Below are 121,896 nucleotides of genomic sequence, written 5' to 3' on the forward strand. Positions count from 1 at the left end.
GAGATTCCATCTGAATACGAGGAAGAGCTTCCTGACTGTGAGAGCCGTTCAGCAGTGGAACTCTCTGCCCCGGAGTGTGGTGGAGGCTCCTTCTTTGGAAGCTTTTAAACAGAGGCTGGATGGCCATCTGTCAGGGGTGATTTGAATGCAATATTCCTGCTTCTTGGCAGAATGGGGTTGGACTGGATGGCCCACGAGGTCTCTTCTAACTCTTTGATTCTATGATTCTATGATTCTATGTACATATATAGGCAAGCAGAGAGATGTGCATAGACAAGCAGAGCGATTGCCTTGCTTCAGAAGAGGGCAACCCATGCCATTCATCTCTCCAAAGTACAAGAGGCATCCTTTATCAAAGTCACTTTAAGTGGCTCTACGACTAGGAAGAGCAGGCAGCAGCAGAGGCCTGGAATGTAGGTCACGCATGATCACAACAGTGAATTCATCATGTTCCATCGTCCACTGCAACGTGAAAGGCTCGCTTATTGCAGTGTAGCGAGGAACAGCCTTCCAGCGCCTTGTTATAAACACCATGCTATTCAACATCTGTATCAATGGATGTTGTAACAGAAGGCATGCCTTCGTAATTTGCAGACAACACCAAACTGGGAGAGTGTTGGAAATAGCAACCTTCCACAATCCTCCTACACTAGTTATTTGTTATATATATAATTCAGATTGCAGAGCCAACCTTAAGAAATGGGGCTACAAAGTGGAATCCACGACATGCGAGTGTGGAGAAGAGTAAACCACTGACCACCTGCTGCAATGCCACCTGAGCCCTGGTACATGCACAATGGAGGACCTTCTTGCGGCAACACCAGAGGCACTCCAAGTGGCCAGATACTGGTCAAAGGACATTTAATAAACTACCAAACATCTCCAGCTCACGCCTTGTTTGGGTATCAGCCAGCACGTCAACGACTTAAATCAAGAAATAGTTTTCTAAGATCTACAGAGACACTCTCTGGAACACCTCAGCAAGAGAGAGTCCAAAAGTGGCAGGCTCAAACCCAGAACCTCAACCAATGGCGGATACCAAATGAGAGACTCCCCCCTGGGCACACAGAAAACTGGGTGACTTGGAAGGCGCTGAAGCGCGTAATTTTTGAGTTTTTTAATACTGGTAGCCAGATTTTGTTCATTTTCATGGTTTCTTCCTTGCTGTTGAAATTGTCCACATGCTTGTGGATTTCAATGGCTTCTCTGTGTAGTCTGACATGGTGGTTGTGAGAGTGCTCCAGCACTTCTGTGTTCTCAAATAATATGCTGTGTCTGGCTACCAGTATTAAAAAACTCAAAAATTACAACAGCAAAACAACAGAGGGGAAACAAACAGGCACATAAAATCACTCTCAACAAAAGATTCCCCCCAGGCACTTCCAAACCATTGAATGCTAATCAAGGTGATCAGCTGAAACATTCACACCTAGCCCCAGCAGACAAAAGTCCTTTGTCTCACCCTGGTCATTCCACAGATATATAAACCCAATTTACCTACTTCCAACAGACCTCACTACCTCTGAGGATGCTTGCCATAGATGCAGGCGAAACGTCAGGAAAAAATGCCTCTAGAACATGGCCATATAGCCCGGAAAAACCTACAACAACCCAATCTTTAGATGGCTTGTGAAGTTTAACAAAGTCCTTTATTAATGAACAATCAAACAGAAACTTCTCTTGTCTTCAGTAAAGTTAAGCAAATGATTTCAGGCTTTTATGCAACTGGTGAATTCCTAATCTTGCCCACGAAGGACCAGCAGCTGTCTTCAATAACTTCTTCTTCGCTTTAAAGGAAAATCCCCTTTTTAACTTCTCCCAGGCTGATGGTAATCTAACACTTACTGATGTGGGTCGAACTGCGTCTCGAAGCACCGAGTGGACCTACCAGTAAGGGCTTAGATATTCTCCAGCTGGAGTTCTTTGGTCTTTAGGGCTGTTTTTCCTGGAAATCTTTGGAGACTCTTAAGACTCTTCTCCTCCGGAAGGTCTTAAGGGTTGAAGCTTTTGTACAGGGGAAGCTTGCACACGTCCTGTACATTAGCTTTCCTTGCTGAGACTAACTAAAAATGGCTCCCTTCCCTTCCCAATTGCCCTGAGCAAGGGGCGGGACCAAAACTTAACAATGATGTATTATTGAAGGCTTTCATGGCCGGGATCACTGGGTTGTTGTAGGTTTTTCCGGGCTATATGGCCATGTTCTGGAGGCAATTTTTCTCCTGACGTTTCGCCTGCATCTATAGCAAGCATCCTCAGAGGTAGTGAGGTCTGTTGTAAGTAGGAAAAATGGGTTTATATATCTGTGGAATGACCAGCGTAATGTTTCAACTGATCACCTTGATTTGCATTAAATGGCCTGGAAGCGCCTGGGGGGAATCTCTTGTTGAGAGTGAATTGATGTGCCTGATTGTTTACTCTCTGTTGTTTTGCTGTTGTAATTTTTGAGTTTTTTTTAATACTGGTAGCCAGATTTTGTTCATCTTCATGGTTTCCTCCTTTCTGTTGAAATTGTCCACATGCTTGTGGATTTCAATGGCTTCTCTGTGTAGTCTGACATGGTGGTTGTTGGTGTGGTCCAGCATTTCTGTGTTCTCAAATAATATGCTGTGTCCAGGCTGGTTCATCAGGTGCTCTGGTGCCCCATCCCAGCCATTCCACAGATATATAAACCCATTGTCCTATTTCCAACAGACCTCACTACCTCTGAGGATAGATGCAGGCGAAACGTCAGGAGAAATGCCTCTAAACATGGCCCTATAGCCCGAAAAAACCCACAAGAACCTAGTGATTCCAGCCATGAAAGCCTTCGACAATACTTTGTTTAAATGTTGGTGTGGATTTCAATGGCTTCTCTGTGTAGTCTGACATGGTGGTTGTGAGAGTGGTCCAGCACTTTTGTGTTCTCAAATAACAATGATGGACAGGTGATTTGCCCTATGACTGCAACCAAAGGAAACCACCCTTCTGCAGAGTCCCTGAAACTTTGGACTGCAAGCAAACATTTAATACAAAGCAAATAAAGTTGGAGCTCTTGGTACAGCCGTTCCAGCACAAGTGTAGTGTCGAGATCAAGGGAAGCCATGGGCCCACTCTACCTTTTCTGCTGAGGATGATGGGAGTTGTAATGCAGTACACGCAACGAGGGCCGGTTTCTACTTGTTCCTTTGTATCCTGGCTTCTAGGCCACCAAGCGAGGCTGAAAGAAGAGCCACCATCATTATTCTCCTCCTCACCTCTGCATGAAATAAATGCAAGGGAATTGTATTTGGGAAGGCTTTAAAGATTCAAGGCTGCTCCCCCTTGAAAAAGGAAGGAGAGAGACAAAGCCGTGGATCGGATCGTGTGGGCTTGCACAGCCGGAGAAATGGTCTTCAGCTGACAATGCTTTTAAGCAATCGCTCCTTTCATTAAAATGATTGCAAGATCCCCTTGGGAAGGGAGGGGAAAAAATCTAGGCCATTGTATTGTGAAGTTCTTCCTTCGCTCTTCTTTAAGCAGATTCTGTGTCACATCCTTTTAGCCATTTCCTTCACATTGGAATTTTTAAAAAAACGCATTTTAGAAGAAAAAGGGGAAGGAAGCGTGAAAAACGTATGGCCAAACACTCAAAGCTAAAAGAAACCCTCAAATTCACAAAAGGGTGTCACTCTCTCAAGACTGTAGCTGGATGCATCTAGCATGGCATGGACTGGTCTTTTAAGTGGTGCAAAGATCAAGATCAGATCATGGAGAAGTTCCTTTCTGGAACATAACTGTGGGAACCAACTTGGAGAGATTGTCCAAATAAGGAAACGAGTCTGTACTCTACATACAGTTACTAGGGAGCAAACCCCAGTGGACACATGTCATAGATATTGGTGAAAATCCCTCGCTGAAATGTTGCATGAGGCTGGATGTGATACATGGAGCAGGAGATTCCACCTGAACATTAGGAAGATTTTCGTTACCATGAGAACTGTTCAACGGTGGAACTCTCTGCCTCTGAGTGTAGTGGACGCTCCTTCTTTGGAGGCTTTTAAACGGAGGTTGGATGGCCATCTGTTGGGGTGCTTTGATTGGGCTTTTCCTGCAGGGAAGAAGGGTTGGACTAGATTAGTGTTTCTCAACCTGGGGGTCAGGACCCCTGGGGGGGTCGCGAGGGGGTGTCAGAGGGGTCGCTAGAGACCATCAGAAAACACTGTATTTTCTGTTGGTCATGGGGGTTCTGTGTGGGAAGTTTGGCCCAATTCTATCATTGGTGGGGTTCAGAATGCTCTTTGACTGTAGGTGAACTATACATCTCAGCAACTACAACTCCCAAATGTCAAGGTCTATTTTCCTCCAAACTCCACCAGTGTTTACATTTGGGCATATTGTGTATTTGTGCCAAGTTTTGTCCAGATCCATCATTGTTTGAGTCCATGTAAGTGAACTACAACTCCAAAACTGGAAGGAAGAAACTAGGACATTTTCACGGTAGTTGAAAAAGTTGAAAAAGGAGGATGAAGGAGCATGAACTGGGACTGTTCCTGCCAAATGAGGATCATAGGAAGGAAGGAAGGAAGGAAGGAAGGAAGGAAGGAAGGAAGGAAGGAAGGAAGGAAGGAAGGAGCATCATGGAAGGATCTGGGCCTTCTTTGCTCGAAGTCGTCTTCTGAACTAGAACACCCAAGAGGGAGAGGAATAATAATAATAATAATAATAATAATAATAATAATAATAATAATGCTTTATTTGTACCCCGCTACCATCTCCCCAAGGGACTCAGTGCGGCTTACATGAGGCCGAGCCCACAATACATCAGCAAAACAACAACAGCAGTAATACAAACAATAAAATAAAACTCATAAACAAAAATAGGCAGTAAACATCAACAATAACACAACAACATTTAAAAACCTATGGCTGGGCCAAATGTAATAATTAAAAATTTAAATATAATGCTGAGCTAGACCAGGTGAAATGTAACTAGGATAGAATTTCGGAAAGGAATGGGGCGTACAGACACTCCTAGATCACTAATAAGGTGCAATTAGGGACATATTGCTGGGAGTTTTCTATTCTGGGAAGGCACACTGGAACAACCACGTTTTCAAGCTCCTCCTAAAGATTGCCGAAGTTGGGGCATGCCTGATGTCCTTGGGGAGTGAGTTCCAGAGTCGGGGGGCCACCACCGAGAAGGCCCTCTCCCTCGTCCCTACCAATCGCGCCTGCGATGGAGGTGGGAGCGCGAGCAGGCCCTCTCTGGAGAACAAGCCCTACGAGGAGCAGCTTAGGGAACTGGGCAAGTTTAGCCTGAAGAAGAGAAGGCTGAGAGGAGATATGATAAAGGTAAAGGTAGTCCCCTGACATTAAGTCCAGTCATGTCTGACTCTGGGGTGTGGTGCTCATCTCCATTTCTAAGCCGAAGAGCCAGCGTTGTCCGTAGACACCTCCAAGGTCATGTGGCCAACATGACTGCATGGAGCGCCGTTACCTTCCCGCCGGAGCGGTACCTATTGATTTACTCACATTTGCATGTTTTCGAACTGCTAGGTTGGCAGAAGCTAGGGCTGACAGCGGAAGCTCACGCCGCTCCCTGGAATCGAACCTGCGACCTTTCGATCAACAAGCTCAGCAGCTCAGTGCTTTAACCCACTGCGCCACCGGGGGCCCAGGAGATATGATAGCCATGTATAAATATGTGAGAGGAAGCCACAGAGAGGAGGGAGCAAACTTGTTTTCTGCTTCCTTGCAGACTAGGACGCGGAACAATGGCTTCAAACTACAAGAGAGGAGATTCCATCTGAACATTAGGAAGAACTTCCTGACTGTGAGAGCCGTTCAGCAGTGGAACTCTCTGCCACGGATTGTGGTGGAGGCTCCTTCTTTGGAAGCTTTTAAGCAGAGGCTGGATGGCCATCTGTCAGGGGTGATTTGAATGCAATATTCCTGCTTCTTGGCAGGGGGTTGGACTGGATGATGGCCCATGAGATCTCTTCCAACTCTTTGATTCTATGATTCTATGATTCTCCAGGTGATCGAAGAGATTGTGTGTGTTTGTACACAGAAATGCGGTCACGCAGGTAGGCAGGTCCCAAACCGTTCAGGAAGGGACCCTTTGCTAAGTTGCAAGTCCTTGGGGTAAGCCAAAGGCATTCAAATACTGTTTTTCCCTCCTCCAGCATGGTTTACGTTCCTGCCTCGTGTCAAATAACGCTTCGGAGATCCCAGCCAAAAAGCGACACTTAATCCAGGTTCGGAGGCAGCGTGGGAGAAGAGCAGAGGCAACATCTGGCAAATATTTTTTCCATGACAAACGGCAAAATCCAAACATATTCGAGTGCGCATGCGTTTTGGAGCATGCAATCTTCTGGCCTATGTCTGCTAAGCCTCCCTTGATTTCCTCTTCTCCTGCCTTGTAGCACAATGTGGGATTTCTCAGGTGCTTAATGGGCAACGGAAGACAATGAAAACGGAATGGAAGTTCTAACACACATTGTGAGAGGAGCAGCAACAGAATAAAGGCGAGCTAGAAATACCAGCACAAATTCAATTGGAGAAGCAAGCATTTATTTTAAAAAATCAGGCACAAAAGAGTACAGCCATATACTCTCATATTAGTGGGCCTGATCCATGTCAGGGTCTCTTCTCACACTTCTATCTCATGTTATACAGGGTGAACAGGTTAAAATGTTCCTCACAGATAATGACAAAGCTTTCTGCTTAAGGTGAAAGCAGTGTTGCCAGGTGAAACAAGCAAGTGGGGTCTTACCAAGAGTGACTTGAGAAAATGCAAGTCGCTTTTGGTGTGAGAGAATTAACCGTCTGCAAAGACGTTGCCAAGGGGACGTTGCCCTGATGTTTTTGATGTTTTACCATCCTTGTGGGAAGCTTCTCCCATGTCCCCGTATGGGAAGCTGGAGCTGACAGAAGGAGCTCTTCCACACTCTCCTCGAAGTTGAACCTGTGACCTGTCAGTTGTCAGTCCTGCCAGCACAAAGGTTTACTCCACTGAGCCATAGAAAAAGGAATATTTTGCAGGCATTGGTCACCATGCAAGCGATTCTCTCTTTTGCACAACTGCTAAAGCTACAGAAAATCTGCCCCTTATTTCACCTGGCAAACCTTGGCAACGAGTACTTACTTACTTAGGCGATCCCTCGTTGGCCGAGTAGGATAGTCTTCCAGGATCAGTATTCTGGTGGGTCTGTAGGTGACTGTGGAGCCCTATTCTTGATCTGCATGTTCTCCCTCAGTGAGGGCATTGGTTTCCAGGTGGAAGGCGGTCTCGGTCGGGGTTGGCTTGATGAGCCTTCCTCTTGGCACATTTCTCTCTTTCACCCTCCATTCGTGCCTCTTCAAATTCTGCAGCACTGCTGGTCACAGCTGACCTCCAGCTGGAACGCTCAAGGGCCAGGGCTTCCCAGTTCTCAGTGTCTATGCCAGAGTTTCTAAGGTTGGCTTTGAGTCCATCTTTAAATCTCTTTTCCTGCCCACCAACATTCCATTTCCCATTCTTGAGTTTGGAGTAGAGCAACTGCTTTGGGAAAAGGTGGTCGGCCATCCGGACAACGTGGCCGGTCCAGCGGAGTTGTTGGCGGAGGACCATCACTTCAATGCTGGTGGTCTTTACTTCTTCCAGCACGCTGATGTTTGTCCGCCTGTCTTCCCAAGGGATTTGCAGTATTTTCCGGAGGCAGCGCTGATGGAATCGTTCCAGGAGTTGCATGTGACGTCTGTAGACAGTCCACGTTTCGCAGGCATATAACAGGGTTGGGAGGACAATAGCTTTATAAACAAGCACTTTGGTCTCCCTATGGATGTCCCAGTCCTCAAATACTCTCTGCTTAATTGGGAAAAATGCTGCACTCGCAGAGCTCAGCATTTTTCCAGATGGTATCAGCCCTCAAGTTCCATAGTGAGACATCAGTGAGACTGACAATGGAAGCATGATTTGAACACAGGACAGCCGACGGTGGCAGCTGAGCTCAGTGAATCCAGAGTGAGCCCAGTATGGCATACATTGCTTGCCTTTACACCAGAAAATGCTGCCCAAGGTATCCATCTGGGGATCTGGGCTATTAGCTTTGTCTGATCAATCCTGTAGCAAAAGCTCTTGGTGCATTCATTAAGAAGTATTAGTCCAACTCTATTCTGTGTTTGGCTGACCTCTCTTGAGACAACAGGTCTGGTTCTGGTTACCACAATTCAAGAAGGAGATGGAGAAGCTGGAAGGTGTCCAGGGAAGAGCAACCAAATTGGTCAAAAGTCTAGAAACTGAGCAAGGGGTGCTTTGCTTGGAGAAGAGAAACAAAGAAGGGATTGGATAGATATTGTAAATATTTGAAAGGGTGTCATGTTGAAGATGAACCAAGCTTGTTTTCTCCTGCTTGAGAGACCAGGACACTGAGGAATAATTTGAAACTCCAAGGAATGAAATTCCATCTGAATCTCCTGACAGTAAAGCTGATCAACAGTGGGATCCATATGTTGTCTTGGTGCCCAGTGGAGTCATCTGTTTTGGAGGTCATCTGTTGGGAGTCCTTTGCATCTCTTGGCAGGAGGGAGCTGGACTGGATGGCCTTTGTGGTCTCTTCCAACTCTACAATTCTATGAAGTTTGGGGAAAGTTTTGATTCAGGAACCCTGGAAAAGAAGGCCTGCGCCTTCTACCATTCTGGCATATCAAAGGGACACTAATGAGCCAGCAGCTCAGAGGCTGACCTCTCTCTTCCGTTTCAAAACTCTGCCCTGGACGCCTGCATTGAAGGGCGGAAGATGACAGGCAGGCAAAAGAACAAATAGACAGGTCCGCCCCCCTTGAGTAATTATTTTCAGCAAGAATATCATTATGAAGGTCTGGCATCCTGCCCTAGTTTAAGCTCTGAATCAGATCTGACAGCTACGTTTCCTCCCCTTCGTTGGGCAAATTCAAGCAAAACTTTGATCCTCAAAGTTGGCCTAACAACCATTTGCAGCTTCACTTCTTTTCATGGTTTGAGATATCCTTGCAACAAGGCTTTCTGCCCTACAAAAGAGAACTTTTTACACGTAGAGCGTCCTTCGCTGCCTGATTGCATTCCCATGATTGCCAGGTCCAACTTCTCCAAGAACGGTCACAGTTGTTGCAATAAGATGAACTGTACAAAAAGTATTCGTGGTCATTGCCGGCACCTGGTTCAGAGCCGGATCAGGAGGAGACCCAAATGGTTCCTTCTTCTACAGGGATAGCTGTTTAAGAGAGGATAGGGAGCCCCAAAAAGAGAGGAAAAGCCCTTCCCAGTTAGCTTGAACTCAACATTAAGGAAGCTATCTGAATTGCCATGTATACTCAAGTATAATAATAACGCAGCAAGTAGAGTAGTAAGATTTTAATTAATTAATTAGATGGGAAAATATATGGAATAATCCCAATGCTGCTCAACCACAATTATAATGCTCACAAAAGGAAGAGGGAGTATGGTTGCTGAACCAACTGTATATTTCAAAGTTAGGAACTGAGAACCACTGAAACTGAGAGACTTAAAATTCTTCTTCAAAATAATTCCGCTGCCACCATTTCAATATTAAATCAGGCTGAGGTAATATTGAGAGTTTGTTCTGTAACACACACTGTGCCACTATAGATTCTTCGAGGCTGCTATGAAGCTTACTTTAGTAATACTTTGACCACAAAGGTATTCACACTGAGGCTGGTATAAGTTGAATAAAATAACAAGAAAGTGTATTGAACAGGCTTGAAATATTCAGGTACAAATGCTTAATGGTTTCAGTAAAATACTGGCATAAAAAGCTTGTGGTTGCATTAGAGTAAAGATCTTAAAAACTTCTGGGTTACAAGTCTTCAAAGTTTCACCACAGAAAATTACTTCAGGAAATGACTCTCTGAAAGAAACTCCCAAAAACGCCCCTTAGGAATCTAGCCAAAAATACCCTGAACTAGACTTCCTTAGGAATTGAACAGACCACTAACGGGGTACTGCTCCACAAAACAGTATTCAACCAGAGAAGTCAGCCATAGCAGAGCACCTGATGAACCAGCCTGGACACAGCATATTATTTGAGAACACAGAAATGCTGGACCACACCAACAACCACCATGTCAGACTACACAGAGAAGCCATTGAAATCCACAAGCATGTGGACAATTTCAACAGAAAGGAAGAGACCATGAAAATGAACAAAATCTGGCTACCAGTATTAAAAAACTCTAAAATTACAACAGCAAAACAGCAGAGAGGAAACAACCAGGTTCATCTTAACACCTCTCAACAAAAGGTTTTCCCAGGCTCAGGCAGGCCTTCAAATGCTAATGAAGGCGATCAGCTGAAACATTCACACCTAACTGCAGCAGGGAAGAGCTCCTTGCCCCACCCCAGCCATTCCACAGATATATAAACCCATTGTCCTATTTCCAACAGACCTCACTACCTCTGAGGATGCTTGCCATAGATGCAGGCGAAACGTCAGGAGAAATGCCTCTAAAACATAGCCCTATAGCCCGAAAAAACCCACAAGAACCTAGTGATTCCAGCCATGAAAGCCTTCGACAGTATTCTAGCTATCTACTCAATAGCTACTCTGAATACTTCACAAAAAACTGACCCAATCTTCTTCTCCAAAACCCAGACTTGCTCTCACTAACACCAACCCTCTTCTCTCTAAGAGTTCCAAACTCCAACTGACTAAACTGGGACTTCAAGCCTCAGTTTAAAAGACACTTTTTTCTCTAGACCACCTCCTAGCTTCTAACCAATCCTAGCTTACTCTCTTCCAACTATTATGATTCTATGATTCTATATAGGGTAATAATTCAGAATGCAAGACACAACGGAAGACCTTTCTCTTCTGGCAGGCCCATCGAGCCAATTTCGAAACTGTGAACTTTAACCCATTTTACTGGCATTGGTGTTGATCTTTGTGTGCATTTTGGCAAATGAATTATGTTTCAACCAAATTGCATTCTGCCATGAGCCGTGAGAAGAAATGGGTTGCAAAGAAATGGTTGTGGAATCAAAGTGCAAGTTTCATTGACGAACTGCCTTGGATTTTTAATAACAATGAATTGCAATTTCATTTCAGTATTTTGGTAATAAAGTAACTTAACCTTATTATTGTGGAGCCCCCCGTGGTGCAGTGGGTTAAACCCCTGTGCTGGCAGGACTGAAGACCAACGGGTCACAGGTTCGAATCCAGGGAGAGGAGGATGAGCTCCCTCTATCAGCTCCAGCTCCTCATGCGGGGAAATGAGAGAAGCCTCCCACAAGGATGATAAAAAATCAAAATCATCCGGGCGTCCCCTGGGCAACGTCCTTGCAGACAGCCAATTCTCTCACACCAGAAGCAACTTGCAATTTCCCAAGTTGCTCCTGACACAACAAAACAACAAACAAACCTTATTTTTGGGAAAAAAGTAGCTGATTTTAATTGGTTAAAGTGTTTTACATGTGTGTTTTAATTGTAATCTTGGGCGTGTCCCTTGTAAGCCGCCCCGAGACCCCTAGGAAAGATGGTTGGCGGGGTATAAAAATAAAATTATTATTATTATTATTATTATTATTATTATTATTATTGTCGTGTCAGGAGCGACTTGAGAAACTGCAAGTCGCTTCTGGTGTGAGAGAATTGGCCGTCTGCAAGGACGTTGCCCAGGGGACGCCTGGATGATTTGATGTTTTTATCATCCTTGTGGGAGGCTTCTCTCATGTCCTCGCATGAGGAGCTGGAGCTGATAGAGGGAGCTCATCCACCTCTCCCCGGATTTGAACCTGCGACCTGTCCTGCCGGTACAGGGGTTTAATCCACTGCACCACTGAGGACTCCATATTATTATTATTATTATTATTATTATTATTATTATTATTATTTGTAGCTGAATTAGGTGCAAGAAAAACAATGAAAGAGCCCTGTGGCACCTTAAAGACTAACTTGCTTTGTTTGGCCGAAACGTTTGTTGACTTTGCCTCACATCCTTGCAAAATCTCATGACAAGTCTAACTTGTTCATCTTTTGAGGTGCTACAAAACTTTTTTTTTCTTTTGGTTGTAATTACAGGTAATTTACTTGTAACTCATGACTTCCTGACTTTGGCTCTGAAGAAAAGAAAATGACAGCTTGCAGGCGTACAAAGCGCGAAGCCTCCCGCCTCCTTCCTTACACAAGAGGAATTAAAGGCTCCTTCCTTACCCAAAAAAACAGCCCCAGGAGGCCCGAGCAGACCCAGTTGCCAAGAGGCGTTGAACACTCTTGCCACAAAAAGGTTGCCGGAAGATGGGAAGGAGAAGAACATTAAACCATTAAAGGCATTTCGAGCCCTGCTTCGCTTGGCTTCCATGGACTAAGTGGTTAAGAGCGAGCCAGGAGCGTGCTATCTTAATATTTATATGCTGGAGATGTCAAATTGCATTGTGTCTCAATCACGGAGACAAAAGCACAATACAAATCAGTCTATCTATCTGTCAGTATGTCTATCTGCCTGTACCACCAAGACTGTTGCTGAAGAAGTGACCCTCTTTGATGTCACGTGAATAGGTGAAGTGGCCCTTTATGATGTCATTGAGTATGAAGGGAAGGAATAATGGAAGGAAAGAGCCACACAAAGAAATCCATGTTGCCATTGAGATATTGTGAGGTAGGCCCTCTCAGAGCTGGAGAAGAGAGAAAGAGGAGGGGAAGGAAGGAAGGTAAATAAAGGAAATGAGAAGAAAGAAAGAAAGAAAGAAAGAAAGAAAGAAAGAAAGAAAGAAAGAGGAGGAAGGTAAAAAGGGAGAAATTTGAAGCTTAGATGTCGGCGGTGGCCGAGAGGGCCTTTGCACAATTAAGACTCGCGCGCCAACTGCAACCGTTCCTCGTGAAGGCTGATCTGGTCCATGCCTTAGTCACTTCCAGATTGGACTACTGTACAGCGCTCTATGTGGGGCTGCCCTTGAAAACGGCCCAGAAATTTCAATTGGTCCAACGGGTGGCGGCCAGGTTGTTAACTGGTGCTCCTTACAGGGAGCGGTCAACCCTCCTGTTTAAGGAGCTCCACTGGCTGCCATTCATTTTCCGGTCCCAATTCAAGGTGCAGGTGCTTACCTACAAAGCCCCAAACAGTTTGGGACCCGCTTACCTGCGTAACTGCATCTCTGTGTATGAACCTACACGATCTCTTCGTTCATCTGGAGAGGCCCTGCTCACAGGTCCCACCTGCATCGCAAGCGCAATTGGTGGGGACGAGGGACAGAGCCTTCTCGGTGGTGGCCCCTCAACTCTGGAACTCTCTCCCTAAAGACATCAGGCAGGCCCCGTCGCTAGCTATCTTTAGGAGGAGCTTGAAGATGTGGTTGTTCCAGTGTGCCTTTCCAGAATAAGGAAACTCCTAGCATCATGTCCCAACACACTTTATCAGAGATCTAGGATATCTACATGCCCACCCCCCTCCAAACACTCCACCTTGTCACGCCCAGCACTTTTAACTTTATTATTACATTTGGCCCTGCCATTGTTTTTAATTGCGTCATTGTGTGTTGTTAATGTTATTGCTTAGCTTTTTGAGTTATTTTGTTGTTGTTGTTGTTTTGTTTAACTATTGTATTTGGGCTCGGCCTCTTGTAAGCCGCACCGAGTCCTCCGGGAGATGGTAGCGGGGTACAAATAAAGGATTATTATTATTATTATTATTATTATTAAAGATATGATGAGAAGGCAAGAGAAAGAAGGGATGAAAGCAGGGGAGCAACACCTGGGCAACATCAGGTAGATAGTAAACAATCATAACAACAACCCAAAACATTTTGCCAGCCAAGGCGAAGAACACGGTGACGCTCTCTTCAAGATTGGTAACTGAATCTTGCTGCATTGTTACAGACCATTACAGACCAAAGCAAAAATGCTATTCCAGGCAACCCAAGGAAGTTTGTCTAGGAGACACACACAGTTCTGGTCTATCAACAGAGAGGAAAACCTTGAGAGCGGGTGTTGGATAGAGAACAACCTATCATCCAATATGATTGCCTGGATGATCAATATCTGTGCTGGTACGGCTGTACCAGGAGCTCCAACTTTATTTGCTTTGTATTAAATGTTTGCTTACAGTCCAATGTTTCAGGGATTCTGCAGAAAGGTGGCTTCCTTTGGTTGCAGTCGTAGGGCAAGTAACCTGTCCATCATCGTTAAGTTTTGGTTCCACCCCTTGATCAGGGCAATTGGGAAGGGAAGGGAACCATTATTAGTTAGTCTCAGTAAGGAAAGCTAATTTAGAGGATGTGTACAAGCTTCACCTGTACAAAAGCTTCAACCCTTAAGACTTTCCGGGGGAGCACAGTCTTAAGATTTCCAGGGAAACAGCCCTGAAGCTTTGAGGAATTTTGGAGGGTAAACAGTTTGGAAGACCAAAGAACTCCAGCTGGAGAATCTACTGGCCTTGCTGGTAGGTCCACTCAGTGCTCGAGACGCAGTTCGACCTGGTAGCGGAGCCCACATCAGTAAGGCTTAGATTACAGTCAGCCTGGGAGAAGTTTAAAAAGGATTTTCCTTAAAGTAAAGAAACAGTTATTGAAGACAATTGCCTGTCCCTCATGGACGTGATGAGGAAGCCACCAGTTGCATAAAAGCCTGGAAGCATTTGTTTAACTTTATTGAAGACAAGAGAAATTTCTGTTTAATTGATCATTAATAAAGGACTTTGTTATACTTCACAAGCCATCTAAAGACCATTTGTGGTGGAAAATCCTTGAGAACTTCTCTTCGGGGGGCCCTGGCTTCCCGCTGGGCTCAAGTTGCATGTCCTATTTTAAAGGTAATTCTTTACAGGCCCAGCGCATGACAGAACAATATCACCCTATGCGTTTCTCACTCCAGAACCCATGAGATGGGCTGAACTACAGTGTCTGTCACCTGCACACTGCAGGAACTACATACAACTTGTTCCTCCTATCTGGCTATAAGTCAGGACTATTTCCACGCTAGATGGATCATACATATATGATGGGCTGAGGTCCCGAGAAAGCAACCAGATGAGAAGAATGACAGAAGCTACTATTCCTTCCCAATTGGTACTTTGGAGAAAAAGGTAGACTCACTGACAAAAGGAAATATGGAAGAATGTCGAAACATAAACCAACTGAGGAGCCCAATGACCCATCTTGTGGTGTCAAAACCCAACGCTACAACTCCAGAAAAGAGCGAGGAATGGGAGGGAAGCACAAACAGAAGGCCATTGGTTGTTCTGGACTCAGCAGAATTGTTTTAGGAGGCACGCTGTCCACTAATGTTAATGGAGCTTAAGTAAGAAAACACCACCTCCCATTTCCAGGGCGTCCTTCTGCAGTTGTTGTTGGCAAGACGCGTCACCTTTCCTGTAAAAGCCTGGCCGGCTTGAAGCCACGGTGTGGCTGTAAAATCCTTGCAGAGGAGCACAAGCCAGCCCATACAGGTGGAGCACCCTGTATCCGAAATGCTTGAGACCAGAAGTGTTTCATATTTCAGAGGTTTTTGGATTTTGGAATACCCATATTTGCATAGATGTAGGTAATGACATCTCTTGGAAACAAAGGGTGATTCTCACCAATGCTTCCTCTTCGTCCTGGAAAGAAGTGACGAGTAGAGTGCCGCAGGGTTCCATCCTGGGCCCGGTCCTGTTCAACATCTTTATTAATGACTTAGATGAAGGGTTAGAAGGCATGATAATCAAGTTTGCAGATGACACCAAATTGGGAGGGATAGCCAATACTCCAGAGGACAGGAGCAGGATTCAAAACGATCTTGACAGATTAGAGAGATGAATGGCCAAAACTAACAAAATGAAGTTCAACAGGGACAAATGCAAGATACTCCACTTAGGCAGGAAAAAGGAAATGCAAAGATACAGAATGGGGGACGATGATGCCTGGCTCGAGAGCAGTACGTGTGAAAAAGATTTTGGAGTCCTCGTGGACAACAAGTTAAACATGAGCCAACAATGTGATGTGGCAGCAAAAAAAGCCAATGGGATTTTGACCTGCATCAATAGGAGCATAGTGTCTAGATCTAGGAAGTCATGCGTCCCCTCTATTCTGCCTTGGTTAGACCACACTTGGAATATTGTGTCCAATTCTGGGTACCACATTTGAAGAGAGATATTGACAAGCTGGAATGTGTCCAGAGGAGAGCGACTAAATGATCAAGGGTCTGGAGAACAAGCCCTATGAAGAGCGGCTTAAAGAGCTGGGCATGTTTAGCCCGGAGAAGAGAAGGCTGAGAGGAGATATGATGGCCATGTATAAATATGTGAGAGGAAGTCACAGGGAGGAGGGAGCAAGCTTGTTTTCTGCTTCCCTGGACACTAGGACGAAGAACAATGGCTTCAAAATACAAGAAAGGAGATTCCATCTGAACATGAGGAAGAACTTCCTGACTGTGAGAGCCGTTCAGCAGTGGAACTCTCTGCCTCGGAGTGTAGTGGAGGCAACTTCTTTGGAAGCTTTTAAACAGAGTCTGGATGGCCACCTGTCAGGGGTGCTTTGAATGCAATATTCCTGCTTCTTGGCAGGGGGTTGGACTGGATGGCCCATGAGGTCTCTTCCAACTCTATGATTCTGTGATTCTATGATTCTATCTAAAATCGTCTTTCTTTTGTTTGTGTGGATAAATTCCTTCAGCAGTTCATGAAGCAAGAGTACACGCCAAACTGTCTCTCTGCTTCTCTCTTCAAACTGTCTTTCTCTGCACCTGCAATGCTCAAGCCTGAACAAAAACGTAACAGTATCCAAAAATCCCAGGCTCTTTAATGTACAGATTGGGAACAATCACTTTTATGGACTACAGACTTTATTGCGCGAGGCAAGCAAAGCAGCAACACATGCTGGGAGACAACAAGGGTATATCCTTCAAGCGCCTTGATTTGGAAAGAATGGTCTCATTTCACATTTTTCCAGCTGCTTCAAAAATATCTGAGTTTCTGCCCCATCCTATCACTATCCTCTTTTGTCTTCTTGCTTGCTTCAATTGCTGCAAAGTGAGTTCAAAATGTAAAAAAGCTTTTTGCCCTGACTCAATTCAGGAAGGAGGAAGGGGCAGAATCTTGTCCTTCCCTGTCGCCACAGGCAAAAGCAATCTGCCGCAGTGTCTCCCAGCGTGTTTTACGCTCCTCCGTGAATAACTTTGCCCATCTTGACCGCACTCTGATGCTGTTTGGCTAGGCCGGTGTCCTGGTTTTCATCCATGAAATGTGGGAGGGTAGGCTGCCTATGTCTTTGACACAGATCTGTCAGACTGTTTCAGAAGGCAGCTAATCCAGTGCATCGCAGCATTTTCCTATTTAAGCTCCCTCCATCCTGACAAAAGCAAGCGAGCTGGCAAAGGCGCCTCTCTCTGTTTCCAGCTCCAGTGCCATACTGGTGATCTTTGCATAGCTCCTCAGGGGAAGGAAAAATTGCAGCTCCAGAGCGGGGAACAACTGACTCTTTTGGAAACACAACTCCTGGAACTCCCTGAATCTGTTTAGCTATTTAGTAGAACAATTCTCTAAATCGTCATCTCCAAAAGTCTTCCATTACAAGATGCCATAGAATTGTAAGACGTACACTCATTCCAGTGTCACCACGATATATAAGATGCACCCTCAATTCTAAAACGCACCATATTTTTAGAGACATTCATAAGAGGGTGAGGATACGGCTCAGAATCAAAGAAATACAGTAAATGTCTCTGGAAAGAGAGAACGGAGGATTTGTCGCTCTGCTCTGATTGGGAATACTTTCTTTGCACATCCGGATACCTTTGAAACACTGTCTTTCAGCAAACTTAGAGAGGAATACAAATGAGCACAATTCCCTTGCTTTAGTACAGGGGTCCTCAAACTAAGGCCCGGGGGCCGGATGCGGCCCTCCAAGGTCATTTACTCGGCCCCCGCTCAGGGTCAACCTAAGTCTGAAATGACTTGAAGGCACACAACAACAACAACAATCCTATCTCATCAGCCAAAAGCAGGCCCACACTTCCCATTGAAATACTAATAAGTTTATGTTTGTTAAAATGACAATTAAAATGTCATTTTAATTAGTGTATTGTTTTTAAGTGTTTTTTACATGATAAATAAGATATGTGCAGTGTGCATAGGAATTCTGTGCTTTCGCATGCTGGACCTATAGCTATTGGCTTTTGAACAGGACGTGCTCTGTGTGCCCAGTGGGAAGCTGGGGTGCCTCGGATGAGAGGCCCTATGGCTTTTCCTATACAAAGTCTTTAGAAGCTTAAAAGTTTAACAAAGTTATTTATTATTGCTTAGGTCTTCAACAAACAATCTTAGATCTTCAACAAATCAAACAAATGCTTCTTAACTTGTCTACAATGGACAGGCAACTTGCTTGGAAACCATTTCTTTCCTTTACGAGGAAAACCCTTTTTGACCCCTCTTTGGACAATCTGCTTTCTAGGCTTTGGTGGTGTGGGCCCTACTCCCAGCTCCAAACTGCTTCTTGGGTACCCAAGTAGACCTACCAGCCAAGGCTCTGAAGAATTTCCAGCTGGAGTCCTTAGGATTTTTCCCACAAAAGTTGTAGGTCCGTTTCTCCAACCCCAACAAGGGTTGTGCTGTAAAGCTCTTTCTCTTAAAAGCCTTTCTTTACAGAATGTTCTTAAAACAGTGAGGCTGTAAATTCCCCAGCCAGAGCTTTTGGGACTGTTTCCCCCTAGACTTTGTAAGAAACGAAGCTTCTCTACAGGTAGAAAACTTTCACGTCCTGTAGCTGAGCTTCCAACTGTAAGACTGAACTAAAATGGTTCCCTTTCCTTCCTGAACCTGGAAAAAAGGGCGGATCTAAAACTTAACGATGATAGACAGGTGGCTACCCCCATGACTGCAGCCCAGCAGGAACCATCCAACTGCAAAATGAATGGCCAGAATTAGCACATGCAAACGCTCAAAGAACGAAAGGGAGTTTGGAGCTCTTGGTACAGCCGTACCAGCACAAATTCATTCAAGGTTTTTTTTCAAATTATAACCCAGCCCTCCAACAGTTTAAGGGACTGTGACCTGGCCCTCTGTTTAAAAAGTTTGAGGGCCCCTGCTTTAGTACAACACAGCCTTTTTTTTCTTTTTTTTACAAAATTGGGTATAAATGTGTTTTCCAGCTCAAACTCTCAGCCCACTCGGTTCTCCCAACTGAAAAAGCTGGCGAGAAGTCCCGTGGCATCTCACCGCTCTGTGATTCTCATTAAGTTTTTCCATCCACCCATCTACGGGAAGGAGCAGGCCCAGCCTGTTGATGCCTCGCCTTTTGGAGCCTCTCTGCCGGCACCGAATGCATGCATGCCAAGGTAGAAAGAAAACGCCCGGCTCAGGGGCCAAGCACTTGGCTCTGCAAAGAAAGGTAGTGGGAAGAAGTCGTCCTGCCAGGAGCAGTGACAGCTCAGCCTCCATCTCAACGCCTCCTGGAGCCTCCGCATTCTCTTTCCTGCTCTGCTCAAAGAGGATTGCAAGCAACAGGTTACAAAACAAAAGCTTTTGAAGCTTCTGAAAATTAAATCCAGCCTGGAAGGCCAGGATTCAAATCCCCCTTTTGTTCTGCCTACCTTTGGAATGGCCTCAAGCAATTTATAAGGTGCATCTACATCAGGCATCTTGGTGGGATGGGCATACCTTGTCTCTCTCCTGAGGAATCTGTACAAGGACCAAGTAGCAACAGTAAGAACTGACCACGGAACAACAGACTGGTTCAAGATTGGGAAAGGCGTACGGCAAGGCTGCATCCTCTCACCCAACCTTTTTAACTTGTATGCAGAACACATCATGCGAGGATGTGCGGGGCTTGATGAATGCAAAGCTGGGGTGAAAATTGCTGGAAGAAACATTAACAACCTCAGATATGCAGATGACACCACTCTGATGGCTGAAAGCGAGGAGGAGCTGAGGAGCCTTCTAATCAAGGTGAAAGAAGAAAGCGCAAAAGCTGGGTTGCAGCTAAACGTTAAAAAAACCAAAATTATGGCAACAAGAATGATCGACAACTGGAAAATCGAGGGAGAAAATGTGGAGGCCGTGACAGACTTTGTATTTCTAGGTGCAAAGATTACTGCAGATGCAGACTGTGGCCAGGAAATCAGAAGACGCTTCCTTCTTGGGAGGAGAGCAATGTCCAATCTCGATAAAATAGTGAAGAGTAGAGACATCAGACTGGCAACAAAGATCCGCCTAGTCAAAGCCATGGTATTCCCTGTCGTAACCCACGGATGTGAGAGCTGGACCTTAAGGAAGGCTGAGCGAAGGAAGATAGATGCTTTTGAACTATGGTGTTGGAGGAAAGTTCTGAGAGTGCCTTGGACTGTGAGAAGATCCAACCAGTCCATCCTCCAGGAAATAAAGCCCGACTGCTCACTGGAGGGAAGGAGACTAGAGACAAAGTTGAAGTACTTTGGCCACATCATCAGGAGACAGCCAAGCCTAGAGGAGACAATGATGCTGGGGAAGGTGGAAGGCAAAAGGAAGAGGGGCCGACCAAGGGCAAGATGGATGGATGGCATCTTTGAAGTGACTGGACTGACCTTGAAGGAGCTGGGGGTGGTGACAGCCGACAGGGAGCTCTGGCGTGGGCTGGTCCATGAGATCACGAAGCGTTGGAGACGACTGAACGAATTAACAACAACAACACCAGGCATGGACCAACATGGGCTCCCCCTCCAGGTGTTTTGGACGTCAACTCCCACCATTCCTAACAGCCTCAGGCCCTTTTCCTGTGTCTTGGTGCTGGATGCATAAGTAGCTGTGAAGCCCTATTCTTGACCCACATGTTCTCCTTCAGTGAGGACATTGGTTTCCAAATAAAAGGCAGTCCCGGTCAGGGTTGGCTTGACGCGCCTTTCTCTTTGCATGTTCCTCCCTTTTGCATCCACCACCAAGACACTATACTTGGAGGACCATCATCCTCAGGCTATGAGGGATCGCCTAAGTAAGTTAGTCCTTGCAGTAAAAAGCCAAACTCCCATTTTGTGTCTTCAAAGTGATACACAAGAGACGCAAGGGCCGAAGGGACATTGTGTTTGCCCTATAGAAGAAAACAGCTCCAATTCCGCAACATTGTGGAAGTTTCCGAAAGCTCTAAAATGTGTAATTGAGCGAGGCAGGGAAGAGAAAAAAAAGCAGCACAGAACTCTTTGGAATTAGGTCAGTTGTCTTGACTATGACGTTTGCCGCTCAACTGAAGTTGCAGGAGGAAAAACCAAGGCTTCGTGAGTCACTGCTGGGTGGGGAGATATCAGCTTCCACCTGACCTTGCCTGCTTAGATAGAGCGAAAACGGGGAGTCCCCGATTCAGAAAAGCCTGTTTGTTATGGTTTCGAGACCTGCCTCTTGCCTTAGGCGAAATGCAGAGAGGAGAATATTCCTTCTTGGAACCGGCTTGAAAAGAGCAAACAAAATAGCTGTTGTATCATTTCCCAGTAAGGTGGGACTCTCACCTCGGTGCCAAGGGACAAGTAGGAAAATCTTCCCACAAGGCAGCTCAGCTTAGTAACCTGGCTTTTGCGGTCAGGCAGGACTGCGCTTGGGCGTCTCAAGTTGCCGACTGGAGCCAGAGAACTATTTCTGGCCTGGATGCCCTAGCTGGCATCGCCAAGCACTGCACTGGCATGAGAGGCGGGCGGAGAAAGAGAGATAGATCGGCTCACAGCACAAGCTGCGGCTAAGGAGAGCAAACACACAAGGCAGACAGCGCATTCGTCAGAACTTCAAGAACATGTGGAAGAGGAGAGCACTGTATGGCTGCTGCCCTGGTTTGCACTCTTTGGGATTCGTATGACTAAGAACGCCTGTTTCACATCATTAAAGGGCATCCAAAAAACCAGGCATGAAAGCCACCTTCCTCCTGTGGAAAAGAGCCTTGTAAAAGAGACCTCAACCTCACGACATATTTCCCGTGAACCTTTTGCAAACACATGCAATGAGTCAGCAAGGCAGCCAAACCTTCTGATGACACAAGGATTTCTGTCCAACCTGAGATGCCACATCCAGACCTGCCCAATTATGTGGCAGGTGAATCATAGGATGCCTGCCTGTTCTCCAACGGCCCTTCTGCAGTCCAAGGGCAGTCAAGGGAAAATCGAGGGAGGTCAGGGTGCCTTTGTATTTGGCTTTGCTCAGACCTCTTCACCTGGAAGGAATCACACTATCTCCAATTCTGGGCCCCACAGTTCAAAAGAGACATTGACTCTAAGCTGGAAGAGGGTCAAAGGTCTGGAGGCCATGAATCCTTATGAAGAGGAACGTCTTAAAGAGCTGGGTCTGTTTAGCCTGCAGAAAAGAAGGCGGAGAGGAGAGGAGAGCCATATATAAATATCTAAAAGGGTGTCATAAGGAAATGGGAGCAGGCTTGTTTTCTGCTTCCCTTGAAACTGAGACTCAGAGCAATGGGTTCAAATGACAGGAGAGGAGATCCCACATGAACATTAGGAAGAACTTCCCAACTATAAGAGCTATTCAACAGTGGAACTCTCTGCTTTAGAATCATCAAATCGTAGAATCATAGAGTTGGAAGAGACCTCATGGGCCATCCAGTCCAACCCCCTGTCAAGAAGCAGGAATATTGCATTCAAATCACCCCTGACAGATGGCCATCCAGCCTCTGTTTAAAAGCTTCCAAAGAAGGAGCCTCCTTGAAGTCCGGTGGAAACTCCTTCCTTGGAAACTTTAAACAGGCCGGATGGCCATTTTTTTGGGATACTTCGTGTTTTTCCTGCATGGCAGGGGGTTGGACTAGATGGCCCACTCTCTTCCAACTTGATGATTCTATGACTTTCAGGTCAGGGCACAGGTCTCGAACTGTCAGGAACAAAATATTTTATTTATTTGTTAATAAATTTTATGAGGGCATATTGCTGAGAGATTCTCCTTATTCTGGGAAGGCACACTGGAACAACCACATTTTCAAGCTCCTCCTAAAGACTGCCAACGTTGGGGCATGTCTAATGTCCCTGGGAAGTGAGTTCCATAGTCGAGGAGCCACCACGGAGAAGGCCCTCTCCCTCGTCCCCACCAATCACGCCTGCGAAGGAGGCGTGAGCGTGAGCAGGGCCTCTCCAGATGATCGAAGAGATCGTGTGGGTTCGTGCACAGAAATGCGGTCACGCAGGTAGGCAGGTCCCAAATCATTCAGGTAAGAACCTGCACCTTGAATTGGGACCGGAAAATGAACGGCAGCCAGTGGGGCTCCTTAAACAGGAGGGTTGACCACTCCCTGTAAGAAGCACCCGTTAGTAACCTAATAAAGGAGAGAGTCCAACATCTGGAAGGCCAAATGTTTCCTATCCGGGCTTCTCCTATAGGAACACTCCTTAACCCCTTGGCCTTTCCTTGTTCTGTCTCACTAAAGTCGGAAACCTCCTAGGATCTTAAGAGTCACACATATAACCTTGCCTGCAAAAAGCTTTAACAGGGGTGATTATGGGCAGAAATAGGATCATGCAACCTCTAAAAAATGGAGAATAAATTCTATTGCCACAGCACACCAACCCAGGCTGCAATCTTCTGCCCACTTTTAGACACTAAGGGATTGAGTTTTCCCTGCTGGCTCAGCATCAGCCAGAGAAAAATGTTCGGGTGGAGGAAGAAAATCCAGGTCAGGCAACTAACCTGAGAGCCACTCTCTGTCTTCAGTGTGTCCTGCAGCTTTAGCTCTCCTGAAGGGCAAACCCAGCTTTGGATCATTTGAACTCTCTTAAGCGGCCTACGTCTCCCCTCCACAGCAGGTATTACACTAATGAGTTTAATGACACATCTGAGAAGCCCTGGCTGCAGGCAATTCACATCACTCATGCCTCCATTCGCCACAAAGGTGCCACTGTTTTAAAGGGTTGTGTCGTCACCTGCTTTTGAGGGGGACTCCTCACTTCGCCTGATGAACCAGGTTCTTGATCTGGGCGATAACCAAGTCACACTCTTTCAGCCTCAGGAGGCAAAGGTAACCTTTCTGAGCAAATCTTGCAAAAACAAAACCCATTATATGGTCAACATCAGGAAATAAAAGGAACGCAACAAGAACAACAGAGACTGAATACTACTGTACTGCTTTTGTGGCCCAAACACAAGCAGGTACCTTGCCAAGTTTGCCAGCACCCAAACTAAGCCATCCAAAATACTTTGGATTTCAACCCAGATAACTCATGAAATCCATAAAAGTTTCTGTTGATTCTATTGAAGGGAAGGCAGTGTATCAAGGTAAATAATCAACATTGCTGGCATGTTCTGATAAAGCAGTCCCAGATATTGCTGGTGCTTCATACTGATCTCGCTAAAGATGCAAATTCTCTTTCCATTTTGTGCATATATCAGGAATTTTGGCAAAATGAATGAAATCTACTGACTTCCTGAACAGTATATTGCTTTTGTAATGGGGAATGCTAAACCCTATGAATCGGTTTTCTGATTTCTATGTAGGGTTGTGAATGCTGGGCGTGTGAAAATCACCGGATTTGAAAGTCAGTGTTGGAGAAAAGTCCCACAAATACCACCGATTGCCAAAGTAACCAACAGAGCAAATCCAGACTCGATTGCCCCTGTAAGCCAAAATGACCAGACTGTGGCTATTATATCCTGGCCATATTATGAGATTACAGAATGATGATGATTGGTAAAGCGAAGGGCAACTGGAATAAGAGGAGACTGCATTACAGGATAGCCTTGTTCGGGGAAGTCTGAATTTGCAGAACTGGAGAAGGGCTGCTGGTGACAGGGTGTCTTGGGGCCGCGGTGGTGCAACAGATTTGACCGTTGAACTGCTAAACTTGCTGATGGAAAGGTTGGTGGTTCGAATCCTTGGGACAAGGTGAGTTCCCACTGTTAGCCCCAGCTCCTGTCAACCTATCAGTTTGAAAACATGTAAATGTGAGTAGGTCAATAGGTACTGCCTTGGCAGGAAGGTAAACAGGCTGCTAAGCTTGCTGACCCAAAGGTTGTTAGTTCAAATCTAGGAAGCAGAGTGAGCTCCCATTGTTAGCCCCAGCTTCTGCCAACCTAGCAGTTCGAAAATATGCAAATGTGAGTAGATCGGTAGGTACCACTTCTGCGGAAAGGTAACAGCGCTCCATGCAGTCATGCCAGTGGCCACATGACCTTGGAGATGTCTACAGACAATGCCAGCTCTTCAGCTTAGAAATGGGAATGAGCACCACCCCCAGTGCTGGAGATGGAGGGGAAGCTTTTACCTTTTTCTGTGTATCTGTGTGTCATTGTTTTGAAGTCTGAATTTGCAGAATTTGTTTTGAGGCATTGAATTTTGCCTGTGTCTGTATATGCTGGAATCCGCCCCAAGTCCCCACGGGGAGATAGGGTGGAATGCAAATAAAGTGTTGTTTGATACACAAGATTAGTACACAGCAAACAAGATCACTATGCTAGCTTTTGTATTGGATCACACGTTGGACACTTTCCAAGTGTCTAGAATTATGTGATGTTTTGGCAAATAATGCGTGCAGATCCAAGCAGGGTGGCCTTTTGCAACTGGCAGGTGGTGATTTGGTTTAAGTGCAGGCCAAGGTCTTTAGGCACTACAACCAGTGCGCCTATCACCACTGGGACCATCTTGGCTGGCTTGTGCAAGAGTCTTTATTGTTGCTGTTATTTTACTGACACAAAAACACAGTATGTCACAGCAAGTGAGATCAATATGCTGGATTTCGTATCACAAAATCACAAGTCGAACACTTCCCAAGCATCAAGGACCTTGTGATGTATTTTCGAATGATGCGCACAGAGCCAAGTAAGGTGGCCTTTTGCAGTTGACAGATTGTGATTTTGTCAATGTTTATGACAAGGCGGCTTACAAAAAGGCACATCTTGGTGCCTACACAAATACAATAACATATAAAACCAGCAATTAAATGGTCAACAATTAAAAACAATTAAAACAACAGTATATCACACAATCAATAGCCAATCTCAGGCACAGCGTTCGCCAACTCAGAGTTCATATTTCGTTCCACCATTGTCCAATTCCTATCCATCGTCGCAGTCCCTTATTCATCTGCCAGATTGCCCAAACGCCTAGTCCCACATCCATGTTTTTAATTTCTTTCTGAAGGAGGGAAGTTGCTGATCTGATCTCCCCGGGGAGTGAATTCCATAGGTGAGGGACCACCACTGAGAAGGCCCTGTTCCTCGTCCCCGCCAATCTCACTTGTGACAGAGGCGGGGTCGAGAGCAGGGCCTCCCCAGAGGATCTCAGACTCCGAGATGGGACGTAAAGGGAGATGCGTTCGGACAGATATGCTGGCTGAGATCTTTTAGCACGGCACCGTTGTTGTTGTTGTTGTTCTGCTTCTTCTTCTTATTATTATTATTATTATGGGTCTCCAATTCATGGGGCCATCATAAGTAGTAGCTGACTAGACATCCATTAACAATTGACCAAACCTGAAACTGCAAGGAACAGAAACCAACAGGCACACAGCATACGAGACATTTAGGTTTTGTTTTTATTCTGAGGTGAGGACATTTAGAAAGTGATGCAGAGTTAAAATCAAGCATTCTATTACCACCTCCTTCAAACTTGCAAATCAGATGCCGCCAGGTAGGTGGAGGTGGGTTCCACATGCAGTCCCTATTATTGCTATCCCAAATCAGATGGAACATCTTCAGGAGCATCTCATCCCTTGCTTTTCCCTCATCCGCAAGAAGAGAACAAGCTCTGGGAACATGGAAAGGAAGAGGAGAGACTATCTCCTGCTGGTATTGAAAAGAGGACTGTGACAGAATGAACTATTTCTCTGGACCAAATGATGGTTAGTTTTGCACCAACATTTAAGCAAAGTATTGTCGAAGGCTTTCATGGCTGGAATCACTAGGTTCTTGTGGGTTTTTTCGGGCTATAGGGCCATGTTTAGAGGCATTTCTCCTGACGTTTCGCCTGCATCTATGACAAGCATCCTCAGAGGTAGTGAGGTCTGTTGGAAATAGGACAATGGGTTTATATATCTGTGGAATGGCTGGAATGGGGCACCATAGCAGAGCACCTGATGAACCAGCCTGGACACAGCATATTATTTGAGAACACAGAAATGCTGGACCACACCAACAACCACCATGTCAGACTACACAGAGAAGCCATTGAAATCCACAAGCATGTGGACAATTTCAACAGAAAGGAAGAGACCATGAAAATGAACAAAATCTGGCTACCAGTATTAAAAAACTCTAAAATTACAACAGCAAAACAGCAGAGAGGAAACAACCAGGCACATCTTAACACTTCTCAACAAAAGGTTTTCCCAGGCTCAGGCAGGCCTTCAAATGCTAATGAAGGTGATCAGCTGAAACATTCACACCTAGCCCCAGCAGAGAAGAGCTCTTTGCCCCACCCCAGCCATTCCACAGATATATAAACCCATTGTCCTATTTCCAACAGACCTCACTACCTCTGAGGATGCTTGCCATAGATGCAGGCGAAACGTCAGGAGAAATGCCTCTAGAACATGGCCCTATAGCGAAAAAAAACCCACAATAACCTATTTAAACAAATATGTGACGATATGAAAAATATTCACTCCTTTGTGCAAGAGGTTGTTCTATACCCTGTTGAATGACTGAGCACCCTTGCTTCTCAGGACAGGAAAACGATTCAAGCTGGTATAGGGATAACTTTGGCCTTCCTTCCAGATGTTTTAGACTTCAACTCCCACCATTCCTAACAACCTCAGGCCCTTTCCTTTCCCCCTTCAGCTGCTGAAGGAAAAGAGCCTGAGGCTGTTAGGAATGGTGAGAGTTGAAGTCCAAAACACTTGAATGGCTGAAGTTTGCCCGTGCCTGTACTATAGCCTTCCCATCCTGTTTGAATAGTTATGGATTCTTGGCCAGCTTTCCAAAGGATCAGGAAGGCCAACTCTTATTTAAGAGATGACATGAAATTCTTAAATTAAGGCACGATCCAGGTTAACGTTCGTATTCCTTAAGCCTGCATACAAAAAAGCAGACCAGGCAACCTTAGAGGAGCAGATGCTGCGCCCTTTGGTCATGCCACTGCCTTACGCTCACGGAATTTCTCCACGCAGAAGCATATCAAAATACGAAGCCAAATGCATCATTCTTCCGGCCGTTCTCAAGCTGAACTTCCTGGAGCTGTCGGAAAAGCATCCGTGGAGAGAGGCTTTCTTTGGCACACAATCGGAAAATGCGCTCTTTTCCGGATAACACAAACAGACCCACATTTGGACTTGTGTCTGCCTCTTGCTACTGTTGTGCTTCAGAATGCATCAAGAAGGCTCCAAATCTCCTCCAAGGATGCAACTTGAAAAATGACTGACTCTTGACAGTTCAGATACATGGGCATGTGGATATTTATCAAGACCTGCAACCAGTTTGTTACTCGTACGCCTTTACACCAACGTATTAAAGGAAATAAGCTTTGTAGAGCCTCCAAGTCAGGACAGTAGACTGCTTTTCTAAAATATGGGTTTGTGTTAAAAATCTAATTCTTAAGGTAAGGCCAGGAATTTGGGCTTCTTGCTGATTTTGGAGCCGTTAAGAACAATAATAGAATCATAGAATTCTAGAGTTGGAAGAGACCTCATGGGCCATCCAGTCCAACCCCCTGCCAAGAAGCAGGAATATTGCATTCAAAGCACCCCTGACAGATGGTCATCCAGCCTCTGTTAAAAAGCCTCCAAAGAAGGAGCCTCCACCACACTCCGGGACAGAGAGTTCCACTGCTGAACAGCTCTCACAGACAGGAAGTTCTTCCTAATGTTCAGATGGAATCTCCTTTCTTGTAGTTTGAAGCCATTGTTCCATGTCCTAGTCTCCTGGGAAGCTGTCTGGAAGCTTCCCAGGACGCTTCCAGACAGCACTAAATCACAAGTTTTAAAACATAGAATCATAGAATCATAGAGTTGAAAGAGACCTTGTGGCCATCCAGTCCAACCCCATTCTGCGAAGAAGCAGGAAAATCGCACTCAAAGCTCCTGACAGAGGGCCATCCAGCCTGTTTAAAAGCCTCTAAAGAAGGCGCCTCCACCACATTCTGGGGCAGAGTTCCACTGTTGAACAGCTCTCACAGTCACAATCAGGGGCAAAAAAGTCCTGGGACTTCAGAAGAGGTCCACATACAGACTTCTTGGTCCTGGGATTTTCACCTCCGTTGTCCAGACTTGATGCTTTGTTACCAGATTTAGAGACTCCCAAGATGGCTGCCGCAGGACTTCCGCCCGAAACTTTGGTGTTTTTTTGGTTTTTTTTTAAAAACCCTCAACATGTGGATATGTGGAGAATCATTGCAGCAAATCACTGCAAAACTTCCATTCTTTGTCCTGGCCAGATAAACTGTGCACTCAACATGTTTCATGACATTTCTGACACAAAAACAAAGTTTTTTCCTGGGTTGTTGTAGGTTTGTTCGGGCTATATGGCCATGGTCTAGAGGCATTTTCTCCTGACGTTTCACCTGCATCTATGGCAAGCATCCTCAGAGGTAGTGAGGTCTGTTGGAACTAGGAAAATGGGTTTATATATCTGTGGAATGACCAGGGTGAGACAAAGGACATTTTGTCTGCTGGAGCTAGGAGTGAATGTTTCAACTGACCACCTTGATTAGCATTTAATGGCTTGGAAGTGCCTGGGGGGAATCCTTTTGTTGAGAGATGATTTGATGTACCCGACTGTTTTTTCCTTCTAGTCAAGTGTCACATTCTTTTCAGGAACAAACCAATCAGGAATAAACATCTAAAATCCAGGAACCCAGATAAAAAAATCACATGATTTCTGAATGCAGGGATATACAGACATGTGAAGATTTGCATATTTGGCTCAAACCTGCGATATTCCCGCACCTAGAAATCTCGCTTTTTTTACCCTTTGTAGTGATTGCTTCTGCGTTTACAGGTAACGGTGCCTGGCCACCCTCTTGTTTGCTGCCAAAGCTCCTGGGATAAAAGTACCCCCAGAAACAATCCTCAGGGCAGTGATAATACTGTATTTCTGCAAGGCTCTTCTGGAGCACAAATGTGTTTAAATGTTATCACAGCCTTTTCAAGGCAAAGATTATGAGTTTATACACTCTCCCTTTCAGGGCCTTCCCTAATGCTGGACATCTGGTCTGGAGTGAAACAGATAAAGCTACTTCTATGCAAACGGCACCATTTTACACCTCTACTAACAGTCGCATGACGTTTTAAAGGCAGGAAAAAGAAGGAAGGAAGTCAACTTGGGAACTCTTCCAACCTACCAACATTTTTAAGACCAAAGTAAGACCATCCAGATGTTGCTGAACTGAAACTCTGCTGCCAGGTGCTCATGGGAGCTGCAACATCTGGAATCCAAAAAGGTCTGCCAAGAAATTACCCATTTTCTGTCTTTTCATAAAATCATAGAATCAAAGAGTTGGAAGAGACCTCATGGGCCATCCAGTCCAACCCCCTGCCAAGAAGCAGGAATATTGCATTCAAATCACCCCTGACAGATGGCCATCCAGCCTCTGTTTATAAGTTTCCAAAGAAGGAGCCTCCACCACACTCCGGGGCAGAGAGTTCCACTGCTGAACGGCTCTCACAGTCAGGAAGTTCTTCCTAATGTTTTAGATGGAATCTTCTTTCTTGTAGTTTGAAGCCATTGTTCCGTGTCTGTCAGTTGTAACGTTGCCTGCTTTATGCACTGGGAAAATTCTTAATCCCACCCCCCCAACCCAATTCCAGGCAAAAGATGCTCTGGGGAAAAAAAGAAATCAGTGGATTTTACAAGTCTCACCAACTGTCAAGAAGCCAGCTGGGCACGAAGCAGAACCCGTTTCCTTTCTGAATGGAAAACAGGAGGGAGGAAACTCTCCGGCACAAACAAACTGCTACCTTAAATGGCTGCTCTGTAAAGGGAGGTCATAGGAAGCCAAATAGGGAAGCCGCAAAGGAAGTTTCTGGGTTTGCAGATGTATTGTTCACAACACCCGTTTATGTTGTCTGAGCAAGTGAGCCCACTCTGAATGGCGTAATTTACAAAGGCATCACTGCAAGAGAGAGAGAAATCCACTTCTTTGCACATTTGGTTTACATTCTCCCCTGTGAAGGAATGGGAAGGTGTTAACTGTTTTCAAAAGGTGCACGATCCAAGCATTTCCAAATGTGATTCAAGAGGTCCGACGCAAGCGTTCCCAGCTGGGCACTCCTGCTTGTGCTTTGGCACGCCTACACACTCACTCACACTCACAGTATTCCAGTACCATCAGGAGGCACAGTTTAATGCAGCTTTAAGCTGGCACCGTTCCTGCAGAGCTTGGAGTATTTATCAACTCAATAGGTCAAAAGTCTGCAGACACTGGGTGGAGCAGCAGTAGGCCACAAAGCTAACAGTTGTCCTCCTGGAATAGGAAAAAGAGAGAGAAAGAGAGAGAGAGAGAGAGGAGGGGGAAGCAGAGGAGAGAGAGAAGACAGCAGTTGTCAGCTCAAGATTAAAACACTGGCTCTGCTCCACAACACACAACTTTTCTGAAGAGTTAGAAAGCAAACAACTCAGAAGCAGGGGGATTAAGCCCTGGTAAACTAAGTACACAAAATATTTGAGATCACAAAAATAGCAAGGTTTTTTTCCCCTCTGTCGACAAACTTCCTCCCGAAAACCCCTAAATATGACTGGTTCTGGAGATGTAAACGTTTGGGCAGATTCTTTGAATCTTATTCAGAGAAGGATGGCTTTTCAAAAGATGAAACAATCAACGTATTCTTTTCCCACCCCTCTTCCTGTTCATTATGGAACTGGGATCTGTGATGGGATTGAACCAAATGCCGAGGCTAGGCTGTATTCTGTTATTGCAGTGGTTCTCAACCTGGGGTCCCCAGATGTTTTTGGTCTTCACCTCCCAGAAATCCTAACAGCTGGTAAACTGACTGGGATTTCTGGGAGGTGTAGGCCAAAACTCCTGGGGACCCACAGATTGAGAACCACTGTGTTATTGGTTCCTTATTCCTGTTCAGTGTTCCTGCTTGCAAGTTCATTCAGGGAGAAAATTGCGTCTCATGACACAAATAGTATGACCATAGGCACGTTACAGGGCTGCGTCGAAGGTAGATAGCTGCATTAAATCACTACTGACTGAGAGGTCATGAGTTCTAAGCCAGCCCAGGTTGGAGTAATCTCTCGACCATTAATAGTCTAGCTTGCTGTCTACCTATGCAGCCCGAAAGACAGTTGCATCTGTCAAATAGGAAATTTAGGTACTGCTTTATGAGAGGAGGCTTATTTAACTAATTTACGACTGAGAGGTCATGAGTTTGAAGCCAGCCCGGGTCGGAGTAAGCTCTCGACCATTAATAGTCTAGCTTGCGGTCTACCTATGCAGCCCGAAAGACAGTTGCATCTGTCAAATAGGAAATTTAGGTACTGCTTTATGTGAGGAGGCTTATTTAACTAATTTACGATGCCATAAAACCTTCCAGCAGCGTGCGTAAGAATGAGGAAGTACTCCATCAAAGGACTCGGTGTCACAAGTGGATAGTGAAGCGGCAGCTCCTCCAGTGGACAGAAACGAGCCAGAATCGAGCATATCCTCATTAAGCCAGAAAGCTGGATATTAAATGCCCCTGTGTCTGTCTACATATGTTGTATGTTTAAAATGGCATTGAATGTTTGGCATGTATATGTGCATTGTAATCCACCCTGAGTCGCCTGCAGGGTGAGAAGGGTGGAATATAAATACCGCAAATAAATAAATAAATAAATAAATAAATAAATAAATAAAATGTTGCCTAGCCCCCTTCAACGCTGACATATGACACAGTTTCAGAATGCAGGTGAACCTCACTGAACTGGATTATATGGCAGTGTAAAGATTCCCCCTTGACATTAAATCCAGTCGTGTCCGACTCTGGGACTCTGGTGCTCATCTCAATTTTTAGATCGAAGAGCCAGCGTTGTTTGTAGATGTCTCCAAGGTCATGTGGCCACAGGCATGACTGTATGGAGCGCTGTTACCTTCCTGCCAAAGCGGTACCTATTGATCTACTCACATTTGCATGTTTTCAAACTGCTAGGTTAGCAGAGGCTGGGACTGACAATGGGAGCTCATCCTGTCCCGCAGATTCGAACCTCCGACCTTCCAATCAGCAAGTTTTGCGGCTTAGTGGTTTAATCCGCTGTGCCACCACGGCCCTTATATGGCAGTGTAGACTCATATAATCCAGCTCAATGCAGCTAATCTGTATTCTGAAGCTGCATTATATGGACAGTGCAGACAGGGCTCTACTTCTCCTTTCCAGTCAAGATACTATTCCTGCTTGTATTCGGTGACAACAGCCACTGTCTGATTTTTTATGGAGAATAGATGTCAGGAATGCAGCCACAGGCTCATTCTGCTCTTTTTTTAAAATGAGAAGGTCTTTGTTCTACATCACTCCAAGAGCAAGGAGCTCAACCGCCTGCCTGGCTGAGGTCGCTGCAACCAAAGAGGCAGTTTTCCAGGTATGTGGCTTCAAGAGGCCATAGGCTCCAAGGCAGGAATGGGCAAACCCAGACCCGGGGGCCGGATCTGGTCCCTTGGACTCTTTACTCAGACCCCCCTCTCTTACTATCCTATCCTTTCTTCTCTCTTTCCTTCCTCCTTCCCTTCCTTCCTTATCTCTCTCTTTCTCCTTCCCTCCCTTCCACCCTTTTGTCTTTCCTTCCTTCTCTCTTTCCTCCCTTCCACCCTTCCTACCTTCTCTTTATCCTGGGAATATTGCAGGCGCAATTGGTGGGGACGAGGGAGAGGGCCTTCTCGGTGGTGGCCCCCCAACTCTGGAACTCACTTCCCAAGGACATCAGACATGCCCCAACTCTGGCAGTCTTTAGAAGGAGCGTGAAAATGTGCTTGTTCCAGTGTGCCTCTCGTCCCCACCAATCGCGCTTGCGAAGGAAATGGGAGCACGAGCAGGGCCTCTCCAGATGATCGAAGAGATCATGGGGGTTCATACACAGAAATGTGGTCATGCAGGTAGGCGTGGAAGAAGCGCACATTTTGGAAACCACAAAAAAGAATGCTATTTCCCCCCTGTCTATCCATCAAAAGCAGAGGATCAAGAACAAATACAATTTGGGTTATTCTGCTATTTTTCCTCTCAGCCAGTGACCAAGCCAATCTATAAAAGTGGAAGACACGGGGCAAGGAAGACACTGTAAATCCATTTGCTAGGAAGCAATGTGAAAGCGAGTCGTTCTGAGTGTGTGGGTGAAGGGATTATGCAACTAGCTCTAGAGCTGCTGCTGCTGCTGCTTTTGACCTTCACAGATATCTAAGCCTTAAGAATAAAGAAGAATGTATTACATCTCCCCCCTTCTCTTAAGGGCATTAAATCCCTCACAAGAACAGAACTGCAAAGTGGAAGTGTGGTTAGACAGAACTATCTAAAGGGAGTAGAACAGGCATGGGAAACTTTCTAACTTGGAGGCAGCATGGCAGGCCAAAGCAGAGTGGATGGGTCGGGGGGGGGGGGAGGGGTTCTCCCGAAGTCCCTTCTCTGCCCTTTCCTCTCTCTTTCAGAGGTGAAAGTAAAGATGGGAAACAGTTGGATCCCAAAAGGGTTGGCCTTGGTCAGGATGAAATGGTGGATGGGTGAGAAAAAGTGTCTCCATAAGACCCCGTCTTGCCTGACTGTGAGAGCCGTTCAGCTGTGGAACTCTCTGCCCCGGAGTGTGGTGGAGGCTCCTTCTTTGGAGGTTTTTAAACAGAGGCTAGATGGCCATCTGTCAGGGGTGCTTTGAATGCAATATTCCTGCTTCTTGGCAGGGGGTTGGACTGGATGGCCCATGAGGTCTCTTCCAACTCCATGATTCTATGATTCTACTCCTGATATAGACTCCTAGAACCCTAGAGCCGGAAGAGACCCCCAAGGGCTATCCAGTCCAAACCCCTGCCATGCAGGAAGACATAATCAAAGCACTCCTGACAGACAACCTCTGTGGAAAATCCTCCTGAGACGGAGACTCCACCACACTCCCAGGCAGACTAGGCCACTCCCCAACAGCTCTTCCTCTCTCAGAAAGTTCTTCATAGTATTTTCAGTGGTACCTCTTTCCCTGGCATTTGAATCCATTGTTCCCTTGTGCCCTGGTCTCTAGAGCAGCAGAAAGCCAGTTTTCCCCCTCCCCCTCAATGGGACACCCTCAATGCTTCTCATGTTCCCTCTCGACCTTCTCTTCTCCTAGCTGAACATCCCTCAGGAGGAAAGGAGGAAGAAAAAAGAGAAGAAAAAAGAGAAGAAAAAAGAGAGGAAAGAAAGAAAGAAAGAAAGAAAGAAAGAAAGAAAGAAAGGAAGGAAGGAAGGAAGGAAGGGAGGGAGGGAGGAAGGAAGGAGTGTGGGAGGGAGGGAAGGAAGGAAGGAAGGAAGGAAGAGAAGGAGGGAGGGAGGGAGGGAGGGAGGGAGGGAGGGAAGGAAGGAAGGAAGGAAGGAAGGAAGGAAGGAAGGAAGGAAGGAAGGGAGAGAAGGAGGGAGGGAAGGAAGGAAGGAAGGGAGGGAGGGGAGGGAGGAAAGAAGGAAGGAAGGAAGGAAGGAAGGAAGGAAGGAAGGAAGGAAGGAAGGAAGGAAGGGGAGGGAGGAATAAGGAAGGAAGGAAGGAAGGAAGGAAGGAAGAAAGGAAGGAAGGAAGGAAGGAAGGAAGGAAGGAAGGAAGAGAAGGAAGGAGGGAGGGAGGGAGGGAGGGAGGGAAGGAAGGAAGGAAGGAAGGAAGGAAGGAAGAGAAGGAGGGAGGGAGGGAGGGAAGGAAGGAAGGGGATGGGAGGAAAGAAGGAAAGAAGGAAAGAAGGAAGGAAGGAAGGAAGGAAGGAAGGAAGGAAGGAAGGAAGGAAGAAGGGAGCGAGTGTGGGAAGGAGTGAGGGAGGGAAGGTAGGAGGGAGGGAGGGGAGGAAGAAGGAAGGAAGGAAGGAAGGAAGGGGAGGGAGGAAAGAATGAAGGAAGGAAGGAGGGAGGGAGGGAGGGAAGGGAGGGAGGGAGGGAGGGGAGGAAGAAGGAAGGAAGGAAGGAAGGAAGGAAGGAAGGAAGGAAGGAAGGGGAGGGAGGAAAGAATGAAGGAAGGAAGGAAGGAGGGAGGGAGGGAGGGAGGAAAGAAGGAAGGAAGGAAGGAAGGAAGGAAGGAAGGAAGGAAGGAAGGAAGGAAGGAGTGTGGGAGGGAAGGAAGGAAGGAAGGAAGGAAGGAAGGAAGGAAGGAAGGAAGGAAGGAGGAAGGGGAGGGAGGAAAAAGGAAGGAAGGAAGGAAGGAAGGAAGGAAGGGAAGGAGGGAGGGAGGGAGGGAAGGAAGAAGGAAGGAAGGAAGGAAGGAAGGAAGGAAGGAAGGAAGGAAGGAAGGGGAGGGAGGAAAGAATGAAGGAAGGAGGGAGGGAGGGAAGGAAGGGAGGGAGGGAGGGAGGGAGAGAGAAAAAGAGAGGTAAGAAAGTAAAGAGAGAAGGAAGGAAGGATAGGATGTTCAGGGAGAGGAGGGCCTGAGAAAAGAGTCCAAAGGGCCGCATCTGGCCCCTGGGCTTGTCCGTACCTGGAGTAGAACAATCAAAGGTTAAAAACAACAACAGAAAAGTGTGAGGTTCACAAACTGTGTCTATACTTGGGTGTTTGCAGGTGCATGTTAATGTTAATGTAGGTATGTGTTAGGTTACTGCAGGCATAGGCAAATTTGGGCCCTCCAGACGTTTTGGACTTCAACTCCCACAATTCCTAACAGTTGGTAAGCTGTTAGGAATTGTGAGAGTTGGAGTCCAAAACACCTGGAGGGCCCAAGTTTGCCCGTGCCTGGGTTAGTGTGTTTGTGTTTGATTTAGTTTTGTAGTATGCTGTAGTGGAGAGTTAGACAGTCATTTAATTTTAGTGAGATTGTACCTTTTTTTTTGTTCTTTCACTATGTTTGCTACGCATTATTGGTCTCTGAATAGAAATTAGTAAAGATAAACAGGATCTGCAGCCATATGCAATCTTCCTCCAACGTACTGAAGCCCCAATGCAATTTCCCTCGTAATTACCCCTGATGCAATCCTGCCATCGGTGTCTCCCTCAAGGGAAAGAGCTTTGGGTAGACGATTGTAAACATCGGCTGGCTGCAACGGTGGCAATGTCCCAGGGGGTAATGCAGCAGTTCCAAGAGACTTCTGGGTAATGAGATCGGCGTCAAGAACTGCAAATCTACAGATAGAAAACACAAAAAGAGTCTGACTTTCCAGAATGTGAGGTGCATGGTAGAGTTCTCTCGGCACAAAACAGGCAAAAGGGAAAACATGGTGTAGATCAGACTAAGTTCATCTAGCTAAAGAAAATCTATAATGGGTTGTTGTAGGTTTTTTCGGGCTATATGGCCATGGTCTAGAGGCATTTTCTCCTGACGTTTCACCTGCATCTATGGCAAGAATCCTCAGAGGTAGACCTCACTACCTCTGAGGATGCTTGCCATAGATGCAGGCGAAACGTCAGGAGAAAATGCCTCTAGACCATGGCCATATAGCCCGAAAAAAACCTACAACAACCCAGTGATTCCAGCCATGAAAGCCTTCGACAATACAAAATCTATAATGGGTTGCTGTAAGTTTCTTGGGCTGTATGGCTATGTTTCAGTAGCATTCTCTCCTGACGATTCGCCCACATCTATTGCAGGCATCCTCAGAGGTGTGAAGTCTGTTGGAAACAAGACAAATGGTGTTTATATATCTGTGGAATGTCCAGGGTGGGAGAAAGAACTCTTGCCTGCTTGAGGCAAGTGTGAATGTTGCAATTGGCCACCTTGATTAGCATTGAATAGCCTTGCAGCTTCATAGCCTGGCTGGTTGCTACCTGGGGAATCACAAAATCATTGAGTTGGAAGAGACCTCATGAGCCATCCAGTCCAACCCCCTGCCAAGAAGCAGGAAAATAGCATTCAAAGCATCCAGACAGATGGTCTTTGTGGGAGGTGTTAGCTGGCCCTGATTGTTTCCTCTTCAGAATTCCCTTGTCTTCAGACCTCAAGTTGTTTTGGACTTCAACTCCCACCATTCCTAACAACCTCAGGCCTCTTCCTTTCCCCCCTTAGCCACTAAAGCTTAAGTGGTAGAGGGGGGAAAGGAAAGGGCCTGAGGCTGTTAGGAATGGTGGGAGTTGAAGTCCAAAATACCTAAAGGTCTGAACTTTGCCCGTGCCTGCTTTAGCTAGAGATCCCGCACTGAGTGAAGGGTTGGACTCATTGCCCTGAAGCCCCTTCCAACGCTACAACTTTATGACTGTAACCAGCATCAGAAGAGCATAAGGTCTCTCCCCACTGCCAAATTCCATGCAATATGGCACATAATTCTGGGCCAAGCTTCTCATGCTGGCCCAAATACCAATCACCATAGCTGACAGCTACGGAAGAACGGAATGCTGGCTTCTATATTGTACAACTTCCTGGGCAAATTGATGTTAGATATTGTATATACTTGAGTATAAGCAGAGTTTTTCAGTTGAAAAAGCCCCCCTTGGCTTATACTTGAGTCAAGGTTATCTATTATTTTACTCTGCTATTATTATTTTTATTACATTTATTATTTTACTCTATTATTATTATATTTAATATTTTACTCTATTATTACTTCTATTATTACATTTCCCTTATTTTACTCTATTATTATTATTGCATTTATTATTTTACTCTGTTTATTATTGTTATTACATATATTATTTTACTGTATGACATTTATTATCTTCCTCTATTATTTCTGCTATTGTTACATTTCCATTAATTTCCTCTATTATTATTATTATTATTACATTTATGTTGTTTTACTCTATTATTATTACATTTATTATTTTACTCTATTATTATTGAAAAGATACAAAAGCACATTGACATTGAAGAAGGTTAGAACAATGGTTTAATCAGAGTTGGGCAGCCTTATCTTGAATTACAGTTTTATGTAAATACTAGCTGTACCCGGCCACGCGTTGCTGTGGCCCAGTCTTTGTAGATGTGTTTTGAGTGTGTATATATTTGCGTTTATGAGTCTAAGTGTGTGTTTGCATATACTTTTTGGGTTTTTTGCTTTTTAAGTCCTTTCCACTGTGTTTTTCAGTGTTTTTATGAGCGATGGTCACTTGTTGGCCTGATAGAATCATAGAATCAAAGAGTTGGAAGAGACCTCATGGGCCATCCAGTCCAAACCCCTGCCAAGAAGCAGGAATATTGCATTCAAATCACCCCTGACAGATGGCCATCCAGCCTCCGATTAAACGCTTCCAAAGAAGGAGCCTCCACCACACTCCAGGGCAGAGAGTTCCACTGCTGAATGGCTCTCACAGTCAGGAAGTTCATCCTCGTGTTCAGATGGAATCTCCTTTCTTGTAGTTTGAAGCCATTGTTCCGCGTCCTAGTCTCCAGGGAAGCAGAAAACAAGCTTGCTCCCCCCTCCCTGTGGCTTCCTCTCACATATTTATACATGGCTATCATATCTCCTCTCAGCCTTCTCTTCTTCAGGCTAAACATGCCCAGCTCCTTAAGCCGCTCCTCATAGGGCTTGTTCTCCAGACCCTTGATCATTTTAGTCGTCCTCCTCTGGACACATTCCACCTTCTCAATATCTCTCTTGAATTGTGGGGCCCAGAATTGGACACAATATTCCAGGTGTGGTCTAACCAAAGCAGAATAGAGGGGTAGTATTACTTCCCTGGACCTAGACACTTTGCTCCTATTGATGCAGGCCAAAATCCCATTGGCTATTTTTTGCTGCCACATCACATTCCTGGCTCATGTTTAACTTGTTGTCCACGAGGACTCCAAGATCTTTTTCATGCGTACTGCTCTCGAGCCAGGCATTGTCCCCCATTCTGTATCTTTGCATTCTGTTTTTCCTGCCAAAGTGGAGTATCTTGCATTTGTCACTGTTGAACTTCATTTTGTTAGTTTTGGCCCATCTCTCTAATCTGTCAAGATCGTTTTGAATCCTGCTCCTGTCCTCTGGAGTATTGGCTATCCCTCCCAATTTGGTGTCGTCTGCAAACTTGATGATCAGGCTTGGGCAAACTTCGGCCCTCTTGATGTTTTGGACTTCACTTCCCACTATTCCTAACGGCCTCTGGTGCAGACCGACTCCCTAAAGAAGACCAGCCTCCTCTCATCCTTCCCGAACTTCTCTCCACAGGATTCTGTCGCTCTTTCGTCTGATAGGTGTATTGTGTCCAAATGTGGTGTCAATTCATCCAGTGGTTTTTGAGTAAAGTTAATCCCAGAAATGAACACAACATTTTTATTTATATAGATGGTCACTTGTAGGGCTGATAGGTGTATAGTGTCCAAAATAAATAAATAAATACCACAATCTATATAATACACTACCAGTATATTATACTATTAGTGTTACATATTTATGTGTGTGTATATATATAAGACTTTTTTTATACAAAATGGCAAAATCATATAGAGATATCTATTTAAGGCATGGACAGTGTACTTAATGGATTGTACTACTTGTTTATTACTGTGGAAGGCATGGAATGTTTGCCTTTTTGTGCCTGTGCGCTGCCCTGAGTCCACACGGGGAGATTGGGGTGGGATGGAAATAGAGTTTTGTTATTGTTGTAGTTGTGTGAGCCGCGCCACATGCACAATGGAGGAGCTCCTTACAGCCACAGAAAGGCAGTCCAAGTACCCAGCTCCTGGCCACAGTAAATTTCGCATCATACCAAGTGTACCACTTTCTTTGTGCTTTTTTATGCATCCTAATTGTATTGTCAATTCGCTTCTGGCGCAATAAATACAGACATTATTGTGTAGCCTTCATCACAGCCTCTACATCCGGGTCCTGGAAGCGCCAAAACAGTGGCCTGGATCAGCCATTGTGACAGACCCACCTCCCACAGGCCTGGTTTTGAGGCAAAGGCGAGAGGGAGCCCGGGCCGCACCATAAAGTGAGCCCCCGACTTCGCTGAAGACGGCGGGCCTCCCTTCTCCTTTTGTTTTTCTTCCCCTCCATGCCCCCCCTCCTCCGCCACTTCCATGCCCTCCCCAGCCTTTTCCGCTTACTTCGCCCTTCTCGTCTTCCTCTCCCTCCGCTTCTAATCCTCCCCTTCTTCCTTTATTTTCTTCCTCTCCTTGTCTTCTTCCCTCTCTCTTTCTCAGCCAGCGGCAGGAGCGATGGGCTAGCGGGAGCCAGATAGGCAGCACCGCAATGCATGCGGCGACCGCCTTGGGCGCGGGGCAAGCTGGGAAATGGAATCCTTCAGCCCCATTGGTTTAACGACCAGTCGGGGGCAAGAACTACAACTCCCAGAGCACACTGGAAGAACCACGTCTTCAAGCTCTTCCTAAAGACTGCCAATGTTGGGGCTTGTCTGATGTCCTTGGGGAGAGAGTTCCAGAGTTGGGGGGCCACCACGGAGAAGGCCCTGTCCCTCGTCCCCACCAATCGCGCTTGCAACACAGATGGGATCGTGAACAGGGCCTCTCCAGATGATCGGAGAGATCGTGTGGGTTCATATACGGAGATGCGGTCACGCAGGTAGGCGGGTCCCAAACCGTTTAGGGCTTTGTAGATAAGCAACTGCACCTTGAATTGGGACCGGAAAATGAATGGCAGCCAATAGAGCTCCTTAAACAGGAGGGTTGACCTCTTCCTGTAAGGAGTCCCAGTTAACAACCTGGCCGCCGCCCTGGCCGCACATGGGTAGTATGATTTCCCTGGGTCTAGGCATTAGACTCCTATTTATGCAGGTCAAAATCCCACAGAGCCAAGGCAATGAGGGCAGTGAGAGAAGAGCTTTCCCTACCAGCTAACTCATCTGCCTACCTCTTTCCTTGATGAGGACTCCAAACTTGTGCGGGATGTGTTTGACTTCCAACCACTGACTGATTTGCTAACTCATGTTCACCCCGGTTATCCTCCTCCACATCTGCCCATGAACTCCCAAGGACTTTGAGCGAGCTCGATATTCAAGATGTGATCAGAAGCCAAGGTCCCATGTGGCGAAAGGCTGCAAACAGCAGACAAGCCATAGGCCAGTTTGGAACACAAAGCCTGAACTGGGGCAGAACTAAAGCAGCTCAGCTGTCACGTTGCACCGCAATGGCCAAGAGGCTGCGAGCGCTTGTTGTGCCTCCTGCCGAAGAAGCCTGCCAGCGCTGGAGCCGGCTCCCTGGAAAGGAGCGGCATTGTTGGATGGAGCACTGCCTCTTGCCTCGGGAACAGGATTACTTCTGCTTCTCCACTCCGTCCGAAGGCTGCGACTGCAAAAAGACTTCAGCCGGTCCGCAGCCTGCGCATGAAAAGGCTCCTAAATGACTTTCACCTCTGAAGCACAACAATAAGCGGTCTGCTGGGGCCTCGGTATTCCTACTATGAACCTAACTGTGAAGTTTTAAGAAGATGGTCAGAGATTCAGCTTCAAGTGACAGGCACTTCCAATAAGCTTCTTCCCTTCCGCATAAGCTTCTTTACTTAACCTACCAACATCCTAGATCTTCTTATCTATATCTCCTTTGTGCCCCTGGTTGGGTTGTTGTTCCTAGGAGTTTCAGTCTTTAGCCAACTCTATCTTCTATATAAATAAAAATGTAATGTTCGTTTGTGGGATTAACAGAACTCAAAAACCACTGGACGAATTGACACCAAATTTGGACACAAGACACCTAATAACCCAAATGTATGTCCTTCACTCAAAAAAATTGATTTTGTCATTTGGGAGTTGTAGTTGCTGGGATTTATAGTTCACTTACAATCAAAGAGCTTTCTGAACCTCACCAATGATGGACTTGAACCAAACTTGGGAAACAGGACTCCCACGGCCAACATAAAATACTGGAAGGGTGTCCTTTGGTTCTGGAGTTGTAGTTCACCTACATCCAGAGATCACTGTGGACTCAAACAATGATGGAACATGACCAAACTCTACAAGAATACTCCATGTGCCCAAATGTGAACACTGGTGGAGTTTGGGGAAAATAGAATCTTGATATTTGGGATTTGTAGTTGCTGAGATTTGTCGTTCACCTACAATCACAGAGCATTCTGAACCCCACCAACGATGGAATTGAACCAAACTTGGCACACAGGACTCCCATGAACAACAGAAAATACTGGAAGGGTTTGGTGGGCAGTGTCCTTTGGTTTTGGAGTTGTAGTTCATCTACATCCAGAGAGTACTGTAGACTCAAACACTGATGGATCTGGACCAAACTCTACACGAATACTCAATATGCCCAAATGTGAACACTGGTGGAGTTTGGGGAAAATAGAATCTTGACATTTGGGAGTTGTAGTTGCTGGGATTTGTAGTTCACCTACAATCACAGAGGATCCTAAACCCCACCAACGATAGAACTGGGCCAATCCTCCCACACAGAACCCCCTTGTGGGCCGCAGCAACGCGTGGCAGGAGACGGCTAGTCTTCAATATAATAATAATAATAATAATAATAATAATAATAATAATACTGTATTTATACCCCGCTACCATCTCCCCAAGGTACTCGGTGCGGCTTACATGAGGCCAAGCCCACAGTACATCAATAACAAAAGAAATAACAAAAACAATCAATACAATACAATTAATATAAATCACATAAACAATAAAGAGTTAACACACAAGCATTTAAGCATTGATTGATTTTGTTCATTTGTTCAGAAAGGAGGAAACCATGAAAATGAACAAAATCTGGCTACCAGAATTAAAAAAACTCTAAAATTACAACAGCAAAACAACAGAGGGGAAACAATCAATGACATCTAACCACCTCTCAACAAAAGATTGCCCCAGGCACTGCCAGGCTATCAAATGCTAATCAAGGTGGTCAGTTGAAACATTCACACCTAGCTCCAACAGACAAGAGTCCTTTGTCCCACCCTGGACATTCCACAGATATATAAACCAAATTTTCCTAGTTCCAACAGACCTCACAACCTCTGAGGATGCTTGCCATAGATAGAGGCAAAACCTCAGGAGAGAATGCCTCTAGAACATGGCCATATAGCCTGAAAAAACCTACAACAACCCAGTACTGAAGGATGTTGCCCACGTACTGAAGGAACGGGGGGGGGGGGGGGGGGAAGAAAGGGGCCCGAAGCTGTTAGAAATGGTGGGAGTTCAAGTCCAAAACACCCAGACAGCCCAAGTTGGCCCATGCCTGTGCTATGAGCATGTCATCCACATACTGAAGGATGTCGTCCATGTATTGAAGGAACGAGGGAGAAAAGGAAGGGGTCTGAGGCTGTTAGGAATTATGGGAGTTGAAGTCCAAAACACCCAGATGGATCAAGTTTCCCCATGCCTGATCTATCCCCTCCTCACCAAAATGAAGAGGCACAGCAAGCCAGCCAAGCTATTTCTGATGTCCATCAACACATTTCTAACCACCATATTGGCTATATTCGGAAGTGGAAGCAACCTGCTTCAAAGAGACCAGGTACTGAAATGCCTGATAAAACTTAAGACAACCCTCATCCCAATACCTTTGAGAAACCTGGAGTATGTGTTGTACAGCGTCCTCATGGCCATCTCTTGCAAAGGCAGCACACGGTCCAGGTCTGTCCCTATGGCCTTCACTTCTGCTGGGAGGAAAATCGCCAGTCGCCCCGAGGTGAAGGAGAGAAGCTTCATCTCCGACTTGAGAAAGGAAGACCCACAGCTGGAGAGATATTTGGGAAAGGGGGAAATGTGCTTAAAGACATGCAATATCAGATAAAAGGCATGCTGCCAAGCTAAGCATAAGACATGTTACCTTCCTCTGTTGTACCTCCACATGTGTGGGTGTGACATCTGCGGATTTGATTAATATGTTCCCTCTAGCAATCTTGATGTCCTCCAACACAACACTATAGTCAACTCTGCTCTGAAGGATCAAAGAAATTCCTATAGAGAACATTCGTCTAGGTGAGTAGTTCTCAACCTGTGGGTTACCAGGTGTTTTGGCCTACAACTCCCAGAAATCCCAGCCAGTTTACCAGCTCTTAGGATTTTTGGGAGTTGGATGCCAAAATATCTGGGAACCCACTGGTTGAGAACTGCTGCTCTAGGCATTTTTAGGTCCCCCAGTAAGATTCTATTATTAATATCTGCCGTGGTGGCACAACAGGTTAAACCATTGAGCTTGCTAACATGAAGGTTGGCAGTTCGAATCTGCAAGACAGGGTGAACTCCCGTTGTCAGCCTCAGCTCCTGCCAACCTAGCACTTCAAAAACATACAAATGTGAGTAGATCAATATATACCACCTCAGAGGAAAGGCAAAAGGATGCCCCACAAAGCCATGCCGGCTACATGACCAGGAAGTGTCTACAAACAATGCAGACTCCTTGGCTTGGAAATGGAGCTGAGCACTGCCTCCAGAGCCAGAGATGAAAGGGGAAGCCTTTGCCTTTGTCTGTGTATTTGTGTTTCACTGTTTGTATTTCAAAGACACTGAATGTCTGCCTGTGTCTGTATATGCTGGAATCCACTCTGAGTCACCTCAGGGAAATAAGGCAGAATACAATTTAAGTGTTGTTGTTGTTGTTGATGATGATGAGGATGGTTGTGATGGAGGACTTACAAATGCCCAAAGTAGTGTTCTCTCAGATTAAAAATGGATGAAAACATATAGAATTTTCTGAATATTTCTCATGTGTGTCCTCTGTCTCTAACGACAGAGAATGTGGAAGTCTGGCTGTATTATCTTTCCCCCCAGATAGTAGCATGCCTTTTCAAAGAAGTCGCATTCTTGGGTATGTCTTTATTACAGTCAACAAACCATGAGGCAATATTTATTTATTTATCGTGTCAGGGGAAGACCAAACAGTTGCATTGCATTTTTTAACAAAGAAACAAACAAACAGACAGACAAAACACGAAGTTTGCAAGCTTGGTAGTTGATTAGATGTCCTTTGACCAGTATTTGGTCACTTGGAGTGCCTCTGGTGTTGCCGCAAGAAGGTCCTCCATTGTGCATGTGACAGGGCTCAGGTTGCATTGCAACAGGTGGTCAGTGGTTTGCTCTTCTCCACACTCGCATGTTGTGGATTCCACTTTGTAGCCCCATTTCTTGAGTTTAGCTCTGCATCTCGTGGTGCCAGAGAGCAGTCTGTTCAGCGTCTTCCAAGTCACCCAGTTTTCTGTGTGCTCAGGGGGGAGTCTCTCATTTGGTATCACCCATGGATTGAGGTTCTGGGTTTGAGCCTGCCACTTTTGGACTCTCGCTTGCTGAGGTGTTCCAGCAAGTGTCTCTGTAAATCTTAGAAAACTATTTCTTGATTTAAGTCATTGATGTGCTGGCTGATACCCAAACAAGGGATGAGCTGGAGATTTCACTGCCTTGGTCCTTTCACTATTGGCTGCTACTCGCCGGCGAATGTCAGGTGGTGCAATGCCGGCTAAATAGTGTAATTTCTCCAGTGGTGTAGGGCGCAGACACTCTGTGATAATGCGGCATGTCTCATTAAGAGCCACATCTATTGTTTTAGCATGGTGAGATGTGTTCCACACTGGGCATGCATACTCAGCAGCAGAGTAGCATAGCGCAAGGGCAGATGTCTTCACTGTGTCTGGTTGTGATCCCCAGGTACCATAAGGCAATGCAACAGTTAGATACATCTTAAACACAGGTGAGCGCACACTATACTGGAAAACATAAGCCTTGATTGGATGGAACAAAGGATATCAAAGGATATCAGTAAAAGCATAGAGAGGCATTGTAGCAACGGCTTATTAAGATATGTTTAAAATTGAATACAAAACATGCACAATTAAAACCATCATTATATGGATTTAGTATTAATTAAAACCACACAGCCATAATACCAGTAAGTAAGATTTTTGGTGTACGTGTGTCCAGAGCAGGCATGGGCAAACTTGGGCCCTCCAGGTGTTTTGGACTCCAACTCCCACAATTCCTAAGAGCCTACCAAATGTTAGGAATTGTGGGAGTGGAGTCCAAAACATCCAGAGGGCCCAAGTTTGCCTATGCCTGTACCAGAAATGGGCTCCCTCCGATGCAGAGAAAAGCTCCAGTCTGTTTTTCTAACTGATATCCTTCCGAGTTGTGTGTGTGTATGGGAGGTGACTCTGTTGTATGAGCCCTCACCTGTGAATTGTACCTGTTGTAGAACCCAGGTGCAGATTTATCCCTTTGGTGAAAACTTTGCTTCAGAAAGAAAAGAAATGGGCAGAGATTCATTAAATCCCTGCTCGACATTTCCGTGTGTGCACAGTAGGTGCACCTGCACAAGCCAATGAATAGATGTTATGCAAGAGCATAATCTCTTCCCTTGCGCAAAGGGTTGTTTTAATGAGACTTGAAATGGGATCTGGCCTCAGGAGGCTGCATTGCCTCTAATTAAACAATTTAACCAGGATCCGTATAGGATCGCATGGTCCAAACACTACAGGAAGGAATAAAACGAAAGGGACACAGAACTATACAGGGGGCTGTTTCATACATTGTACATCGGCATTTGCTGCGCATATTGCCAAGCAAGGAATCACAACACTATGAAGACTGACTTTGGTAACTGCTTCAAGAATTCTTTGTGGCATCCATGCTTGAGGACATTTTAGAAAGAGCTTATACAAACAGTAATAATACTATACATATACCCTGCTACCATCTACCCAAAGGGACTCGGGGTGGCTCACAAAAGCACTCAATAGTGCAACACACAAAACACAACAAGTGCATAAACAATAATATAATAGCTTACTAGTTAAAATTTCAATAAAATGCAATAGCTGCAGATATAAACAATATTCAATCAAGACCTATGCTGGAAATGTGAAAAAGAAAAAGGCAACTTCATTCACATGTGGTGGGGCTGTAGGAAAGTTAAAAACTATTGGCTATAAATACACAAAAAATGGAAAAAATCTTAAATATAAAATTTAACCCAATGCCAGAGACACTACTACTGGGAATACTAGACACTAAAATAGAAAAAAAAAGATAAAATATTTTTTATCTAATTACAGCTGCTAGGATGACCCTAGCAAAAATATGGAAAACAAAGGAAATCCCTATACGGATCCTGGTTATCTTCACTATCCACTAACAGTGGATAGTGAAGATAACCAGGATCCGTATAGGGATTTCCTTTGTTTTCCATATTTTTGCTAGGGTCATCCTAGCAGCTGTAATTAGATAAAAAATATTTTATCTTTTTTTCACTATCCACTAACAGTGGATAGTGAAGATAATGGAGATAATTAGTATGGCTATACTGACACAAAGAATCTCACTCAGTAACACAAAACCTCAAAGAACTATCAGGAAAGCAGTCTTAGATTTTGTAAAGGAAGAGAACAAAGAGATATATATTATGGATCTGTAATTGAAATCCAAGGAAAATACAATTAAAGAAGATAATAATAAGAGTAAGCAAAGACAATAATATGTTTGTGGAAACATAAATGATTTCTCAAATAAGATTAGGTAAAAAAATGCATCAACTTGTATTATTGCTACAACTTGTATAGGTATAAACAAGGACAAACATGTATAATTGACATAATAGATGGAGACAACCTGGGTAGTCCTGGAAGTACAATTCCCCTCCCCAACCCAAATTATCCTCCCCCCTACCTCCTATCTAGTGAACCTTTTCCTCACCCTGTCACTCCCACCCCTGTCACCTCCTCCTACCCCAATGCCTATGTAATCCCTCCTCACCTCTCCCCTCTCTTTTATTGTAAATTTGAAAAACCTAATAAAAATATATTTAAAAAAAAAAGATCAGACCATAAAGTACAAGGTGGAATAGTCATTAAATCTTCTAGTATCATCATGAAAGATTCCTAAACAAGGTCAAAGGCCTATTTGAAGTGTCATGTCTTCGAATTGGTTTAAAACACTTGGAGAGTAGGGGCTAATCTAATCTCTCTCGAGAAGGCATTCCAAAGCCAGGGGGCCACCATAAGAAGGCCCCTCTCTCACCCCCACCAACTGCGCTTCAGATAGAGGTGGGACTGAGAGGAGAGCCTCGCTAGTAGATCTTAGGGCCTGTGGCTTCATAGGTTGGACCCGAACTGTATAGGGCTTTGTAGGTGATAACCTGCAGTCTGACTTGAGTCTGGAAGCTTGTTGGCTGCCAGTGGAGCTGCTTTAGTAGGGCACGGTAGCTAGCCTGGATTAGTAATCTGCCAGATGACCTTTGCACTAATTGCAGTTTTCAGGCCATCTTCAAAGGCAGCCCCACATAGAGTGCATTACAGTAGTCTATTCTAGATGTAACTAAGGTGTGGACCTCCATGGACAAGTCAGGCTTTTTGAGGTACAGTTGTAACTGGTGCACCAGTGTTAACTGTACGAAGGCCCTCTCGGCCACCACTGACACCTGAGCTTCAAGCGTCAGCATCAAGTCTAGGAGGACCCCAGACTATGGACCTGTATCCTCAGGGGGAGTGGGACCCTGTCGAGCACAGGTTGCCACCCTATAGCTCCACTTTGCCCAGTTCTAAGAGAACAATGCAACACAAGATCCACCATTATGATTCCAACACAGCCCTATTATCAGGTATGCAGAAACAATCATCTTAAAGTAATCCCAGATTTTCTGGCCAAGCAAAATAAAAAAGAGGGGCCTTTTAGCTATTAAACGTTATTAAATCAGCAGTACTATCGAGTCATTTGAACTTTCTTCTTCCTACAGAGATCTCTTCGCAAGCCTTTCTTGAGCTCCTTAGGGAGAAAAGCCCATGAAATCAGAAACATGTGCTAATGCAACTCAAGAAAGAATCAATTAATTCAAGGGAAGGTTGAGAGGAACACTCAATGTATGGCCTTCTCTTCGAAAGCATCCAACATGATGCTTCATGAATAGTATTATTCCCAACAGCGGCCCTTTGGATGATATTGGACCATAGGCCCCATGCTCCTTTCCCTATGGCTATGATCGATGGAAGTCATAAGCCAACTTCTGGAGGGCCGTGACCTTTAGTTATGAAAGCTCCAAAGACAACTTCCATTTTCAGCGGTGACACAAACACACACCAAGGCTTCCCAATGTGAGAATCCCAACTTGAATTTATCAACTTTCATTAGGATCAGCAGATGTCAGTGATACAAAAAGCTTGAAGAGAGACAAGCGTTCTGAAGGCTCTCCAACTCCATGGCCACAAATGAATTAAGCAAAAGTGGCAACGTACAGGAACAAACTGATTCAAAGTGATCACAGTCAACAGGCAGAAGACAGCATCTGAGCAGGAAATGGAGAATGACGTGCCCAAATGTTTGTTTTCTGGTGTCTGGTACACTGCATGAGGGGCGATAGGGAAATAATCAGGGAATTAAAGGGGAGAGAAGAAGAGAGTGGCAGCTGAACTCCAGCTCTGGGTCCCTGGAGGGAAGGCTTTCAGTGTGATGTCGGAGACCAAGGTTCAGATCCTGACTCCGCAACAAAGTTCATTAGACAGCCTTAAATAAGACTCTCTGCCTTTCTTTCTCTCTTTTCTGGCAGGGATTAATCACAATACAGGATAAGTTGCTTTCAGGATTATTCAAGAAAGAGTGTGAAAGAGATGGACAAAAAAAGAAACATTCATAGAATCATAGAGAAGCAGGAATATTGCATTCAAAGCACCCCTGACAGATGGCCATCCAGCCTCTGTTTAAAAGCCTCCAAAGAAGCAATCTCCATCACACTCCGGGGCAGAGAGTTCCACTGCTGAATAGCTTTCACAGTCAGGAAGTTCTTCCTCATGTTCAGATGGAATCTCCTTTCTTGCAGTTTGAAGCCATTGTTCTGTGTCCTAGTCTCCAGGGAAGTAGAAAACAAGCTTGTTCCCTCATCCCTGTGACTTCCTCACACATACTTATACATGGCTATCATGTCTCCTCTCAGCCTTCTCTTCTTCAGGCTAAACATACCCAGCTCTTTAAGCCGCTCTTCATAGGGCTTGTTCTCCAGATCCTTGATCATTTTAGCTGCCTTCCTCTGGACACATTCCAGTTTGTCAATATCTCTTTTCAGTTGTGATGCCCAGAATTGGACACAATATTCCAGGTGTGGTCTAACCAAGGCAGAATAAAGTATGGGGAGCATGACTTCCCTGGATCTAGACACTATGCTCCTATTGATGCAGGCCAAAATCCCATTGACTTTTTTTGCTGCCACATCACATTGCTGGCTCATGTTTAACTTGCTGTCCACGAGGACTCCAAGATTTTTTTCACATGTACTGCTCTCGATCCAGGCATCCCCCATTCTGTATCTTTGCATTTTGTTTTTTCTGCCTAAGTGGAGTATCTTGCATTTGTCCCTGTTGAACTTCATTCAACAGGAACAAAGAGAGACATGGTAATGGAGGTGATCTCCACTACAATCATCTAAGTCAGGTTGAGAAATGGGACAGATCCAAGGCTGCCCACAGTGAATAGTAGAGCTGAGGGCACGCAGAATTGTGAAACCAGCTGCCATGTTCCATCCCAGGATGCGACTCGAAATGACAAAAATGACACTGTTCCTTTCCCTGTCCTATGATCTGTCTGTGCCACTGAATTTTCCGATGATGAGCTCCACCATCTTTTTGTATCTGGCTCTCCCCTCAAGTTGACATCAAGTAGAAAACAAAGAAATACGTTCCAATGGTATATTCCCTAATCAACACCATCGAAAATGAACTGCGAAAAGGATTATTTATTTATTTATTTATTTATTTATTTACTGCATTTGTTGACCGCCGTTCTCAGCCCTAGGGCGACTCACGGCGGTGTACAACATATAAAAACAGTTACAATAAGGGAATATCACAACAATAATATCAACATAACAATCAATAATACAATTACACTAAATCATCCGCGCCGTCTCATCGTAGAATCATAAACCAATCTCGTTATCCATATTCCGTTCCAGTCATCATTGCCAATTGTTGTAGCACTTAGTCGAACGCCTTCTCAAATAACCATGTCTTTAGTCTTTTGCGGAATGTCATAAGGGAGGGCGCCTGTCTGATGTCTACAGGGAGGGCGTTCCACAGCCGGGGGGCCACCACCAAGAAGGCCCTATCCCTCGTCCCCGCCAGGTGTGCCTGTGAGGCAGGCGGGATTGAGAGAAGGGCCTCCCCAGACGATCTCAAGGTCCTCGTGGGCTCATAGGCCGAGATGCGGTCAGAAAGGTATTTTGGGCCGGAACCGTTTAGGGCTTTGTAGGCCAAGACCAGCACCTTAAATTGGGCCCGGTAGCAGATCGGCAGCCAGTGGAGCTGGAACAACAAGGGCGTTGTGTGCTCCCTGCGTCCTGCTCCTGTTAGTAACATGGCTGCCGCGCGCTGGACTAGCTGAAGCTTCCGGGCCGTCTTCAAGGGCAGCCCCACGTAGAGAGCGTTGCAGTAGTCAAGGCGGGATGTGACCAGAGCGTGTACTACCGTGGCCAAGTCAGACTTCTCGAGGTACGGGCGCAGCTGGCAGCTGATGATTGTTTTAGGAAAATTGTCACATCCCAGAGACAAAAGAACGAGAAGCAACCTCTCGTTTTGGCTTGGCAACTTCCACAACGTAAAGAGTAAAAGCTTTCTTGGTAACAATTCAGTAAATGTCCAATGCTACAGCCTGGAGAAATGATGACACATTAGTTTTTTTGCACATTCTCCACCACCATTTTCCTAACAAGGAAAGGGAGCTCAGTTCTGTGCCTCCTCCTACTCATGAACCACCATCTCCTTCGCCAGATATAGAATCCCTTTCTGTCCAACATAAGGGGCGTGTGTAGTACCCGCAGGTCTATTTGCATAACCACCTGACAGAAGGCAGCCCAGACCCACAGGGGGGTTCTACCTGCATTTGCTACTTTCTTTAATGTATGTGCTTTCAAGTTTTGCCAATGATGCCTAAAGCACATAGAGAGGTGCTTCTTAAAGTACAAATAAACCCAAATTAAGCAGGGACGTGGTATTCTGTTTGCTAAGGGAATAAGTTCAGCCACAAAATGACTGTCTTTAATAGGAAAAGCAAGTAAATAAGATCCACCACACCATTCACAAGGCATGAATTCTATGAACAGAAAGATGGAGTAGCTATGGGGAGCCCCCTCAGCCCGGTCATAGCTCATTTCTACATGGAACACTTTGAAAAACAAGCCCTGGAAACAGCAACAAAAAGCCAACTATATGGTTCAGATATGTGGATGACACTTTCATCATTTGGAGCCATGGAGAAGAAGAACTAAACAGGTTCCTGGACCATCTCAACAGCATCCACCCAAACATCCAATTCACAATGGAAAAAGAAAATGAAGGAAGACTGCCTTTTCTAGATGTCCTAGTCATCCGTAAACCAGATCAAGAATTGGGTCACACCGTTTACAGAAAACCCACACACACAGATAGAGACCTACATAAAAGCTCCAACCATCACCCAAGTCAAAAAAGAAGCACCATTAAAGCCTTGGCAGACTGTGCAAAAGGAATCTGCGAACCCCACCTCCTCCAAGATGAACTGAACCACATCAACTGGGCTCTCCAGGCCAATGGATACTCCATCTCAGACATCAGAAGAGCTGCAAGACCGAGAACAAGCCACGAGAGTAAAGATGAAGATCCTCCCAGAGGAAAAGTGTTCTTGCCATACATCAAGGGAACAACTGACCGCATAGGGAAGCTGATGAGGAAACACAACATACGAACAATCTACAAACCCACCAAGAAAATCCAACAAATGCTACGTTCAGCAAAGGACAAGAGGGATCCTCTCACTTCTGCAGGAGTCTACCGTGTACCATGCAGCTGTGGACAAGTCTACAGAGGGACCACCAAACGCAGCAGCATTGCCCAAACACGAATCAAGGAACATGAAAGGCAGTGCAGACTACTTCAACCAGAGAAGTTAGCCATATCAGAGCACCTGATGAACCAACCTGGACACAGCATATTACTGGAGAACACAGAAATGCTGGACCACTCTCACAACCACCATGTCAGACTACACAGAGAAGCCATTGAAATCCACAAGCATATGGACAATTTCGACAGAAAGGAGGAAACCATGAAAATGAACAAAATCAGGCTACCAGTATTAAAAAAAACTCTAAAATTACAACAGCAAAACAACAGAGGGAAAACAATCAAGGACATCTAATCACCTCTCAACAAAAGATTGCTCCAGGCACTGCCAGGCCATCAAATGCTAATCAAGGTGGTCAGTTGAAACATTCACACCTAGCTCCAGCAGACAAGCATCCTTTGTCCCACCCTGGTCATTCCACAGATATATAAACCCTTTTTCCTACTTCCAATAGACCTCACGACCTCTGAGGATGCTTGCCATAGATGCAGGCGAAACGTCAGGAGAAAATGCCTATAGAACATGGCCATATAGCCCAAAAATGCCTATAACAACCCAGTGATTCCGGCCATGAAAGCCTTTGACAATACATGACTACTGCTGTGCCAGACCATTTTGCAATATACAGGGAGGAAGAAATGAGCCTCCTAGGTTGCAAAAACAATGGGCAGAACTGTATGCCTAAAGCAGTGATAAAACAGGATCAAAACATTGACAGCACTTGCATTTTGAGCGAATTTTTACTCTGCTGGTGCCAAGCTTGACAGCGCATGTTCGGCACCAGAAATGTCCCCAAAACATCAAGAAACAGGCAGCACGCAAAGGGCTTAATACGAGAAGGATTCAATATTGAGAAATTTAATACAGGAGATTTAGCACAATTGCAGAGAGCTGGCAGTCAAAGTAATCTCTTCAAAGTAATGTAATGTGATGAATAAAAAAAAAACTTCCAAAGGAACGTTTCCCTTGAAGGAGACAGCCTGTATTTTTGGAAAGCCTCCGAAGATAAGAAGGGACGTGGTAATAAAACTCATATGCTGTACTTACCCACTACAACCAATGACTTTATTATACAGGTAGGAGGGAAGCCCTTTCAGGTGAATGTTGTTATCCACATAAACATACTGAAGTTCTCGGGAACGACCTAAATCTGGGTGGAAGCAAGAAAAGATGAAGACAATCATTACATTCCTTGTACATGAAAGAAAGATCTATTGATTTACTTGGCTCTGTGTCAGTGAACACTCATATCATGAATGGTGCTTGATTAAAGACCGGATTAGTGGAAACAGATGAAAGCCACACAAAATAAGAGATCTCCAATTAAAATTATCCCTCAGGTCAGCTCCTTTTCCCACCTATCCTGTGATAATGCAGTATGTCTCATTAAGAGCCACATCCACTGTTTTAGCGTGGTGAGATGTGTTAGAATCATAGAATCATGGAGTTGGAAGAGACCTCATGGGCCATCCAGTCCAACCCCATTCTGTCAAGAAGCAGGAAAATTGCATTCAAATCACTCCAGACAGATGAGCCACCGCAAACTAGCCTCCTGCGGGAGCAAACTGTGCCAGCACGTCCATGACGTCATAAGACTCTGCCTCTCTCTCCGCCTCTTTCTCTACCTCTTTCTCCGTGGCAGCGTGGTTTTTCCTTTGCTAGGGCAGCTATGCCAGCGTACTCTCGCTGTTGAATTCTGCTTTGGGAATTTTGCCTTCCCAAAGGGAGGCATTCACCACCACCTTGACCCACTCTGCCAAATCCCCTCTGGCTTCCTTTTTCAGCGAGGATGGGTAAGGGTCTAGGATGCATGTGGTCGCCCTCGCCTCTCCAAGAATCTTGCCAACGTCCTCGGGTTGCACAAATTAAAATGAGTCCATTAAAACCGGACAAGCAGGTGCTCTTGCTACATCTCTAGAGACTGCAATAATTGTGGCGTCCAGGTCGGAGCGAATCAGAGTGACTATCCGCAAAGAACCGAGCAAATGCCTCACAGCTGTCGAAGGGCCAGGGACCCCGTCATAGGTGGCGGGGTTCAACAAACCTCTGACTGTTCGAAACAGCTCAGCTGGACGATTCCTCATGGACGCAATGTTGGCCACAATGTGAGATTTACTTGCAGCCTTCACTGCCGCAGAGTACGCCCTTGCACAGGCGCACGCCTGTGCTCGGTCTGACTCGCTGCGAGATGATCGCCACATGCACTCTAGACTCCTCTTTTTTCGCTTCATCGCTGCCAGCTCCTTGTTGAACCCGGGAGCTGGTTTAGCTCTGCTACTCAAGAGGTCTTCTGAAGTATTTGGTGTCGTCTGCAAACTTGATGATTATGCCTTCTAACCCTTCATCTAAGTCAGGGGTCCACAAACTTTTTAAACAGAGGGCCAGGTCACAGTCCCTCAAACTGTTGGAGGGCCGGATTATAATTTTAAAAAACATGTATGAATTCCTATGCCCACTGCACATATCTTATTTGTAGTGCAAAAACCACTTAAAAACAATACAATAATTAAAATGAAGAACAATTTTAACAAATATAAATGTATTAGTATTTCAATGGGAAGTGTGGGCATGCTTTTGGCTGATGAGATTGGGTTGTTGTTGTTGTTGTTGTGTGCTTTCAAGTCATTACAGACTTAGGTTGACCCTAAGCGAGGGCTGGGTAAATGACCTTGGAGGGCCGCATTCGGCCCCCGGGCCTTAGTTTGAGGACCCCTAATCTAAGTCATTAATAAAGATGTTGAACAGGACCGGACCCAGGATGGAACCCTGCTGATGGCACTCCGCTCATCACTTCTTTCCAGGATGAAGAGGAAGCATTGGTGAGCACCCTCTGGGTTCATCCGTTTAACCAATTACAGATCTACCTAAACATAGTTTTGCCTAGCCCACATTGGACTAGTTTGTTTGCCAGAAGGTCATGGGGGCCTTACTGAAGTCAAGAAGTCCACGGCATTCCCCGCATCTACCCAGCTTGCAACTCTATCGAAAAGAGAGATCAGATTAGTGTGGCATGACTTGTTTTTGATAAATCCGTGTTGATTATTAGTGATGGCCGCATTTGTTTCTAAGTGTTTGCAGACCACTTCCTTAACAATCTTTTTCAGAATCTTGCCTGGTATCGATGTGAGGCTAACCAGACAGTAACTGTTTGGGTCGTCCTTTTTTCCCTTCTTGAAGATTGGGACCACATTTGCCCTCCAATCTGCTGGGACTTCTCCCATTCTCCAAGAACTCTCAAAGATGATTGCTAATGGTTCCAAGATGACTTATGCTAATTCCTTCTACATTAGGCATGCGTATTCAGCAGCAGAGTAGCCAAGTGCAAGGGCAGATGTCTTCACTGTGTCCGTTTGTGATTCCCAGGTTGTGCCCACCAGCTTTTGTATGATATTATTTTTAGCACCCACTTTTTGCTTGATAATTAGCCTGTGCTTCTTATAAGTCAGAGCACAGTCCAGGGTACTGTGGCTGAGGGGGAAAGTAAGGGGCCTCAAGCTGTTAGGAATTGTGGGAGTTGGAATTCAAAATACCCGGAGGGAGGGCCAAAGTTAGTCCATGACTGGTCTACGATGTCCATTATAATGCAATTCAAACTGGATTATGGCAGTGTAGATGGGGCCTTAGACACAAGCCCTCAACCACGGAAGACACATGTCTGCACATCTATGTGCCAATCTCAAAAATAACGAAACCTCTGCCATGCCAAATCAGAACATGTTTTCTAAATGTTCAGTAGTTGCAGTTAGAAGTGGTTCTTCTCACTCTCTGATGCTTCTGAGTTATAAGCATCTGATCATGTCATAAATCTTGCAAAATGCCTTTTCACTGAGCACATTCCTTCTGGGCCTCGTGAAGCAAGGAAGCTCTCCATCTGATGCTACAAAGGACGTTTTCAGAGGGCTTTTCAAAGCGCCGTGGCTTGTTTAAAAGCATTTCCACTTCCCTCCTACCAGAGAAGGAGATCAAAGCCTTTCTGCTAAGACTGACCAAATGGCATGAGTCCTGAACAGACCCCAATTCAAGGTTTTTTCCCCTCTCGCTTTGACCTCAAGGCACTGGCATATGCATTCCACATGGCTGAAGATGGAACAAAAGGTCTTATGTGTCTGCCGTGATGTTCTTTAACCCTATTGTGAAAGCAGAAAGAGAGGCGAGCTGCACACGCCGGGACAACGAAGCCCTGTGTTTATCACACTTTGGGGTTCTAAGACCTCTTTATGAATAGCAAAGGCGTGTTGTGGTCATACCAAAAAGGTCTTGGCTATCAAATGGATTTAGTTCTGCCCTCAAGATACCATACTGCAAAATGGTCAGGCACAGCAGTAGCCATTTCATGTGCTTATGGATAGCATTGATGTTGCTTTTATGTGCCTCCAAGTTAAGCCCAACATGGGGCAAACCTGTGACAGGATTTCCTAGGCAAGGCTTAGCCAAGGGAAGTTTGCCATTGCCTTCCTGTGAGGACAAGGGAGTGGAACGTGCCCAAGGGCATCATTGGTGGATTTTCACAACTGAGCAAGGATTGGAATCTGGCCTAAACCATTAAACCACACTGGCGGCCTTGTAGTCTGTATACCTAACCTTTGCCCAAGAGTAGCCTCAAAACTATCTTGGCCATGGAGCAGCTTCACAATTTCCATCCTCCCTCCTGACTTTGAGTCTGGCAGCATTAACTGCACAACTGCTGGGTCCGTATCACCCATAGTTCCTTTTCATTTCTCTATTCTTGTGGAAGAGAGCTCTCATTCCATATTTCCTGCCACTGTATTCGATTAAGTATAGATTTACTAATATGGCAAACATTAAATGCCGCCATATAATTAACAACAAAGACAGACAGTACACAGACATAGGCAAAGGCTACCCCTTTTCCATCTCCAGCATCTGGAGACTGTGCTCAACCCTGGCCATGGGGAGGTGCTCTTGATCCATTTTCCATGCCGAGAAGCCTGTTGTCCATGGACGCCTTCCTGATTGAATTGCCAGCATGTCTGCATGGGTGCCTCCCCGACAAAGTGGTACCTATTGAACTACTCGCATTATTGTTTTCGAACTTGCTAGGTTGGCAGGAGCTAGGGCTGACGGCCGGGAGTTTACCCCAACCTACGGCTTGAACTGCCAACCTTTCGGTCGGCAATATATTTCTGCAGCTGGTGGTTTAACCTGCTGTGCTAACCGCGGCCCCTTAAGAAACACACAGGGCATCGATTGCACTTTCCTTCCTGATCAGTACCCCTTTAAAAGCTCCTACTTTTAGGCAGCACCTTAGCATTCAATACACTGGGGGAAGAGTATTCTAGGTTTAACTTCAGACAGATGGCTTGAAAACACAAAGAAACATCAACCACTCTACTCTCGTAATGTCTTTCTGCATACAGTGCTTCTGATGGTATCTGAAGATGGACAAGTCTGCAATCGAGCAATGAGGCACTAAAGGATGTCAACTGTGGCTAGAAATGGAAGCAGTTTAACGCAGGCATGGGCCAAGTTTGGCCCTCCAGGTGTTTTGGATTTCAACATCTACCATTCCCAACAGGCTCAGGCCTCTTCCTTTTCACCCTCAGCCGCTTAAGCCAATTTTGGAACTCATTACCTGGGGAAATTAGGAAAGCCCCTACCCTAGAAACCTTTAAAAAGGACCTTAAAACCTGGCTCTTCCGCTGCGCCTTTGGAGAGTAGGTATACAATCCCACACTACTGCTTAGTCTCAACGTTCTGTCGTTGGAGTATATGTCGTCCCCCCTCTGTGGGAAAGTTTGATTCCACAACCCCCGCTATAATGAGCCCTCCTCCTCAAATAATCTGTCTCTTTTTTTATCTCAACCGAGTTTTAATTAGTTTTAATTAATCTCTCTTTTAATCATTACATGTAGCCCGTCCATTGTCATTGCGATTGTGCCTATTGTAATTTTATATTGTTATGTATTTACATGTTTTATTTTATTATGATGTTGTTTATTGTTTGCGTTTTCGGTTGTGTTTTGGTTTTATTTTATTGTAATTTGTTGTTCGGGCTTGGCCTCATGTAAGCCGCTCTGAGTCCCCACTGGGAAGATGGTGGTGGGGTATAAATAAAGATTATTATTATTATTACCACTATTATTATTATGCGGCTGAGAAGGGAAAGAAAAGGGCCTGAGGCTATTAGGAATGGTGGGAGTTGAAGTCCAAAACACCTGGAGGGCCCAAATTTTCCCATGCCTGGTTTAAGGGAATTGAAAATTATTTGAAATGGGATTGGCTTTCCCATAGGGTGCACACCCAGTTCCCTCTCACTGCTCTTTCCATTGCCTTCTCTGTGCAAACACAGAAGATACAAACACTGTGGTTGAGAAGGCAAGCAGGAAAGGAACACATCCCACAAGCATCAGTTGCACGTTCAATCCGCCTCCAGTTTCTCACTAGCCAGGATGCCCAAAATAATACAAAAAGGCCTATTTCCTTTACAATGAAACGTAACGATTTGTCAAATACTGAGAGACTTCATATAAAAAGCATTTTTCCCCAAATTGTTTCTATATCAGGAGAATCTGTAAACATAATTAAGGAATGGCACGGCTGTAAAACATATAATTTTGCCAGTGTAAATATATGAATTTGTATATTTGTTGTCAAACAGCACATTGTTAAATATCCAGACAGTAAGCAACTTCATTCTAAAGCATGTTTTCCTTCCAGCGTTAGGGTTAATTTTAATGCATTCAGTGGACATAACTGCAACCAGCCTGTGGAACAGAACAGCAAACATATGGAGAGACATCTGTGACCATTCCAACCCAACTATGGCTAAAGCCCTTTGTGAAAAAGTCCCTCCTACACACGATCAAGACAGGAGGGCTTTCATGGGCACCGGTTGCCAGACGAGGAAGGCTTTTCATGTTATGTATATCCCCTTAAACCCAAACCCACAGTCTGAAGTTATTTTTTGAGGCATCACTAGTCCCCTTCAAAGAAAGCCTGCTTTGAGGTTTCAGTACCGATTCCAAAATTCAAAAATGGGCACATGTGTGTGTGTGCGAGATTGTTTCTAGGGCAGCCATTTAAAGATGTTGCATTTATTTATGCAATCCACTGAAGGGGACCCACAACAGACACAAAACCGTCCTCTAAACTATATTCTCTGAATATAATAACAATATCTCAATACTTCCAGTAACTTGGTTTCAGTCACCCCAACTATGCAATATATATTCAGTAGGAATGTGGTCATCCTTGTTTAATAATACCCTTGCTAACTGGAGACCAGGAGGCCAGCTTTAGCACAGAAGGTTAATCATCAGCTGCAGTAAATCTTGCCAATCAAAAGGTTGACAGTTCGAAGCCAGGTCAGAGTGAGCTCCTGACCTTCAGCCCAGCTCCCCTGCCCACCTAGTGGATCAAAAACAGCAATATGAGTAGATGAATAGGAACCACATTAAGTGGGGAGGTATTTTAGGCATGGCATTTCGATCTGAAAAAGGAGGAAGATTTACAAACAAAGAAAGCTCTTTGGCAAGGAGATGGAGTGACAGCACCCCCCTGTGGCTGGAACCAAGCATAGCCTCCAAATATGCCGAAAAGATGGGGGAAAACTTATATAAATACTTCTATCTGTTGTCTGTCTTGTCATTGTATAATCGGCATTGAATGTTTGCCATATATGTGTTCTGTCATCCACCAAGTCCCCTTTGGGGTGAGAAGGGTGGAATATGACTGGATTGACGACTTGGCTTAGGTAATTGTGATGATGATGTTTTATTGTACTTTATTGTACTTTATTGTACTATTTTAACATGTAATGACTTTGTACTTTTATATATGCTGTAAACCGACCTGAGTCCCTCGTTGAGGTGAGAAGGCCGGTATAGAAAACTTCTAAATAAATAAATATAGCTACTGTAAACAAGTAAATAAATGGAAGCGAATTTGGATCTGGACTAGGACAAAGAAACTCCTCTAAATAGAGTGGAAAAGCATGTGTTCACACTTGGCTAGTAGAGTAAAGCAAGTTACTACTCTTGCCCTTTCTACATTGTAACACAGGCATGGGCAGACTTGGGCCCTCCAAGTGTTTTGGACGTCAACTCCCACAATTCCTGGCCTGAGGCCAGGAATTGTGGAAGTTGAAGTCCAGAACACCTGGAGGGCCCAAGTTCCCTATGCCTATGATAACAATACAACTCCTGTATCTGTGGAACAGTATCTGCCGTTTCATTTGTCCTCTCTAGGCATTTCCTAGGACCTCCAGCACAACTCTATGATATTCTTAGACCAGAAGTCCTTCATTTCTATATTAGCAGTTTTGCACAACTACGCAAAATCCAGTAACTTATCTCCTGCGGGAATCGTATTGTACTGACACAAGAACAATGTAAGTAGGACATCAAAGGACAAAATTTAATAATAATAATAATAAATAATAATAATAGGGAAAATAACCAAACAACAATGGGAGGCAGAAAGGATCACTCACCAAGCGGCAAGAAGGCAAGGCAGTTCCCAGCCATGGACAATTCGTTGAGACTGGGAAGTTGACAGAGATGGCGAGGGACGTACCATAAATGATTCCGATCAGCAGTTAGGTACTGAAGGGAGAGGCACATATGAAGCCTTTCGGGCAAAGTTCTTAAATGATTGGTTGAGATATCCAGTGTCTGCAGCTCCCGAAGGTCTCCAACCTCTACAATGAAGATAGCAAAATGTTATTGGGCTAAGTGCACCATCTAAATACAGAACAATTCAAAACATGTGCACATCAGGACAGGTCCAAGGTATTGGTTCCCCAAGACACATGACAAGAGGTCACATGGAAGTGAACTGGATTGTTAGCTACCATATATATTCGAGTATAAGCCAAGTTTTCAGTCCTTTTTTAAGGCTGAAAAAGCTCTCCTCGGCTTATACTAAAATCAAAGTTATTTATTATATTACTCTGTTGTTATTGTTGTTGTTGTTACATTTATTATTCTACTCTATTATTATTTTTATTATTTTACTCTATTTTAATTATTATATTTTCTCTATTATTGTTGTTATTACATTTCCATTATTTTTTCTATTATTGTTATTATTACATTTATTATTTTACTCTAATAATAATAATAATAATAATAATAATAATATAATAATAATAATAATAATAATAATAATTTTATTTTTATACCCTGCTTCCATCTCCCCAAAGGGACTCAGGGAGGCTTACAAAGGGACGAGCCCAAGGAACACAGATTAAAACATAGAACAATGAAATAAAATAAAAAAAAACACATCAGGATAACACAAGTTTTAACTGTGCAAATGCTCCCCTGGTCATTGCCGAAACCAGGGGTACCAGGCTCAGCGATGAGTCCAGGATCACACCCAAGCTGCGAACATGCGTCTTCAGGGGGAATGTAACCCCATTCAACACAGGCTGTAACCCTATGCCCTGTTCGGCCTTACGACTGACTAGGAGTACCTCTGTCTTGTCTGGATTCAGTTTCAATTTGTTTGCCCTCATCCAGATTGTCACAGTGGCCAAGTATTGGTTCAGCACCTGAACAGCCTCCTTAGTAGCAAGTAGGGAAGGAGTGATAGAGTTGGACATCATCTATGTACAGGTGACATCGCACCCCAGAGCTCCCCCAGCGGCTTCATGTAGATGTTAAACAACCTGGGAGACAATACAGAACCCTAAGGAACCCCACAAGACAATGGCTGTGTGGTTGAACAGGAGTCCCTCCGTAACACCTTCTAGGTTTGACCTTCCAGAAAGGACAGGAGCCACTGTAGAACAGTGCCTCCCAGGCCCATTCTGGCAAGGCATACCAGAAGAATATCATGGTCGACGGTATCGAAAGCCGCTGAGAGGTCCAGCAGAATCAACAGGGACACACTCCCCCTGACTTGCTCCCAGCATAAATCATCAACGAAGGCGACCAAGATTGTCTCAGTTCCATGTCCTGGTCTAAAGCCAGACTGTGCTGGATCCAGATAATCTGTGTCTTCCAAGAATACCTGGAGTTGTGAGGCCACCACACGTTCCATGACTTTGCCCAAAAAGGGGAGATTGGAAACAGGCCGATAGCTGGGGTCCAGTCACGGTTTCTTCAACAGTGGTTTTATTATAGCTTGTTTTAAGCTTGCTGGAATATTGCTTTCCCGAAGGGAGGCATTAACCACTACCTTCATCCAGGTGACCAATCCCCTTCTGGCTTCCTTTAAAAGCCAGGATGGGCAGGGGTCTAGGATGCATGTGGTTGCCCTCATCTCTCCAAGTATCTTGTCCACATCCTCGGGTTTCACCAACTGAAATGAATCCATCAAAATCAGACAAGCAGATGTTCGTGTTACATCCTCAGAGACTGCCATTAATATGGTGTCCAGATCAGAACGGATCAAAGCGACTTTGTCCGCAAAGAACCGAGCAAATGCTTCACAGTGGGCTGCTGAGTAGTCAGGGTTCCCATCCTGAGAAGTGGTATTAAATAGACCTCTAACAACTCTGAACAGCTCCACTGGATGGTTCCTTGCGGACGCAATACTGGTTGCCAGAAAGGATTTCTGTGCAGCTTTTATTGCAGCGGCATATGACCTTAGCAGGGCATCTAGCTGTGTTCGATTTGATTTGCTCGGATCCGAATGCCACATGCCCTCTAGTCACCTCTTCCTTCACTTCATCGCTGCTAGCTCCTCGTTGAACCAAGGAGCTGGTTTAGCTCGGCTACTTGAAAGGGGATGTTCCGGAGCAATCGTGTTTATTGCTCTAGTCATCTCCCCATTCCAGTGACCAGGGCATCAACAGGATTATCTATCAAGGTGGAGGAAAACTCCCCAAGAGTTATTTAAAGACTGACAGTCTCCTATGTGAGTCCAACGTATTCTATCTTGAATATAATTGTGAATTATTTCACAGGATCTGGAATATTCCCCTGTTTATGAACTTCAACTTTAGGCAATTGTTAAGAGTACAGCTACTGAAACACATTTCCTTTTTAAGCTAAAATATTTCATGTGCAGGAACATCCAGCACACTCCTGCCACAGCCTGTACCAACTGCTTTTATGACAATTGTCCCCGAACAAATAATCAAGAAGTGCTGTTAATTTGAAGCTCCATTAGACACAATGAAGATAGGTACAGGGAGGAAGCTTCATCTCCCTAAATGGAGGGAAAACGCAAGAAACAATATGAAAACGTTCTTGCCAACTCTCATGAGTTTTCTGCAAAGCCTCGCAATAAAAATCACAGCCATCACGTCTTAATTAAAAAGAAGATTGTTTTCTTCTTCAGTTGCTGAATTAGGAAGGAGGGGGGTCTCTAGTACACACACACACACACACACACACACACACACAAACTAAAGACGAAAGCCCAAAAGAAGGCAGGCCTCGTTGTAACAAGGTGCATGCGCGCACTTTCTCAAAGATATGAAGTCAATAAAAAAGTAAATAGGAGCAAATAGACCAAAGAGGTGGACTCCATCACAGTTATACATGGTTTGCTTCCACCTGAATCTCCAGGTTTGAATGTAGGAGATGTCAAAACGATATCACAGTTACAAACTCAACACTTGACTCTTTCCTCAATTTCAAAACAAATCTAGTCACTCTATGGAGGCATTTATGGAAACCTAGAGAGAAGAATCCCAGAAGAGAAGAATCTTAGAAGGAAGAGAAGAATCCTACAAGGACATTTTTTTCTGACTTATCATAAAAACAATACAATGGCTAAACAGGCTTTTGAGCCTTTGAAATACATTGAGAGACAGAGAGATCATCTGATTTTTAGGGAATGGCATTACAGCTCTAGGCTTTTCTGAGATGAAGTCCATTGTTTGTGTAGTTCTAATTTGTGCCTAAGCCTCGTTTCAGGATTAAAACAGCCTACCCTGGGACTTGGACAATGTGAATGTGTCCTCTCTCACTGACATTTGAAACCATGCATCACTATATTCTTTTAGGCCATTTGACTGATATACTGGACTGAAGGACACTGATCTGTGATCATTCTGGTCCTCCGTGTCAAATGCCTTTAGAAAGTGATGTTGGAGGACTGTAACTTGGTATGTTGGATGCCTCTTTCTCGTCTGAGATCAAAGAGGCTGCTGAAGTTCACAATCACCGCCTCAATTTCAGGACTATGTAGAATCATAGAATCAAAGAGTTGGAAGAGACCTCATGGGCCATCCAGTCCAACCCCCTGCCAAGAAGCAGGAATATTGCATTCAAATCACCCCTGACAGATGGCCATCCAGCCTCTGTTTAAAAGCTTCCAAAGAAGGAGCCTCCACCACACTCCGGGGCAGAGAGTTCCACTGCTGAACGGCTCTCACGGTCAGGAAGTTCTTCCTCATGTTCAGATGGAATCTCCTTTCTTGTAGTTTGAAGCCATTGTTTCGTGTCCTAGATTCCTGGGAAGCAGAAAACAAGCTTGCTCCCTCCTCCCTGTGGTTTCCTCTCACATATTTATACATGGCTATCATATCTCTTCTCATCCTTCTCTTCTTCAGGCTAAACATGCCCAGCTCCTTAAGCCGCTCCTCATAGGGCTTGTTCTCCAGACCCTTGATCATTTTAGTCGCCCTCCTTTGGACACATTCCAGCTTGTCAATATCTCTCTTGAATTGTGGTGCCCAGAACTGGACACAATATTCCAGGTGTGGTCTAACCAAAGCAGAATAGAGGGGTAGCATGACTTCTCTAGATAGAGACACTATGCTCCTATTGGTGCAGGCCAAAATCCCATGTGTCGATGAATAACCTGAGGCCCAATTCAGGACAGTCAGAAGTCCTGCTCTTTTGCAAAAAAAGTCAACGTGGGCTTTGACACACAACGTGTTGTGATAAGGTGGCATTTTCTTTGAAGGATCCTAGTCTGCAACCTAAGAGCATTCTTGGCTCAAACACTGATCCTGGAAACACAGGTCTCCCATTGATAGGATATCATCAGCAGCCCACGAACGATGTGGTCATCCATTATTTGATTACTTCTTCTTTACGCAGTCGCCAAGTGTTCCACTGAAGGCCGCCTTTGCAAAGTTACACCCGACACAAAATATAGCTGTTAGTCTTGTCTGCCATGTATTTTAATAACTATTTTTGTGATGGCGCGAGTGGCGCCACCTATGTATAGAACTGTTAGTTGCAAGATTTAAACTGTTGTATTATGTTTAATCCTGCCCCTTTTACCATGTTTATGTACAGTTGTATGGATTGGTTGCTTGTAGCTGTCAATCAGTACTGTTTGGCTCCATCTCTTCCTGGAGGGGAGGAGTGGTTTCCTTCTTCATTCTGCCATCAGAGGTCCTGCCATATGGACGTGAGTAAGAGACTTGTTTCTTAAAGACCCTGATTTAAGTTACCTCTTAACATCAGTTCTGAGGTTTTTTACCCCTGGGACTCATGCTTTATGTCCAGATCGTCCTGGACAATTATTGAGGAAACCCAGGCACCTTCAAGCCGGTTCTTTTGGCACCAAAGGAAGATTCTGAATCTTCAAGACATAGGCCATCTGAACTGGGGTTGTGGTTTGCTCCGGCATTCACAACCATTGAGGAAAGAGGAAACTTGGTGAGGCTTCTCAGCTTCAAACCCCTTGGACCCAGGACTAATTGAGACTGTAGAGTATGTTATTATTATTATTATTATTATTATTATTATTAACTTTATTTGTACCCCGCTAGCATCTCCCGAAGAACTCGATGCGGCTTACACAGGCCGAAGCCTCAAAACACAATACAATAAAAAACGTAACACAACAATAAACAAAGCAAATCAAAACAATTAAGCAAAACAACAACAATGGCAATACATCAAGACATTATTTAAAACTGGCTCGGCCGGTGCAATGGGGTACAGGGTTAAAAGTGCTGAAATGGTAGGAGGAACGTAGGATAAAAGTGCGGTGTGCAGCGACATTAGTTGTGCTAAAGTGCTACTATGGCTTGGGATGGGGGTTCCTATTCCTTCACCCCTCTAAAGTTTTCCAGCTTATTGCTTTGAAGAAATGACTTTGTGATCAATAAAACTTATTTTGAGCTATTTACAACGTTTTGGGTTTTTGGGAGTTCCAGTTTCCTAAAGGAGGGCAAGAAGCAATCCCTTGGGGAAAAGGTGCCACGTCCATCCCTCCTTCAATAAGACTAATAGCCCCCAAGCGCGATGGCACAATTTTCGATGCATCTCCAATTCAAGGTGGTGGTTTTGATTCAGAAAGCGCTACAGCCAGGACATTTTGGGGGGCAAAAAACTCCTCTTGCAAGAGTGTGCTTAGAATCTGAGTTGCCATTGTATATGCTGTATCTCCAGGGAAATCAGGATCTTTCTTAAGTTTCTAGGCAGGCAGCCAGTCAAAGCTCTGTTACTATGCAGGATCTTTGGGGGTTTTTACAAAATATTTCTATCCTGGCTTTAAATGATGTTTTATTGCAGATTGCTTGAGAAGCCTTGGTGGGCTGGACAGTGATTGATACATACTCTTGATAATAAAAAAATCAATATCAAGAAAACTCAGACATAATTAATGAACAGTACAAGCAACAGATCTAAATGTTAATTCAGAAATGTCTCTTTACACATCACTTCATTCAGTGTAGGGGGAAGGAATGTCACAGGAAAGAAAGGTTACAGTAAAAGTTGTCATAACTTGGTAACAGGGCTGGGAGAATATCCAAGCCTTGGAAAGAGTAACCAAGACAACAGGAAGAAGACAGCAGCCATGGCGGGCAGTTACTCTTTCAGTGTACAGTAGGATGGTGATAATATGGGAGTAACAGGGCCAGGCATTGAAGGAGAGGAGTGTTTTGAAGAAAGAGAATGAAAAGAGATAACAAAAACGGGAGAAAATTATGACAAATGAAGGAATGATGTGTTAGTGCAGGCATGGGCTCTTCAAGCAGTCATCAGTCAATCACTCTGCAATGCCAAAAATACAGCTTAATTGCGTAACATTAGAAAATGTGGACCATTTCTGCTCCCTTGGAAGCCAACTCTGCACAAATGTCAACATTGACACTGAAATACAACATCGCCTGAGCTCTGTGAGTGCAGCATTTTCCCGAATGAAGAACAGAGTGTTTGAGGACTGGGACATCCGTAGAGATAGAATCATAGAGTTAGAAGAGACCTCAAGGGCCATCCAGTCCAACCCCATTCTGCCAAGAAGTAGGAAAATTGCATTCATAGAATCATAGAATCATAGAGTTGGAAGAGACCTCATGGGCCATCCAGTCCAACCCCATTCTGCCAAGAAGTAGGAAAATTGCATTCATACAATTATAGAATCATAGAGTTGGAAGAGACCTCATGGGCCATCCAGTCCAACCCCCTGCCAAGAAGCAGGAAAATGACATTCAAATCACCCCTGACAGATGGCCACCCAGCCTCTGTTTAAAAGCTTCGAAAGAAGGAGCCTCCACCACACTCAGGGGCAGAGAGTTCCACTGCTGAACGGCTCTCACAGTCAGGAAGTTCTTTCTAATGTTCAGATGGAATCTTCTTTCCGACAGATGGCCATCTAGACTCTGTTTAAAAGCCTCCAAAAAAGGAGCCTCCGCCACACTCCGGGGCAGAGAGTTCCACTGCTGAACAGCTCTCACAATCAGGAAATTCTTCCTAATGTTCAGATGGAATCTCCTTTCTTGTAGTTTGAAGGCATTGTTCCACGTCCTAGTCTCCAGGCCAGCAGAAAACAAGGTTGCTCCCTCCTCCCTGGGACTTCCTCTCATATACTTATACATTGCTATCGTCTCCTCTCAGCCTTCTCTTCTTCTGGCTAAACATGCCCAGCTCTTTAAGCCGTTCTTCATAGGGCTTGTTCTCCAGGCCCTTGATCATTTTAGTCGCCCTCCTCCAGACACATTCCAGCTTGACAATATCTCTCTTCAATTGTGGTGCCCAGAATTGGACACAATATTCCCTGGGTCTATACTCCTATTGATGCAGGCCAGAATATAATTGACTTTTTTTGTCACCGCATCACATTGTTGGCTCATATTTAACTTGTTGTCCACGAGGACTCCAAGATCTTTTTCACACATACTGCTCTCAAGCCATGCGACCCTCACTCTATATCCTTGCATTTCATTTCTTCTGCCTAAATGGAGTATTTTGCATTTATCACTGTTGAACTTCATTTTGTTAGTTTTGGCCCATCTCTTCAATCTGTTAAGATCGTTTTGCATCCTGCTCCTGTTCTCTGGAGTATTGGCTATCCCTCTCAATTTGATGTCGTCTGCAAACTTGATGATCATGCCTTCTAACCCTTCATCTAAGTCATTAATAAAGATGTTGAACAGGACCAGTACCATGACCAGGACGGAACCCTGCGGCACTCCACTCATCACTTCTTTCCAGGATGAAGAGGAAGCATTGGTGAGCACCTTCTGGGTTATTTTGCATAACCAATTACAATTTGACCTAACTATAGTTTTGCCTAGCCCACATTGGACTAGTTTGTTTGCCTTGGGGTCATGTGGGATCTTGTTGAAGGCCTTATTGAAATCAAGATACGCTACATCCTCGATATTCCCCGCATCTATCCAGCTTGTAACTCTATTAAAAAAAGAGATCAGATGAGTCTGGCATGACTTGTTTTTGATAAATCTATGTTGACTATTAGTGATGATCGCATTTGTTTCTAAGTGTTTGCAGACCACTTTCTTAACAATATTTTCCAGAATCTTGCTTGGTATCGATATGGGGCTGACTAGACGGTAATTGTTTGGGTCATCCTTTTTCCCCTTTTTGAAGATTGCGACCACATTTGTCCTCCTCCAATCTGCTGGGACTTCTCCCGTTCTCCAAAAACTCGCAAAGGTACTTGTTTATAAAGCTATTTGCCTCCTAACCCTGCTATATGTCTGCAAAACGATGACTGTCTACAGATGTCACATCAACTCCTGGAACGATTCCATCAGTGTTGCCTCCGGAAAATCCTGCAAATCTCTTGGGAAGACAGGCGGACAAATGTCAGTGTGTTGGAAGAAGCAAAGACCACCAGCACTGAAGCAATGCTCCTACACCATCAACTCTGCTGGACTGGCCACGTTGTTCGAATGCCCAAAGATCACGGTCTTCCAAAGCAGTTACCATACTCTCAACTCAAGAACAGAAAACGGAATGCTGGTGGACAGGAAGAGAGATTGAAAGATGAACTCAAAGCCAACCCTGTGGCATAGAGACCAAGAACTGGGAAGCCCTGGTCCTTGAGCGCTCTAGCTGGAGGTCCGCTATGACCAGCAGTACTGCGTGATTCAAAGAGGCACGAATTGAGGGTGAAAGGGAGAAACGTGCCAAGAGGAAGGCCTGTCAAGCCAAACCTGACCGAGACCGCCTTTTGTCTGGAAACTGATGTCCTCACTGTACAGCCACCTACGGATCCACTGCCAAGACACTGCACTTGGAGGACCATCATCCTTGGGCTATGAGGAATCGCCTAACAACAACAGCAAGCATGGGTAAACTTTGGCCCTCTAGGTATTTTGGACTCTAAGTTGAGTTGAAGTTGAAGTCCAAAACACCTGGAGGGCCCAAGTTTGCCCATAACTGTGTTAGTGAAATAAGAAAGACTAGTGGTCACCCTCCCCTCTGGGCTGTACAATATAGCTGAAGCACAAGTATAGCAGAATGGCCTTATCCGTGCAAAAAGTACAGCCAGTAGTGGCAAGAAAACTCCCTCCGCCCCAAGTGAGGAGGAAAAGGTCCAGCTATTTTCATACACAGCCTCCCTTCTGTCACTAAAAATAGCTTTGCAAAGACCAGCCATGTCCAAATCCTTCAAAGCGGTAGTTGGCAAACTGGAAAGAATCCAGAGTCTCTGCCCGCCAAGGTATTTTTTTTCCACGTCTTCGGGAGCGACAGATCTACTTCTTATCTTTGTTGTTTATCCAGCCAAGCATTCGCCCAAATATCTCCTCTTCTTTTCATCCTTCGAATGCCGGGGATGCATATGCCAAGAAGGAAAACAATGCAATCTGAGCTCAGACTATGTCAGCTGGATGAAAAAGGGATCATTGCTAACCTTAGGGGGGAAAAACATTCTGGAGAAAACAACAACAGAGTAACACTGCAGAAGCGGAACTATGCAAACATATGGGGAGCTACAGAGTTTTGTGCTCAGAGTAGCTCCTCAACAGGTTACATGCACAAAATGTGTTAGAGCATGTAAGACAATTAGTGTGTGTGTGTCAATTGTAAAATAGGAAGCATGAAAGTGATTGGTTGAGCTTCGCTTGGGGAGATGGCTGAGCCTGGGACTTTTGAATACTGTTACACTTTTCAGGCTTGAGCTATGCAGGTGCTTGCAGAGAAGCAAAGTGAAGCAGAGAGAGAAAGTTTGGAGTGTGCTCTTGCTTCATGAGCTGCCGAGGAAGATTCTCCACATGGACAAAGAAAAACCATTTTAAATCTATATAAATAAAAATGTAATGTTCATTTGTGGGATTAACATAACCCCAAAACCACTGAACGAATTGACACCAAATTTGGATACAAGACACCTAACAACCCAATGTATGTCCTTCACTCAAAAAAATTAATATTGCCATTTGGGAGTTGTAGTTGCTGGGATTTGTAGTTCACCTACAATCAAAGAGCATTCTTAACCCACCAACGATGGAATTGAACCAAACTTGGCACACAAAACTCCCATGACCAACAGAAAATACTGGAAGGGTTTGGTGGGCAGTGTCCTTTGGTTTTGGAGATATAGTTCAACTACATCCAGAGATCACTGTGGACTCAAACAATGATGGATATGGACCAAACTCGGCACAAGTTTGGGGAAAATAGAATCTTGACATTTGGGAGTTGTAGTTGCTGGGATTTATAGTTCACCTACAATCACAGAGCATTCTGAACCCCACCAACGATAGAATTGGGCCAAACCTCCCCCACAGAACCCCCATGTGGGCTACAGCAATGCGTGGCAAGGGACGGCTAGTCTCTCATTATGTGAGTTGATGTAACTGGTCACATGATTGTACATATGTTGTTCTGAACGACAAAGAGTAAACTACTTGTTCTTTATTGTTCATATGCATGGCATATTTTCTTTCTCTGGCAAGGCAGTATGTGGGCTGATCAAACATGAACTACGCATCATTTTCATTGTGTCACAAAATGCACAGTGACATTAAAAACACCTATACTGAAATGAATTGACACTTTCAAAATACACTGCTGTGGAACTGAGATTGCAGCTAACTCTAAAGCCAAATAACAGCGCAGTGCTCTAATCTGTATTTCAGAGGAAGCAGCTGGCAAAACTAATTCTGAGAATTCCTTGCCTAAGAAAACACTTTCAGATTCATGGGATCAATGTGAGCTAAGGGATGATTTGAAGATGTGTGTGTGTTCACAAATACATGACCCAACAATAAGCAAATAGAGGTCATGGGTCAAAAAATGTCCAAGTGGCAATATCACTCTGCCCCAATGTTTGCAACAACGACACCGATTGAGTTCATCACAGGGAGAGGAAGCAAGAGTCAGGTACCACTGTTACGAATAACTTTATAAAGTGTAGGTTCTTTCACTGCAATTTTCTAGTATGAGAAAGAGTATCAGAACTTTGCAGAACATCATTTAGACCAGTGGTTCTCAACCTTCCTAATGCTACGACCCCTTAATACAGTTCCTCATGTTGTGGTGACCCCCAATCAGAAATTTTTTTTGCTACTTCATAACTGTAATTTTGCTATTGTTATGAATTGTAATGTAAATATCTGATATGTAGGATGTATTTTCATTCACTAGACCAAACTTGACACAAATATCTGATACGCCTAAATTTGAATACTGGTGGAGTGGGGGGTTGATTTTTGTCATTTGAGAGTTGTAGTTGCTGGGATTTATAGTTCACCTACTATCAAAGAGCATTTTGAACACCACCAATAATGGAATTGAGCCACACTTGGCACAAAGAACTCCAATGAGCAACAGAAAATACTGGAAGGGTTTGGTGGCCATTGACCTTGAGTTTTGGAGTTGTAGTTCACCTACATCCAGAGAACACTCTGAACTCAAACAATGATGGATCTGGACCAAACTTGGCACGAATACTCAACATGCCCAAATGTGAACACTGGTGGAGTTTGGGGAAAATAGACCTTGACATTTGGGAGTCGTAGTTGCTGGGATTTATAGTTCACTTACAATCAAAGAGCATTCAGAACCCCACCAACAATAGAATTGGGCCAAACATCCCACACAGAACCCCCATGACCAACAGAAAATACTGTTTTCTGATGGTCTTTGGTGACCCCTCTGACACCCCCTCACGACCCCCTCAGGGGTCCCGACCCCCAGGTTGAGAAACACTGATTTAGACAGACATACAGATTTCTTGTAACTACATAAAATCCCCCCGAGGAGCCCCCGGTGGCGCAGTGGGTTAAAGCACTGAGCTGCTGAGCTTGTTGATCGAAAGGTCGCAGGTTCGATTCCGGGGAGCGGCATGAGCTTCCGCTGTCAGCCCTAGCTTCTGCCAACCTAGCAGTTCGAAAACATGCAAATGTGAGTAGATCAATAGGTACCGCTCCGGCGGGAAGGTAATGGCGCTCCATGCAGTCATGCCGGCCACATGACCTTGGAGATGTCTACGGACGACGCTGGCTCTTTGGCTTAGAAATGGAGATGAACACCACACCCCAGAGTCAGACATGACTGGACTTAATGTCAGGGGACAACCTTTACCTTTTACATTAAATCCACAAAGAACGTTCAGTTACATTGGCTAACAAACAAAGGGGAATTACATTTTTACTCAGCATTCACATTACACATACACATTCATTCATCCTCATGCACCCAGATATTACCATATCCTTTCTCCCTCCTTGGAGAAGCACCTGCTTAGGCCAGACCCCTCTTTCCCTGCAGACTGTCAACGCGCAGTTCCAAAACTTCCTGAACTAAAATGAATCCTCTTCCCTGGAGAACAATGCCAAGGATCAGATCTCTGTTTTCCCTACAGCAGAAACTGACTCCCTGCAACTGTATCATGACTCGAAAATCACACTCCTTTCTCTTCACTTGAGAAAAAGAGCAAGGGACCAGACTTCTGCTTTCCGCTGCAGATCTGCCACTCCCAAATATATACACTATCTTCTTCCTCCTCCTGATAGATGAACTGATGGATACAGATTATGTGCAATGATTACTGGAATGGCCCCGACTATGATTATGGATGGCGTAGTTTTAATAGTGATTGTAATGTTTTAATGTGTATTAATTTTAATTATATGTTTCAAGGCATTGAATACTTGCCTATATGGAAAGCCGTCTTGAGTCCCCTTCGGGGCTGAAAAGGGTGGGATATAAATATAGTAAATAAATAAATAAATAATAAAGGTAGTTCCAAAGTTGCAAGTGAATGATAGATGTTTTTCCAGCCTGAAACATCCTGGCTTCCCCAGTTTCTGGCAGATGTTGACTCTTCTTAATTGGTGTTGGTAAACATAAGGAGCCTTGTGATTACTTCCTTCTTAACGTAAGGAACCCTGTAAACATTTCCTTAACTTAAAGAGCCATTGTCTCTGATAATGTAAAGATATTGTTTTTCAACCAATGTTCAACAGTTAATCATTTGTCTCTGGTTATCAATGTCAGTAGCGCATCAACTTTTCATTACAGTCCATGAATTCTTTGCCTCTTTCTTGTAGTTTTCCTGGATTTAATTTTGGGATTGCATCTCTAGACTATATACCTCAACCATATCTCTTTCATACAATTACTGTGCTGGTACGGCTGTACCAGGAGCTTCAGCTTCATTTTCTTTCTATTGAGTGTTTGCGTATATTCCAAGGTTCCATGCATTTTGCACTAAGGTGGCTTCCCTTGGTTTGCAATTATAGGGCCAATGACCTGTGTATCATTGTTAAGTTTGGGTTCCGCCCCTTTTTCCTGGGCTCTGGGAGGGAAAGGGAACCATTTTTAGTTCAGTCTTATAGTGGAAAGCTTAGCTACAGGACGTGGATCATCTCCATCTGTGGACAAGCTTAGTTTCTCACAGCATTGGGAGAAACAGAAGCATCTGGGGGAAACAGCTCCACATCTTTCGTGGAAAAGATCCAAAAGAACTCCAGCTGGAGAACCTACAAAGCCTTGGCTGGTAGGTCTACTCGGGTAACCAGAAGTAATTGGAGCCAGGAGTAGAGCCCACACCAGCAAGCATAGAAAGTAGATTGCCTGGGAGGGGTTAAAAAGAGTTTTCCTTGTAAACAAAAGAAACAGTTCACGAAGCCATGTCCTGTCCATTTGGGCAAGTTAAGCATTTGTTTGACTTGTTGAAGATCTGAGAAGTGTTTGTTTAAATTGTTGAAGATCGAAGCAATAATAAAGGATTTTGTTCAACTTTTCAAGCATCTAGAGACTTTTGTATAGGAAAATCCTTAGGGCCTCTCAGCCAAGGCAACCCAGCTTCCCGCTGGGCACAAAGAGCACATCCTGTTCAAAAGACAATTACTATAGGCCCAGCGCGTGACAGCACAATTACAGTCAAACCATACATCATATTTCATGACAACCCTTCCATGATACTCAAATTGAATTGCAACTGAAAGCTTCCTCACTACAATCCCAGAAAACAAGGATCAGCCTCTCAGATGTATCCCCATCCTATACCTGTGCATTTGGGTTTTGTGGCCTGATTTGTGGAATTCTGCATTTGTTTCTTGAATTTCTGATCTATTTTCCTGATCAATTTTCTAGTTTATCTAGCTCCTTTTCAAACCTGAGAGCCTAGCTTTAAAAAAAAAGAAAATGCTGCTAAATATAAATAAATAATAAGCAACAACATTAACGTATTACTAAGCCATTCTTTGTGTTTCAAAACAATCAGCTTCAGACACAATGTTCCTTTAAACATGCAACAAGGAACTGGCAAGAGGAACACACTTGTGCAATTCAATGTTTTCCTCAAATCCCCAGAAGTCGATTCACTTAAAAACAACATGCTCTTGGAAAGGGGCCTGACATACCAAATCTGTCCGCTTCACTTATGTTTATGCCTGGTTATAAAGGAGAAACGCCAAGGAGACAGAGCCTGTGCCAGATGGGAAATAGCAATGGTCAGCATCATACGCTTAAGGCTGCCTTTGCTGCCCCTCCAAGGATCCTAGAATCCTAGAGTTGGAAGAGACTTGGTGGGACATTCAGTCCAACCCCATTCAAAGCACCCCCGACAGATGGCTATCCAGCCTCTATTTTAAAGCCTCCAAAGAAGGAGCCTCCACCACACTCCGAGGCAGAGAGTTCCACTTCTGAACTCTCACCGTCAGGAAGTTTTTCCTAATGTTTAGGTGAAATCTCCTTTCCTGTAGTTCAGTGGTTCTCAACCTTCCTAATGCCGCGACCCCTTAGTACAGGTCCTCATGTTGTGGTGACCCCCACCATAATATTATTTTCGTTGCTACTTCACAACTGTAATTTTGCTACTGTTATGAATGGTAATCTAAATATCTGATATGCAGGATGTATTTTCTGTCACTGGACCAAATTTGGCACAAATACCCAATACTCCCAAATTTGAATACTGGTGAGGTTGGGGGTGATTGATTTGGTCATTTGGTAATGCTGGAGTTGCTGGGATTTATAGTTCACCTAAAATCAAAGAGCCTTCTGAACTCCACCAATGATGGAACTGAATCAAACTGGGCACACAGAATTTCCATGACCAAGAGAAAATACTGGGAAGGTCTGGTGGACATTGACCTTGAGCTTTTGGAGTTGTAGTTCACCTACATCCAGAGAACACTGTGGACTCAAGCAATGATGGATCTGGATCAAACTTGGCACAAGTACTCAATATGCCCAAATATGAACACTGGTAGAGTTTGGAGAAAGTAGACATTGCCATTTGGGAGTTGTAATTGTTGGGATTTATAGTTCGCCTGTAATAAAATAGCATTCTGAACCCCACCGATAGAATTGGACCAAATTTTCCACACAGAACCCCCATGACCAACAGAAGATACTATGTTTTCTAATGGTCTTTGGCGACCCCTCTGACACCCCCTCGCGACCCCCATGGGGGTCCCGACCCCCAGGTTGAGAAACACTGCTGTAGTTTGAAGCCATTGCTCAATTGCATCCTAGTATCCAGGGCAGCAGAAAACAAGCTTGCTCCCTCCTCCCTATGACTTCCCCTCACACCTTGATCCATGTCCCTCATCCTGTCTCCTCTCCACCTTCTTTTCTGAGCGTGAAACATGCCCAGCTCCTTCAGCTGCACTGTCCTCATAGGCTTGCTCTCTAGACCCTTGATCCTTTGAGTTGCCTTCTTCCTCTGGATATTCTAGCTTAGAGTCAACATTTTCCTTCAATTGCAGTGCCCAGAATGGGACACAGTGGGATTCCAGGTAAAGTGGTGTCACCAAAGCAGAATAGAATCCAGGTAAAGTGGTCTCACCAAAGCAGGACATCCCTTCTATTCTGGGCACTCCTACATTCTTATTGATGCAGGACAAAATCCCATTGTTTTGGCTGCCACATCACATTCATGTCCAAGATCTTTTCCTCACGTCCTGCTGTGGAGCCAGGCATCGTCCCCCATTCTGTATCTTTGAATTTCATTTTTTTCTGCCTAAGTGGAGTATCTTGCATTTTTCACTGTTGAACTTCATCTTTTTAGTTTTGGCCCATCTCTCACATCTGTGAAAATCCCTTTGAATTCTGCTCCTGTCTTCTGGAATATGGGCTCTCCCTCCCAATTTGGTTCTGTCTACAAACTTGATGATCATGCCTTCTAACACTTCATCTCAGTCATTAATCGGTATTAACCGGTATTGCACCACCTGACATCTGCCGGGAAGTAGCAGCCAATAGTGAAAGGACCAAGGCAGTGACATCTCCAGCTCATCCCCTGTTTGGGTATCAGCCAGCACGTCAACGACTTAAATCAAGAAATAGTTTTCTAAGATCTACAGAGACACTCGCTGGAACACCCCAGCAAGCGAGAGTCCAAAAGTGGCAGGCTCAAACCCAGAACCTCAATCAATGGCTGATACCAAATGAGAGACTCCCCCCTGGGCACACAGAAGACTGGGCAACTTGGAAGGCACTGAACAGACTGCGCTCCAGCACCACAAGATGCAGAGCCAACCTTAAGAAATGAGGCTACAAAGTGGAATCCACGACATGTGAGTGTGGAGAAGAGCAAACTACAGATCACCTGCTGCAATGCAACCTGAGCCCTGCTACATGCATTATTGAGGACCTTCTTGCAGCAACACCAGAGGCACTCCAAGTGGCCAGATACTGGTCAAAGGATATTTAATCAACTACCAAGCTTGCAAATTTTGTGTTTTGTCTGTCTGTTTGTTTTGTTCTGTTAGAAATATAATACAATTGTCTGGTTGCCCCTGACACGATAAATAAATAAATAGTCATTAATCAAGATCCTGAGCAGGACCAGGCTCAGGACAGAACCCTGCTGATGGCACTCCACTCGCCACTTCTTTCCAGGATGATGAAGAAGAGGAAGCACTGATGATCATCCTGCCTCCCAACTTCATTGAAATACTTGTATAAACACTTATTGGTCTATGAACAGCCACACTTTTCTTGCTACTAATTCAAGTATAGACTTTTCACATCCAGGTACTTCTAAAAGTATACACCTAGCTGAAGCATGCAACCGTTCTGAAAAACAAAGACACACAAGCACAATGTCAAAAGCGATGCCCTCAATATTTTACTCTCTGGATCAATCTATAGCAGACGACTGAAACCGCATGTTTGAATTATTTATATTATCATTCAACTGGATTCCAAGTCTGGCAATTAAAAACCGATAACGACACACTGTTTTGAAAAACATGGAGCATGTGTAAGTTTAAGCCAAGGGAAAGGAGGGGGATTTCATGCACTGCACCTCCATGACAACACTGCCGCAATCCTTAAGGCTTCACTCTCTCCAGAAATAAGAAGTAGGGCACGGAGGAATTTTAGAACGGAACAGAAAATACTGGAAAGCATTTCAGGCGGATCTTCGCCTGTATGAATACGACACACATCTGCTGTATTTCTTGGCAACCGGCAGGGAAAGGTATGAGGCGGGAGGGAAGAACACAACTTTTCAGTCCCAGTGAGTTAAATGGACCCAAAGTAGCAATGCAAATTGCTAAGCAAAACAGGCTCGGTGGTGCTCAATTATCATTCCTAGGTGCTTCTATAAATGCTCGCTGTGATGGGGACGCGACAATATGATTTATATGTCGGTGGCAGGAAGGAGGGATGGACCTACTTAACCACAGGAGCCTATATTTAGAAGCAAAGTCCTCAGATTCTTAGGCCTAGGAAAATATATTCTGTGTTGAAATTAAGCTTCATCCACTTGTTTAGCCAGCCCAACAAGCACAATACTCTCCAATTAGAGCGAGGAATCTGATCCACCTTCACATCTGCTAATGAAGTGACTCAATACGGATGGCTTTTAAGGCAATTTGCTGTTCATTTTAGCAAAAATAAAGACTGTCTCAAGTAATCAGAGATATATCTTGGAAAAGGCATGGTCCAACTTGGGCCCTCTAGGTGTTTTGGACCTCAACTCCCAAAATTCCTAACTGTCCTGTGTTTAAAAACTGACTCCTTTGTTTGAAGGAGGGGCTTCCTGTGTTTAAAAACTGACTCCTTTGTTTAAAGGAGGGGCTTCCTGAGTTTAAAAAACTGACTCCTTTGTTTGAAGGAGGGGCTTCCTGTGTTTAAAAACTGACTCCTTTGTTTGAAGGAGGGGCTTCCTGTGTTTAAAAACTGACTCCTTTGTTTGAAGGAGGGGCTTCCTGTGTTTAAAAACTGACTCCTTTGTTTGAAGGAGGGGCTTCCTGTGTTTAAAAACTGACTCCTTTGTTTGAAGGAGGGGCTTCCTGTGTTTAAAAACTGACTCCTTTGTTTGAAGGAGGGGCTTCCTGTGTTTAAAAACTGACTCCTTTGTTTGAAGGAGGGGCTTCCTGTGTTTAAAAACTGACTCCTTTGTTTGAAGGAGGGGCTTCCTGTGTTTAAAAACTGACTCCTTTGTTTGAAGGAGGGGCTTCCTGAGTTTAAAAAACTGACTCCTTTGTTTGAAGGAGGGGCTTCCTGTGTTTAAAAACTGACTCCTTTGTTTGAAGGAGGGGCTTCCTGTGTTTAAAAACTGACTCCTTTGTTTAAAGGAGGGGCTTCCTGAGTTTAAAAAACTGGCTCCTTTGTTTGAAGGAGGGGCTTCCTGAGTTTAAAAACTGACTCCTTTGTTTAAAGGAGGGGCTTCCTGAGTTTAAAAAACTGACTCCTTTGTTTGAAGGAGGGGCTTCCTGAGTTTAAAAAACTGACTCCTTTGTTTGAAGGAGGGGCTTCCTGTGTTTAAAAACTGACTCCTTTGTTTGAAGGAGGGGCTTCCTGTGTTTAAAAACTGACTCCTTTGTTTGAAGGAGGGGCTTCCTGTGTTTAAAAAACTGGCTCCTTTGTTTGAAGGAGGGGCTTCCTGTGTTTAAAAACTGACTCCTTTGTTTGAAGGAGGGGCTTCCTGTGTTTAAAAACTGACTCCTTTGTTTGAAGGAGGGGCTTCCTGTGTTTAAAAACTGACTCCTTTGTTTGAAGGAGGGGCTTCCTGTGTTTAAAAACTGACTCCTTTGTTTGAAGGAGGGGCTTCCTGAGTTTAAAAAACTGACTCCTTTGTTTGAAGGAGGGGCTTCCTGTGTTTAAAAACTGACTCCTTTGTTTGAAGGAGGGGCTTCCTGTGTTTAAAAACTGACTCCTTTGTTTAAAGGAGGGGCTTCCTGAGTTTAAAAAACTGGCTCCTTTGTTTGAAGGAGGGGCTTCCTGAGTTTAAAAACTGACTCCTTTGTTTAAAGGAGGGGCTTCCTGAGTTTAAAAAACTGGCTCCTTTGTTTGAAGGAGGGGCTTCCTGTGTTTAAAAACTGACTCCTTTGTTTGAAGGAGGGGCTTCCTGTGTTTAAAAACTGACTCCTTTGTTTGAAGGAGGGGCTTCCTGTGTTTAAAAACTGACTCCTTTGTTTGAAGGAGGGGCTTCCTGTGTTTAAAAAACTGGCTCCTTTGTTTGAAGGAGGGGCTTCCTGTGTTTAAAAACTGACTCCTTTGTTTGAAGGAGGGGCTTCCTGAGTTTAAAAACTGACTCCTTTGTTTAAAGGAGGGGCTTCCTGAGTTTAAAAAACTGACTCCTTTGTTTGAAGGAGGGGCTTCCTGAGTTTAAAAAACTGACTCCTTTGTTTGAAGGAGGGGCTTCCTGTGTTTAAAAACTGACTCCTTTGTTTGAAGGAGGGGCTTCCTGTGTTTAAAAACTGACTCCTTTGTTTGAAGGAGGGGCTTCCTGTGTTTAAAAAACTGGCTCCTTTGTTTGAAGGAGGGGCTTCCTGTGTTTAAAAACTGACTCCTTTGTTTGAAGGAGGGGCTTCCTGAGTTTAAAAAACTGGCTCCTTTGTTTGAAGGAGGGGCTTCCTGAGTTTAAAAACTGACTCCTTTGTTTAAAGGAGGGGCTTCCTGAGTTTAAAAAACTGACTCCTTTGTTTGAAGGAGGGGCTTCCTGTGTTTAAAAACTGACTCCTTTGTTTGAAGGAGGGGCTTCCTGTGTTTAAAAACTGGCTCCTTTGTTTGAAGGAGGGGCTTCCTGAGTTTAAAAACTGACTCCTTTGTTTAAAGGAGGGGCTTCCTGAGTTTAAAAAACTGACTCCTTTGTTTGAAGGAGGGGCTTCCTGAGTTTAAAAAACTGACTCCTTTGTTTGAAGGAGGGGCTTCCTGTGTTTAAAAACTGACTCCTTTGTTTGAAGGAGGGGCTTCCTGTGTTTAAAAACTGACTCCTTTGTTTGAAGGAGGGGCTTCCTGTGTTTAAAAAACTGGCTCCTTTGTTTGAAGGAGGGGCTTCCTGTGTTTAAAAACTGACTCCTTTGTTTGAAGGAGGGGCTTCCTGAGTTTAAAAAACTGGCTCCTTTGTTTGAAGGAGGGGCTTCCTGAGTTTAAAAACTGACTCCTTTGTTTAAAGGAGGGGCTTCCTGAGTTTAAAAAACTGACTCCTTTGTTTGAAGGAGGGGCTTCCTGTGTTTAAAAACTGACTCCTTTGTTTGAAGGAGGGGCTTCCTGAGTTTAAAAAACTGACTCCTTTGTTTGAAGGAGGGGCTTCCTGTGTTTAAAAACTGACTCCTTTGTTTGAAGGAGGGGCTTCCTGTGTTTAAAAACTGACTCCTTTGTTTAAAGGAGGGGCTTCCTGAGTTTAAAAAACTGGCTCCTTTGTTTGAAGGAGGGGCTTCCTGAGTTTAAAAACTGACTCCTTTGTTTAAAGGAGGGGCTTCCTGAGTTTAAAAAACTGACTCCTTTGTTTGAAGGAGGGGCTTCCTGAGTTTAAAAAACTGACTCCTTTGTTTGAAGGAGGGGCTTCCTGTGTTTAAAAACTGACTCCTTTGTTTGAAGGAGGGGCTTCCTGTGTTTAAAAACTGACTCCTTTGTTTGAAGGAGGGGCTTCCTGTGTTTAAAAAACTGGCTCCTTTGTTTGAAGGAGGGGCTTCCTGTGTTTAAAAACTGACTCCTTTGTTTGAAGGAGGGGCTTCCTGAGTTTAAAAAACTGGCTCCTTTGTTTGAAGGAGGGGCTTCCTGAGTTTAAAAACTGACTCCTTTGTTTAAAGGAGGGGCTTCCTGAGTTTAAAAAACTGACTCCTTTGTTTGAAGGAGGGGCTTCCTGAGTTTAAAAAACTGACTCCTTTGTTTGAAGGAGGGGCTTCCTGTGTTTAAAAACTGACTCCTTTGTTTGAAGGAGGGGCTTCCTGTGTTTAAAAACTGACTCCTTTGTTTGAAGGAGGGGCTTCCTGTGTTTAAAAAACTGGCTCCTTTGTTTGAAGGAGGGGCTTCCTGTGTTTAAAAACTGACTCCTTTGTTTGAAGGAGGGGCTTCCTGAGTTTAAAAAACTGGCTCCTTTGTTTGAAGGAGGGGCTTCCTGAGTTTAAAAACTGACTCCTTTGTTTAAAGGAGGGGCTTCCTGAGTTTAAAAAACTGACTCCTTTGTTTGAAGGAGGGGCTTCCTGTGTTTAAAAACTGACTCCTTTGTTTGAAGGAGGGGCTTCCTGAGTTTAAAAAACTGACTCCTTTGTTTGAAGGAGGGGCTTCCTGTGTTTAAAAACTGACTCCTTTGTTTGAAGGAGGGGCTTCCTGTGTTTAAAAACTGACTCCTTTGTTTGAAGGAGGGGCTTCCTGTGTTTAAAAACTGACTCCTTTGTTTAAAGGAGGGGCTTCCTGAGTTTAAAAAACTGACTCCTTTGTTTGAAGGAGGGGCTTCCTGTGTTTAAAAACTGACTCCTTTGTTTGAAGGAGGGGCTTCCTGTGTTTAAAAACTGACTCCTTTGTTTAAAGGAGGGGCTTCCTGAGTTTAAAAAACTGGCTCCTTTGTTTGAAGGAGGGGCTTCCTGAGTTTAAAAACTGACTCCTTTGTTTAAAGGAGGGGCTTCCTGAGTTTAAAAAACTGACTCCTTTGTTTGAAGGAGGGGCTTCCTGAGTTTAAAAAACTGACTCCTTTGTTTGAAGGAGGGGCTTCCTGTGTTTAAAAACTGACTCCTTTGTTTGAAGGAGGGGCTTCCTGTGTTTAAAAACTGACTCCTTTGTTTGAAGGAGGGGCTTCCTGTGTTTAAAAAACTGGCTCCTTTGTTTGAAGGAGGGGCTTCCTGTGTTTAAAAACTGACTCCTTTGTTTGAAGGAGGGGCTTCCTGAGTTTAAAAAACTGGCTCCTTTGTTTGAAGGAGGGGCTTCCTGAGTTTAAAAACTGACTCCTTTGTTTAAAGGAGGGGCTTCCTGAGTTTAAAAAACTGACTCCTTTGTTTGAAGGAGGGGCTTCCTGAGTTTAAAAACTGACTCCTTTGTTTAAAGGAGGGGCTTCCTGAGTTTAAAAAACTGACTCCTTTGTTTGAAGGAGGGGCTTCCTGTGTTTAAAAACTGACTCCTTTGTTTAAAGGAGGGGCTTCCTGTGTTTAAAAACTGACTCCTTTGTTTAAAGGAGGGGCTTCCTGAGTTTAAAAAACTGACTCCTTTGTTTGAAGGAGGGGCTTCCTGTGTTTAAAAACTGACTCCTTTGTTTAAAGGAGGGGCTTCCTGAGTTTAAAAAACTGACTCCTTGTTTGAAGGAGGGGCTTCCTGTGTTTAAAAACTGACTCCTTTGTTTAAAGGAGGGGCTTCCTGAGTTTAAAAAACTGACTCCTTTGTTTGAAGGAGGGGCTTCCTGTGTTTAAAAACTGACTCCTTTGTTTAAAGGAGGGGCTTCCTGAGTTTAAAAAACTGGCTCCTTTGTTTGAAGGAGGGGCTTCCTGAGTTTAAAAACTGACTCCTTTGTTTAAAGGAGGGGCTTCCTGAGTTTAAAAACTGACTCCTTTGTTTGAAGGAGGGGCTTCCTGTGTTTAAAAACTGACTCCTTTGTTTAAAGGAGGGGCTTCCTGAGTTTAAAAAACTGACTCCTTTGTTTGAAGGAGGGGCTTCCTGTGTTTAAAAACTGACTCCTTTGTTTGAAGGAGGGGCTTCCTGTGTTTAAAAACTGACTCCTTTGTTTAAAGGAGGGGCTTCCTGAGTTTAAAAACTGACTCCTTTGTTTAAAGGAGGGGCTTCCTGTGTTTAAAAACTGACTCCTTTGTTTGAAGGAGGGGCTTCCTGTGTTTAAAAACTGACTCCTTTGTTTGAAGGAGGGGCTTCCTGAGTTTAAAAACTGACTCCTTTGTTTAAAGGAGGGGCTTCCTGAGTTTAAAAAACTGACTCCTTTGTTTGAAGGAGGGGCTTCCTGTGTTTAAAAACTGACTCCTTTGTTTGAAGGAGGGGCTTCCTGTGTTTAAAAACTGACTCCTTTGTTTAAAGGAGGGGCTTCCTGAGTTTAAAAAACTGGCTCCTTTGTTTGAAGGAGGGGCTTCCTGTGTTTAAAAACTGACTCCTTTGTTTAAAGGAGGGGCTTCCTGAGTTTAAAAAACTGACTCCTTTGTTTGAAGGAGGGGCTTCCTGTGTTTAAAAACTGACTCCTTTGTTTAAAGGAGGGGCTTCCTGAGTTTAAAAAACTGGCTCCTTTGTTTGAAGGAGGGGCTTCCTGAGTTTAAAAACTGACTCCTTTGTTTGAAGGAGGGGCTTCCTGAGTTTAAAAACTGACTCCTTGTTTGAAGGAGGGGCTTCCTGTGTTTAAAAACTGACTCCTTTGTTTAAAGGAGGGGCTTCCTGAGTTTAAAAAACTGACTCCTTTGTTTGAAGGAGGGGCTTCCTGTGTTTAAAAACTGACTCCTTTGTTTAAAGGAGGGGCTTCCTGAGTTTAAAAACTGACTCCTTTGTTTAAAGGAGGGGCTTCCTGAGTTTAAAAAACTGACTCCTTTGTTTGAAGGAGGGGCTTCCTGTGTTTAAAAACTGACTCCTTTGTTTAAAGGAGGGGCTTCCTGAGTTTAAAAAACTGGCTCCTTTGTTTGAAGGAGGGGCTTCCTGAGTTTAAAAACTGACTCCTTTGTTTAAAGGAGGGGCTTCCTGAGTTTAAAAACTGACTCCTTTGTTTGAAGGAGGGGCTTCCTGTGTTTAAAAACTGACTCCTTTGTTTAAAGGAGGGGCTTCCTGAGTTTAAAAAACTGACTCCTTTGTTTGAAGGAGGGGCTTCCTGTGTTTAAAAACTGACTCCTTTGTTTGAAGGAGGGGCTTCCTGTGTTTAAAAACTGACTCCTTTGTTTAAAGGAGGGGCTTCCTGAGTTTAAAAACTGACTCCTTTGTTTAAAGGAGGGGCTTCCTGTGTTTAAAAACTGGCTCCTTTGTTTGAAGGAGGGGCTTCCTGAGTTTAAAAACTGACTCCTTTGTTTAAAGGAGGGGCTTCCTGAGTTTAAAAACTGACTCCTTTGTTTGAAGGAGGGGCTTCCTGTGTTTAAAAACTGACTCCTTTGTTTAAAGGAGGGGCTTCCTGAGTTTAAAAAACTGACTCCTTTGTTTGAAGGAGGGGCTTCCTGAGTTTAAAAACTGACTCCTTTGTTTGAAGGAGGGGCTTCCTGAGTTTAAAAAACTGACTCCTTTGTTTAAAGGAGGGGCTTCCTGAGTTTAAAAACTGACTCCTTTGTTTGAAGGAGGGGCTTCCTGTGTTTAAAAACTGACTCCTTTGTTTGAAGGAGGGGCTTCCTGTGTTTAAAAACTGACTCCTTTGTTTAAAGGAGGGGCTTCCTGAGTTTAAAAACTGACTCCTTTGTTTAAAGGAGGGGCTTCCTGTGTTTAAAAACTGACTCCTTTGTTTGAAGGAGGGGCTTCCTGAGTTTAAAAACTGACTCCTTTGTTTGAAGGAGGGGCTTCCTGAGTTTAAAAATTGACTGCTTTGTTTGAGAGGCGGGGCTTCCTGGTTATCCTATATAAACCAGTGTCGTACACTCAGTAACCTACACTTTCACCCCTGCATACAGACAACAACATCAAACACACACCAAGAGGGGGTCATTAGCAACCTCTAGATGGAACAAACACGAAAACTTCCCGTCTCATGCACGAGCTGTGGCATGTTCAGCTTTTTCACACTACAATTACTCAATTACATCTGCCCCAAGTGTAAACAAATCACTCGCATGGAACACAGGATCCGACAACTCGAGGACCGTATTAACACCCTTAAGGACATTCAGGAACTTGAGCTGTTCTTAGACACCACACACCACACTGTCCTAGACACGCAGCCCATATCACACCAACATTACGGGGAGGCTCAACAGAACAGCACCTCAGTTGTGGACAACCCTCAGGCTTGGAGAAATGTCACCCTTAGAAGGACACATAGGACCCGGAAGCCTCCTCAGAATACTTCCGCTCAGCTGCAGTTACACAATAGATTCCAAATTCTCACACAACTATCACCTGACCAAGAAACACAACATATTGGGGAAGACCAGAATGGCTTAGATACTGATCAGTGGCTCATCCTTGATCAGTGTGCAGGGGATAGCCCTGACTGGGACAACACTTCACAACATTCACACTTGAGCAATCGTGCAGGTGTACCATCCCCAACCGTAGACCAGGTGCAACAGGAACACATACAGGAGAACCATAGGCTCTTGGACGAATCTCAATGGATTGTCCTTGACGAATGCACCGGGGATGTCGAGGAGGAGGACAACACTTTTCACCTACACAATTCACACCAACAGGATCACTTTTCTGGAGACCTACACACTACAATGCACAAAAGGGGCCCTGTCATTCCCAAAAGTAAACAGGTCTTGGTAGTAGGCGACTCCCTCCTTAGAGGAACGGAAGCTGTCATTTCCAGACCAGATGGGATGGCTCGAGAAATATGCTGCCTACCGGGGGCAAAAATACACCATATCACTCAGAGGCTCACCAGGCTCCTCAAGCCCTATCACCGTCCTCCCCTCATGTTGATTCATGTAGGAACCAATGATACTGCAAGGCATACGTTCCAAAAGATCACAAATGATTTTCGAGCTCTAGGAGCAAAGCTAAAAGAATGTAATGTACAGGTGGTCTTTTCATCCCTCCTCCCTGTTGTAAGACACGGACCCACAAGAGCCAGAAAAATAGTACAGGTCAATGACTGGCTTAGAAAATGGTGTCAGGAGGAACGCTTTGGCTTCCTCGACCATGGCCTGCTTTTCCAGGAGGATGGCCTACTGGCAAGGGATGGGGTGCATCTCACACAAGTAGGAAAACACCTTTTTGCTCACAGACTCGCAAACCTCATTAGACGCACTTTAAACTAGGTCCACCGGGGGAGGGGGACAACAGCCTTGCGAACACTACTTTACCCACAATATCTGGGAATCGCCAGAAGGCTAAACGGAGGGCTGCACAAACACAACAAGGACCAAGTACCCAAAGCACAATAATCCCAATTAAACAGCTCAGGGGAAGATCTCAGGGGCTCACATGTCTTTACACTAATGCACAGAGCATGGGAAATAAACAAGACGAACTCCAACTTTTAGCACAACACCACAAATATGATATCATAGGGATCACTGAAACCTGGTGGGATGACTCCTATCGCTGGAATGTAGATATCGAGGGGTATAACCTCTTTCACAGAAACCGAACAAAGGGGAGAGGAGGCGGAGTAGCCTTATATGTCAAAAACTCTTATGCTACAGAAGAGATTCAAGACAGCAATCTGGGAAACCAGCTTGAAATCATCTGGATAAGAATCAAGGGAACTGGGACTCAAAAAGATGTCGTTGTAGGCGTCTACTACAGACCCCCAAGCCAGGAGGAAGAACTTGATGAAGTCTTCTGCCAACAGTTGACCAAACAGGCACAGAGAAGAGATGTAGTAGTCATGGGCGATTTCAACTATCCCGATATTTGCTGGAAAACAAACTCGGCCAAGAGTACAAGGTCCAACAAATTCCTCGCTTGCCTTGCAGACAATTTCATGGTCCAGAAGGTAGAAGAAGCAACAAGGGGATTGACTACTCTTGATCTCATCTTAACAAATGCGGAGGACCTGATCGATGCGGTCGAAGTGGTAGGATCCTTAGGGGCAAGTGACCACGTGCTCCTGCAATTTGAGGTACAAAGGAAGGCCGAAACTAAGACAAGTCAAACCCGCATTTTGGACTTTAGGAGAGCTGATTTCCAAAAAATGAAGGAAACGCTGAGCAGCATTCCGTGGACACAGATACTAAAAGACAAGGGAGTTACGGATGGATGGGAATTTCTCAAGAGTGAAATACTCAAGGCGCAATTGCAAACTGTGCCAACAAAGAGAAAAAATAGGACAAGTGCAAAGAAGCCAGAATGGATGTCCAAAGAACTTCTAACTGTGCTAAGACACAAAAGAGACATGCACAAGAAGTGGAAAAAGGGAGAAATCACCAAAGAAGAATTCAAACAAATAGCCAACACCTGTAGGGAAAAGGTCCGCAAGGCTAAAGCAAAAAACGAGCTCAGACTTGCCAGGGACATTAAAAACAATAAAAAGGGCTTCTATTCTTATGTCAGTAGAAAAAGGAAAAACAAGGAGGCGATAGGACCTCTTCGAGGAGAAGATGGGGCAATGCTGACAGGGGATAGGGAAAAGGCAGAACTACTTAATGCCTTCTTTGCCTCGGTCTTCTCACAAAAAGAGAGTCTTCAACCTCAGCAAGATGGAGTGGATGAGGGTTTGGAGGACATCCAACCCCAAATTGGGAAAGAAGTCGTTCAGGAATACCTGGCCGCTCTTAATGAGTTCAAGTCCCCAGGGCCAGATCAACTACACCCCAGAGTATTGAAGGAACTAGCGGAAGTCATTTCGGAACCATTGGCAACCATCTTTGAGAGTTCTTGGAGAACGGGAGAAGTTCCAGCAGATTGGAGGAGGGCCAATGTGGTCCCAATCTTCAAGAAGGGAAAAAAGGATGACCCAAACAACTACCGTCCGGTCAGCCTCACGTCGATACCGGGCAAGATTCTGGAAAAGATTGTTAAGGAAGTGGTCTGCAAACACTTAGAAACAAATGCAGTCATCGCTAATAGTCAACATGGATTTATCAAAAACAAGTCATGTCAGACTAATCTGATCTCTTTCTTCGATAGAGCTACAAGCTGGGTAGATGCAGGGAATGCCGTGGATGTAGCGTACCTGGATTTCAGTAAGGCCTTCGACAAGGTCCCCCATGACCTTCTGGCAAGGAAACTAGTCCAATGTGGGCTAGGCAAAACTACGGTGAGGTGGATCTGGAATTGGTTAAGTGGACGAACACAGAGAGTGCTCACTAATGCTTCCTCTTCATCTTGGAAAGAAGTGACAAGTGGAGTGCCGCAGGGTTCCGTCCTGGGCCCGGTCCTGTTCAACATCTTTATTAATGACTTAGATGAAGGGCTAGAAGGCATGATCATCAAGTTTGCAGACGACACCAAATTGGGAGGGATAGCCAATAGTCCAGAGGACAGGAGCAGAATTCAAAACGATCTTGACAGATTAGAGAGATGGGCCAAAACTAACAAAATGAAGTTCAACAGTGACAAATGCAAGATACTCCACTTTGGCAGAAAAAACGAAATGCAAAGATACAGAATGGGTGACGCCTGGCTCGAGAGCAGTACGTGTGAAAAAGATCTTGGAGTCCTCGTGGACAACAAGTTAAACATGAGCCAACAATGTGATGTGGCGGCAAAAAAAGCCAATGGGATTTTGGCCTGCATCAAGAGGAGCATAGTGTCTAGATCTAAGGAAGTAATGCTACCCCTCTATTCTGCTTTGGTTAGACCACACCTGGAATATTGTGTCCAATTCTGGGCGCCACAATTCAAGAGAGATATTGACAAGCTGGAATGTGTCCAGAGGAGGGCGACTAAAATGATCAAGGGTCTGGAGAACAAGCCCTATGAGGAGCGGCTTAGGGAACTGGGCATGTTTAGCCTGAAGAAGAGAAGGCTGAGAGGAGATATGATAGCCATGTATAAATATGTGAGAGGAAGCCACAGGGAGGAGGGAGCAAGCTTGTTTTCTGCTTCCTTGGAGACTAGGACGCGGAACAATGGCTTCAAACTACAGGAGAGGAGATTCCATCTGAACATGAGGAAGAACTTCCTGACTGTGAGAGCCGTTCAGCAGTGGAACTCTCTGCCCCGGAGTGTGGTGGAGGCTCCTTCTTTGGAATCTTTTAAACAGAGGCTGGATGGCCATCTGTCAGGGGTGATTTGAATGCAATATTCCTGCTTCTTGGCAGGGGGTTGGACTGGATGGCCCATGAGGTCTCTTCCAACTCTTTGATTCTATGATTCTATGATTCTATGATTCTATGAAAAGCATGTTCACCTCATCTGAAAGTACCCTTGGCCCATGGAAATGGTTGTCCATCATTATTTAGGATCCAGGTCATTACATTTAGTATGAAACAGTTTTGTGAGACTTCTCTGAACATCTTGCAAATTACCATTAAAATCACAGCTTCTAAGGCAGGCATGGGTGAACTTCGGTCTTCCCTCCAGGTGTTTTGGAATTCAATTCCCACAATTCCTAAGAGACGCTTGCCCCTTCCTTTCCCCCCTCAGCCACTTAAGCAGCTGAGGGGAGAAAGGAAAGGGCCCGAGTCTCTGATTCAAGCACTGAAAAAGTTACACAGATGCAATGACTCAGTAAAAGCTGTAGTTCAATATAAGTAGGTGTGCCTGTAGCTTAGTAGCCCCAGTCTGTGAGAGGTCTTTGTGGATGAAGGGCCTCAGTGTATTGGTAGACCTCAGTATGAGAAAGCCTCAGTGTTAGTTTGCCTCAGTATATGAGAGGCGTCAGTCTGAGAGAGCCCTTAGTGTGAGAGGTAAGGTAGGTCTCAGTGTAAGGTAGGTCTCAGTGTCAGTTCGCATCAGTATATGAGAGGCGTCAGTCTGAGAGAGCCCTCAGTGTGAGAATGCCTCAGTGGGAGAAAGGCCTCAGTGTGAGGTAGGCCTGGTGTGAGAAGCTTCTGTGAGAGAAGCCAAAGATTGAAGTCCACCATGTGTGAAGCTTCAGTGTGAAGGCCATGGTGGAAAAAGCTACTGTGTGAAGCTCCTGTGTAACTTTGGAAGCAATGAAGGAAGTGAGAGGAGGCTCTGTGGGAGTGAAGCTGTTTATCTGCATGAGAAAGCAGCCCTCGTGGAAGCAATGAAGGAAGTGTAAAGTGCAGACTACTTCAACCAGAGAAATCAGCCATAGCAGAGGACCTGATGAACCAACCTGGACACAGCATTTTATTTGAGAACACAGAAATGCTGGACCACTCTCACAACCACTATGTCAGACTCCACAGAGAAGCCATTGAAATACACAAGCATGTGGACAATTTCAACAGAAAGGAGGAAATCCTGAAAATGAACAAAATCTGGCAACCAGTATTAAAAAACTCTAAAATTGCAACAGCAAAACAACAGAGGGGAAACAATCAAGGACATCTAATCACTAGGCTTGGGCAGTTTCGTTTGTTAATTTCGTAATTCGTTATTAATTCGTATTTAAATTAGCTTACGATCCAATATTGAGCCATGCAGGAATAGCGTGAGGAGTAAATTAGATTCGAAACAATTTTTTCAATTTATTTAGTAATTATTTCGTAATTATTTTGGCATGTCTGGTGCAAGTTTTATAGTTGTTGTTTGTTTTATCACACCAACAGTCAACAACAGAAGGAGAGGAGCTTCAGAAGTTCCCCCTGTCCCATTTGGAGGTTTTTTTTAGCATATTGCGCAATCGCATCCGCCATTAACAAATCGATTCGTAATTATATGAAATTTCGTATATTTCGAAATTTTTAAAAGGAAAATTTCGGAATTATTAAAAAAAACGAAACGCAAGGGCCCCCTAAAAATAAAACGAGTTTAGAACCAAATTTTTCCGTGGTTACCCAAGCCTACACACCTCTCAACAAAAGTTTGCTCCAGGCACAGTCAGCCCATGGTATGCTAATATAGGTTGTCAGTTGAAACATTCACACCTAGCTCCAGCAGAAAAGAGTCCTTTGTCTCACCCTGGTCATTCCACAGATATATAAACCCCTTTTCCCTAGTTCTAACAGACCTCACTATCTCTGAGGATGCTTGCCATAGATGCAGGCGAAACGTCAGGAGAGAATGCCTCTAGACCATGGCCATACAGCCTGTAAAAACCTACAACAACCCAAGTGTAAAGAACTTTGTGTTTTGGAAACCTTGTTCTTGTAAATAGTGCAACCATATTATTTTGATATAAAGAAAACTCTCCTAAGGAAAATAACATCAGTCTGTGTGTTTTTGTTCTTTTTATCACTTTGGGCTACTAGTGCTGGGTCACGCTGCTGCTGATAAGTTACTCTGCTGTACATTTATGAGGAGGGTCTTTTGTTAATAAATGCTGAACAGTACAATGTCGGATTTGGAGAATAACACGAAGCAACAAACGCTATTCTCAACAAGACCTTGGGCTGCAACCATGGACAGCTCAGATCAAGCAAAGAGCTTCACTCTGAACCACACAGTTCCACTTCAAGTTTCTTCAAGCCCCATTTTCTTAATGCAAAAAATTAAGAATAGCGTTTTGAATTTGACCACTGAATGGGTTTGGAACTCCAGCGGCTGCCAATTTCATTTAATTAATTCACTTACAATGAAAGCTGGCAAAACATGAAGCCTTTCACTTAGTAAATCTATAATTAACCACTGGTGTTTGCTGAGTAAACATAGCCCTCTTTTAATTAAATCTTACAGCATGATGCCACAACCTAAAATTTTTACAAGCAGCAAGTATCACCTACAAAAAAGGAAAATCCTCCAAAGCTTGTTAAACATCTAAAAAATTAACTCATTTGATTGAGCTGATAAATATGGCAGGCACCATATTAATATATCTAGTTGTCAAGACATGGTTCTAGAGCAGGCCTGGGCAAAGTTTGGCCCTCCAGGTGTTTTGGACTTCAACTCCCACAACTCCTAGCAGCCTCAGGCCCTTTTCTTTTCCCTCTGAGCCACTTAAGTGGAAAAGGAAAGGGAAGAGGAAGGGGTCTGAGGCTGCTAGGAATTATGGGAATTGAAGTCCAAAACACCTGGAGAGCCAAACTTTGCCCAGGCCTGTTCTAGAGAGAATAAAAAGGAGGGACTAAAGTTCTTTCATCTATAACAAGAAGTAATATTGGCAGGAGCACTGTTTGCAATGTTGTTGTTATTCATTCGTTCAGTCGCCTCCGACTCTTCATGACCTCATGGACCAGCCCACGCCAGAGCTCCCTGTCGGCCGTCACCACCCCCAGCTCCTTCAAGGTCAGTCCAGTCCCTTCAAGGATGCCATCCATCCATCTTGGCCTTGGTTGGCCCCTCTTCCTTTTGCCTTCCACTTTCCCCAGCATCATTGTCTTCTCTAGGCTTTGCTGTCTCCTCATGATGTGGCCAAAGTACTTCAACTTTGTCTCTAGTCTCCTTCCCTCCAATGAGCAGTCGGGCTTTATTTCCTGGAGGATGGACTGGTTGGATCTTCTCGCAGTCCAAGGCACTCTCAGAACTTTCCTCCAACACCACAGCTCAAAAGCATCTCTCTTCCTTCGCTCAGCCTTCCCTAAGGTCCAGCTCTCACATCCATAGGTGACTATGGGGAATACCATGGCTTTGACTAGGCGGATCTTTGTTGCCAGTCTGATGTCTCTGCTCTTTACTATTTTATTGAGACTGGACATTGCTCTCCTCCCAAGAAGTAAGCGTCTTCTGATTTCCTGGCCACAGTCTGCATCTGCACTCATCTTTGCGCCTAGAAATACAAAGTCTGTCACGGCCTCCACATTTTCTCCCTCTATTTTCCAGTTGTCAATCATTCTTGTTGCCATAATCTTGGGTTTTTTTTATGTTACTGTTTGCAATAGTGGTGCATAAAAACCTCCAACACAAAATTACATTTGCTGCTGCTCTCTCTCTCTTTCATGCATTTTAAAATATATACAAATCAAAATAGGTTCTTATGGAATGATCCAAATACTAGGGGAACGAGCACCCGTAAAGGGTGAGAAACTGAACACAGACACACCTGGCAGCAGTCCATCCAGTGACGTCACAGTGGGCCACTTCACCTAGCAACAGACTTTGTGGTACAAACGGACAAACAAGCACGCATATATACTTTTGATATATAGATTTACAATTAGGATCTACTACAACACCACTCTGAACTTTTGTGAATAGAATGATTCAGGGACATCTGAGCAATGTATGTTGCTGTGTTTTGATATACAAATTTTGTTGTATGTATTTTATGTTGCTGTGCTGTACCCCATCTAGAGTCATGAAGAGAGACAAGCAATAATGATGATAATTTAGAATCCAGCTATTCTTAAGCCAAAGATATGATGAGGAACCTTTCTCCTGAGAAAGTCTACTGGTTTAATTTTATTCCACCAAGAGCAGCTATTTTTGATGTTGATATTATGTTCTTTGGACATGGGATCATGACTCTGTATTTTATTTTTATATGGTTTTAACCTGTTTTGATTGAGTGATATGTGTTTATATTTAGATTGTTTATATTCTGATGAGATGTGTTTTATTGTCTACCTATGCAACATTGAATTTTTGCAGGATTTGTAAGCCGCCTTGAGTCCCCTTCGGGGTCTAGAAAGGCGGGATAGAAATGAAGTAAGTAAGCAAATAAATAAATAAATATTATGTTTTCAGTAATTGCAATGGTTCTATGTACCATTTCTGGGGGGTTCTTTTGGCATTGTTTAACTTTTACTTGATGTGAGCTACCCCGAGTCCATTCCAGAAAGGGGGGGGGGGATATAATAATAACAATAAAAACATTAACTACACAGAGTCCTAAACGCTTGGGAATAATAACATCACACAGTCCTAAAATCCTGGGAAGTATTCAACTTGTGATTTTGTGATACGAAATCCAGCATATATATAAAATGTTTACTGTGTTTTTGTGTCAGTAAAATAATAACACTTTATTTGTATTCCGCCCTATCTCCCTGAGGGGACTTGGGGTGGATTCCAGCATATACAGACATACAGACACACAAGGCAAACATTCAATGCCTTGAAATAATGAAACATAGGTACACAGATAAAGGTACAGGCTTCCCCTTCATCTCCGGCTCTGTTGGGTGGTGCGTATCTCCATTTCTAAACCGAAGAGCCAGCGTTGTCCATAGACAGCTCCAAGGTCATGTGTCCAGCATGACTGCATGAAGCACCATTGACCTTCCACTGATCTACTCACATTTGCATGTTTTCGAACTGCTAGCTTGGCAGGAGCTGGGGCTAACAACAGAAGCTCACCCCGTTCCACAGATTTGAACTGTCAGCCTTACGGACAGCAAGTTCAGCAGCTCAGTTGTTTAACCTTAACACAACTTCAACTTCTTCTTCGTCTTCTTCTTAATTTGGTTGGATAGTAACAGTTATCCTTGTGACAACCCCACTCTCCCTGTGTTTGCTAAATCTGGATAGTAATCGAACTGCTCTTACAAATTACTCCCCTTGCTTTACTGTATGCATTCAGCAATTTCTCTTTTGCTTGATTAGCTTTTTAACTTCAATGCCTTTTATAATGTGTTGTTAGTTGCCTCTGGCACCTTAAGAGAAATTAAAATTCAGAACAGAATGTGAGAGCAGGCCTGCTGGAACAGACCACAGGCCTTGCTCACCCAGCACCCAATTCCTCTCAATGGGGAGCTGGATCACTCTGGGAAGTCCATAAGGAGAACTTAGTAATAGCAACTGCTTTCTCCTGCTGTTACTCTCAGCAGCTGGTATCCAGCCTGTGCCCAGAGACTGAATATAGCCACTGCTGACTACTAGCCATTGACAGGCATTTGTCTAATCTCCTCATAAAGCCATTTTAACCTAAAGGCAGTAACTACATACTTAGGAAGGGGAAAAACATTATAATACACTCCAAATATGCATGTTTCTACATGATCCAGGACTGAGCTGCTGAAAACTTTGTACAATTCCTAATGACTATGGCTGAGAAAGTAATACAAAAAATTGTAAATAAAGGGGCTCATGATTCACAATGTGATTTACCCTTTCTTCCCAGTCCTCCATTTCCATTATGGCACATGTTGAATTCTCTTCCATGTCCTTTCCCCTTGTCTTTGAACAAACCTTGCTTTAAAAGAGTCAGAACCCAGCATAAGTTTTAACAAGTAGAAAAATATCCAAGTATTCGTTTGAATGCGCTATTTCTGGAATGTAAATTACTTTTGATGGCAGCCTTCTTTCAGAAAATGTTGCCGGCCTTATATAATGGCAGTTTTACTCGTTTTAATGACTCCAACCACACGTACAGCACTAGTACTCAAACAGGATAGCTTATCTTGTATGAAAATGAACTGATATCATGTCATCTTAAACACCTTTACTACAAGGTAAAGTTTAGTTTAATGTGGCTTATTTAAGATGGCAATTAAACAAGCACACTTAGGATTTACAATGATGATAATTAATCTTTTCTTCACTTAGTTCTTACCTACAAAGCCCTGAACGGTTTGGGACCTGCTTACCTACCTGACTGCATCTCTGTGTATGAACTCACACGATCTCTTTGATCATCTGGAGAGGCCCTGCTCACGCTCCCACCGCCATTGCAGGCACGATTAGTGGGGACGAGGAGAGGGCCTTCTCGGTGGTGGCCCCTCAACTCTGGAACTCACTTCCCCAAGGACATCCGGGATGCCCCAACTCTGGCAATTTTTAGGAGGAGCCTGAAAACGTGGTTGTTCCAGTGTGCTTTCCAGAATAGTGAATTTCTCAGCAATATGCCCTCAAAATGCACTTTATTATGGATTTAGGATTGATTGATTTGCATACCCTATCCCCTCTGAAAATTTCCATCCAAGTTGTATCCTACCTTGTTCATGCCCAGCATTATTTTTTTAATTTTAATTTTACATTTGGCCCAGCCATAGGTTTTAAATGCTTGTTGTGTTACTGTACTGCTTATATTTTATTTTTGTTTATGAGATGTATTTTAACTGTTTTGTACTGTTTGTTTGCTATTGTTTTACTATTGATGTATTGTGGGCTCAGCCTCATGTAAGCCGCACCGAGTCCCTTGGGGAGATGGTAAGGTAAATGTAAAGGTAGTCCCCTGACATTAAGTCCGGGAGATGGTAGCAGGGTATAAATAAAGATGATGATGATATTATTATTTATTATTATTATTATTATTATTATTATTATTATTTATTTCGAGGTTTTATATACCGACTCTCTCACCTTCAAAGAGGGATTCGGACCGGTTCACAACATGTGTTAACATACAAAGAATATACAATAACAACACAATGCCACTTCATAACATGATTAAAATATCAGCACCATACACATTAAAACATTATCACAGTTAAAAGAGCCAAATCATCCAACACCATCACAATCCCATTCATCATCCTCCATTCATGTGGGCAAAGAATTAAATCAGTTGTCAAATGCCGCGTTCCACAACCAGGTCTTTGTTAGTTTCCTGAACGTCATGAGGGAGGGGGCAGTTCTGATCTCTAATGGCAGGGAGTTCCAAAGACGAGGGGCCACCATCGAGAAGGCCCTGTCCCTCATCCCCACCAGCCGTGCTTGTGCAGGCGGAGGGGCCGAGAGCAGGGCCCCTCCAGACGATCTTAGTGGTCTTGATGGTTCGTAGGGGAGAGTACGTTCGGAGAGGTAAACAGGGCCGGAGGCGTTTAGGGCTTTAGAGGTTAACACCAGCACTTTGAATTGTGCTCGGAAGCTAATCGGCAGCCAGTGGAGTTCGAGTAACAGTGGAGTGGTGTGCTCCCTGTACCCAGCCCCTGTTAGTAATCTGGCTGCCGCGCGTTGTACTTGCTGCAGCTTCCGGGCAGTCTTATTTATTTATTTATTTTTATTTATTTATTGCTGTACTTGTATACCGCTGTTTCTCAGCCTAACTGGCGACTCAACGCGGTTTACAACAAAATACAAAATACAACAATCAACAGTATTCAGTTAAAAACCATAAAAAACATCATACACAATTCACAATATTGGCCCGTCAATAACAATCCAATGCATCTCCTGACTAAAATCATAATCCAGTTTCGTCGTCCATATTGCCAATCCTTTAATCATCCAATTCATTGCACCGAATTAACCAAATGCCTGCTCGAACATCCAGGTCTTCAGTCTTTTTCGAAACACCATCAGCGAGGGGGCTGATCTTACCTCCATGGGAAGGGCGTTCCAAAGCAGAGGCAACCCCACGTAGAGAGCGCTGCAGTAATCTAAGCGGGATGTAACCAAAGCGTGTACTACCGTGGCCAAGTCAGCCTTCCCAAGGTCCGGACGCAGCTAGCGCACAAGTTTTAATTGTGCGAATGCTCCCCTGACCACCGCTGAAACCTGGGGTTCCAGGCTCAGCGATGAATCCAGGAGAACTCCCAGACTGCGTACCTGTGTTTTTAGGGGGAGTGTGACCCCGTCCAGCACAGGCTGTAACCCCGTACCCTGTTCGGTCTTACGACTGACCAGGAGTACCTCTGTCTTGTCTGGATTTAGTTTCAATCTGTTGGCCCTCATCCAGTCCGTGACAGTGGCCAAGCACCGGTTCATGACCCGAACAGCCTCCTTAGTGGCAGGTGGAAAAGAGTGATAGAGTTGGACATCATCTGCGTACAGATGACATCGCACCCCAAAACTCCGGATGATCTTTCCCAACGGCTTCATGTATATGTTAAACAGCATAGGGGACAAAACTGAACCCTGCGGGACTCCACAGTACAATGGCCGCGGAGTCGAACAGGTGCCCCCTAAAGACACCTTCTGAGATCGACCCTCGAGGAACAACTGGAGCCACTGCAATGCTGTACCCCCAAGGCCCATTCCCACGAGGCATCTCAGAAGGATACCGTGGTATTATTATATTAGTTCCAACCCAAAGATGAAACCTTGGTGTGCGGAACACATTATTCTCCTTAAAACGACTGTTTGGAATGGTGCTAATTCGTCACCCAAAACAACAGATAATGTGGTACCAGACACTTAAGTGTAATGCAGAATGCACAGGTCATCACAGTGTCAATTTCTCCCTCAAGAAACCGTACCAGATTTACAATAAGTGAAGCATTTAACTTTAATGCTCTATTTGCTCTACGGATTGGAAAGCAATAAATGAAGTTATTCAATCCTATCATTTTTGAATGGGTACAAGTATAATGCAGTTTACAAACAATTTTCTAACACATTGTAACAAAATGCACATACAGGGTGAGGCAGCATAACTTCCTTTTAAAAATGCGTGCCATTCAGTTGGTTGAAGATATAGCGGAGCGCTAGTGGTCTCGTTCGAGAGGCAGGAGTATAAAGTTTTGTCCTGACACAGTTCAGTCGCCATCATGCTTTGGAACAGTGAGGAGCGTGCTTTTGCCATTGAGGCCTACTTTTTGAGGGGATTTGGAGTGGCCGACCCGCTCTCCAGGTTTGGCCCCTTGTGATTATTTTCTATGGGGTTTTTTGAAATCCCGTGTTTCTGTGAACCATCCAAGGACCCTACAAGATTTGAAGACCAACATCCAGGAAGAAATTGCCAACATAACACCTGCTGTGCTGGCAAGAGTCATGACAAAGGCCAGAAATCGGTTTATTATTATTATTATTATTATTATTATTATTATTATTATTATTTCGAACATTTTTACCCCGCCCTTCTCAACCCCTGGGGGGACTCAGGACGGCTTATAATTCAATGGATCAACAATTCAATGCTGTCATAAAATACAATAGCAAAAATAACAATTAAAACCATAAACATTAAAATAAAAATTAAACAGTATATTCACGATACATTCCATATAGCTATTGCCAGCCTGGTGGCTATTTATCTAGCCATATACTAATGATAACTCCGCTTCACTTATCCATATCCACTTCCAAGACATAAACAAATATTATCCATTGTCCTTTAACCTGATTGCCCGAAGGCCTGGTCCCACAACCATGATTTTACCTTCCTTCTGAAGGTGAGGAGGGATGACAATGATCTAATTTCCCCGGGAAGCATATTCCACAGGCGGGGGGCTACCACCGAGAAGGCCCTGTCCCTCGTCCCCACCAAACATGTTTGAGACAACGGCGGGGCTGAGAGCAGGGCCTCCTCAGAGGATCTTAAGCTCTGAGGTGGGATGTAGAAGGAGATACGTTCGGACAGGTACGCTGGACCGGAGCCGTATAGGGTTTTCCCAGTGTATGGAGAATGGAGAATGGGGGACGTCACCTGCCTAATTTGATCTTCAAAACTACGTAAAACAAAACTTCAGGTATGCACTTACATTATTAAAAAAAATAAAAATTTCTGATTCATACAACGGGTTTTATTAAAGTTTTGAAATAAGGAAGTTATGCTGCCTCACCCTGTATATTAATAGTTTTGGAAGCTCTGAAGCTTTTCACACCTTACCTGCTGGCAAATATTTCAGCTGATTATTGGCCAATCGAAGGTGGCGTAAAGACCTCAGGCGGCCAATCTCTGGGCACACAATTTCAAGAGCATTGTCACTCAAGTCCAGAAACTGCAGTTTAACCAATGAGCCAATGGCTGCAACAAGGAAAAAAGAGAAGGGAATACCTAAGTGTGAAGATCTTAGGGAATGAAGGTGGGGGTGGTTCTTGTCCAAATTTCCATTCTTGGATAGTGAAGAAGCTTTGATATAGCAAAACTACATCACAGCTGAATATTAACCGTATGTTCTCATGTATAATTCAATCTCATGCATAAGGGCAGGGTTAGGGGTAAATATCATGTATCCTGGTATGATCCTTGGATAAGTCGAGGATCATTTTGTGGAAAAAGAAAGCACCAATGCTGTCCCAGAACCAACCATCTCTAGCTATCAATAGTAATAATGCACTTTATTTATGAGGGGTATTTTTTAAGTAAGGTCCGTTTTGTTGTAGACACTAGTAGTTCGCGCGCATACCGCAACGAGAGCGTGCGTCGTGTAACGACATGCCTCGGGAACAACTGTGCTCAGTTTCTGCTCTGTAGCTAACCTGTACGGTTCTGTTCTGTGCTTTACAAATTTTTAAGACTATCAACTCACCCGCCGCATGTGAGGTTCGCTCAGTGATACAGTTTTTGTCAGCAAGGAACCTGCCTGCTGCAGAAAATCATCGACAGATTTGTGAAGTGTATGGTGATACTGTTATGAGTGAAAGCAAAGTGCATAAGTGGGTACGACAATTCAAAGATGGCCGTGACAACGTCCATGATGAGGACCGCTCCGGTCGCCCTTCTTTGATTACAGATGATTTGGTGGCTTCAGCAGGTGGCAAGTTTTTATGAAGAAGGTATTTTAAAATTGGTTCAAAGGTATGATAAGTGTTTGAACAAACTTGGCAACTATGTCAAAAAATAGAGTAAAGTATGTACTTTCTGAAAATAAATTTACTTTTTTGAAATAAACTTTCGTTGTGTACTTAAGTTCAAACGGACCTTACTTAAAAATACACAAATAAGGAAAAAGTCTTCTCTTTTTTTCATCTCTGGCGTCTGGAGGTGATGCTCAACTTCCATCCATGGGGAGATGCTCTTGTTCCATTTTTCCATGCTGAAGGAGCCTTGCTGTCCATAGACATCTCTGATCTTTTTACTGGCATGTGGGGCGCCCTTTTACTTTCCCACCGAGGCAGTATCTATTGATCTACTCGCATTGCATACTTTCAAACTGCTAGGTTGGCAGAAGCTAGGATTGACAATCGGGAGCTCACTGTGACTTGTGGCTCGCACTGTTGACCCTCCCATCTGCAGCTTTTCCTGCAGCTAACGCCTTTAACCGCTGTGCTACCGCGGCTGCTCTTTCTCTGCCCAAGCTTTCAAAAAGGCCAAAAAGCAGTGCCTTTTGAAAAAGCAGATCAATACAATACTTCTTTAAGTTTTCATGGGATGGCCTAAGCTCTTGCCTTTGATCAGGGGTCCTCAAACTTTTTAAATGGAGGGCCAGGTCACAGTCCCTCAAACTGTTGGAGGGCCGAATTATAATTTGGAAAAAAAAAATCCTATGCACACTGCACATATCTTATTTGTAGTGCAAAATAACACTTAAAAACAATATAATAATTAAAATGAAGAACAATTTTAACCAAAATAAAATTATTAGTATTTCAATGGGGAGTGTGGGCCTACTTTTGGGTGATGAGATTTATTTATCTGTTTGTTTGTTTACCATATTTATATACCACCCCTCTCAGCCCAAAGACGACTCGAGGCGGTTTACAGTCGGCAGTCAATGCCCCCAAACAACATAAAACACAGTTAAAAACATTACATATAATATAAACCATATAAAAGCAATAAAACAATAAAAACCATACAACACAAGTTATCAGTGTCTCATCACTAAAATCATTTTTTCCATTCTTGTTGTTGTGTGCTTTCAAGTTATTTCAGACTTAGGTTGACCCTGAGCGAGGGCCGGGTAAATGACCTTGGAGGGCCGTATCTGGCCCCCGGGCATTAGTTTGAGGACCCCTGCCTTTGATACTCTACCCAGAGAAGGGAACAGCTCCAAATACAGTACTTACACTGACCTGTGGATAAGTCTATTTAGTTTTGGAGGTTGATCTTTTGACTAAAACGTTTATATTTATACATGACCATGCAGGTTATTAGGACTTTGGAAGATTTTTAAAAGCAACAGACAACGGGGTAAACCAATGTCATAATTTTTTCCAACCACCTCTTGTATGTCAGCCTGTGATTGTGTCTTATGCTCATGCTGGGAATAGGGATAATTGAGTCGCCTTCAGGCTGAGAAAGGCGGGATAGAAAAGAGAGATAAGAAAACTTTATTTGGTGGTAAGGTCAAGGGAAATGCCTTTCTTTCGGTTTTGGGATCTGGAAAAGCCTTATATTGAGTCATGGGAAAGAGCTGCCTGAGTTAGGTCAACGTTGTATTTTCATGACGGTCTGGCTTTCAAGTGTTCTTAGTTTCTTGAACCAAGTTTTTGCCAAGCTCATGATTTGTGTATTTGATTTTCATGCTGCCTTGTTTCATGGATTCTTGTGCATATTTCATGGATTTTTATATTTATGGATATTGTTTTGCTTTGAAGCTCATGGACTAATTTTTGTTTTGGAACTTTACTGTTCTTGCTAATTTTACTGCTTTGTCTACTTATATCCTTCAATAAACTGCTTGCTGATTTTACCAAGTCAGTGTGGTGTTTAAGGTCAGAGATGTTCCTGATCTGATATGTGACACCACCATTCTAACTGCACTTCTTTCTATCTTGAATTTGGTCATATCATGCTGAAGAACAGGAAACGGGAAAGATGGGTATCAACAGAAAGCCAATCGGATTCAATTTTAGACATCTAGATCAAATTGCATTTCAGCCAGAATAGTTACTGGGTACCACTAAACAATCGATCCTTTAAAATAGGAATAAAACACATCATACATGGTTCATGGTTATATGTTGTTCATATGTTAGGCTTAACATAAGGAAGAAGCACTTCAACAAAACCAAGGTTGCTGGGGAAATAAATCAATATTTGTTCTAAAACCATGCATCAAATGGAAGCTAAAACAGGCCAGTGCCTTGCTTAGAAGACCTGGTTCAATGATAAATGCTATTTCAGCTTCTTTAACACTCTTATTAGAGGCAAAGCACACAGGGTTCAGGCATTTTCATTTGTGGAACTACACAGCATATTTCACCAATCCAGCCATAATTCCTCCCTCTCATGTTAATGACATAATGAAGCTGGCTATTTGGGACCGAGTAAAACACTTACCTTCAGGTATAACAACAATATTATTTGAATGGAGATACCTGAGGAAAGAGCAGAAGATAATGAGCAGAATGAAGCCAATTGTAGAGGAAAAAACGTTGAGAGTAAAGGACAAAGTGATGTTTTTTCACTGTAGACCCCACATGGTAAACAAGGCATGGACAAACTTGGTCCCTCAAGGTGTTTTGGACTTCAACTCCCACCATTCCTAACAGCCTCAGGCCCTTTCCTTTTCCCTCTCAGCCACTTAGTCTAACAATATGTCAATGTAACTAGTGAACTACAATGTAGTGATAATGAAACCAGTTGAAACATGTATATCTGTACTGGCCTATGATTCTACTAAGAGACGAAGCGGATTTTTATGTAGTTTGTAGTTTGTATTTGTTGTATAGCTATATGTTGTGGATACTGGCTTCTGTAACTGTCTTTTTGTGTGTACTGTACACCGCCATGAGTCGCCCGTAAGGGCTGAGAATGGCGGTTAATAAGTGCATCAAATAAATAAATAAATAAATAATATTTCCCCAAAGGACTAACAGCTTGAACTCTACGGCCTGGATGATTACTATAGCATTTACTTTAACCTTAACCTTGTTGACTAGTTTATTATTCCCTTCCACGTGGCTTGTGTCCCAATTGGGTTTAATCATCTGATAAGCATTAAAAAGTTTATAGTATGATGGAGACAGCATTACAATTCATCCTGGATTAAGACCCAAGTATCCACAGTTCAGTAAAAGACACAAGGAAGAGGGTTAGGGGGCATGGCATAATTAAGACAAGAGGATTTACTGTCTATTAAACAAGCTCCCTCTGGTTTTGAGAGCATCTAAAAATTATCCACATGAAGGAAAACACATTAATTTCAGGCAGAAGTTCCTTATGGCCTCATCAGATTATCTTTTTTTAAAGTAACTAATGGTAAAATGTGAAGTGCAACACAAAAGTGCATTTGAGCTTCATTAGAAAGAAGAACTCCCATCAGGCAAGATGAGGCAAGACTGTTTTCTGAGCATGTGAGATTACAGTGGCCCATAAGTATTATTAACAGCATGGTAGATTCACAAACCAGTAAGGCTGGCCTCCAAGGGCCAAGAAGAAGAAGCCGAGACCATACTTCTTGATGATCTTGGGTCTGCAAACACGGCCCAACATGTCTCATTCGGTAAAATTCAAATTATCTTTATTCAGGCACATGTTTGGAGTTGTACAAAGGATATACAATATATATATAGGAATGAAGCTGGTTGTGGAGGCCAGCACAGGCCTCCTCAGCCATTCAACCTTGCTTATGGCAAAGCCGCCTCTAGCTGAGTGAAATGGTTGGCAAGCGTGCCCGCTGCCACTTCCCGCCTCCTTCCTCACGTTTCTTCCGTCCTTCCTGGGCCCAGCTGGGGCCTAACGGAGCGTCTGGCCTATGGCACGCCATTCCTGAATGTCGCCTTTGGCCTCCTTCCTCACGCTGGCCTACGCTGGGAATGGAGGACGCAGCAGACGCAGAGGAGGAGGACCTTCGCTCACAGCGACCTGCCTGCCTTCCTGGGCCAGGAGGTGAAAACTATTATTATTATTATGGCTGGGTGGCCATCTGTCAGGAGTCCTTTGATTGTGCTTTCCCTGCATGAAGGCAGAATAAAGAGGGTTGGACTAGATGGCTAAGGGGTATCTTCCAGTTTATTATTATTATTATTATTATTATTATTATTGAGGCTGGATGGCTATCTGTCAGGGGTGCTTTGATTGTGCTTTCTCTGCATGAAGGCAGAAAGGAATTTATTATTATTATTATTATTATTATTATTATTATTATTGAGGCTGGGTGATCATCTGTCAGGGGTGCTTTGATTGTGTTTTCCCTTCATGAAGGCAGAATGAAGGGTGTTGGACTGGATGGTGAAAGGGCTCTCTTCCAGATTATTATTATTATTATTATTATTATTATTATTATTACTACTACTACTACTATTGAGGCTGGATGACTATCTTTCAGGAGTGCTTTGATTGTGCTTTCCCTGCATGAAGGTTGGACTAGATGGCCTTTAGAGGTCCCTTCCAACCTAGGATTCTATGAAAGGAGTCTTAGTGAACCACAAGCCGGTCATGAGCCAACAGTGTGATGCTGCAGCTGAAAAAGCCAATGCCATTCTAGGCTGCGTCAATAGGAGAAGCCTAAGAGTAGGCAAAAGGGAACTGATATGACACTTTACCTCAGCTGGTTTTTTAATTGCTGTTAATTATAATTATGTAATGCAACTGTTTGCTTTCACTTATTGTACAATGTTTGGTATTGTCTTTTGTTTAATTTTTATGTTTTTTGTTTTTGTTTTATATATGCATTGAATGTTTGCCTGTTACTATGTTGAAAGCCACCCTTAGTCCCCAATTGTTATAAAGTTATTGTTGATACCATATTGTTTTTGTTGACCCTCCCTTTCCACTTACTGAGCTGGTTTACTGTTTTGCTTTGAAATATGGGAAATATTCAAAAAACATTTAACCTACTGATGCCTCACTAAATTTAATTTTATTGATATTTATTGTTATTTTTATTTTGAAATTTACTAGTAGCTGCTGCATTTCCCACCCTCAGCTTATACTCGAGTCAATAAGTTTTCCCAGTTTTTTGTGGTAAAATTAGGTGCCTCGGCTTATATTTGAGTCGGCTTATACTCGAGTATATACGGTATGTGGCCAGATATAGCTACAACTAGAAATGCTAAGGCTGAAGAGGGGCAAAACAGGGGAGGAAGAGGTTCCTTGTTTTTTTGCAAAGGTATTTTACTCACACAGCACAAATGACATATTTACTTGCATCACTGTATTTGAGTAGGTTTTACAAGAGGAAACGTCTTTTAAATAACAGGGAACACTATTGTATCGCCTTTTAGCAAACGTGTGGAATATAAATGATGTGAAGCCAAACATTTCCGCTACCTGTGATTATATGATTTGTCTCTCTTTCTTTTTTGAACAAATGACCTAGCTTAGCTGCTGCAGAATGAAGTTAGTCACAGACCAAGCACTTGACATGTTGGTGCCTCCAAGCTGTCACTTAGGTTCATAACCGCTGTGCTGAAGCAAAGGAGAAGGCAGCGCGAGCAAAATTAGGTCATGGAAAAGCACACCAAAATGGCTATGGCAAAACAGGCCAGCTCTTCAGCAAGGAGGAATGAGCATTAGAGCTCACAAAACTGCTCTGAAGACATCTGTCTACAAACATACAGCACCTTTCCCTGCCCCTACGATATGCTCTTAGCTTAATTTCATCTCTCAGTACAAACAAGGCATTAAAAACACTTACAATTCCACAAGGTTTGGAAGCTTCTGAGCAAGGTCTTCTGGCTAAAAGGGAAAGATACAAGTTTTGGTTTAGTTTCAGAAATAAACACTGCACAGGTAATTAGAAAACCAGCTTTGCAGATTCAAGAATGGGCCAAGATTTGACTCTGAGTGTCACAAAATCCTAGAGTTGGAGGAGACCTCATGGGCTATCCAGTCCAACCCCATTCTGCCAAGAAGCAGGAAAATCACCTTCAAAACACCGCGATAGATGGTCATCCAGCCTCTGTTTCAAAGCTTCTGAAGAAGGAGCCTCCACCAGACTCTGGGGCGGAAAGAGAGAGTTCCTCATGTTCTTCCTCATGTTCAGGTGGAATCTCCTTTCTTTTCTGTAGTTTGAAGCCATTGCCCTAGTCTCCAGAGGACTCCAAGATCTTTTTCACACATACTTCTATCAAAATCCATAAATCTGCAAGGATTCTAGGATTCTTAGTAGACACTAAACAGAACGTGAATCAATAGTAAGCTCTGGAAACATAAAAAGGCAATGCAATTCTAGGCTGCACCAAAGGATATAATGGGGTCTATATCAACTTAACTCTGTGCCAAAGTTAAAATCAGGATGCAAAACTTCTTTGAAATGTATCCCACTAACTCATATGACATTGAGAATGCATTCTGGTCTACACTTCAGCTTGAAAAGCCACAGCTGTTATCGACAAAATGATGCAGGAACATTGCTGGATTAAAGTAAGCTATTTGTTTTGACGGCACAGCTAGCTTTTAATGGGGAGACAGGGGACCCTTCCAGACAGGCCCAATCTATATCCCAAGATCTGACCTCAGGTTTTATTTATTTCTCGCTTTAAACTGGATTATATGAGCCCACACTGCCAGATAATCTGGGATAAACAGAAAATCTGCGATCAAATCCTGGGATATAGGATCTGTCTGTAAGGACTCTGGAGCTCAAGAAGTATGGATTACCCCTATCCTTCTGAATTAGATTATTATAGGATAGTACACAAAATAGCAAACATACTTGCACAGAAGCCTCACTAAGCGCTATATTCCTTAAGGTAAAGGTTTCCCATGACTTAAAGTTTAGTCATGTCCAACTCTGTGGGGTGGTGCTCATTTCCATTTCTAAGCCGAAGAGCTGGCGTTCTCTGTAGACACCTCCAAGGTCATGAGGCTACTGCCATGACTGCATGGAGTGCTGTTACCGTCCCACTGGAACAGTACCTATTATCTATTCACATTTGCATATTTTTGTACTGCTAGGATGGCAGAACCTGGAGCTAACATCGGGAGCTCATCCCACTCCCTGGATTTGAACTGCCAACCTTTTGGTTCCAAGTTCAGCAGCTCAGCAGTTTAACCTGCAGTACCATCAGGGGCTCCACTATATTTCTCAATATGTAATATATTAATGCTTTTTGAAAACCCAAGTCACCTTCCAATGGCTCAAAGCTAATAAATAAAGATTTTGAAATACAGAATTAAATCATATCTGCTATTTCAACAATTACACGCCATTTTAATCACGAAGAGGTCATACATATGAAGGTTTCATGCGCATGGACATAATAAATAAGTGATTTGCTAGTATAGCATGCCATTTGGTTGGATTTGCACCATCAAACTAATATGGCAACTGCTTTGGATTTCAAAGTCTGAATTCTAGATGCTCAGAATTGAAGGACAGCCAAGTTTAATTTCTGTGCTCCTCAAGCACAGAACATACCTCACAGTACATGGCTTCTTTCTGCCTAGTTCTTCATGTCGAGAAAAGGTCAAGAAAGAAGAAGCACCAAATTCAGTTTTAACAAATGACTACAGATGGTTGAAGGATTGATATTTGGCAAATAAAGCATCTACAGTCCTTTTTAGAACAGGCTATCTGGCCAACATTCTCTGCTGTTTCCAGCATATACTTCTTGGAGCACAGGGAGCGCTGTGCATAGCCAGAAGTGAGATCATGATTCTTCTGCTTGCTTTGTATGAGGCAGGCATGCTGCAGGAATCCCGAGCTTTGGTTTCCACCTACTGGGGACTTCATGCCAAGCACTCAAATTTCCCCCCTTAAAGTTTTTGTGCACTATTTGTGTCATCTGATGTCCTTGTTATTGGATTCAAAAATTTAAAAATACATTTGCAAATAGATACAAATGTACAAGTGGCAAAGACAAAACAAGCCTCAATTTAGTTAACTTTTTGAAACAACTGTTATCTCAATAGTAATGAAGGACACCTGACCTCCTTGTTATTGGATTCAACGACTTTTAAAATAATAACATTTGCAAATAGATACAAATGTACAAGTCCCAGAGAGAAAACAGGGATCGCCTGAGTTACTTTTGCAGCCACTGTAATCTCGATAGTAATAAAGGACACCTATGAGTTCTTCAACTCTACACCAATAGCAAATACTAGGATTGGGCGGTTTCGTTCATTAATTTCGTAATTCGTTATTAATTCGTATTTAAATTAGCTTACGATCCGATATTGAGCCATGCAGGAGTAATTAAAAATCGAAACAAATTTTCAATTTATTTCGTAATTGTTCCGTAATTGTTCCGTAATTGTTTCGTAATTGTTTCAAAATTGTTTCAAAATTATTTCGTAATTATTTCCGTATGTCTGGTGCAAGTTTTAGGGTTGTTGTTTGTTTTATCAGTGATAAAAAATAAATTATCATACCAACAGTCAACAACAGAGGGAGAGGGAAGCTTCAGAAGTTCCCCCTGTCCCATTTGGAGGGTTTTTTAGCATATTGCGCAATCGCGTCCGCCATTAACGAATCGATTCGTAATTGTTTCGTAATTTTACGAAATTTCGTATATTTCGAACTTTTTAAAAGAAAAATTTCGGAATTCTTTTAAAAAACGAAACGCAAAAACCCCCTAAAAACGAATCGAGTTTAGAAACAATTTTTTCCGTGGTTACCCAGCCTTAGTAAATACCCTCTGGAAACAGTTTCATAGTATGCCCTTTCTTTCATTTTACTGCAATATTCAGTAATGCCAACATGACAGATGATCTTGAAGAGCAACCCTTTCGTGTATTTATTTGGTTCCAGGATTTGCACATACTTAGGGAAGCAATAAATAGAGGTCTATTTATATGTGGGAGTCCAGGGCTGAAATGTATTGTGTGATGCAAGATTTACTTTACCAGCTCTATGCACAGAGCTGCAAAAGACAATGGTGTAAACATGAATATATATATACTAGCTGTGCCCTGCCACGCGTTGCTGTGGCCTATAGTAAAACTTATCAAAGTTGAGGTAGATATCTGGACTATTATGAAAGAGAGGTCCCTACCTATTCCTTCCCCCTTTTCCTCCCCCTTTCTCTCCTTTCTTCCTTCTCTACCTCTTTCTTTCTTTCCTTCTTTCACTACTTGGTTTCATCCTTCTCTCTTTCCTTCATTCCCTCCCCCTTTCTTCCTTTGCCTTTCTTCCCTCCCTGTTTGCTTCCTTCTTTCGCTTTTTATTTCCTTTTATTTCACCACCATCATAACAATAACAATTATGCAATGCATTGCCTCCGGGACCTGACACCTCTCCCATTCCCCCTAAAAGGGTCTCAGAGGAATAATAGCATCATAATAATCATAGAAATAACAACCTTTACCCGCCACGCATTGCTGTGACCAACCTTCACTCTTTCTCTCCTTCTTTCCCTCCTTCCTTCCTTCCCTCCCATCTTTCCTTCTCCTCTTCCTTCTCTATCTCCTTCCTTCCCCCTTTTTCTTTCTCTTCTGGCCTCTTTCCTTCCTTCTCTCTTTCCTTCTTTCCTTCCCTCCCTCTTTCTCTACATCTTCCCCCTTCCTTCACTCCCTCTTTCCTTCCTTCATTCCCTTTTTTCTTTCCTTCTCTCCTTCCTTCCTTCCCCCTTTTTCTTTCTCTTCTGGTCTCTTTTCTTCCTTCTCTCTTTCCTTCTTTCCTTCCCTCCCTCTTTCTCTACATCTTCCCCCTTCCTTCACTCCCTCTTTCCTTCTTTCATTCCCTTTTTTCTTTCCTTCTCTCCTTCCTTCCTTCCCCCTTTTTCTTTCCCTCCCTCTGTCTCTCATTTCTTCCTTCTCTACCTCTTTCCTTCCTTCCCCCTTTTTCTTTCTCTTCTGCTGTCTCTCTTTTCTTTCCTTCCATCTTTCCTTTTCTTTCCTTTTCTTCTTCCTTCTTTCTCTAACTTTCCTTCCTTCCCCCTTTTCTTTATCTCCCTTTCTCTTTCTTCCTTCTTTCCTTCCTTCCTGTCTTTCCTGGATTTTGACAGGGCGGGAAGGGGCGGGGTGGGGTTTGGAGGTGGCGTGAAGTAAAAGGAGGTAAGATTGGGGCAGGCGAGTGATGGAGCGTGAGGTTGTGTGTGTGTGTGCGGCAGCGGGGGGAGTGATGGAGCGTGGGGTTGCGTGTGTGTGTGCGGCAGCGGGGGGGGAGTGGGGTTGCATGTGTGTGTGTGGCGGTGGGGGAGTGATGGAGCGTGGGGTTGCGTGTGTGTGTGCGGCGGGAGGAGTGATGGAGCGTGGGGTTGTGTGTGTGCGTGCGGCGGGGTGTGTGTGCGGGAAGCGGCGCGGCGGGGCTTGGAGTGGGCATGGCTTCCGCAGAGGGAACTGTGTGCGCGTGCCAGGGAACTTGCGGCTGGGCACCAATGCGCATGCTCAGTTGTTTTGCCGTTTTGTGAGTGTGTTGTTGTGTTGTTTTTCATTTTGAGTAGATATGTTTGTACCTTATGGGTTGTGTTATGGGCATGGGAATTTTGGTTAAGTTTCGTTGGGGGGTTTGTGAGTTTTGTTGTTTTGCCGTTTTGTGAGTGTGTTGTTGTGTTGTTTTTCATTTTGAGTAGATATGTTTGTACCTTGTGGGTTGTGTTATGGGCATGGCAATTTTGGTTAAGTTTCGTTGGTTTTTTTTTAGTTTTGTTGTTTTGCCGTTTTGTGAGTGTGTTGTTGTGTTGTTTTTCATTTTGAGTAGATATGTTTGTACCTTGTGGGTTGTGTTATAGGCATGGCAATTTTGGTTAAGTTTCGTTGGGGTTTTTTGAGTTTTGTTGTTTTGCCGTTTTGTGAGTGTGTTGTTGTGTTGTTTTTCATTTTGAGTAGATATGTTTGTACCTTGTGGGTTGTGTTATGGGCATGGCAATTTTGGTACAGTTTCGTTGGGGGGGTTTTGAGTTTTGTTTCCTCGTTGGATGCCCCTAACAAATTTATATATATAGATTTGTGTGCACTTGATCCTTTGTCCCCTTTGAACAGGACATTTAGCAGGAGTTGTAAGCAGGAGGGCAGATAACATGTGAAAAAGATCTTGGAGTCCTCGTGGACAACAAGTAAAACATGAGCCAACAATGTCATGTAGCGGCAAAAAAAGCCAATGGGATTTTTGCCTGCATCAATAGGAGCCTAGTGTCTAGATCTAGGGAAGTAATGCTACCCCTCTATTCCGCCTTGGTTAGACTACACCTGGAATATTGTGTCCAATTATGGGCACCACAATTTAAGAGAGATATTGACAAGCTGGAATGTGTCCAGAGGAGGGCCCCTCGGCTATGGAATGCCTTGCCGGCAGACATCAGACAGGCACCTTCGTTGCTGGCGTTTCGGAAAAAGGTTAAGACCTGGCTTTATGAACAGGCGTTTGGTTGAACAGTGCAACCAACCAAAGGAAGACGGTAAATTGAACATAGGAATGGCACAAGGATTATGAGATCGGATCTGATTTCACTGAGGCGTTATGTTGTGTGTGTTGACTGTCCTGTTCTGTTTTGTTAACTGTTGTGGGTTGATGTTGTTGATCCTGTTTGTCGCACTTGTTGCGTTTTAATTGCACTAACACTGTTAATAATTTGTACCATGTAAACCGCATAGAGTCGCCTGTCTGGCTGAAATATGCGGTATAAAAATAAAGCAAATAAATAAATAAACTAAAATGATCAAGGGTCTGGAGAACAAGCCCTATGAAGTGTGGCTTAAAGAGCAGGGCATGTTTAGCCTGAAGAAGAGAAGGCTGAGAGGAGATATGATAGCCATGTATAAATATGTGAGAGGAAGTCATAGGGAGCAAGCTTGTTTTCCGCTTCCCTGGAGACTAGGACACGGAACAATAGCTTCAAACTACAAGAATGAAGATTCCACCTGAACATGAGGAAGAACTGCCTGACTGTGAGAGCCATTCAGCAGTGGAACTCTCTGCCCCAGAGTGTGGTGAAGGCTCCTTCTTTGGAAGCTTTCAAATGGAATCTGGATGGCCATCTGTCAGGAGTGCTTTGAATGCAATATTCCTGCTTCTTGGCAGGGAGTTGGACTGGATGGCCCACGAGGTCTCTTCCAACTCTATGATTCTATGCTATGCAGGGGATTTGTATGCCATTATGGTCAAGGTTAACAGTAAGAGCAGGCTGGGAAGTCATGAAGGGCTATGGAGAAACTGAGCTAAAGTACTATTTTATTTAAGTATAATCCTGTTTAAAATTAGGAAAATGCTACTAAAAGAGTCATAGAATCACAGAGTTTGAAAAGGCCTCATCAAAAGGCCAACAAGTCCAAGGAGACCTTCAGGTAAGGCATTCCAGGCAAAGAAAAAGAACGCTGCACAAGGCAACACATACTAAACACAAGCCAAATCCTCTATTGGCAGGTGTTAATAAAAGTGGACATAATTAGATCTTACCATAATAATATCCACACACACGTATACACCTGTTACAGTTTCCCACAAGGGTAAAAAGCATCAAACTCAAAGACCACATCCTCCACACAAGTCCGATAAATCGCATCTTACTAGTTACACAAAAAGAGTCATACCAAGGTGGTCAATGAATTTCTTTTCATATAGAGCCGTTCCAGGTACTGAAGGCCTTCATCTTTTAGAAGCTCTAAAGGAAAATGATGCAGGTTCCGGTAGTTCAAGAATAAGTTCTTGTGCCTTTCAAGCTTTGCCTCCGTTATTGTTTTACAAAGCTCTGATGCCATGGCAGGGATCGGCAGTCACCATATTAGGGCTCTAGATGTGAAGGAAGGCCTTCATTTCTAAAAAAAAAAACAGGGGAGTGATGATTAGGCAGTAATAACATGCTATTTTCAAGAAGCACCATTCTTCTAAAACATGCTTATTATGGATATTGCGGCTGGTGGGGACGAGGGACAGGGCCTTCTCGATGGTGGCCCCTCGACTTTGGAACTCCCTCCCATTAGAGATCAGAACTGCCCCCTCCCTCATGACGTTCAGGAAATTAACAAAGACCTGGTTGTGGAACGTGGCATTTGACAACTGATTTAATTATTTGCCCACATGAAAGGAGGATGATGAATGGGATTGTGATGGTGTTGGACGATTTGGCTCTTTTAACTGTGATGATAATGTTTTAATGTGTATGGTGCTGATATTTTAATCGTGTAATGAAGTGGCATTGCGTTGTTATTGTATATTTTTTGTATGTTAACACATGTTGTGAACCGGTCCGAATCCCTCTTTGAAGGTGAGAGGGTCGGTATATAAAACCTCGAAATAAATAAATAAATAAATATTGTAAATTATTTCCACACTCTGTTTGCTAAAACATTCTAAGTGGAAATTAAAATGAAATGACTACTCTTGAAACACCTCAAGGTCTGTCACATATAATATATTTTTGGTCCCTACATAATCCATAGGGAGAACCAGATAAGAAATTATTATTACTGTATATCTTTGATTCTAAGATGCCAACGATTATGCTGGTCAACACAAATTTTGATCCCTCAAATATTTCTGAGTACAGTTGGCACACTAACTACCAAAATGTCACTGGTTTTCCCCTATCAGCTCTAGTTTTTGAGATATACAGGCTGTAGATCATATACCAGTTACTATCCCATAAAGAATCACAACAACCATATCTAAGAAATTTCAGCTTATGTGGTCTGTCCAATGCAATTTTCTGAATCAGCACCCCAAATAAATCAAGGAATAAACCTAAAAATGAAGGTTCCAAGAAATAATAATTATAACAGACACACTCATTTCATCCCCACCAATCCAATAAAAAGATATATATATATATATATATATATATATATATATTCAAGATTCTAAATCACGTTCCATTTTTATATATGTTTATATGGCAAAAGGATGCACCTCAGAATCAAGGAAATACAGTATTGTTGTTCTTGTTATCTGACTGCATATGTTGCCTTTTAACATGTTATTCCCCGTCTCAGTTTACGATGGAGAGGCAGGTGAGCAATTTTCATCATTTCACTGTATGGATTGTATTTTAATATGCTGTTATTCCCCACCTTCATCTATGGGAAGAGGTGGGTAAGAAATAAACAATTATTAGAACTACATATATGCTGTCAGTCCCATCTCAATCAAAGGGAGATGCAGGTAAGAAATTATGATTATCATTTACTGATTTTCTATCATGTGTTCTAATACATCATTGCTCACTGCCCGATTCATGCAGAGATGCAGGTAAGAAGTAACAGCAACAATGTGCTGCTGTTCCTCATCAATTCATGGAGAGGTAGGTAAGAAATAATTATAAAATATAATAGTAATCCAAATGAACGTATTGTATTTGAATATGCTGTTGGTCTGCATCCATTCTTGGAAAGTAGTAGCTAAGAAATACATTTTAATGTGTTGTTGTTCTGCATCCAGTCTTGATGAGAAGCAGGTAAAAAACAGTAACATAAAAATAATCTCATCGTACATATTGTATTTTTCTATGTTGTTCCATACTTCAATTCATGGAGAAAGGCAAGTAAGAACTAAACTATTACTATTATCATGAATTGAATGACTATGTTGCATTTTAGTACATTGTTTTTTACCACCAAAATCCATGTAGAGAAGCATGTAAAAATAATGATATAATATTAATCTCATAGAATGTATTGCATTTTTATATATTATTGTTCTCCATTTTGATCCATGGGGAAGAAATAAACACTTATTATTAATCAATAGTATCTTTTTCTCTGTTTTAATAATATGTAAAAGAAAATCAATAAAGACTATTAATAATAAAAACAGTATAAATTTCATTTTAATATTAAAATTATTTTATTTTATTATTATTAACTGAGCATAGGTTGCATTTTAACATTAATTTTATACAATTATTATTATATACTGATTGCATATATTGTATTTTAATATTAAATTTATTATTATTAACTGATAACATACATTGTTTTTTAAAACTAAATTTTGTTATCCTTCTATTGTTAACTGACTGCAAACATTACATTCTAGTATTAATTTTATTATTACTTTAGTATTAACTGATAGCATGTTGTATTTTAACATCACATCATATTATTATTATTATTATCATCATCATCATGTGATAGAATATTTAAAGTTGCTATTTCCCACCTGTAGCCATAAGGAGACGCAAGTAATAAATAATAATAATAATAATAATAATAATAACAACAACAATAATATAATCTCATTATATGCATTGCATTTTTATTTCGTAAGTTGTTGTTATTGTTGTTGTTGTTATTTTCTGCTGCCCTGGAGACTAGGCAGCAATGGAGCAACGGCTTCAAACTATAGGAAAGGAGATTCCATTGTTCAGCAGTGGAACTCTCTGCCCTGGAGGGAGTGTGGTGGAGGCTCCTTCTTTGGAGGCTTTTAAGCACAGGCTGGATGGCCATCTGTCGGGGGTGCTTTGAATGTCATTTTCCTGCTTCTTGGCACAATGGGGTTGGACTGGATGGCCCAAGAGGTCTCTTCCAACTCTAGGATTTTATATCTTATCTGTTCTCCTTATAGCTAGATATTGGAAATAATAATAATAGTATCTTACAATATAAAAATGTAATGCATATAATGAGAGGATTATATTATTATTATTTACTACCTGCTTTTACTTATGGCTGGAGATGGGGAAAAACAACATTAATATATGCTATTGGATAATAATAATGATAATAATATAGCTGGCAATAGTATGATAGCTGGTACTCTATGCTACCCTGTTTGCGCAACGCAGGTCTGAATTAGGGTAACACGTGCGCGAGTGAGCACACCGAGTGAGAGACGCAGCTGCAGCGGAGTCATTGAAATGGAAGGAAGGATAAAAAGCAGGAGGAAAGACGACTAATGGAAGGAAGGATAAAAAGGACGGGGGAAATACTGTTACATTACCTTATCCTCTCTCCGAAGATCTAGGCGCTCTTACTGCCTATTACAGGGAAAACCAGCTGATCCCTAATCCATCTAAAACACAGACATGTGCTTTTCACCTTAAGAACAGACGAGCATCCCAAGCTCTGAGGATTGCCTGGGAAGGAATCCCACTGGAGCATTGCAGCGCACCCAAATACCTGGGAGTCACTCTGGACCGTGCTCTTACCTACAAGAAGCATTGCCTGAACATCAAACAAAAAGTGGGTGCTAGAAACAATATCATACGAAAGCTGACTGGCACAACCTGGGGATGACAACCAGACACAGTGAAGACATCTGTCCTTGTGCTATCCTATTCTGCTGTTGAGTATGCATGCCCAGTGAGGAACACATCTCACCACACTAAAACAGTAGATGTGTCTCTTAATGAGAAATGCCGCATTATCACGGAGTGTCTGCGCCCTACACTACTGGAGAAATTACACTGTTTAGCCGGTATCGCACCACCTGACATCCGCCAGGAAGTAACAGCCAATAGTTAAAGGACCAAGGCAGTGACATCTCCAGCCCATCCCCTGTTTGGGTATCAGTCAGCACGTCAACAACTTAAATCAAGAAATAGTTTTCTAAGATCTACAGAGACACTTGCTGGAACCCCTCAGCAAGCGAGAGTCCAAAAGTGGCAGGCTCAAACCCAGAACCTCAATCAATGGCTGATACCAATTGAGAGACTCCCCCCTGAGCACACAGAAGACTGGGTGACTTGGAAGGCGCTGAACAGACTGCGCTCTGGCACCACGAGATGAAGAGCCAACCTTAAGAAATGGGGCTACAAAGTGGAATCCACGACACGTGAGTGTGGAGAAGAGCAAACCACTGACCACCTGCCGCAATGCAACCTGAGCCCTGCCACATGCACAATGGAGGACCTTCTTATAGTAACACCAGAGGCACTCCAAGTGGCCAGATACTGCTCAAAGGACATTTAATCAACTACCAAGCTTGCAAATTTTTGTGTTTTGTTTGTTGGTTGGTTAAAAAATGCAGTACAGCTGTTTGGTCTGCTCCTGACACGATAAATAAATAACCTTATCCTGTCCCTGCTGAGTTAAAACCACTGCTATCCTGTCACAGCTGCGTCTCTCACTCGCTCTCTGTCTCGTGTTAGAATCATAGAAACATAGAGTTGGAAGAGACCTCATGGACCATCCAGTCTAATCCCTGCAAAGAAGCAGGAAAATTGCATTCAAAGCACACCCGAAAGATGGCCATCCAGCCTCTGTTTAAAAGCCACCAAAGAAGGAGCCTCCACCACACTCCAGGGCAGAGAGTTCCACTGCTGAACAGCTCTCACAGTCAGGAAGTTCTTCCTCATGTTCAGATGGTATCTCCTTTCTTGTAGTTTGAAGCCATTGTTCTGCGTCTTAGTCTCCAGGGAAGCAGAGAACAAGCTTGCTCCCTCCTCCCTGTGGCTTCCTCTCACATATTTATAGATGGCTATCATGTCTCCTCTCAGCCTTCTCTTCTTCAGGCTAAACATGCCCAGTTCCCTAAGCCGCTCCTCATAGGGCTTGTTCTCCAGACCCTTGATCATTTTAGTCGCCCTCCTCTGGACACATTCCAGCTTGTCAATATCTCTCTTCAATTGTGTTCCCTTCATTAATTCTGACCCGCGTTGCACAACTAGCGTAGGGTCCCAGCTATCATACTTTTGCCATATTGCTGTTAAGATAATATTAATTTTAAAATAATGATATTAAAATAATATATTTATATTACAACAATAATAATCTTAATCATTTTTATATGATAATTTTATTTATGTAGAACATTTATAACCCTCCCTTCTCACCCTGAAGGGTCCTCTGAGCCGTTTACAAGTTATATTTACAGACAATATATAATTAGCATAGCACAATATTAGTATTATATATTACTATATTGCAATATACCAGTATTTATTTGTCGTGTCAGAACAACCAGTCCATTATATTACATTTCTAACAGAACAAAGCAAACAAACAGACAAATACAAAACGTGCGAGTTTGGTAGTTGGTTAAATGTCCTTTGACCAGTATCTGGCCATTTGGGAATGCTTCTGGTGTTGCCGCAAGGAGGTCCTCCATTGTGCATTGTGCTCAGGTTGCATTGCAGCAGGTGGTCTGTGGTTTGCTCTTCTCCACACTCGCATGTCAAGGATTCCACTTTGTGGCCCCATTTCTGAAGGTTGGCTCTGCATCTCGTGGTGCCAGAGCGCAGTCTGTTCAGTGCCTTCCAAGTCGCCCAGTCTTCTGTGTGCCCAGGGGGAAGTCTCTCATTTAGTATCAGCCATTGGTTGAGGTTCTGGGTTTGAGCCTGCCACTTTTGGACTCTCGCTTGCTGGGGTGTTCCAGTGAGTGTCTCTGTAGATCTTAGAAAACTATTTCTTGATTTAAGTCGTTGACATGGTGGCTGATACCCAAACAAGGGATGAGCTGGAGATGTCACTGCCTTGGTCCTTTCACTATTGGCTGCAATACCGGCTAGACAGTGTAATTTCTCCAGTGGTGTAGGGCGCAGACACCCCGTGATGATGCAGTATAATGAAATAACACCCCGTGATGGTGCGGCATGTTTCATTAAGAACCACATCCACTGTTTTAGCGTGGTGAGATGTGTTCCACACTGGGCATGCATACTCAGCAGCAGAGTAGCATAGCGCAAGGGCAGATGTCTTCACTGCGTCTGGTTGTGATCCCCAGGTTGTGCCAGTCAGCTTTCGTATGATATTGTTTCTAGCACCCCCTTTTTGCTTGATATTCAGGCAGTGCTTCTTGTAGGTCAGAGCACGGTCCAGAGTGACTCCCAGGTATTTGGGTGTGCTGCAATGCTCCAGTGGGATTCCTTCCCAGGTGATCTTCAGAGCTCGGGATGCTTGTCTGTTCTTAAGGTGAAAGGCACACGTCTGTGTTTTAGATGGGTTGGGGATCAGCTGGTTTTCCCTGTAATAGGCAGTAAGAGCACCTAGAGCTTCGGAGAGCTTCTGTTCTACCATCTCAAAGCTCCCTGCTTGAGCACTAATGGCACGATCATCAGCATAGATGAAGCAGACCTCACCTCTGTGGATGCTTGCCATAGATGCAGGCGAAACGTCAGGAGAAATGCCTCTAGAACATGGCCATATAGCCCGAAAAACCCACAAGAACTGAGTGATTCCAGCCATGAAAGCCTTCGACAATACATAGATGAAGCTTTCTGTCCCTTCTGTCCCTTGAGGTGTTGGGTTTGAGCCTGCCACTTTTGGACTCTCGCTTGCTGAGGTGTTCCAGCGAGTGAATATACCAGTACACTCCAATATTATTAGTAATACATGTAATATAAAATATATAATTATTGCATTATACTTTATTACTAGTAATATTATATTTATTAGTAGTAGTATTACTACATTTATTATTATTACCTGCTTCCTCCGCGGAGGCCAACCTCCCTCTCAACCAGCTGAGGGAGAAAAGAGGCCGGACCGGAAACCGCCGCCAACATCAACATCCGGTGAACGGGACGCCCTGATTGGACGAGGCAGCCCCCGCAAGTTATCGCGAGGCTTCAGGCGCCTTTCAAACAAGCCGGAGACACTCTCATGTGAGTGGGCGGAGCTAAGAAAATGAGTGGGCGTGTCGATAGTAAAGAGGGCGTGGTTTATCCCGCCCCTCACCGCTGATTGGCTGCCTGCCACCCTATTCGGCTCCTGTTCTACATAAACAAGGAAGAACAGAAAGGAAGAGGAGGCGTGGCTTATTGATCCCGCCCCTCTCCGCTCATAGGTTGGT

The 121,896-nt window shown here is 43.8% G+C and overlaps 1 protein-coding gene across 2 annotated transcripts; it reads right to left on the reverse strand.

Annotated features, from left to right (window-relative positions):
• Positions 1-26,361: 26,361 nt before the first annotated feature.
• Positions 26,362-121,602, reverse strand: LRRC28 (leucine rich repeat containing 28). 2 transcript variants are annotated; one of them, XM_060755653.2, is made up of 10 exons: positions 121,530-121,602; positions 114,762-114,986; positions 107,983-108,023; positions 104,682-104,719; positions 101,343-101,480; positions 62,032-62,238; positions 54,627-54,729; positions 44,288-44,463; positions 36,866-37,025; positions 26,362-31,246 (listed from the first exon to the last, which is right to left on the reverse strand). In XM_060755653.2, the coding sequence occupies exons 2-10, from the start codon at positions 114,927-114,929 to the stop codon at positions 31,174-31,176; spliced, it is 1,104 nt and encodes a 367-aa protein (XP_060611636.2). In that variant the 5' UTR covers positions 114,930-114,986; positions 121,530-121,602; the 3' UTR covers positions 26,362-31,173. The 2 variants fall into 2 exon arrangements, with proteins under 2 accessions (XP_060611636.2, XP_067327402.1); XM_067471301.1 differs by lacking the exon at positions 121,530-121,602 and adding an exon at positions 116,077-116,210.
• Positions 121,603-121,896: the final 294 nt, after the last annotated feature.

The sequence above is a fragment of the Anolis sagrei genome, chromosome 9, assembly GCF_037176765.1.
Source record: "Anolis sagrei isolate rAnoSag1 chromosome 9, rAnoSag1.mat, whole genome shotgun sequence".
NCBI classification, from domain to species: Eukaryota; Metazoa; Chordata; class Lepidosauria; order Squamata; family Dactyloidae; genus Anolis; species Anolis sagrei.

Excerpts from the sequence above, each read along its gene's own strand:
- LRRC28 (XM_060755653.2), bottom strand. The coding sequence starts at position 114,929 with ATGGCATCAGAGCTTTGTAAAACAATAACGGAGGCAAAGCTTGAAAGG. Across the intron at positions 108,024-114,761 it reads GAAATTCATTGACCACCTTG|CCAGAAGACCTTGCTCAGAA; the intron begins GTATGACTCTTT and ends TTTCCCTTTTAG. Across the intron at positions 62,239-101,342 it reads GCTGAAATATTTGCCAGCAG|AGGTTGGAGACCTTCGGGAG; the intron begins GTAAGGTGTGAA and ends TCTTCATTGTAG.